The sequence below is a fragment of the Mytilus trossulus genome, chromosome 1, assembly GCF_036588685.1.
Source record: "Mytilus trossulus isolate FHL-02 chromosome 1, PNRI_Mtr1.1.1.hap1, whole genome shotgun sequence".
Classification (NCBI taxonomy): Eukaryota; Metazoa; Mollusca; class Bivalvia; order Mytilida; family Mytilidae; genus Mytilus; species Mytilus trossulus.
This window is the reverse complement of record NC_086373.1, coordinates 73,885,647-74,022,800: the sequence shown is the minus strand read 5'-3', so window position 1 is coordinate 74,022,800 and position 137,154 is coordinate 73,885,647. Positions and strand designations below refer to the sequence as shown.

General features: G+C 31.4%; 6 protein-coding genes and 2 long non-coding RNA genes across 12 annotated transcripts; 5 read left to right on the top strand and 3 right to left on the bottom strand.

Moving 5' to 3' along the window:
* Positions 1-4,164: 4,164 nt before the first annotated feature.
* LOC134684833 (mitochondrial inner membrane protease ATP23 homolog) lies at positions 4,165-9,316 on the top strand. Its single transcript, XM_063544146.1, has 6 exons — positions 4,165-4,474; positions 5,031-5,076; positions 5,850-5,931; positions 6,669-6,803; positions 7,557-7,646; positions 9,063-9,316. The coding sequence occupies exons 1-6, from the start codon at positions 4,222-4,224 to the stop codon at positions 9,267-9,269; spliced, it is 813 nt and encodes a 270-aa protein (XP_063400216.1). The 5' UTR covers positions 4,165-4,221; the 3' UTR covers positions 9,270-9,316.
* Positions 9,317-17,975: 8,659 nt separating this feature from the next.
* Positions 17,976-29,653, top strand: LOC134684816 (queuosine 5'-phosphate N-glycosylase/hydrolase-like). 2 transcript variants are annotated; one of them, XM_063544128.1, is made up of 10 exons: positions 17,976-18,017; positions 19,477-19,623; positions 20,584-20,681; positions 21,412-21,544; positions 22,026-22,175; positions 22,575-22,698; positions 23,240-23,354; positions 26,008-26,078; positions 26,461-26,528; positions 27,319-29,653. In XM_063544128.1, exons 1-10 carry the CDS (start codon positions 18,015-18,017, stop codon positions 27,478-27,480), a joined length of 1,071 nt encoding a protein of 356 aa, XP_063400198.1. In that variant the 5' UTR covers positions 17,976-18,014; the 3' UTR covers positions 27,481-29,653. The 2 variants fall into 2 exon arrangements, with proteins under 2 accessions (XP_063400198.1, XP_063400206.1); XM_063544136.1 differs by lacking the exon at positions 17,976-18,017 and adding an exon at positions 18,034-18,155.
* A 7,370-nt stretch (positions 29,654-37,023) lies between these two features.
* On the bottom strand, positions 37,024-39,091 carry LOC134684808 (uncharacterized). Its single transcript, XR_010101239.1, has 3 exons — positions 39,018-39,091; positions 38,589-38,653; positions 37,024-37,731 (listed from the first exon to the last, which is right to left on the bottom strand). It is a non-coding gene; the product is annotated as an uncharacterized LOC134684808 (long non-coding RNA).
* Positions 39,092-40,419: 1,328 nt separating this feature from the next.
* LOC134709996 (uncharacterized) lies at positions 40,420-42,701 on the bottom strand. Its single transcript, XR_010106081.1, has 4 exons — positions 42,234-42,701; positions 41,800-41,867; positions 41,442-41,503; positions 40,420-40,675 (listed from the first exon to the last, which is right to left on the bottom strand). It is a non-coding gene; the product is annotated as an uncharacterized LOC134709996 (long non-coding RNA).
* A 27,330-nt stretch (positions 42,702-70,031) lies between these two features.
* LOC134684792 (NF-kappa-B essential modulator-like) lies at positions 70,032-80,348 on the top strand. Of its 2 annotated transcripts, none has more exons than XM_063544111.1 (13): positions 70,032-70,105; positions 71,869-72,144; positions 72,481-72,680; positions 73,425-73,523; positions 74,645-74,951; positions 75,536-75,612; positions 75,879-76,022; positions 76,755-76,867; positions 77,429-77,569; positions 77,947-78,043; positions 78,400-78,624; positions 78,981-79,319; positions 80,099-80,348. In XM_063544111.1, exons 2-13 carry the CDS (start codon positions 71,892-71,894, stop codon positions 80,219-80,221), a joined length of 2,118 nt encoding a protein of 705 aa, XP_063400181.1. In that variant the 5' UTR covers positions 70,032-70,105; positions 71,869-71,891; the 3' UTR covers positions 80,222-80,348. The 2 variants fall into 2 exon arrangements, with proteins under 2 accessions (XP_063400181.1, XP_063400174.1); XM_063544104.1 differs by having other exon boundaries at positions 70,042-70,183.
* A 15,237-nt stretch (positions 80,349-95,585) lies between these two features.
* Positions 95,586-109,804, bottom strand: LOC134684759 (F-actin-capping protein subunit alpha-like). The gene is made up of 10 exons (XM_063544068.1): positions 109,558-109,804; positions 108,725-108,788; positions 103,945-103,996; positions 103,307-103,370; positions 102,506-102,576; positions 100,106-100,321; positions 99,193-99,277; positions 98,776-98,847; positions 97,748-97,810; positions 95,586-97,034 (listed from the first exon to the last, which is right to left on the bottom strand). The coding sequence occupies exons 1-10, from the start codon at positions 109,594-109,596 to the stop codon at positions 96,888-96,890; spliced, it is 873 nt and encodes a 290-aa protein (XP_063400138.1). The 5' UTR covers positions 109,597-109,804; the 3' UTR covers positions 95,586-96,887.
* Positions 109,805-110,246: 442 nt separating this feature from the next.
* Positions 110,247-125,015, top strand: LOC134684769 (nicolin-1-like). 3 transcript variants are annotated; one of them, XM_063544079.1, is made up of 9 exons: positions 110,247-110,455; positions 112,090-112,125; positions 116,196-116,286; positions 117,257-117,357; positions 118,702-118,812; positions 119,621-119,686; positions 120,066-120,128; positions 123,584-123,688; positions 124,789-125,015. In XM_063544079.1, exons 1-9 carry the CDS (start codon positions 110,327-110,329, stop codon positions 124,828-124,830), a joined length of 744 nt encoding a protein of 247 aa, XP_063400149.1. In that variant the 5' UTR covers positions 110,247-110,326; the 3' UTR covers positions 124,831-125,015. The 3 variants fall into 3 exon arrangements, with proteins under 3 accessions (XP_063400149.1, XP_063400157.1, XP_063400163.1); XM_063544087.1 differs by lacking the exon at positions 112,090-112,125; XM_063544093.1 differs by lacking the exon at positions 120,066-120,128.
* Positions 125,016-130,708: 5,693 nt separating this feature from the next.
* LOC134684749 (dual specificity tyrosine-phosphorylation-regulated kinase 2-like) lies at positions 130,709-133,376 on the top strand. The gene has a single exon (XM_063544059.1). The coding sequence runs from the start codon at positions 130,958-130,960 to the stop codon at positions 132,668-132,670; it is 1,713 nt and encodes a 570-aa protein (XP_063400129.1). The 5' UTR covers positions 130,709-130,957; the 3' UTR covers positions 132,671-133,376.
* Positions 133,377-137,154: the final 3,778 nt, after the last annotated feature.

Sequence of the window (137,154 nt, the reverse complement as noted above, 5' to 3'; positions counted from 1 at the left end):
ACATCATATATCAAATTGCCATATTAAGTTTTATTTGTATTTATTAAAAAAATACTGTTTGTGACAGTAAACAAATGTTTATTTGGTTAAACCGTGCATAATTAAAACCCTATAGACATCGGTATTTGTAAAAGAGCAAATACCGATGAGGCATAATCAAACTGTAGTCTTACTTTCTTTGTATTCAAAATTATATCGGAAATATTTTATATTATTAAAAGTAACACAATTACAACTGTTTTGCCCCTTTTAGTACAAAAAAAACATAAGGAAAATTCAAATCGGAAAGTCCTTTATTAATGGCAAAATCAAATGCCCAAACACACCAAACGAATGGAAACAACTGACATATTCCTGACTTGTTACATGTATTTCCTTATGTAGAAAATGATGGATTAAACCTTGTCTTATATATATAAGACAAGGTTTAATCCATATATTTATATATACATTCTAATTAGCTAAACCTTTAATATTTCAAATATTTCTTGTTGGTTTGTTATCACTATTCTTTCTCAAGTTCTTGGACCATGACTTCATTTTTGTTGGTCCCTCCTTTGTTTGTTGTAAAAATTCTGCACAGCTGGTACTATGACTATATGAATAGTCCCAGTTCAGTTGGTCAAAAGTATTTCGTTCAAGGAAGTATAATTAAGTCACTTCATTTTGCTTTTTTAGAGTTCTATATGCCCCCCGATTTTTAAAGTTTGTTGTACAGCATTTTCTGTTCTTCTATTTTTTTCTGCAGATTTAAGCTGTTTGTTCATTTATGGCATTTGTATTTGTTTTTGCAGAATTTCCTTTCTAAAAAAAGATTGTGTTGATGTTTTCCGTATCCAGTGTTTACGTTAGTGTTAAGGTCAACTTCACTGTTTTCTCCCGCAAATCAACTACAAAATAATTTACATACTAATAAAAGTTTTTGATTTTTTAAACTTGAACATATTGATCCTGTTTTTAAGTTCGATATTTGGTCGTTCGCATTTGATTTTAACACCAATTGTAAACGTCCTTTAAATCACATTTAAAATTGCACATCTCAGTTTCCACATCAGTCTTGTCTTGTCAAGATATAACTCATAAAAGAGATTGTTCTGGTAAGATAGGTTACCTGTATTACTCATCAAATTATTTTGGACAAACGAATGTTCAAGTCTGTGGTCTTACTTAAATTGTATTTCAAAACCACTGTGCTAATAATAATTTTGTTTTGAAACAAAAGTCTCAGATGTGATAAATTGTCATGCACCAATGAAATACAGATACCCTCGAAAAAACTCAGTACCATATATGAATAGAGAACTAAGAAAAGCTATTTTTCACAAACAAATGCTGAGAACAAAATTTGAAAAATACAAAACAAGCAAAACTTGGGAAGCATAAAGAAGACAAAGAAATATGGTCACAAAATTAAAAAGAAAATCAGTGAACATTTATTTTCAAGAAAGATGTGCTGGAGGACAAAAATCAAAACACTTTTATAGCACAGTCAAACCATTTTTATCTTAAAAATCTACCTGTAGCCAACAAAAAATTGTACTTGTGGATGATAATAAAATTTTAAACGACACTAAAGATGTCTGTGACAACTTTAATACTTTTTTTTGTTAATGTTGCCAATGACATAGGCAAAGGTACTATTTTTGAAGAAAAAACACATCCTAGTATTTTAAAAATTAAATCTCACATACAACATGATAAACCTTTTGATTTTAAACCTATACATGTTGACACAGTAAACAAACTTGTGAAAAAGATCAATATAAAAAAAGCTACTGGCGTAGATCAAATATCATCTAAACTACTACGAGCTGGTGCACCAGTACTCAACAAACACATAACAACATTAATAAATAACACCATAGAATCCAGTGAGTTTCCCAACAGACTCAAAGAAGCTCAGGTTGTACCATTACATAAAAAGAATGATCCACTGGATAAAAAGAACTATAGACCTGTGAGCATTTTACCAACAATTTCAAAAGTCTATGAAATGGTTATGTCTGACCAGTTAACTGAATTTTTTGAGAATATATTTCATGCTTTTTTATGTGCATTCAGAAAAGGTCATGGATGTCAGACAACTTTGCTGAGACTCCTTGAAGATTGGAAAACAGCTTTGGATAATAATATGTATGTGGCAGCTATTCTTATAGATCTTTCGAAAGCTTTTGACTATTTACCTCATGATATTCTTTTAAGTAAATTATCTGCCTACGGTCTTTCTTCTAAATCAGTGAAATTACTTCAAAATTATCTTACAGATCGTAGGCAACAAATCAAACTTCAGGGAGTACTCAGCAGTTGGGCTGACATCCAGAAAGGGGTACCCCAAGGCTCAATCCTGGGGCCCCTATTATTTAATATTTTTATTAACGACATATTTTATTTTATTGAACATGGTACCTTGTATAATTATGCCGATGACAATACTCTGTCTTATGCTGACAATGATTTTGATAATTTATTATGTACACTCGAAAGAGAAAGTGCTGTTTTAATTGACTGGTTCAGATTTAATTGAATGTAGTCAAATCCTGACAAATTCCAAGCCATTGCAGTTGGAAATAAAGCATTTGCAAAAAAGCTTGTTTTTAATATACAGTCAGCAAAAATATCCTGTGATGAGATTGTCAAACTTTTGGGTATTGATATTGACTATCAACTTAATTTTAATCACCACATTAAAAATATTTGTCGTAAAGCATCCCAACAACTGAATGTTTTGAAGCGCATTGGCTGCTACCTTACTAAATTGAATAAACTGACAATTTTCCACACATTTATTTTATCTAATTTTAATTTTTGTCCTTTGGCATGGCATTTTTGCAACAAAAATAACACCACCAAATTGGGAAAAATTCAGGAAAGGGCTTTACGATTTATATATGAAGACTATGTTAGTTCTTATGATGAACTACTTTTACGAGCAAAGGTTCCATCACTGAAAATAAGACGTATGCGTAACATGGCTATTGAGTGTTTTAAAATTTTATATAAATTGTCACCACCATGCTTACATGATTTAGTTGTATTGAAAGACTGTAAATATAATTTTAGATATTCTAATATTGTAGATATACCTAGGGTCCGAACAACAACCTATGGTAAGAACTCTTTTAAATACACAGCTGCTGTTTTATGGAATGATCTACCTGATGATTTTAGAAAAATTGCTAATTTTAGTCAGTTCAAAAATATTTTAAAGTCATGGAATGGAAATGACTGTAAGTGCACAGTTTGTGCAGACTTTTAGTTTATATATTATGCAAATCTATTTACCATCTAGATCATGTCCCATTTTTTCAATGTTTATGCTATGCATTTTTACCAGCTTTTATGCCTAGATTACACTTATATGCTTTTAGCCTTAACACCTAGCTTATGCTTATATTCTGCTTTTAGTGCTTCATTTTTGTGCTGTGATATTTATTGCATGTGTACTATATGATGTATTGTGTTGTTATAAATGTTGTACTGTTATATAATGTCTCATATGTCGGTTAAAAGCTCATTTGAACTTATGTTTGTCTATGTTTTATATACCATGCCGACTCTAAATAAAGCTTATTTATTATTAATAATAGAGGCATGAGAAAAAAGTGATTTTTTTTACCAATTCATTGTCTGCTTGTTAGTTTTCTAACAATATATATTGCACCACATTTGCTATAGCTTTTATATTCTAAAAGATACTTTCTAAGAATCATGTTTTGCTATCCTTTGCTTTGCTTGTAAACTTATAGCATAGGGTACATGTTTTCATTTTTTCAGTTTAAAAGATGGTATGTCAATTCTCAGTCAATATATGTGGTGCTCCTATATAATAATTTTAATCAGTATCATTTTAGAATTTAGAGTATTAGAAACTTCAAGATTATAATAGTCTCATTCTTTGAGTAAAACGAAGTAACAAAGTGAACTGATGATAACTTTCAATATTTACCTCACCAAAAGACAGTAATAGATTAGTATAATATCTTCCGTGTACATAAACATAAGCCCGTCATCTTTTAAATATCCAATTGCGTTTTATACTGTAAAATACCAACTTGATTTTAGCTATGTTCGACCTTGTAATATAAGCCCATTGTAAATACTCAGACAATTTATGTGCTCCTATAGACAGGAGGAAGTTACAGAAAGAAGAAGACTTACTGCAGTAGTATTCGTTTCATTCCCCGTTAATATTTATAACCCTGTCCATTTCTGCATTCTGCAATGTCAAATACAAAAGACACCGGTGCAAATGAAGGGAAAAGTCAAGAACAATTAAAAAAGGAAAAATTAAAACCAACAGAAGAAGAAGATTATGGATATTATTTTTATCCAGACCGTGACACACGGTCCAAAGTAGACGAGAATAAATCTTTCTTGTCTAAAAAATGGGAGAAGTTTATGAGATCAGGATATAGCGGAGACAGTGGTGACCAGCTCAAATGTGAAAGCAATGTTATTTGGTGTAAAGAAAATGGTAAGATAATAAAGACCAATCATATTCAGTTTTTGAATCCAGTTCCTTACCTGAGAGAAGGTAAATGTGTCAGATGCAAACACAGATACATGAGTACATAACTGTATAAGCATGATAAATTACCTGATTGCCAATAGTTGTATAAATGACTGTTTTCCCCGGAATGGAATAAATAGCGATAAGGTGTACAGATGCCCAGATGTTCATCTGTACTTATCATCTGTGGTTATCATCTGTACTTATCATCTGTGGTTATCATCTGTACTTATCATCTGTACTTATCATCTGTGGTTATCCTGTTTGTGTTTTATGTGTACTTTTCAGTAAGACCAAATTCGTCTGTGCCTAAAATGCATATATTTCCTAATTTTAAAATATTTGCTTTTTATTGATTTTGCTATTTTCTAAAAAAATCTTATAACACCACAAATACAAAAAAAAAGCATCTTATAACACCACAAATACAAAAAAAAGCATCTTACAACACCACAAAATCAAATGTGTTTACATTATAATATCTGACATCAATTGCAATCTTGCCTTTTTTTATTTTCAGATTCTCAAGTAAAGCTTATGTTAGCTGCTTTGAAGAGTAAAGGATGGTTTGTTTATTATTTATGTTATTGTTTACTTACTTTACTAAAACAGTGTGTGTCATGCAGTAATCATGGTTGTTTGAAATTATTTGCGAAATGATTGAACATTATGAAAGTATGAGTTTTGTTTTTTTAATTGATGTCATAAACTTGACTACCACTGCAGCTTTTATAGATTAAGCATCAGTATCAGTATTTATGCTTTCCACATGAAAGTAAAAACTCTTTACACAATAAGATATACATGTACATGTATATGAATATGGAATGTAAATATAAGGGAATTGCAAAAACAAAAAAAATGCATGTTACGTACATGAATATGATAAGTGAATATGTTAGTGATAAATTTGTCCTGGTAAAATATGTCTGGGCGGACAAATATTACTAGTAGAAAAAGTCCAAGGTTACAGAATTTACTAGTATATTAAGTCCGATGTTAGTAATATATGTCCCCAGACTAATTTTCCTAGGTAATGATGTCCTCTCAAATACTATAATAAATTCAATTACATTTAAACCATGGAAATTTAAATGTTATGTTTTAGTAATGTTTAATACAAATACATGTATCATATAAATGCAAAAATAAATACATGTACATGAATATGATAGTCAATATATTTGAATTGAAATTAAAATATATGCACATGAATACAGGAAAGTAAACTTTTGTGAACCACCAAACTATGATATGAACAGCAAAGTTACATGCTTAATCAAAATATTAATCAACCTTTTTTTAGCAAAGTTGAAATCTATTTTCTATTTGTTTTTAGTGAAATAAATTTAGGTCGACATATCTCTTGTGAACCATGTAGAGAAAGGTGTAATGGAGGATATGATCCTAATTCTAATCAGGTAAGTTTACAATTCCATACAAGAATCAAATATTGTGTTCAAAGCTCTGTCAGATATTAGCTGTGTCTTTTCTATAAAATCAACTTTCTTGTTACCCTTTGTAAAATAACTGCATTTGGAAAAGGAAAAATTACAGAGAAAATTTCCATTAAGTTACAAAAGGTTAGTTAATGTTTGTTACTCGTTTTAAGTGATTTGCACAACGTAAAAGTCTATCCGTCGGTTTATCAACATGTCAGACAATAACTCAAAAACGCTTTTGCCTCTTTTTATTTTTTTTGTTTATAAATTTCTGATATGACATTGAGGAAATGGGGAATTTTTTTCTTTAACAAGTGACTGGCTTGTCATGCCCTCATGTCTCAGCTCTTTATTTTTAGCTCTTTTGTCTACTCTTTCTTTAGAATCCAGCATATTTTACATTTAAATTGATGCAATACAAAATTATACATATAGCTATACAAGGATATTCAACGTCATATGATTAACCTTGAGGATCCATTGATACACTAGTACTGCTATATTCATGCAATTATTTCAATAAAACTGTATCAGAAAGAAAGTTTTTATTTAATCATTCTTAAAATCAAAGAAAATATCCTCTTACAAAACTTCTTCATATTTATTCAAACATCACATTCTTATCTACAAGACGAGTCACAACCATTCATTTATTTTGTCGTTCTGAAATCTGAATAACTAGAATATGTATGAAGCATTCTTTTTCTTTTATTTAGATTGTTGTCTGCCAAAACAATACAAGGAAGAAAGATGTTTGCTGTTCAGTATTAGCTCATGAACTTACACATGCTTATGATAATTGTCGTGCCAAGGTGGATTTTACAGATATAGAACAAGTAGCATGTACAGAGGTACTGTTAATTTATATAACTAATAAGTTTAACTTCAGAAAAACTATCCGGACTTTTCACAACACTTTTTTCAACCTTGTTGCTATCACTCAGTGTCCATTGAAAACAATGTAATCCATTGAAAATATAATAAGGTATTTATATATGATCATATATCATGTATAGAATGAAGGTAATTGTACAAATATAAAAAAAATCATTTCAGACAAGAACATAAAAAATCACACTTATAGGGTGTTTGACTTCATATTTCAGATTAGAGCATACAAATGCCCACTTATCTTATGTATTGCTTCATATTTCAGATTAGAGCATACAAATGCCCACTTATCTTATGTATTGCTTCACATGTCAAATTAGAGCATACAAATGCCCACTTATCTTATGTATTGCTTCACATGTCAAATTAGAGCATACAAATGCCCACTTATCTTATGTATTGCTTCATATTTCAGATTAGAGCATACAAATGCCCACTTATCTTATGTATTGCTTCATATTTCAGATTAGAGCATACAAATGCCCACTTATCTTATGTATTGCTTCATATTTCAGATTAGAGCATACAAATGCCCACTTATCTTATGTATTGCTTCATATTTCAGAAAAGAATAAAAAAAAATCACTTTATGATGTATGGCTTTACATTTCAGATTTGAACTTAAAAACTCACATTTATACAATGTATGGCTTTACATTTCAGATTTGAACTTAAAAACTCACATTTATACAATGTATGGCTTGACATTTCAGATAAGAGCATCAAACTTCACACATTGTTCACTTGCAACATCTATGATGAATGGTGAAGCTTCTCCTTGGAATTATAAAGAAGCACATCAGGTACATGTATACCCATTAAGTATTTTAAGATTTCTTAGTCTCAAGCACAGAAGTCTTTTACCAGAGTCATTTAAAATCAAAGATTTATATCAGTTGAGTCAACATGAAGAAATTTAGGACATGTGGTATGAATACCAATGATGCAGCCTTTCACTTAATTACTCAGAAATAAAAAGTGCTTTCTACACGTAATGATATCCCATCATGGCTTTTAACAATAAAGAACTTTGGTGTATGAGTGTTCTAAGTAGTTCATCACAGATCACTTGCCTGTCAAATCTAAGATTTTGAGTTTAAACTTCCATATTGGCAAGATGTGCTTCACTCCTATTTTAATTGAAAAGGATTAACCAGTTTTCTTGCCAATGTTCAATAATTCTCTCTGTGTACTCCATCTCCCTCCACCAATCAAAATTAACCCATTAAGAGAGCAAAGGTTACTATATGTAACCTTATGTAACAATTTAACAAATAATTTTAGTTAATATGATATAAGATAATGTAAGATATACCATTGTAAAAACCATCATGAGACTGCAGACTTGCTGCTTAGGATGTGTACATTGAATGTGTAGTAAGGGATGTAAAACACATTTAGTAGTGCTGAGTCCGGGACAATGGTGTCTCCATCAATCAAAATTAACACATTAAGAGAGCAAAGGTCACTATATGTAGCCTTATGTAACAATTTAACAAAAAATATTCTTATTTTAGTTAATAAGATAATGTAAGATATACCATTGTAAAAACCATCATAAGACTGCAGACTTGCTGCATTGAATGTGTAGCGGTAAGGGATGTAAAACACATTTAGAAGTGCTGAGTCCAGGACAATAGACCACTTTCGAGTTCATGCACTATTTACGTTCATCAAGCGTCTTAGTGATCGTCTTTGTGCAGGATAAACTAGAAATAATGGTTGCTCTGTAGGTACTTACTGACAATTCCCTAATGACAGCAGTGTTGATTGTCAATTTTGAGAATTCATTATGCCGAATAATTCGTACAATATAGAATGATAGTTTTCCAACCACTCGCTCAACATTGGAAGGGAAGTGACGACGCCCCTAAACGCACAAATGACGGTGATAAAGGCGCGTATAATTGACGAGTTTTTTCCAGTGACGGATGAACTCGAAAGTGGTCTATTGTGTCATGGTAAAATAATGAACCAGTAAAAATAAAGGACTGATTATTATGTTTCTAAAAACTATCATTTAACAGTAACAAATAATTCCAATATTGCTGTCAGTGAAACATTTTAGTCAACTGGTGTCAGATGAACAAAATCAGTATTACTACATTGTATATTCTTTAGAATTTCTTGTAAAAAAACCTTCATCGAAGATCTGCTTTGATTAGATGAAATAATTGAAAGATATTACATGTTTAATCAAGTTAATTTACTTATTTCAGTTATGTGTGAAGAACAAAGCATTACATTCAGTTCTGTTAGTAAGAAATGTGACAATGGATGAAGCTGCTACTGTTGTGGACAAAGTTTTTGATAAATGCTATGCAGACTTAGAACCTGTGGGTCGTATACCAAGGAAATATACTAGGGATGCTTATTTATCTTTTATAGAAGGAAGAACACATGGATATTTTGATAAGGATTCATGATATTTATTTCATTGTTTTATTATTTTATTAAAATAGATTTCACAGAATGTTTTATATTTATAAATGTCTCATATAATTTAGTTGATATAAAAACACAAAATCCCTTTAGAGTTCTTTAACTTCTTAACCTTTAAACTGGGTTAAATATTTCAGGATAACATTAAAATGAATGGTGGTTTTAAAAAAGTTATAGATATTCTAATTTGGAATTAAGGACTTCTTTAAATATATCCCACCTAATATACAACAAATTTGACTAAATTATTAGCCCATCATAATCAGATGTCTGATAGTTTGTATACCTCATATACAGCAATGATGTCAGAGATGGAATAGGTAGGAGAAACACAACTCATCATTGAAGACCTTCCAGAAAATGTTGAGACGAAGCAGTGGCGGATCCAGAAATTTTCATAAGAGGGGGCCCACTCCAGTCACGCTTCAATGATTCCCTATATAAGCAACCAAATTTTTTCCCAAAAAAAATCCGCCTCTGCGAAGAACCCCAGTAAAAGCATTTTTCATCTGATTATTAAGATTGCAGTTTTGAGCCATTGGAACATCCACAATTCAATTTCATAATATCCGGAAATATTTTAGGACTTATTTGAATTTAGCACCTATAGAATTCCATTTCACTATGTCCTGAAATCAAATTCTGGATGTTCCAAAAATATTTCAGACTGTTCATTTCTTTAGTTTAGTGTCCTATATTTGATTTATCTCTATAGATTGAATAGGGCATTGTGCTAAAGTTTATAGAAATGTACCAGTATATTGAACAACCCCTTTACCATCAGTTAAATAATAGCTCAGTCTGATTGCAATACAGATGTGGCTACATACTGTAAATGAAGAAAAAGATATGGGGGATAAATGTCAAATTGGTGAGAACCCAACAACAATTTTTTTTTAAAGTACATCTAAATTAAACGCTATTTTAAGTCTGATTGGATGTTACAAACCTATGTCTTGTTGAAATCCCAATTTAAAAGAGGGACGAAAGATACCAGGGGGACAGTCAAACTCATAAATCAAAAACAAAAACTGACAATGCCTGGCAAAAAATGAAAGAAGACAAACAGACAAACAATAGAACACATAACACAACATGTAGAATACTAAAGAAAGTTGTGCTAAAGCTGTGTCTTACTGAGATTCTGTAAGATAAAGACAGTTATGCTGAGGATATGTATTGCTGAGATGCTATTGTGAAATTCTGACTGTTAGTTGTGCTTAGCCTTAAGGATGTGTCCTGTTGATCTACTTAAAGATTCAACTAGTTAGATATGCTAAGACTGTTACGATTCTACAGGAATTTGTGCTTCATCGATGTCTTTTAAGTGCTAAAATGCTACTGTAAGATTCAGTCAGGAAGTTGTGTTACGGCTATGCTTGAAATGATTCTATGCAGTTTGCAGTGCCATGATTGTGTAAAATGAGATGATACTTTAAGATTCTGACGTTAAGATTCTATTGTAAGTTTTGCTTTATCAGCGCTTGCTGGTGCGCTACTGTTATTTCCAAACAATAGGTTGTACCAAGATTGAGTCTTACTGATATTCTGCTGTTATATCTAGATAGTATGTTGTGCTAAAGGCTTTGTCTTACTTAATTCAGACAGTAAGCTGAGATACTACCTTTAAACAGTCAGTTGTGCTGTTGTGTCTTGTTGAGATGCTATTGTAAGATTCAGATTGTAACTTGTGTCAATGCTGTGTCTTGTTAAGATTATATAATAAAACTTGCTGTTTCTTGACAAGAAGCTTCTGTAAATTTACAAACTGTTCATTGTGCCAAGGTTGAGTCTTGCTGAGATTTTACTGTGAGATTGAGACAGTAAGTCGGGAAAGGCTTTGTCTGGTAGTTATTTTACTGTCATTTTAAGACAGTTGAGCCAATGTTTAGCTGATATGCAACTTTTGGACAATAATCTATGCCTAGGCTGTGTAATGCTTAGATTCTACTGTCAGTTTAAGACAGCTGTGCTGAGATGCTTCTTCCGAACAGTCAGTTGTGTTAAGGCTGAAATACTACTTTCGAACAGTAAGCTGTACTTAGGTTATGTATTCCTGATGTGCTTCTTTCGAACAGTAAGTAGTGTTAATGCTGAGTATTGCTGAGATGCTACTTTCGAACAGTGAGTTGTGCTAAGGTTGTGTATTGCTGAGATAGTACTTTCGAACAATAAGTTGTGCTAAGGCTGTTTATTGCTGAGATACTACTTCCGACCAGTAAGTTCTACTATGGCTGTGTATTGCTGTGATACTACTTTCGAACAGTAAGTTGTGATAAGGCTGTGTATTGCTGTGATACTACTTTCGAACAGTAAATTGTGATAAGGCTGTGTATAGCTGAGATGCTACTTTCAAACAGTAAGTCGGTGCTAAGGCTATGTTTTGCCGAGATACTACTTTCGAACAGTAAGTTGTGATAAGGCTGTGTATTGCTGAGATACTACTTTCGAACAGTAAGTTGTGATAAGGCTGTGTATTGCTGAGATACTGCTTTCGAACAGTTATATGTGTTATTAAAGGCTGTGTATAGCTGAGATGCTACTTTCAAACAGTAAGTCGGTGCTAAGGCTATGTATTGCTGAGATACTACTTTCGAACAGTAAGTTGTGATAAGGCTGTGTATTGCTGAGATACTACTTTCGAACAGTAAGTTGTGATAAGGCTGTGTATTGCTGAGATACTACTTTCGAACAGTAAGTTGTGATAAGGCTGTGTATTGCTGAGATACTACTTTCGAACAGTAAGTCGGTGCTAAGGCTGTGTATTGCTGAGATACTGCTTTGAACAGTAATATGTGTTAAGGCTGTGTATTGTTGAGATGCTTCTTTCGAATAGTAAGTTGTGTTAAGGCTGTGTATTGCTGAGATGCTACTTTCAAACAGTAAGTTGTGCTAAGGCTATGTATTGCTAACTACTACTTTCGAACAGTAAGTTGTGCTAAGGCTGTGAATTGCCGAAATACTACTTCCGACATTAAGTTCTGCTATGGGTGTGAATTGCCGAGATACTACTTCCGACCACTAAGTTCTGCTATGGGTGTGTATTGCTGTGATACTACTTTCGAACAGTAAGTTCTGCTAAGGCTGTGTAGTGCTGACATGCTTCTCTCGAACAGTAGGTTGTGCTAAGGCTGTGTATTGCTGAGATACTACTTTTGAACAGTAAGTTAATTGTGCCAAGGCTGTGTATTGCTGAGATACTACTTTCGAACAGTGAATGTTGTGCTAAGGCTATGCATTGCTGAGATGGTACTTTCGAACAGTAAGTTGTGCTAAGGCTGTGTATTGCTGAAATGGTACTTCTAAACAGTAAGTTATGTTAAGACTGTGTATTGTTAAAATGCTTCTTTCGAACATTTAGTTGCGCTAAGGCTATATGTATTGCTGAGATGCTACTTTTGAACAGTAAGTTCTGCTAAGGATGTGTATCGCTGAGATGCTCTTTCCGAACAGTAAGTTGTGCTAAAGCTGTGTATTGCTGAGATACTACTTTCGAACAGTAAGTTGTGCTAAGGCTGTGCTTTGCTCAGATGATACTTTCGAACAGTAAGTTGTGCTAAGGCTGTGTATTGCTTAGATACTACTTCCGAACAGTGAATGTTGCGCTAAGGCTATGTATTGCTGAGATACTACTTTCGAACAGTGAGATGTGATAAGGCTGTGTAATGCTGAGATGCTACTTCCAAATAGTAAGTTCTGCTAAGGCTGTGTAGTGCTGACATGCTTCTTTCGAAAAGTGAATGTTGTGCTAAGTTGTTCTGATGATGCTCCTAGTAGATGATACTGTCAGTTTCATACAGCTATGCTAAGGCTATGTGTAACTGAGTAGCCACTTTTGGACAGTGATATGTGCTCAGGTTGTGTCTTGCTAAGATCTACTGTAAGATTCGGATAATAAGTTATGCGAATACTGTGTCATACTGAGATTGCACAGCAAGTGGGCTTTGTCTGTTTCTTAACTGCGCATGCTGGAGTGCTTCTATACGATTCGGACAATAAATTGTATCAGAGACAAATATGTTTCTGGTTGTGCTAATGCTAAGGCTATGTTTTTTTTTTGGAAAAAAAAAGTTTGTTTCCAGTTTTTGTTGAAAAAAATAATTTGTTTTGGACCCTGAGAAAAAAAATGTTTGTTTCACCCTCAGCTGCCACTATATGTAATGCTAAAAATGAAAAGAAAAAAATGTTTTCATTTTTCGGTTTGTGGCTAAAAAAAACAGATTGTTTTTTGCCGAAGGCGAAAAAAAAAGTTTGTACAGAAAAAGAACCCCCCCCCCCCCCCCCCCCGAAAATCAAAATCAAATGGTTGCTGCATTAGCGTCTCCTAAACAGTTTACCATTTAATACATTTAATAGTCTCAATGGTGGATTTTGGTTTAAATTTAGCGTAAATATATGTTTATTTTTAATTATGGCATATCCACTGAACACCGACCGATCAGCATTTATATGAAACATTTATAATGCTGTTGTCAACTTGTTGGGTAATGTGTTATAGAACATAGGCCATCTTCTTCTTCTTCTCTGTATTAGCTTCCTTTAAATAGGAACACCTCTAATATATATATTATTAGAGTATTTGGGGTAAATTTTGTAAGATTTTTTTTGGTTGTATGTAGATAACTATGTACAGCACACTATGTAGGAGGTTTACTTTCATTTATAAGTTGTTTTTATATATATATATACAGACTGTTTTATTTTGTATCTATTTTTTTTTTTTTTTTTTAAATAAATTTTAATATAATAAAAGAAACGTGCACCATAGCAGTATTTACATGTGAGTGTCTTATATACATGTTTTTTTGTTGTTTTATTTGTTTGTTTTAAAACTTGAACATCCAATATTTAAAAGTTGTACAAAAACAAAATAAGTGTCTATAATGATAGTAGTTATATATATATAATTCTATTTTTTTTATAAAAGGATAGAGTTATAGATTAATTTTCTAAAAATGAGGTTACTTAATTATTTTAAAAGGAACAAGTATGTATTTTAAAAAGTAAAAATATATTTTGCATCAATTTTAATATGATAAAATATCTCATAATAGTGAACATCAATTTTCTTGACTGGTGATGTGGAATTTCATTGATAAAAATTATAATCTTTTATCTAATTAAAAAGCTAAAAAATTAAAAATAAGACAGTCATTAAAAACAAAGTTCTTATTCTTAGATTCAGTATCATGTAATAAATTTACTTTGTTTTAAGTGGAAAATGTGGTTAAAAATATTTTGGCATCATATAAAAATATCATTTATAATACAGGAGCTTGTCATTAATTTTAATTATTTTAATTATATGATAACATTTCTCATTTTATAGAAATTTTAAACTTAAAATTATACTCATAAATTTAGAGCTGAACTCGCATTCGGGTGATTATCAATTCATCTTGATGAATATCCTCCTTTTGTCTTCTTTACTAACACACTTATTTGAATCATCTATCTCTAGTCCATGTAATGAGAATATGAATATATTTGTTTCTCCATGTTTAACATTTTTAATAAAACAGTTCTTATATGTATAAACATTTATCCATTTTTGCTTCTTCACTAGTCACTGAATATTGAATATTAATACACAGTATAATTGTTCATATACCTGTACACTTTGGTTTTACACAATATTATTTGATGTTCCTTGCATCTAATATTTCAATTCTCTTGATATGTAGTTGGAATAGTAGGTTTCTAGCTTTCTGCTCTAACTTTTCTGCCAGTTCCATTCCTATACTAAGGGATTCTTTAAAATTGCTCCAGTCTAATATCAGACGTGTAATTTCCATCTTATTGTTGCAGTATGTATTCCATTTTGCAGGACCACAGCTATCCAGAATGACTTTTTTTACATCTATAAAATATTTCTCTCTTATAGTGCTTAGTACAGGACAGGTGGTTATCATGTGTACTATGTCTTCACTTTCTGTATGGCACAGTTGACATGTTGCTTCTGTTGAGAAATGTGTGAACTTATGTTTGTCTGATTGCAATATATAAGTTCCAGTCATCATTCTGGATTTCACAATGGATTTTCTTATCTCAATTCTGGGTTGATTTTTTAGCTTCCATACATGTGCTGTTTTTCCTATTTCCAAATTATCTATGCAGACATATTTAAGACTGGTTTTATTACAAGCATCAGATTTTAATTTATCATTCCAAAATTTGTGAATTTGTCTATTGATTTCTTCCTTCCATGCATTTTTTTTGGGTGTGCTATTTTGAAGTATGTTGATTGAAGGTAGACTGTATAACTCTAAAATGTTCAGTATTTTGCTGAAGAAACTTTTCTTGTTATCGAAATTGGTAGCTATCTGTCTGTTCATGACATCTTTGATTTTGGTATTGTCACATGTTATAATGGAATATAGTAGTGATAGTTGTCTCTTGTGTATTTCAGCTTCTATCGGCAAGGCTCCCAAAAACAGTAGGACAGCAGCATTTGATGTCCTTTCTGGTAAGGACTGTAGGTGTCTCAGATTCTTCCTGTGAAATTTCTCTAGATCTTCAAGATTAGATTTTGTTAATGGAAGTACCTCTAATCCATATATTAATCTTGGTATAACATATGTTCTATAAATTTGGTAGGAAATTTCTGGGTTGAGTCCATTGGTGCCATGTACTCCAGATCCCATAAGAGCATACCTTGTTCTTCTTGCTGTTTGAATTCTGTCTTTTACGTTGAAGTTATTTTCTGAACCATCTGTTCTTTTTACTCCTAGATGTTCACTGCAATCAGTGGTTTTTACTTTTTTACCATCCATAGTCCAGTTGTAATCAGTTTTAATTTTTGAGCAATCGATTATTTCAGTTTTTGTAGGATGTATTTTGTAATGATGTTCCTTTGCATACCTGTCTATAACATTCAACATTATTTGGAGCTCATGCTCATTATTTGAGATGAAGGCGATATCATCGGCACAGGTTGGTGCTCCTATATAGATGTCTCCTAAATGATAACCCAAGGAATTCTGCTCTAGCTCAACTAACAAATCTTGCACAAATATTTTATATAGATGAGTAGAGAGTATCCCACATTGTCTAACTCCTTGTTTTATTGTGAAGGATTCGCTTACTCCATCTAGCCATTTTACTTTGGAGCTAAGCCCATTATATAGTTCTGTTAGGATCTTCCAATAGGTGGGGTGAATATTCTGATCAATGGCCTTGTCCATAAGAATTATATGCTGGACAACATCAAATGCTGACTGAACATCTAAAACAGATATATAAAATTTTTCAGTTGACTTTTTGATTTCATATCGGGCTTCAGATATAAGCAGACTTGACATTATTGGTGACAATCCTTCTGTAAATCCGAACTGTAGCAATGTTTTTGATTTTAGATTTAGTTTTCCTATAAAAGCATATTCAAAGGTTTTTCCAATAGTAGCTGTGACTGTTATACCACGATAGTTCCCCATGATAGTTGGATCTTTTTGTTTTTTCAGTACTGGAGTAAGTAGGCCAAAAGTAAATGCTGTTGGTACTGCTTTATTCAGTAGGATGTTGTTAAAAATTGATGTTAATGCAGGGGTAATAGTAGTTTTGGAGTACTTTAGATGTTCAGCTGATATCCCAAATTCATCAGCACATTTTTTGGTATTAAGCTCATCTATTGCTTTCATGACTTCTGTATCTGTAAAAAGTTCTGGTTCCACAATACTTTGGTCCATTGCTTGTTCATATAGCTGCTGTCTGATTTTACATAGGTTGAGATAGCTATTGTCAAATAACTCTTCCTTTGGGACACTCAGGTCCTCGTAGTAGGATGCAAAACTTCTTCTTTGATCTTCTGGTATGAAATTCAATTCCCCATTGATTTTTAAGCAGTTTGTAGAAGTTTGTTGGCTGCTACGGTTCCTATTGATTAGTCTATAGAAAAGCTGGGTATTTGGGTTGTCCATTATCTGTTGATATAAACTTTGTCTACTGACAGCTTGTTCCATTCTTACTTTGCTACGCAATTTTCTCTTCTCCAGCTTAAGTGTTGTAGCTAATGGATGTTCTTTCTGTTTACCAGCTTCTTGCCACTGTTTGTATATATTTCTGCAAGATTTTATAAGTATTTGAACTTCTGGGGATGCTTTCCATTTTGGACCCTTAAGTTGCAGGAGTTTTGTTGGAATTGTAATATTTCCTGCTCTTACAAGGCTATTTGTTAGAATATCAACCTGTGTGTTAATGTTATTTTCATCCACTATTGCAGTTATATCCTGTTGTATGAGCCTGTTGTATTGGTTTGTATCCATTTGGTCCCATTGTAACTTATACTTAGCTTTTCTGTTTTTATTTGCAGATTTCACTTTTGCTGGTATGTCTATTGTTGTAATGACTCTGACTGAGGTATGCGCTGACAGATTGATACTGGATTTTTCATCTATAGTGTAGTTTAGTACTAGTTTTTTGTCTTGGACTAGTATATAGTCAATTTGTGATGAAGATGACCAAGCATGATGGAAAAATGTGTGCTTTTCGCATATATCTTGTCCTGTTGATAAACCCATTTCTGCCACAAAGTTCTTCAGCATCTTGTCATGTTTGTTACTTCTCGTAGATAGGAGTGTCCCATTTAAATCTCCACAAAGTATAACTTTCATCGGTTTCATTCGTAGGTGCTCCATATAACGGAGGAACTAATGGCTAAAAATTGTTTTTCGTGACCTATGACCTATTTTTAAGTGAAAGTGAAAGTAGCACGTGGTTGGCGGTATAAACTAATGGTAAAATTAGAATCCCGTCCACTTTATTTTAATATTTCTGACCAATGTGTATATTTATTTATATCTGTAACCTTTGTATACATCTAAGATTTAGAAATATTCTACACGATAGCACAATAATGAGTGACAGTTGCACAGGTACTAGTTTCTGCCAATTGGGGAGCTTTGAGTCCACTGTTTACGAAAAAAAAACAGTATGCGAGCTTTCGTGAAAGTGTTGATAGTAAAACCCATTTTGACAGTCACGAGTGCCTGTGGACAGTTATCTTAATCTCAAAACACTCTGAATTTTCAATTACTTGATTGCCTGTATAAATTTTCCTTAAACGTCCCCATCGTCCTGACCATGCATGCAATATTTGTCGCTGGACGTAAAGCAACAAGAAATCAATCTTAAACGATCCTTAACTATTTAATAAGTTGATAATTTTTCTACTGTACTATGTTATTAAATTGTTCTCTGTTGTTTATTGTGTGTCACAATGTAAATATGTTTGTGTTGCTATATCATGTATAAATACTGCTTTGCAAATAAAGAATTCATTTGTCATTAATCATTGTAATTTTATAAATACCATTGACAATGTAATTGTGTTGTATTTGACAATGTAATTGTATTGTATTGTATTTGGTGACATTTTAAAAAAAAAATATGTAACATTGGCCCATTTAAATTTATTCTAAGACATGTAAGAATATCTCTTTGGAAGATATTTTTTTCTTCAGGAAAATTGATTAATTAATGAGTGTTATATCTCTCTTAGAAGAATTTTAAAGGTCCCAGTGAATAAACTACACAGAGAATAACATTTTTATTTAATCAACCCTAGCTACGTCTTGCCAGTTTATACACAAACTGATTCTTAGGGAAATGTGTAATTTCATTTGCTATATTTAATAGTTTTAGGACTTTCAAACATATGAAAAGTGGGTGATCAAAATTCTGTCTATAATTTGCAGTTCCAAAAGTTGACATTTAATTCATTAGTTGAGAATAAAATTGAGAATGGAAATGGGGAATGTGTCAAAGAGACAACAACCTGACCATAGAAAAAAACAGCAGAAGGTCACCAACAGGTCTTCAATGTAGAAAGAAATTCCCGCACCCGGAGGCGTCCTTCAGCTGGCCTCTAAACAAATATATACTAGTTCAGTGATAATGAACGGCATACTAATTTCCAAATTGTACAGTATATAATTAATGCATTCAAGGAACTGCTAAACTCTGCAATTTTTTAGTACTAAACATCCTTATCAGATTTCCCAAATAACTAATGTACTAAAAAAAAATTCTCAAGAAGAATTGACTTAAATTCCCATTTATTTTTTTATCATGTGGTCCTTTTTTTATATGTATAAACATGATAAAGGCATCTTCTGACTGAGTAAGAGTTGAAAAAAACAAATGAAACATGGTATTCACAGTCCAAATAATGTTGATGATGGTTTATTTTTTCAGAGGTTCAGTATATTACCCATTGTAAGACATTACACAAGTGGAAGTATGGCTGGTGTTATGATGCCTAAGGCTGCTGCTAAGTTTATTGCAGAAAAGAGTGAAGATATAAAGATAAATAAGGATGGTGTAAATAATCTAGCCAAAGTTGTAAGTGTTTTCCTGTCCTTGGTATGATAGAAAGTATGAATTTTGAATATTTTTTTGATAAACTTACCCTTGAAAATTTGTGGTTGATGTGGTCCATACTAAGTGTTAAATTATTTTTACAACAGGGATTAAAAAAAAATTTAAACAATGAAAGGTCTAGTTGCTTTTGAATTTTCAAGTAAAAAGTTCTCCTTAAGAAAGTCAACAGTCCTGTATAAAGCATTAGTGTAAAGAATTATATATATATATAGGTGGCCCCTGACTTTTGTAATTAAAAAATGAAAAGATCTCTCCTGATAGAAAAGTCAGGTCCCTGATCTTGAACCCGAGCTAATTTAAATTCCTGCACCTTGGTAGTTATAAGATGATTTTTGATATTTCTGAGTCTTTTATGGTGTAACTTTATGATGATTGAATCACAAACAAGCTATTATTTGAACTTTGAATTATTTTTAATTATTGAATTTGCTTGATTTCTTGTTATTGAAATTTTTAATAAATTCCATGTTTATTCTGTACTGAAATGTCCTGTGCTGTGCACAACACTTTCTATTACAAAGAAATTAGTATATTTTCAATAAAATGTACTGTGCCGCGCACAACACTATCTAACCAAAATACATTGTATGGAAAGTGTTAATAACCACTTATAAAAGATTAAAATCAAAATAAACATGGAATTTATCAAAAATTTTAAACACGAGAAATTATGCAAATTCCATAATTAGAAATAATTCCAAGTTCAAATAATAGCCTGTTTGTGACAGTAGAATATAACATTAAATGAGGATAATAATATATTTTAATATTATCATTAACATGATCATATTACTTTCATTTTTACAATGTTGATCACCTATTATATTAAATTATTTTTTATACTTTTTGCAACAAATGAAACACCTGAAATGAATATCTAATATTCATCTTTTATCTATTTTTTTTTTTAATGATTTGCAGATGTTCAAATGTGTTAAAGATGATACATACAATATAAAGTCGTGGAAGACTGCACATGAATTGAACCCATCAGAGATGACAAAAGAAGCTGTTGACTGGTATGCTACAGTAATTTACAGTAATATGAGATATGAGATATATGAGCATGATATCATGTGCATTTATATGTGCACGGAACTCCTCCTACCTTCATGACTGTATTGTAGTAGAATATGAATGCAGAATGGTTATGTGAATTAAACTGAGTCTTCACATCTTGACTGTTTGTATAAATATTCAAGCTATAAAATAAAAGAGCAATTGAGCGGACAAATAGTGCATTGTATTCAAAATTGAACAAAGATTTGCAAAATTAAAGTAAATTTTTAAAATTCTGTATGCATTTTGCTAGAAAATATTTGTAAAAGTATAAAAATAAAAGGTTTTCTTATTATTCTGCATTTATAGAGACAAAAATACAAAAGATACTGTCTTATTGCCCTTTGATACGCTTTATGAATTACCATTTTCAGAATATCAAAGCAAAGAAACAATAAATTATAATTTCATAACTACTACATGTACTATATATACTATGACGTTGTCTTAAGATTTTATACTTACACATGTTCAATATATTATTTGTATCCTGATGACGGTGCGCTAGGCACCGAAACATGTTGATAAATAAATTTTATGCAGCAGTCCCTCAAGTGTTGTTGTTATAAGACTTTCTACAAATAAATTATAAGGTATTATTATGATTGCGGTTTACAAATAATGTAGAAAAACATAATGTGCTGTTTAAATTATTCCATACACGGCTATGATGATTAAACTTTCTTGCAGGATATTTGTTGCAGACACATTGAATTTTTCCTTTTGGTCAGAAGATGAAAACAAGAAATACATGGTGAGGTACAAAGGAAAGGAATATACAGGGTACTGGTCATGGATAGCTGCACTTAACAGAGCATTAGATGTATGAACATAGTCTGAGATTTTACAGTTGTAATTAAATTTATTAAAAGAAAGTTGCATTAAAATTTTAAAGAAACTATATGAACAAATGATGAACTGCATGCCTAAATAAATGCAGGTTTTGAAGTTAGAGAAGGTATAAGTCTATGTGTTTGCCACCCCTAGAATTGACAAAAATTAAAAAGCATTATAAATTTATCAGATAATATCCTGTCATATGTTCACATTAGACTTGCATAAATACATTTTTTTTAACGTCCTTTTTTTGCATCGAGGTTTCAAACTTCTTTCATCAAACAAGAAAATGGCAAAACAAAAGCCTGGAATATTCAACTAGTAACCAGTTATATCTAAATTCAAGTTCATCTTGACAAAATTACCTGTTTTTTAATAATGTCTTTTTTTATTGTTTAAAAAAATCTAAAATCTTTGTGATTTTGAAAAGATTTGAAATAACTCATATTAGAATCATACATTTTCAGAATGGGATCAAACTAACAGATCCAAAGTTTTATGCTAATATAACCAAGGAAAAACTGGCAGAAATCCTGAAATCAGATTCTAACTATGAATTACCTTTATTGGAAGAAAGAGCACAGGTTTTACAGGAAGCTGGCAAAAAGCTTGTGGAGGTATAAGATACCAAACATTATCAGTACATTAGTTTAAAGAACTTGAATGCGTTGCACATTGTGTATTTTTTTCAAGTTCTTTAAACTGAATTTGTATTTTGGTGGTGATTTCCATTGCTTACTTATCTATTTTTACTCGTAACAGTAGAACATTTATCTGGATTCTTGAAGCTTTTTGGCCTTAAAACTTATTTATCGAGGCAATAGCTACCATACATAAAAAGAAATGATGGTTTTCCTAAGAATTCCTTATAAAGTATAAGAATATGCTAACACAATTATGATTTATAATAGATATGAATTTATTTTACTGTATTGTATGCAACTTTATTTTAAATGCACAACTTATGATAAGAAGTATGTACTTTCAATAATCTTAATTAAAACATTCTGTTTCAGAAATATGATGGAAGTTTTGTGAATTGTATTGAGAAATGTGAGAAAAGTGCAGAATCTCTTCTTAATTTAGTAGTGGAAGAATTTCCTTCATACAGAGATGTAGCAGAATATAATGGGGAAAAAGGTTTGTATTTTGTTCTATTTGTAAAAAGCACTATCATGAAGTCCTTGAATTTAGGTTAGTGCAAATAATGTGACTTCTTTGAAGGTGTAAAAATTTGTCTATCCAGACAAGAGCAAAGGGAAGTAATTTAGATTACCTTTTGAGGTGATGAAGAATCCAAGTCTTTCCACCACAACATTCTCTTGGGAAATGTATACATGCAGTCAAATAAATGATTTATTTGTATTTTTTTGGTAATTTTTTATAAGCAACTTCAACTTTGTACAATTAAAAATGTAGTGTGTAATAACTATTATACCACACTTTCAATATATATTTTCAATTAAATTCTGCAATATCATTTAGTTTTAATGAAAAAAGACTTTTTTGTATTTTCTCGCAGTTAAATGTTTTATTTTTATTATCTTATTTTGTTAATTGGTTATTGAATTTTTTTGGGCAGTTTAATGTTGGTTTTTTTTTTATCTATTTTTGTTATTTGGTTATTGTATTTTTCTTGCATTTTAATTTATTTTCTTCTACTTTCTTTTTTTGGTTAAAGTTGGTATATACAAAAGGGTGCAGATTTTGATAGCAGACATATGGGCCTGTTTTGAAGGGAAAAGTTATGGAGAATTCCATGACATTAATTTTGTAACCATGTTTGCAGATTACAGGTATGTACATATGACTAGAATTTTAGTTCTTTAAGAAGTGAATTCAATATAAAATGTGTCTTGTCTAAAGAAATGGTTCAAAGGAAATATCAAAATAAAGTTAAAACATGAGTACCTTGAAAACAGAGCAGCTATTTGAGAGTGTCTTCGCTATATCATGCTTTCTTGACTTTAAAATCGGATTTCTTCTCTTGTTAATCAACATAGGAAAATGCCATCACATTTTATTTTGTCATGCCCTCGGATTGGACTTAGTTACTGTGCCACCATACGTTTAAATCACATTTTTGTTTGACCTTTATAAATGTGGTTTTCATACTGAATGTATGATTTGTTCTGATAGTTATAGATTAATCGCTGATAATCTCCAGATTGATTTTCTTGCTTCAGCTGTTACAGTGAAAGTGAGAAACGGAATCAAGTTGTGATGACCAATGATAATCTGTTAATTTCTATTTTACCTATGAAGAAGTTGTTAATTTCATTGGCAACGGGGATATGCTCCCTAAGTTTCTTGCGATATTTTTTGTTCATATCACTCGACTCAGCTGAGAAAGGAAATTATCAGTCAGCAAGATAAAAGGAAAATTTCGTAAAATAACGAAAAAATACTTTATTGCAAGAGAAGTCTTGCGGACTCATACATTTTTTTTTATTGTTTATATTTTGTTCATTATTTATTTAGAAGTGTTCTTTATTTAGATGAATTAAACAAAAAACAAAAACTGATTTTAAACAAAAAATTGGCAAATAATATTGTTGAACTTTGTTACATATTGACCTCAGTGTGTTGTAATAATTAATCAGAATATAGATCCACACTTTACAAGTTTAGTTTTAACTAATAATAATAATAATAATAATAATTCTTTATTTAAAGAGGGTTACACAGTTAGCTATAAAGCTAATCTTCCCTGAGGCCCTCATGAAATACAATGAAATATAACAAACAATTACAAAATATCAGACAGACACACATACATGAATAATGAAATAAAAAATTGTCATGAAGTATACAATTTTCACAACAGGTAAACATTACAAATTCACATGACATATATTTATAGTAATAACATCAACAATAACAAGTTTGAGTAAGTGTGTGAAAATAATTATGCATATAAAAAACACAGCTTCTTAATGTTCTAACCAGTAATTTTTTAAATCTTTTTTGAATGAGCTTGTACTTGATGTTGATTTTTTCAGGGATATTGGTAAATTATTCCATAAAATAGTCCTGAATATATAAAAGATTTTTTATAAAGCTCTGTTTTGGCTTTTGGAATTTGTAAATTTTTGCAAGAGGCATTTCTCAAACAATATTGCTTTATTTCTGGCATTTCTTTAAATTTTTCGGTGAGATATACAGGGGCTTCATTTTTAAGGCATTTCTGCATCAAAACTGATTTGTGGTATGAGATTCTGTTCTCTACTGTCATCCATCCAAGCTGTTTAAACAGTGGAGCTGATGATGAAAGTGGATCAGCATCTAAAATAATTCTTGCAGCCCTTTTCTGCAATTTTATTATTCTGACTAGCTCATTTTTAGCACAACCACTCCAAATAATACAACAATAATCTATCAGTGGGAGAATATACCCATTATAAAATAATTTTCTTAGATCAATATTTAGAAATTTCTTGATTTTAGAGAGTAAAAAAAGTCTAGATGAAATTGATGAACATAAGTAATTAATATGGCCTGTCCAGGACAGATTAGAGTCAATTCTTTCCTGATGTATGCATAGTTGTGTCATCAGCATACAGGTCTGTATGGCAGTTTTTGATGTGTAATGGAAGGTCATTTATAAACAAAACAAACAAAATTGGACCAAGTATTGAGCCCTGTGGAACACCAAAATTTATAAACTTTTTTTCAGAAAACTGATTATTTATATGTACTTGCTGTGTTCTTTCACTCAAATATGATTTAAAAAAATCAACAGTATCTTCATGGAAGCCATAAATTAGAAGTTTTTTACATAGAATTTCATGATCAACAACATCAAAAGCTTTCTTAAAATCCAAGAGGACTGCCAAATCGATATTTCCATTATTCATTTCATGAAGCCATTTATCAATAATATTAATGAGGGCAGTTTGACATGAATGGTTGGGTCTAAAACCAGACTGAGAAGGGTGTAAAATATCAAACTTTGTCAAATATTTATACAGATGTTTAGATACATGTCTCTCTATTAATTTTGATAATGTTGGCAAAACAGATATTGGTCTATAATTGCTAGCTACATTTTTTTCACCTGATTTGAAAATTGGAGCTACTTTGGCATTTTTTAAAACAGATGGATAAATACCAGTATCAATCATTCGATTAAAAATGTATGTTAAGGAAGATGCTATGAAAGGAGCACTCAGTTTTAAAATCTTTGGACCTATATTGTCAGAACCACAAGATGTCTTAACATAACTGAATATTTGTATAAACAGATAAATATGAACTAATAGAGATCTGAGGTATATGTCAATGAGCCAACAGCCCATTACAAAATGAAGCAAAAAGAGATATCAATAGGATTTTATTATCAAAATTTTTTTTTTTTTAATTTCATTAAATTCCTGGTTACAACTTCCTTTTAAAAAAGTATATGATTATTCTTTAATGAACACAGTGTTTTCTATCGAACATTTTCAGGATTCCTCAAGCACTTGTGCAGTTTAAAGCCATGACTTATTCAGATAAATTAACTGAATTCTTAAACAAAGGTTAGTGGAAATGTTATAAGAAAAATATGTCTTGAGTTTTTTTGTACCATCTACAACAGCAACAGAATACTTCAAACAATTTTTTTAATGAAATGTGTATGGCATGTTTGTTTTGATGGTGAAAGAAAGTTTTCTTTTGATTTTGAAAAAAAAATGATTGGCTTTTTAAGTGTTATAGGACTTAAAATGTCATGTTTAAGGTAAACTTTATACACTTAAGGATATCCTACTGAAAGTTTTTTCAAGAGTTTTAATATGATTGTATCATGCGCTAATGGCACAGCTTGGTTATCCAAAATTACCAATTATACAGTTGTTAAAAAGAAAGCAAGTGTCTTTCATAAACACATGTTCCTACTTCACTACTTATTTGATATTTCAGATCAGATGATGAAGACTGGTGACAAATATGAGGTAGAAATAAGAGGATGTAGTATACAGGCTGTTGAGGTAGGACGTATTCTTTCATTTGTCTTAAATTGATGAGGTTAATGAGTCTTCATAATATAGAGATAAATACTTTGATGATAAAAAAAAATTAATTGACATTTCATGTGAAAACACCTTTTGTAATTGGCCGTTTCAGAATCTAAAGCATCATGGGTAATTTCATTGTTCGTACTCCAAAGTGAAAATAACGTTACGTCATTGGTTAAATTTCCATTGTTTATAACGTTTTAAACCAATCACAATGCTTTGGTGTACGCTTTTGACACAGGATGCATTTGATTCTGAAACGGCCCAATTATAAGGAAGAAAGTTGACATAATTGAGGTTACATTTATCAAGATTAAAATCCACTATAAATTGTTCTACTTTTTAGGTTGTATTTGTGTTAATTCTCAATTATAAGCCGATATGAACTCTCATTGGCGAGTTAATTGCTATTTGATGATCAGAAAGCAGTTACCATGTTTCTAGTTTCTCAATGGTCAAAATTAGAATATGACATCTACTTTATTGCAATACTGTGTTTTGATATAGTGACAAGAAAAAAGCATCCATATCTGATGATGTTAAAAGCAAATAAGTCTTGTTTTTAGTGATCATTCAAACTGTATGGTGTCATTAGAGAAACAGACTCCACCACTGTATCTCAAGACAGTTGAATTTTAAATACTATGGAAAGCATCTTGAAAAAAATATTTTTTCATTTCACTGTTTAGAATAGAGAAATATTTCACCTCTAAAATTATTTTATGCTTTTATATAGATATTGTATATGATTTGTTTTATCTAGGAAGTCACTGAAGAGACAAGAAATTTACTATCAGCAGACGACAGTACAAAAGATGCTATGATTAATGCTATTATTATTGATCACTATCTCTGGGACTACAGAAGGGAGCATGCAACAGACATTAAAGTACCATTCCACAAGATCAGATGTATTTACTACTGACACCAAGAGTTATTTGTCAAAATTAGAACTCTGAAAATAAGAAGTACCATGTTAACTTTTGTAACAATTGCTTGTCCTTCCAGAACAATCTTGTGGTACAAACAGTTTCTTTCATTGATTTTGTTACACATCTAGTAATAATTTTGAAAAGAAATTGTGTTCTAATGTTACACTTGTTTACAAAAGTATTATAATCAGATATTAGAAGTGCTTTAAAAATAATAGATACATATTGCGATTATAGTTATTAGGGCTAGAAAACTAATTGTTCCGTTATTTTAATCAGATTTTTGTATGCTGATTGTTGAATTAAAATGTAGGACCAATAGATTATGTATTTTTTCCAGCTTAAGTAAGGCAGTTAGTTCTCTCCTGTGTATATTTGTTCCAGTGGTGCCAAGAACTCCAAAAGATGCATGAAATATTTGCTACTGGACGTTAAGCAACCAACAATTTACCTTACATATATTTGTTTAATGCATTGAGCGAATTTGCAAATAACTTTTGCAGGGTCACAAAGTTGTTTTTATTTTACCTATATGGTATTCAGATATACCTAGTTTTGATTAGATTAGTTTTAGTTACAAAGCATACTTGTCATTGTTGTTGTTAATGATCTATAGGTTGTGAAACATTGATATTCAATGAAGTCTGCAAGGTCAAGGTTACAAACTTAGTCCAACTTTATGTTTGCCATATTCAAATATATATAGATTAATGATTGCCTAAACATTTTTGGTATAAAGCATATTCAAAGTACTTGTGATTGATGATTACCAATAAAAGGTTGTGAATAATATTAAGTGCTAATGTTTGTCTGCAAGATCAAGGTCAAAAAGTTGATTTATATTGACATATTCCATATTCAAATATAAATAGTGATGATTGGCTAAAAAATGTGTTAATAAAGCTTATTCAAAATACCTTTTACTGTTGTAAACCACAACAAGGTTGTGAAACATATTATGTGTGAAAATTTTCTACAAACTCAAGATCACAAACATTATTCAAATTTTACATATTCCATTTTCAAGTATACACCTTCAGATTGGCCTAAAAAGTTTGTTACACAGCATATTCAGGATTGTTGTTAACCATCAATAAATTGTGTTATATTTTGAGTTTGGTTGTTTGTCTGCAAGGTCAAGGTCACAAAATTTATTCACTTTTACATACACCATATCTTAATATATTAAGTTAAGTCTCAGTTAGAATCTTCACTACATCATATTTTTTATACAAGTGTGTACTAAGATAGAAATGTCTTTTAAAAGGCCAAGTTTAAAATAACAAATATTTGTTTACAGCCCATTTCATTGAGTGTGTAGCCAAAGGTAATATCTTTGGATAGCTTGCTTGTTAGCTGAACTGTGAAGTCATTGTTAGGTTAGGTAAACTACTCTCCTTTCTCCTTTCTCCTTTGGCTACACACATAATGAAATCAGCTGTATTTGATCATGTGGAGAAGAGTATTGAAAATGATTTCCTAAATATGTATGAAATACCTCTAGTTTTTATATCGATTGATTAAATCTTTGTTTATCTCTGTTACATTACATTTTGGGTCATGGAAGATGATTTAATTCATCGCAAAACTTCTAGTCAAAATTACCTCTGTAAAGAATAATTGATTGTATGATCACAACTTTCATTTAGTTTACTTTTTTCATATCTGTTCATGTCTGTTAATATAACTGTTGTTTTTTACAAAATATAAAGATACTGGGGTTTATTTAAGTATATTCCGATATTTATATAAAATAACAACTTACTTGCAAATAGTCATTAACTTCATTAAGAGTTTTGTCTAGCGTTTTATACTGTAAAAGCAGTAAATTTCGTGGAGGATTTTATTTCATTTATTTTGTGGAAAGAATGTATCCCAAGAAATTAAACCCCCACGAAAATTTAACCTTCATATAAAATCACTAACATTTAAGGAAACCATGAAATTTAAATCCCCATGAAATCTTATAAAGAGACAAAACCATGAAATTTTAACCCCATGAAAATGATTGATTTTACAGTATGTAAGGGCACCATTATGTCTTTTTTACCATTGTTTTTAATATCTAGTAAATATATGCTATCAAATCATGTCAAAACTGTATTTTTTTATAAACAATAGTTTGTTTTTTACACTTTTTATCATATTTAATTCACATTAAACTTCATGGCATTAGAAGTTTATATAAAAGACTGATTTATTTTTCTGTCAAGATTGTAAAATAAATATTACATGTTATGTATTTGGTTGCGTTTTTTGTGGAAGTGTCAAGTACAGAAGTAATGTTCTGCATTATTTCTTATCATTCTTCATTCATTTATTTACTTGGACAATTTGTTAATGTTTTACAGTCACATCAAATTCCATCTTATATAGACAGACAGACAGACTGAATATTTTACATGTATAATTCAGGATATACCTAGTTTCCTTGAAGTTGAACTTAAGGTAAAATATTTAGAAAGCTGTGAAAATTGCAAAATTTGGTTGAACAGATAGGGATTTTTAATTGGTGGTCTGACACCTGTCATTTTCTGGATTTTAGATCGATAGTGAACCGTTTCAGTATTCTTATATTATTTTTACGTGTGGCCATACATCTGTTATTCAGTATTTCCTATGTCATACAAGAACACGTATGAAACTTTTCTCTCGACAATTTTGAATAAAACAACTATTCACATTTATTTTGAGGCTCAATTCAGCAGAGGAAGTTCCCTTTGAATTGTGAATTTTTTCTGATATCGAAAATTTGTTACCAACTAAATTGGATATTTTTTTTAACATGTCTAGACTAGTCAGACAGTTTGTCTCCCGATCCTACCACGAGAACACTATGGTCAATGCCTTAGTAGTTAAACACTCTTATTTGTTGTAGCAGGGACTTTCTATACTAAGTATATACTAGTAAAGAAAATTCCTGGTTGTAGTTATAATTACATAAAATTGAGAATGGAAATGGGGAATGTGTCAAAAAGACCACAACCCAACCAAAGAAAAAACAAAAGCAGGTCACCAACAGGTCTTCGATGAAGCGAGAAATTCCCGCCCCGGGAGGCGTCCTTCACCTGGCCCCTAAACAAATATATACTAGTTCAGTGATAATGAAGGCCATACTAATTTCCAAATTGTACACAAGAAACTAAAATTTGAATAATACAAGACTAACAAAGGCCAGAGGCTCGTGACTTGGGACAGGCACAAAAATGTGGCGGGGTTATACAAGTTTATGAGATCTCAACCCTCCCCTTATACCTCTAGCCAATGTAGAAAGTAAATGCATAACATGTCTGTTCAGCATCCAACAATATTGAAATTCAAGGTCCTTGATAAAAAAAAATATTTGCGTTCTATAATCTTGCTGTATATGTTTTTTTAACTACTGTAAATTCAGAAATTATTGCGAGGTTTTTATTATTGCGAATAATGCGACTGAGTTGTAAACGCAATAATTAAAACTCGTATTTTGTAATATTTTAACTGAATTAAGCATGACTTTTCTCAAAATCGTAAAAATTAAAATCGCATTCAAGTGTAAAATGACAAAATCGCAATAATAAATGCATGCAATAATTTCTGAATTTACAGTAACCAGTTTGTTTTTGCATAAAAATTGCTTCCAGGTTTAACCAATACTGATGTTTTTTAAAGTAAGGAAATCGAAGGAAAAGGGGTCTTTTTTTAGACATTATACTGAGAGAAAAAATCAAAGGTATGAAGAGTCGAGGAATATTGACTCCAAGCCCCCCATTTTTAGCTCACCTGGCCAGAAGGGCTTAGTGAGCTTTTCTCATCACTTGTCTGTCCGTCGTCGTCTGTTAACTTTTATAAAATCTGCTATGAAACTACTGGGCCAAATTTAACCAAGCTTAGCCACGATCATCATCTAGTTAAAAAAATGTGTCCACTGACCCAGCCAGCCAACCAAGATGGCCACCATGGCTAAAAATAGAGCATTAGGTCCAAGACCACCCTTGTCGTCCCTTGATTTTCATTGTTCACAAATATAGTCCCTAGTGTTGACAGTGGGTTACTTGCCATTAATTTTTATACCCCTTCCAAATTTATTTCTCCAAGTTTAATGCCTCAAATTGCAAGTAGGGGGATAAAAATACACTGTAAAAATATTTTGGTCCAGAATTTTAAAGGAAAGTAGTGATTTGGTCCAGCTGAAAGAGGTTGAAAATAAGCACTTCGGAAGCTGTCAAAGGATTTCAAGACGCCCTAAACATAAAATTGTCCATATTTTGAGTTAGAGGCGATGAAGTTTTCTATAATTTTGATATAATTTGTCCCATAAGTAGTACAACACACTGTAAAAGTTTCTTTATTTTCATTTATGTTCTAAAAGAAATGCACAACGAATTAATTGTGTTCTCAGACCATAGGGGTAAAATGTAGATTTTGGCTTTAACTGTGAAACCAAAGCATTTAGGGCAAATCTGACAGGGGTAATATTGTTAATCAAGTCAAAATCTATCTGCCCTGAAATTTTCAGATGAATCGGACTACTATTTGATGGGTTGCTGCCCCTTAATTGCTAATTTTAAGGAAATTCTGATGTTTTTGGTGTTTATCTTGAATATTATTATAGATAAAGATAAACTATGAGCAGCAATTATGTTCAGCAAAGTAAGGGCTACAAATAGGTCAACATGAGCAAAATGGCCAATTATCCCTGTCCTCCATAATGACGCCTTTTGACGCCACCCCCTTTACTCCACAATGACGCCTGTGTAGTACCTTAGTTGAAACGCTTGGACTGAGAAATGTCTACATCAGACTGAGAAATGTCTACATCATACTTAAAACAAAGTGTATCTTATATAAAAAGGAAACTCGTGAGAATATCTGACTGGAATTTTATTGATGAAATATTCGTTTTCGCAATGCATTAATACTTTAAACCTGATAAATATTTATTGAAAAATCCCATGCAAATCAAGTTTGTTAAAAAACAAAAATGTGTCCACAGTACACGGATGCCCCTCTTGCACTATCATTTTATATGTTTAGTGTACTGTGAAATTGGAATAAATTCTCTAATTTGGCATTTTGTCTCTAACTACTGGGCAAAGTGCATTATAGATAGATATGTTGTTAACAGCAAGAGTGTTCAGTTAAGTAATATCTACAAAAACAATTTTGTCATGAATCCATCTGTCATCTGTGTCCTTTGTTAAATATGCACATAGACCAAGGTGAGCGATGCAGGCTCTCTGGAGCCTCTAGTTTCACCTGGTGTCAGAAATGGGATATGGACTTGACCACCAAAACTTAACCTTGTTCACTGACGATTGAAATGAGGTGAAGTGAAAACTGTCTGATGGGCATGAGGACCTTGCAAGGTACACACATACCAAATATAGTTATCTTATTACTTATAATAGTAAGAGAGAGTTTTAACATTACAAAAAAACATTTTTTTCAAGTAGTCACTGAACCATGAAAATGAGGTCAAGGACATTGGACATGTGACTGACGGAAACCTCGTAACATGAGGCATCCATATACAAAGTATGAAGCATCAAGGTGTTTCACCTTCTAAAATATAAAGCGTTCAAGAAGTTAGCTAATGCCGCTGCTGGTCGAGCTTTCTGCGACAAAAGTTGCTGGCTTGACAATAAAAACTATCCTGGACCAGCTCTTTTACAGTGTGGATAAGATTTTACAAAGACACCCCTAGATTCCCTGCTAGATTAGTATACACAAGTTATTCAGGTGATACAGGCAAGCCAATGAGTCTGACATCATATTAGCAGGCTTGATATATAAACCGCATAATGGTAGCAAAAATCAGGGAATCAGCAAGTCCAATGGTTAATTCTGAAAGGTAATGCTTCAGCACTATATTTGCTGTAAATTCAGAAATTATTGCGTGCATTTATTATTGTGATTTTGTCATTTTAGACTTAAATTGATTTTAATCTTTACCATTTTGAGAAAAATCCTGTTAAATTTATATAAAATATTTCAAAATGCGAGTTTAAATTATTGCGTTTACAACCCAGTCGCATTTTTCACAATAATAAAAACCTCACAGTAATTTCTGAATTTACAGTATATTAGGTCTTATTCAAACCAACAAAGAAGTTTCACATATGAATTCTTAAAATGTTAAAGAATGATGACTGACACTATGTGATAGAAATATAAATCCTCTGCATGTGTCATACCCTTGACCACATCAACCTCTTCCCCCTTTCACTAGTCATCCAGATACAATCAATATAAGATGATTTCCAAATAAATTTTATTAACCAATAAATCATTATGATTTTACATCATGATACAAAAAAAAAGAAACCAAACACATTCTGCTTCTTCAGGTGTGTATACCCGGTATATATCAAACAAATTGAAATTTGTGATAATCTTTTGGACACTTTTGTAAACTTTCTTTACAAAAATAAGAGGAAAAGGATCTGCATCATGGGTTTGGTTTCATTAGCAAAATATTACATTAATACAAAATAAATGACAGTGCTGAGGATTCTATCTATTTTCCTGGTTGTTTTTATAAAAGGTTTGTGAATACCAATTAGGGGGAGATAATTCTTATGTAATTTCTAATTTGCCTAAGTAGTATTAATATTAAAACAAGAGTTATGACTTAACCATTTTTTTTTATACTTAATAATTACAAAATTAAATACCCGTAACTATTCTTCATTTAATATAAAAAGAAATCTAAAAACTTTAGGCTTTTTAGTGGTTTTTCTTGCTTACCAAACTTATATAAATATTCCATAAATAACAGAATCCTTAGTTTGTGTCAACTTTTATGAATGACATTCAAAAATCATTACAAATCTTAAACAAAAGAAAACTATGTTTAAAACATTTAAAACACAATTCTTTATAGTAAACCTTATATATACTTAAAAGCTACAGTGGTTATTTATTAATTTACTAATAAAAGTAGAATGTATTGAGAATTCTTGTTAATGACATGAAAATTTTGTCATAATAAGATCCAGCTATTTAAATTAAAAACATTGAGATTAGAAGTACATTTGTATAGTAAAAACACAATAAAAAACATTCAAACCAACCTATCCTTCACAATTTCGAAGGTCACATGAGGAAACTTTTGAATGAGATGCTTCCAAAAGTTAAAACAAAGTATTTTATTAAAAGGTCTTAGAAGTTCAATAGCCTGATAAAACTGGGGTTGAGAATTTAAACAATCATATAGTAAAATCACAAAAATACTGAACTTCAAGGAAACTTCAAAACAGAAAATCAAATGATAAAACACATCAAACAAAGGGACAACAACTGTCATATTCCTGACTTGGTACAGTCATTTTCAAAATTAGAAAATTGTGGAATTAACAGTCGGTGTATTTGACTCAAATCTCAATTGACTCAGCTAAGGATTGAGTTTCCTGGGGGAAAGTTGGTGGGTATCTCCTGTTACTTTTTCAACCAACAAAACAAAATGGCCACCAAGATATAACAAATCAGCCTGGAAGTAGAGTTTTACACCAAATGTCAATCAATCAATCAATCTTTTTTCATCAATGTGTTCCTTTACTCTGCTTCTTGGGGAAACAATAGTAATTTTTATACGACCGCAAATTTTGAAAAAATTTTCGTCGTATATTGCTATCACGTTGGCGTCGTCGTCGTCGTCGTCGTCGTCGTCGTCGTCCAAATACTTTTAGTTTTCGCACTCTAACTTTAGTAAAAGTGAATAGAAATCTATGAAATTTTAACACAAGGTTTATGACCATAAAAGGAAGGCTGGTATTGATTTTGGGAGTTTTGGTCCCAATATTTTAGGAATTAGGGGCCAAAAAGGGCCCAAATAAGCATTTTCTTGGTTTTCGCACTATAACTTTAGTTTAAGTTAATAGAAATCTATGAAATTTTGACACAAGGTTTATGACCACAAAAGAAAGGTTGGGATTGATTTTGGGAGTTTTGGTTTCAACAGTTTAGGAATTAGGGGCCAAAAAAGGGCCCAAATAAGCATTATTCTTGGTTTTCGCACAATAACTTTAGTTGAAGTAAATAGAAATCAATGAAATTTAAACACAATGTTTATGACCACAAAAGGAAGGTTGGTATTGATTTTGGGAGTTTCGGTCCCAACAGTTTAGGAATTAGGGGCCAAAAAGGGACCCAAATAAGCATTTTTCTTGGTTTTCGCACCATAGCGTTAGTATAAGTAAATAGAAATCTATGAAATTTCAACACAAGGTTTATGACTATACAAGGAAGGTTGGTATCGATTTTGAGAGTTTTGGTCCCAACAGTTAAGGAAAAAGGGGCCCAAAGGGTCCAAAATTAAACTTTGTTTGATTTCATCAAAATTGAATAATTGGGGTTCTTTAATATGCCGAATCTAACTGTGTATGTAGATTCTTAATTTTTGGTCCCGTTTTCAAATTGGTCTACATTAAGGTCCAAAGGGTCCAAAATTAAACTTAGTTTGATTTTAACAAAAATTGAAACCTTGGGGTTCTTTGATATGCTGAATCTAAAAATGTACTTAGATTTTTGATTATTGGCCAAGTTTTCAAGTTGGCCCAAATCGAGGTCCAACATTAAACATTGTTTGATTTCATAAAAAATTGAATAATTGGGGTTCTTTGATATGCCAAATCTTACTGTGTATGTAGATTCTTAATTTTTGGTCCAGTTTTAAAATTGGTCTAAATTTAAGTGCAAAGGGTCCAAAATTAAACTTAGTTTGATTTTAACAAAAATCAAATTCTTGGGTCTTTTTGATATGCTGAATCTAAACATGTACTTAGATTTTTGATTATGGGCCCAGTTTTCAAGTTGGTCCAAATCAGGATCTAAAATTATTATATTTAGTATTGTGCAATAGCAAGTCTTTTCAATTGCACAGTATTGTGCAATGGCAAGAAATATATAATTTCACAATATTGTGAAATAGCCAATTTTTTTTTAATTAAGAGTTATCTTTCTTTGTCCAGTAAAGTAAGCAAGAAATATCTGCAAGAATTTTTTTTAATTGGAGTTATCTTTCTTTGTCCAGAATCAACTAAAATCTTTGTTACATACAATATACAATGTATATTCACTTTTTACTACCAACTGATAAATTTAAATAATCTTTACCATTCAGTGATAACAAGCAGTTTTTTACATCTAATATTTTATGATGTATTTAAATGAGTTGTAATTGTTGCAAACTCCATTAGAATATTTTAATTGAAATTAGTTTTGGAATAAGGGAAAGGGGGATGTGATTAAAAACTTGGGTTCAATTTTTCTCATTTGAAATTTCATAAATAAAAAGAAAATTTCTTCAAACATTTTTTTGAGAGGATTAATATTCAACAGCATAGTGAATTGCTCTAAGAGAAAACAAAAATTTTAAGTTCATTTGAATACATTCATTCTGTGTCAGAAACCTATGCTGTGTCAACTATTTAATCACAATCCAAATTTAGAGCGGAATCCAGCTTGAATGTTGTGTCCATACTTGCCCCAACTGTTCAGGGTTCAACCTCTGCGGTCGTATAAAGCTACGCCCTGCGGAGCATCTGGTTGTGATTTTTTTAGCTAAAAGCACTGCAAACAAGAATGTGTCATTTGTACACAGATGCTCAATCTGAACTATCATTTTCTATGTTCAATGAAAAATGAAAATGGGGTAAAAAATTAGCATTAAAATTACAGAGACCATATCATAGGGAACATGTGTACTAAGTTTCAAGTTGATTGGACTTCAGCTTCATCAATAAATTTTAACCTGGAGGGGGAAGAGCATACAAAGGGAAAGACAAACCTATGCAGACCAGAAAATCTTAATGCCCATAAATGGAGCATAAAAATAACAAAAAGTTGGAAAATATCTAACAAGTCAGGAAACACAAAAAACACAATATAATTTTTTTTCTATTTTTTTTTTAGATTCTCCATTCTAAACCGACTGGAAGCCTTTGGCCAGGACAGTTTACAAGTGAAGTTGGTCCGTTTCATTTTATTTTCAAAATAAAAATGAAATAAGAGTTACAGGCGGCAGGGGAATAACAAATTAGATCTAAACTATGAAACATATAAAAAAAAAATAGTTCAGTTTCCATAAGCACAACAAGAAAAGTAAGAATAATTTTGAATTTTCAAATACAAGCTTCCAATCTAGTTGAAAATGGAGAATCTTTACACATTTTTTTTTCTCTGAAGCACACACAAAAAATTTCTAAATAACATTCTTCACTGTTACATCACAATCATTTTTTGCTGCAGCCAGTTAATGTTTCCTGAAATTGAAATATACTTTCTTAAACATATCTGCCAAAACATATGATCAAAGCTATATAAAAAATTTAAACAATAAACTAAAACAATTATTAGCAAATAATGATGAAAAACTAATAAAGGGTAGTTGTGTGTCATGTTTATTTTTTTAATTAGTTTAGTTTAAACATATTTATTTTTAGTGGATTAGTTTAATGAATTAATGTGTTGGTTTTCTTGTTTGAAATTGTTTCACATTTTTTTGGGGTCATATTCAGGGCCTCATACAACTTACTTTAAAACTGGTACTGTAAAATTTTTTTTAATAAATGGACAAATATGAAAGATTTCAAAAAAATCTGCCTGCTAAGTTGTAAAACAGAGATTAAAATTATGAATACAAGTTCCAATTGTGATATTCAACCAGTTGCATTATTAAAATTCATACAAGATTTTGCTCATTGCTGAATGCCCTATGGTTACTAATTTGCGTCTCATTTGTAGTTGTGTAGTTGGCAATCTTATAAGTGGGTCTCATTGGGGTCTAAGAGTGACGAGGGATCGCCGATTTTTTGTAAGTGTGACACGTGAAAGTTGAATTTTTGTGTCGTGAAACAGGAAATGAAGTCTAGCGGGACACGGGAAATTACAATAAGATGAGAATAGCTTACATACATAGTATAGTGTAAGAGGGTACAGGAATCTGAAAAAACAGTAAGCAGGATCCAGGATCAGAAACCTCATCTTTATTCTTATATACCCTGTATCTAGATTACAGGTATAAATTAAAATTACTTATTTGGAAAACATTTTTACAATGTATACATAATAAAATTCATGGTGCATTTAGAAGTTCTTAATCAATTTTTTAAGTTCTTACCATTAAATTCAGCTCCAATGGCCCTTTCCCAGCTTCAATCTTTACAGACAAGCTGTAGTGCTAACCTGAAATATAAAATGCTTAGTCAATCAAAGTTGTTTAAAAGGATTGATACTTCTGGAACACTGTTCTATGTTACTGGTTTTAAATGGATTATATATATGTGAAAGCTAGGTTTTGAGAACATTGGTTAGACATCAATCCAACAACCCAATTTTATCCTAAAAGGGGTAGACTTAAAAGGATTTAAGTTGGCCATAAGATTTTCTTTAATAAGGCCATATTTTGCCAAGTGAACATTGTCATATAATACTGATCAAATAAAGAGTATACTGTTTTTAAACCTTTAACCCTAGTCAGTATTTATTTCCAAATAATATTATTTATAGTAAACAAATTTTAAACAGGGTTGCTTTTACTAGTACCTACCTACATATTAGCTGTATTAGACCAACAAGTCTTATTCCCACACCATGAAAACATGCCACAGAAAGAACCTAAAAAGAAATTAATATATATAAATATATTAATTTTACAAATCAATTTCTATGTCAACTTAAAGATTACTTTACAATTTTTTCTGATTTCTTACTTATGAACCAATAGTATAACATCCACATTATTTATAAAATTAATAAAGATTGAAAAAAAAAAAAAAAACATAGTCAAAGGTTTATGATTTGAATTGTGCATTCAAATAATTTGAATAATGAAAAAGAGTTGTCTCCCATTGAAAGAACAAATATTGCTGTTAATTGGACTAGTCTTCCCTTGAAAGTGGATACCTATCTCAGAATTTACTGCTGTAATTGGACTAGAAATTCTTGTAAATTACCTGGTATCTCAAAACATTAAACTGGTAAATAAATACTTTTTTTTGTGTGCAGAAAATAAGGATGAAACATACTTTTTAAAAAATATTTCTAGAAAATGTATAGAAACTTGCCATCTGAATTTCATGGTTAAGCCTCAGACTTGGTTGAAGATTTTGTTGACCATCTTCCTCAGAGCTGCTCTTCTGACTGGAAATGTGACTGTCATCATTATCTGATTGTCAATCTTTCATTTTTTGGTCCATTGATTATAAAAAAATAAAGTCAAATAAAAAACAAAAAATATCAGATGCACTTTTAATTAATCACCGATCTTGAAAATTTCAATAAATCAATTCTACCGTAAGTGACGCATCATTTTCCCCACCCTCAAATCTATTATCTAGAACTCTGTTTACCATTTTTTTATTTACAGAACTCTGGATTATAGTTATTATTAGCTAGTATACATCTGATAGTAAACCCAAAACTTATACATATGAATATTTAAGTAAAATAATAAATTTCAAGAAAGAAAAGTTAGTCAGGGAAATAACAAATTACCTCCCTTGGCCAAAAATTTCACATCATTGCAATATCTAACCAAAAAAAAATTAATACAAAATAATATAGCTATAATTAATAATAAGTAATTTGATATAAAATTTTCAAACATTTAAAAAAATATTTAGTAATTTAATGTTCACCTAAGGGCCTTTGATGGTTCTCTCCCATTACGCTGACTTTCTCAACCAAAAAAACAAATGGCCACCAAAATATAATCAATATTGTTGATAGTGATGTTTAACACTAAAAATTAATTAATCTTTTTTCACCAGGATATTTCTTTATTCATTATACTTCTTTTGAAATAATTTATTTCAGCTAAAACATTTCTAAAAATAACAAAGCATTGGAAAAATATTTATATTATACAATCAGAAAAATAAAAAAATACATTTCTTTTTTTTTTTTCTTTTTTTTTTTTAGAGTCTCCCTTCTAAAACTACTGGAAATGTTTTGAATATACAAAGACCATCATTAAGATATCTTAAGTAGGTATATAAGTAATTTAGTAAAATTATGAAGCATCAGTTTAGCCTACAACTTCCAGATTTGTTGAAAATGGAGAATCTTTACAATTTTTCATTTTCTTTTTTTTTGGTAAAAAATTATAAACATTTTTTCAAGCGTACACAAAAATAGTCTGAATTACATTCTTTTTGGTTTCAGTTGTATTGCACAATAATTTCCTGCAGCCACAGTTGAAGTCGCCTGAAAAAGAAATATACATTCTTATATCTTTCAGAAAATATTCAATGCAAAAGAATAAGTAATTGGTCATTGAACTTATGATTCACATAAAATTGCCTTTACTTTGTTTTGAAGTGATGTGTTTACAGTTTAACATGAATTTACAACAACCAGTCTTCAGTAGCAAACAAGGGATGACAAGTAGTTGGTTGTTGTTCGAGGTATTTGTTATTATTTCATTGTTTCATCATAAATAAGGCTGCTGTTTTTTTAAGTTTGAATTGTTTCACATTTTGTCATGTTGCGGACTTTCAGAGTTAACTGTAAGGTATATGTTTAGCTCATTGTTGAAGTCCATACAGTGACCATTTGTTGCTTCCATCGATGTCATGTTGGTCTCTTAGAGATCTTTATTTCATTGTCAATCAAGGTACCGTCAATCAAGCCACATCTCATCTACTTAATGTACAGGGACAATTTAAGATAACTTAAACCAGAAAGCAAGAATTTCTAAGTAACTCATTAACTTTTGATTTCCCTCTTCATCTTAAAACCTCCTTTATAGAATATACATGTATATACATTTATATCATTTACTTTTACAAATTGTCGCTTGGATGGAGAGTTTTCTAATTGGCATTAATACCATATATAGTTTATATCTATTTATAATTTTATAATACTTTTCTGCATAATAAAATAAACTACTTCTTTGCACAAAAATATATTCTAGGGTATTTACATGCACTTGGCTGAATATTTCATTAATTCATGCTTTAGTTCTTACCATATTAGTCAGCTCCAAAGGCCATTCTCAGCCTCAATCCTTACAGACAAGCTGATGCTAATCTGAAATATAAAATGTTAAATCTTTTATACCAGAATGGTTTAAAAAGATCACTGTTACCATATGAAATTATGGTTTTATATGTGCAATAGATTTTGAGAACATATATTGACTAGACAGCAATTGAACGGCCCAAGAAACTAAATAATCATGTAAGATTCTATCACTACACATATTTGTACTAATAAAAAGAAATTATTATTGAACAAACTTTTAAGCCTAGAGCACACAAAATTTCCAAATAATTTTTATTATGCATACATTTTTAAAGTACATGTAATAGTAAAATGATACCTACCTACATATAAGCTATATTAGACCACCAAGCCTTACTCCCACACCATGAAAACATCTCACAGAAAGTACCTAAAATATAAAAATTGACAATTTATAAAATCTTACATTTCAATTTCCCTGACATTTACCAAATATATTGTTCCGATTTCTTACTAAAACATAAATAAGTGTAAAATCAATATAATAGATTAAAAACAAAAAAATAAGTCTTATATGTTCATTAGTTGATAAATTTCAACTCCACAAAAATAATGATTTTGATATATTCCAGTGTTCATAAAGCTATATTATGAGTTATCTCCCATTGAATGGCAAAACAAAGTTTACATTAGCAACATCATCTCCACTGTAACTTTATCCTTATTGCCCTTAATATACAATTTTTATCAAATTACTGATAGAATGTATAGGTATTGTTGGCTTATTTAAACTTACCTTCTTATTTCCATGGAAAAGCCTCAGACTTGGTTGAAGATTTATGTAACCATCTTCCTTGGAGCTGCTACCATGGCTACTTTTATCTGCTTTTCACTATAGGTTTTTGTGCTGATCAGTTCACTGAATCCATTTTATTCATTTAATGAAATGTCCTTTCCATTGTATCTAGTCAAACACACAATTGTCACAAGAATGTTCCAAAGCATCTAACAACATATTCTTTTTCCAATGATGGCTTCTAGAGTAACTCTTGATGTAAAACAAAAATAATTTATTATATTACATTCATAAAATTATGTGAAAATACCAGATGTGCTTTTAAATTTTTACCAAATGTTTTCAGTACCCCACAATTTCTATTTCTCATAAAAGTATTATTAAGAACTATGTTTACATTTTTTTTATTTACATAACTCTAAACAATAGCTTATGTACTAGTTAGCAGACATCTGATATGTAAATACAAAATAATTACTAATGTAATAAAAAAAAGTACAGTATAGCTATTGCATAACAATTATAAATCAACAACAATTTTAATATTTTGAAGCATAGTTTAATAAATATACTTTTTCTAAGGTTTATTCATCATGTACATAGGAGTCATGTAGTCTATACTGAAATTTAAATGTATAGAAATATAAAATCTAAAAAGAGCTATGATGATCAACCTCAATCAATGTTCAATCTGTCTTGAATTTCCAAAGATATGGGTAAAAAACTTTTAGAAGAAAAATCACTAAAATCTAGTATAGCAATTCCACAATTACATATGCACACTTTTAAGTATTTGTGAAATCATTGTGTGAAGTTTAAAAGATCTAGATTGAAAACAGCAGGAATTGATTACACAAAATTGGTAGGGACCATGTAAAATTTGAAAAAAAAAATCATTCAAATTCAAAAATGGGGGAACATTCCTCAAGCAATTCCTTACTAGGGGGTTGGGGTTGGAGCAGTCCTGACCTGACCCCGACATCCTGGGCTTAAAAACATGAAATCCTGAGGTCCCGAATTTAAGAAAAAATAAATCCCGACATCCCGAAGTCTGAAAGAGTCAATTCCAAAATCCTGAGCTTAAAACATCTGACCTTAACGCCCTGAAAAATGTTCTGCCCCCCCCCCCTCATGCTAGTAGGTACACAACTTCAACAACATGTGTGCAATCTTTCTGTGAAGCGGTACAAAAAATCCTGTAATAGAAAAAATACAAATATGATGCAAAATGTTACTATATAATATGCAATCTTTAAAATAAGTAAGAAAAATGGTGAACTAATAAAAATACAGATTCATTTGCATAACAATAATTTTCAAACTTCAAATTGCACGGGATTCTGCAAAATTTTTTGTTTTTAAAGTATAATACATTTGTACTTAAAAAATAGTAGTTCCATAATTTACAATTAAAAAATTGGTGATATCAACTTTTTTTTATTGCGACTGCTTCCAATGACTTCTTTTGGAAAATCACTGATATCTTGATATTAATAGAGATGGACTGACACAAGGTTATTCAACTCTAGGGGAACCAATTGGTCAAAACAGAACCAGTCAATAAAAAGCTATTTTTTGGTTATTGGGAGAGGAAACAGATCTCCAAATAAAACTTTAATAGGTTTTCTTTTTAATAAAATATGTCATTGATTGATAAAAAAGAAAACAACCAATGAAATTCCCATTGTCTGCAATAGGGTAAAATTTGAATTCGAATTTAAAACTGCTTGGTTAATATAAGCAATTATTAAATGCGATGAAAAGTCAAATTAAAACAACTTGACAATTATTTTCTATGAATTACAAAGGTGAAGCACAACTTTTTGACAAAATCATTTTTTAAAGACTTGAATGACTGAATGAAAGCCTATAGTGTTGGAGGTGAGAGCTGAAATTAACACAAGGTTGAGATGTTTGAAGCAAAAAAGAGATATTCATACTGTATGATATTAGGAATAAATACTTGAAATAACTCACAGAGATATAACTCAGAATCAAGGTTTTTTGGGGATATTGGAAATTATAAAAAAAATTGTTTTTCCCATTTGGTAAGAGTAAAAGATGATTTTATTTTTTTTTAGATAACAGATACATCCAATTCAATTATAATTTTTAAATGTTACTTTTAATTTACAATTACCTTGCTAGCATGTTGATTTTGCTATCAAAATATACATGCAGTGGAATGATGTTTCACTATACCAGTATTCAATTTAATATACAAATTTATTTCATTAATCCATTTTCAATACATTACAATGTGTCAAATACAATTTAGAATTTTATATAAGATCATTGCTTTTAACATCGTTTTGAAAATTACCTAACTTTTCTACAGATTCAAATTTCAAAGCAGCTTTATGTTCAAACATTACTCTTTTTATATTAATGACCGTAAAAATATCAAATACATTTCATTTCAGAATTACATATAATTACTTTGAATACTAAACACTATATCCTGAATACTTGAAAACCACAGAACAATCCAAAGAACAAATGAAAAAAACAGAAGATACAACTAGACCACCCTGCAAGCAACACCAAAGAGAAACTATGTTAAATGTTAGTATGTTAAATGTTAGCAAGACGCAGTACTACAAACTATATGTATTTCTGAAATGATAATTTGATATTTTCTTAATCTACAAGAAAACTTACAAAATATAAAGATAAATTTTCAGCGAAGAAAATTTCAATGCACCTGACCACATGTTTAATTTTAATTTCAATTTAGTTATTCTCCAATTTGACAATTACGATGTATTGAAAATAGAAAAAAATAGTAAATTTGTTTATTTATAAGTCAGAATTTTTGTATTTTGATTTTTTACTGAAGAGCAATTAACAAAACTGCATGCCCTCTTTTTATTTAGGAATACCCATTTTGCCTTTAAAAAAAGCACTTTTTTTAATGAAACCTTGATAGAATTAATTAAAGCAAATTTATTAGGACAGTATTTTTTGGTTAAAAAAATAAAGGTTTGCATTGCTTTTCTTAGTGTAATTTGTACTTATCTCTCATGTCTGTCAATTTTGCAATTAAAAAATAAATGTCTCATCCTTAGCTTTGAAAAGACATCTCAGTTCCGTTAGGGCTAAGGAAAATAATTTATTTGGCCTTTGATATAATGCAGAATGCATGAAGTCTCCAATTATAAAAAATAAAGGGCACACAATCTGGATAAGCTATTCTTGATATCATCTTCATATTAAAAATGGCTGTGCACATAAAATCTAATGGTTTATTATAATCTTAAAAGTGAGTAGGCTTTTTCACCTAGGATTTCAGATAGCATTACATTCAAGCAGTATAAATACCCTTAGAAAACACAGGTGGATTTAGAGGGTTTTTCGAGGAACCCCCGTCTTAAGTGGGAAAAAAATAGTTATTTGTTGAAGGAATTTTGAAACATGAATTGTGGGGGCGCCATCTTAGGCAGTCAGTGCCCTTATTAAAATTTCAAGATCCACCACTGGAATAACAATGTACACCAACTTTCCTGTGGATAAAATAAACACGACTTTAATCTTGGTATAGTGTACCAGATTTTTAGTAAATACAAATATACAGGACAACAGGATCAGTTATTTGAATGCCACATCATATTGATATCTCAATTACATGAGTAACTTCCCCTTCTCATTGAGTGATATTTTCTTCTTCTCTACTGTCATTCAAGATATCAGTGTTTTCACACAGTTAGACTGAGTCATCAGTCTGTTTTACTTTTTTTTTTCTGTGAAAGGGATACATTATTAAATTTTGAAAATGAAAAAAAATTATGGCAGCATACCTTTATATACATAAAAAAAATAAAGAAAATTGTTACCGTAATTGTGACATATTTAATAATTCAATTATTTAGTGCATGAAAAAGGTTTGCAAATGTCATTATATAGTGAATTTAGGTAAAATTAACATTTAAAAATATTGGTTTTATTAAATACAATATTTACTTTTTACATATAAAATTTGAATGGAAGTTCAAAAATTTCTGACAAATAAAACATTTCATAAAATAAATGTTACATTTTGATAATTTTTGGTTTAAGAAAAAATGGAGAAATTTATGGAAAAAAATTAATTTAACTTTTGTCAATATGAAAATTAGTTAACAAATCAAATACCTACCATCCTATGGTGCTGGAGATCATCCCTTTTGGTTGGGTTGGTGCTTAATGTCAAAATCATCTCTGGTCTATGGTTATGTTGATGATGTACAATTTTTTTTCGATGAAGTGTTTCGTAGAAGTTTTTTTTTGTTATGTGTTTTTTTTATTGCCTCTGTGGATCATTATACCTGGCTGTTTCAATTTTGAGCTCACTTGTTGAAATACTATTAGTGATAAGCCATTCCCAGATGTTCTATGATATAGATACCTTCTACTCGATTAAATTGTGTGTGCTGTTTAATGGTCTGTGTTGAATTTTGTGAGGTATGATATATTTTGTGTTCCAAGGAGTTCAGTCTAAAATTACACCATGACTATTTATACTGTTAAATTGGTTATTTTTAAATTATCCTGAATTCAATCAGCATACATGTAGCTACCTAAAAATATTAAAATGGTGTTGATAACCCGTAAAGATATTAAAGTTGATTTTATCTCATTGACATTAATACCACATTGATATTTTGTAAAGACAAAAAAAACAGTAAGAATCAGAAATAATAAATACTGTATACCTATTCCTCTTTGTAAGAACTCTGAAATGGATATAAATAATAAAAATTAGTAATTTGTTGGAGAAGATGAAATATCCTCGGCTGCATCTACAACAAAAACAAACTTTATATATTAGTAGCGTGTTGGAGAATGTTGGTGTCACTTCCATCAAACAGGCCCTTTAACAATCTCAGAGTAGAATGATCTTGTTACTATTGTATAGCGTTACGAGAACTTTAGGCTACCCTCCCTGGTCTTCTACAACGGAGTCTATCCAAGGTCTATGACTGAAACATCCTCTCGGCTGCATCTGCAAAAAAAATAAAATTGGAGAATGTTGGCGTCACTTCCATCAAACAGGCCCTTTAACAATCTCAGAGTAGAATGATCTTGTTACTATTGTATAGCATTACGAGAACTTTAGGCTACCCTCCCTGGTCTTCTACAACGGAGTCTATCCAAGGTCTATGACTGAAACATCCTCTCGGCTGCATCTGCAAAAATAATAAAATTGGAGAATGTTGGCGTCACTTCCATCAAACAGGCCCTTTAACAATCTCAGAGTAGAATGATCTTGTTACTATTGTATAGCGTTGCGAGAACTATGCGCTACCCTCCCTGGTCTTCTACAACGGAGTCTATCCAAGGTCTATGACTGAAACATCCTCTCAGCTGCATCTGCAAAAAATCAAAATTAAAAATTAAACATCTGTGGGTGAACCCTGAAATTAAATGAATATACAACATTACACATAAAGATATATACATTCAGGATACCGCCAGCATAACATTCAGGATATAGGCCTGCATACATCTGATAGGTTAAGGATATTGTAAGGATACAGTTTGGCATACATCTGATATTGTAAGGATACAGTTTGGCATACATCTGATATTGTAAGGATACAGTTTGGCATCCATCTGATATTGTAAGGATACAGTTTGGCATCCATCTGATATAGTAGTTGGATTCAGTTGGCATACATCTGATATTGTAAGGATACAGTTTGGCATACATCTGATATACTGTGAAAGTACTTTTATTCTTGGGGAACCAATTTTCGTGGTTTTTGTGGATGACCTTATCCACAAATTTTTAAGTGTCCATCAAATAAAACAACTGTTGTACAAATTGAGACATGGAGAGATCTCCATGTAGGTTTTACTACTGATATGATCTAGACAATATATTGAATATTGCTAAAACTAAAATACTATAATAGTAGTCACAGGGCAAACACACAATGAACTAAAACTGCAGGCAAGGTTATACCCACTATATCTTTAATAAGGGTTCCACAGAACCCAGTGTCTTGCCTACTTTTGCTGTTAATCACACACTAAACAAAAGTGAGGGAAAAAATCAATAAAAATATTCTGGAAAAATGAATTATTTTTATAAAGTTTACCTCTGGATACTATCTTATGATCAGAAACAACGCTTCTGTACAAGTTTGGTATAAATCCAAAACAGTTTAACAAAGTTCTTAAAATTTTAAAAACTTTAACCACAGAGTGAATGTAAATGTTTCCTGGCAGAAAAACTAAGTCCATTTATAACATGTATAAGTAAAATTCGGAAAAACAGGATTTTTCTTTTACAAAATTTATTTCTGGATACTGCCTTATGATCACAAACAAGCTTCTGTCCAAGTTTGGTAGAAATCCAGTTTAAATTTCAAAAAAAGAGGTTTGCTATTTCGACAAAAGTCAAAGGCTCAACAAAAAAGTACTTCTTGTATTTTACATTTAAAGTTACATTAAATGAAATTACCAGCAAATAAATAATCAGCAAAATGGATATCAATTTTTTTTTATTTGAATGGTCTATAAAAGATTCATTTATGATAATGCTAAAGCCCTTAAAACAATACTTCAGGGATTGTTGGAATATTTTATCTATGTTGGCATGTTTTAATTTCTACAGCACCTTCATTGGAATTAGAACCTCACAGAAGAGTACTAAAAGGTGAAGTGATAATTTGCACTTCACAATGTCAACAGGAGGAATAAAAAAAAAAATGAAAGAAGTATACAAGTGAACTTTAAAAAGAATGTTAAATAAAATTTGTTGAATAGTGTTTTATCAAATTTTGCAGAGGTACATGCTTCCAATTGGCTTCGCTCAGAGTTACTGCCTCTAATTGGGACCACTCTGCCAGGGGTACTGCTTCTAATTAGCTTTAGCAGACAGAGGTATATATGTACTGCTTCCAATCAGCTTCACAACAAGACAGAGGGTATGTGCTCCCAATTAGCTTCACTAAGAGGTACATGCTTCCAATTGGCTTCGCTCAGACAAACGTACTTCTTCCAGTGTTGAAATGGTACGGGACTGCAAGTCTGTACTACATCCAGTGTGGTAAATGATACATAATTGCAAGTTAAATGTCGTCCAAATTTACAAAAACATATTTTATTTAACATTCTTGATTCAGTTAACTTTCACATCTTTCTTCACTACCCATTTACAATTTTTCCTGATGGTGACATTTTGAAATGCAAATGATCACTAAAGGATTGTGTACTCTTTTGTAGTTTTAATCCTGATGAAGGAGACATAGGATCTAAAATATGTCTATCTTATTAAATCACTGTCGCAATCCCTAATGTCATGTTCTTATAAAACAATTTATTCTGTGTGTTATCAAACCCAACCCTGCATACATGATCCAAGGATATACAAGCGTTTGTCCTAGTTTGGTAGAAATCAAGGATATTTAAGAGAGAAGGTTATTAAAATTTTAAAAACTTTAACCACAGAGTGAATATTATTTTAACTTGCAGAAAAAGTCCATTTTATGATCATAAACAAGATTTTTTTACTAAAGTCCAAAGCGCGACAAAACCCTAAACTGTACAACTTTTGATCTTTTAATTCTCATAAAAAATGTTTTTGCTAGATAAATGTCAGATTTCCGGTGTTGATATACTATAATAAAGTGTTAATTGTATATCCTCATAGAAAATTCTTGTACGTACAGGACTGCTTTTGATTAGAATCAATTCAAAATACATTTATAGCATTTGTTTATGGAACTGTTTTCTTAAGGTGACATGTTTATGGTCTAATTAACAACTTTGAAGATCTTTGATCTGTTGATCACTTTATCTCTGGTTAATTAGTGTGATCAGCATGATTTACACAGGCTAATGTTAACTTTGCAATTTCCGAAAATCCAGACAATTTGTAACCTCCATTTCTAATGGCTTCAATTTCTTTTTTAACCTAAAATCAACAAATTTAAAAACCCACAAACATGTGAATGTTGCCCAAAGCATGTAAATTGACATCCACTAATTAAAGTACTTTCACAGTAGTAAGAATGTAGGATGGCATACATCTGATATTTTAAGGATACATGATGGCTTTCATCTGATTAAATAAGGATACAGTTTGGCATACATCTGATAATGTAAGGATACAGGATGGCTTTCATCTGATTAAATAAGGATACAGTTTGGCATACATCTGATAATGTAAGGATACAGGATGGCTTTCATCTGATTAAATAAGGATACAGTTTAGCATAAATCTGATAATGTAAGGATACATGATGGCTTTCATCTGATTAAATAAGGATACAGTTTGGCATACATCTGATAATGTCAGGATACAGGATGGCTTTCATCTGATTAAATAAGGATACAGTTTAGCATAAATCTGATAATGTAAGGATACATGATGGCTTTCATCTGATTAAATAAGGATACAGTTTGGCATACATCTGATATTGTAAGGATACATGATGGCTTTCATCTGATTAAATAAGGATACAGTTTGGCATACATCAGATATTGTAAGGATACATGATGGCTTTCATCTGATTAAATAAGGATACAGTTTGGCATATATCTGATATTGTAAGGATACAGGATGGCTTTCATCTGATTAAATAAGGATACAGTTTGGCATACATCTAATAGTGTAAGGATACATGATGGCTTTAATCTGATTAAATAAGGATACAGTTTGGCATACATCTGATATTGTAAGGATACATGATGGCTTTCATCTGATTAAATAAGGATACAGTTTGGCATACATCTGATATTGTAAGGATACATGATGGCTTTCATCTGATTAAATAAGGATACAGTTTAGCATACACCTGATATTGTAAGGATACATGATGGCTTTCATCTGATTAAATAAGGATACAGTTTGGCATACATCTGATATTGTAAGGATACATGATGGCTTTAATCTGATTAAATAAGGATACAGTTTGGCATACATCTGATATTGTAAGGATACATGATGGCTTTCATCTGATTAAATAAGGATACAGTTTGGCATACATCTGATATTGTAAGGATACAGTTTGGCTTTCATCTGATTAAATAAGGATACAGTTTAGCATACACCTGATATTGTAAGGATACATGATGGCTTTCATCTGATTAAATAAGGATACAGTTTGGCATACATCTGATATTGTAAGGATACATGATGGCTTTCATCTGATTAAATAAGGATACAGTTTGGCATACATCTGATAGTGTAAGGATACAGGATGGCTTTCATCTGATTAAATAAGGATACAGTTTAGCATACATCTGATATTGTAAGGATACATGATGGCTTTCATCTGATTAAATAAGGATACAGTTTAGCATACACCTGATATTGTAAGGATACAGGATGGCTTTCATCTGATTAAATAAGGATACAGTTTAGCATACATCTGATATTGTAAGGATACATGATGGCTTTCATCTGATTAAATAAGGATACAGTTTGGCATACATCTGATATTGTAAGGATACATGATGGCTTTCATCTGATTAAATAAGATACAGTTTAGCATACATCTGATAGTGTAAGGATACAGGAAGGCTTTCATCTGATTAAATAAGGATACAGTTTAGCATACATCTGATATTGTAAGGATACATGATGGCTTTCATCTGATTAAATAAGGATACAGTTTAGCATATATCTGATATTGTAAGGATACAGGATGGCTTTCATCTGATTAAATAAGGATACAGTTTAGCATACATCTGATATTGTAAGGATACATGATGGCTTTCATCTGATTAAATAAGGATACAGTTTGGCATACATCTGATAGTGTAAGGATACAGGATGGCTTTCATCTGATATTGTAAGGATACAGTTTGGCATACATCTGATATTGTAAGGATACAGGATGGCTTTCATCTGATTAAATAAGGATACAGTTTGGCATACATCTGATATTGTAAGGATACATGATGGCTTTCATCTGATTAAATAAGGATACAGTTTGGCATACATCTGATATTGTAAGGATACATGATGGCTTTCATCTGATTAAATAAGGATACAGTTTGGCATATATCTGATATTGTAAGGATACAGGATGGCTTTCATCTGATATTGTAAGGATACAGTTAAGCATATATCTGATATTGTAAGGATACAGGATGGCTTTCATCTGATTAAATAAAGATACAGTTAAGCATACATCTGATATTGTAAGGATACATGATGGCTTTCATCTGATTAAATAAGGATACAGTTTGGCATACATCTGATAGTGTAAGGATACAGGATGGCTTTCATCTGATTAAATAAGGATACAGTTTGGCATATATCTGATATTGTAAGGATACAGGATGGCTTTCATCTGATATTGTAAGGATACAGTTAAGCATATATCTGATATTGTAAGGATACAGGATGGCTTTCATCTGATTAAATAAAGATACAGTTAAGCATACATCTGATATTGTAAGGATACATGATGGCTTTCATCTGATATTGTAAGGATACAGTTTGGCATACATCTGATATTGTAAGGATACATGATGGCTTTCATCTGATTAAATAAGGATACAGTTTAGCATACATCTGATAGTGTAAGGATACAGGATGGCTTTCATCTGATTAAATAAGGATACAGTTTAGCATACATCTAATATTGTAAGGATACATGATGGCTTTCATCTGATTAAATAAGGATACAGTTTAGCATATATCTGATATTGTAAGGATACAGGATGGCTTTCATCTGATTAAATAAGGATACAGTTTAGCATACATCTGATATTGTAAGGATACATGATGGCTTTCATCTGATTAAATAAGGATACAGTTTGGCATACATCTGATAGTGTAAGGATACAGGATGGCTTTCATCTGATATTGTAAGGATACAGTTTGGCATACATCTGATATTGTAAGGATACAGGATGGCTTTCATCTGATTAAATAAGGATACAGTTTGGCATACATCTGATATTGTAAGGATACATGATGACTTTCATCTGATTAAATAAGGATACAGTTTGGCATGCATCTGATATTGTAAGGATACAGGATGGCTTCATCTGATTAAATAAGGATACAGTTTGTCATACATCTGATGTTGTAAGGATACATGATGGCTTTCATCTGATTTAATAAGTATACGATAACAATACATCTGTTATTGTAAGGATACATGATGGCTTTCATCTGATTAAATAAGGATACAGTTTTGCATACATCTGATATTGTAAGGATACAGGATGGCTTTCATCTGATTAAATAAGGATACAGTTTAGCATAAATCTGATTATGTAAGGATACATGATGGCTTTCATCTGATTAAATAAGGATACAGTTTGGCATACATCTGATATTGTAAGGATACATGATGGCTTTCATCTGATTAAATAAGGATACAGTTTGGCATATATCTGATATTGTAAGGATACATGATGGCTTTCATCTGATTAAATAAGGATACAGTTTGACATACATCTGATATTGTAAGGATACATGATGGCTTTCATCTGATTAAATAAGGATACAGTTTGGCATACATCTGATATTGTAAGGATACAGGATGGCTTTCATCTGATTAAATAAGGATACAGTTTGGCATACATCTGATATTGTAAGGATACATGATGGCTTTCATCTGATTAAATAAGGATACAGTTTGGCATACATCTGATAGTGTAAGGATACATGATGGCTTTCATCTGATTAAATAAGGATACAGTTTAGCATACACCTGATATTGTAAGGATACATGATGGCTTTCATCTGATTAAATAAGGATACAGTTTGGCATACATCTGATAGTGTAAGGATACAGGATGGCTTTCATCTGATATTGTAAGGATACAGTTTGGCATACATCTGATATTGTAAGGATACAGGATGGCTTTCATCTGATTAAATAAGGATACAGTTTGGCATACATCTGATATTGTAAGGATACATGATGACTTTCATCTGATTAAATAAGGATACAGTTTGGCATGCATCTGATATTGTAAGGATACAGGATGGCTTCATCTGATTAAATAAGGATACAGTTTGTCATACATCTGATGTTGTAAGGATACATGATGGCTTTCATCTGATTTAATAAGTATACGATAACAATACATCTGTTATTGTAAGGATACATGATGGCTTTCATCTGATTAAATAAGGATACAGTTTTGCATACATCTGATATTGTAAGGATACAGGATGGCTTTCATCTGATTAAATAAGGATACAGTTTAGCATAAATCTGATTATGTAAGGATACATGATGGCTTTCATCTGATTAAATAAGGATACAGTTTGGCATACATCTGATATTGTAAGGATACATGATGGCTTTCATCTGATTAAATAAGGATACAGTTTGGCATATATCTGATATTGTAAGGATACATGATGGCTTTCATCTGATTAAATAAGGATACAGTTTGACATACATCTGATATTGTAAGGATACATGATGGCTTTCATCTGATTAAATAAGGATACAGTTTGGCATACATCTGATATTGTAAGGATACAGGATGGCTTTCATCTGATTAAATAAGGATACAGTTTGGCATACATCTGATATTGTAAGGATACATGATGGCTTTCATCTGATTAAATAAGGATACAGTTTGGCATACATCTGATAGTGTAAGGATACATGATGGCTTTCATCTGATTAAATAAGGATACAGTTTAGCATACACCTGATATTGTAAGGATACATGATGGCTTTCATCTGATTAAATAAGGATACAGTTTGGCATACATCAGATATTGTAAGGATACATGATGGCTTTCATCTGATTAAATAAGGATACAGTTTGGCATACATCTGATATTGTAAGGATACATGATGGCTTTCATCTGATTCAATAAGGATACAGTTTGGCATATATCTGATATTGTAAGGATACATGATGGCTTTCATCTGATTAAATAAGGATACAGTTTGGCATACATCTGATATTGTAAGGATACATGATGGCTTTCATCTGATTAAATAAGGATACAGTTTAGCATACATCTGATAGTGTAAGGATACAGGATGGCTTTCATCTGATTAAATAAGGATACAGTTTAGCATACATCTGATATTGTAAGGATACATGATGGCTTTCATCTGATTAAATAAGGATACAGTTTAGCATATATCTGATATTGTAAGGATACAGGATGGCTTTCATCTGATTAAATAAGGATACAGTTTAGCATACATCTGATATTGTAAGGATACATGATGGCTTTCATCTGATTAAATAAGGATACAGTTTGGCATACATCTGATAGTGTAAGGATACAGGATGGCTTTCATCTGATATTGTAAGGATACAGTTAAGCATACATCTGATATTGTAAGGATACACGATGGCTTTCATCTGATTAAATAAGGATACAGTTTGGCATACATCTGATATTGTAAGGATACATGATGGCTTTAATCTGATTAAATAAGGATACAGTTTGGCATACATCTGATATTGTAAGGATACAGGATGGCTTTCATCTGATTAAATAAGGATACAGTTTGGCATACATATGATATTGTAAGGATACATGATGGCTTTCATCTGATTAAATAAGGATACAGTTTAGCATACATCTGATATTGTAAGGATACATGATGGCTTTCATCTGATTAAATAAGGATACAGTTTGGCATACATCTGATATTGTAAGGATACATGATTGCTTTCATCTGATTAAATAAGGATACAGTTTAGCATAAATCTGATATTGTAAGGATACATGATGGCTTTCATCTGATTAAATAAGGATACAGTTTAGCATACATCTGATATTGTAAGGATACATGATGGCTTTCATCTGATTAAATAAGGATACAGTTTGGCATACATCTGATAGTGTTAGGATACAGGATGGCTTTCATCTGATTAAATAAGGATACAGTTTAGCATACATCTGATATTGTAAGGATACATGATGGCTTTCATCTGATTAAATAAGGATACAGTTTGGCATACATCTGATAGTGTAAGGATACATGATGGCTTTCATCTGATTAAATAAGGATACAGTTTAGCATACATCTGATATTGTAAGGATACATGATGGCTTTCATCTGATTAAATAAGGATACAGTTTGGCATACATCTGATAGTGTAAGGATACAGAATGGCTTTCATCTGATTAAATAAGGATACAGTTTGGCATACATATGATATTGTAAGGATACATGATGGCTTTCATCTGATTAAATAAGGATACAGTTTAGCATACATCTGATATTGTAAGGATACATGATGGCTTTCATCTGATTAAATAAGGATACAGTTTGGCATACATCTGATATTGTAAGGATACAGGATGGCTTTCATCTGATTAAATAAGGATACAGTTTGGCATACATATGATATTGTAAGGATACATGATGGCATATCTGATTAAATAAGGATATAGTTTGGCATACATCTGATTTTGTAAGATACAGTTTGGCATACATCTGATTTAGTAAGGATACAGTTATGCATACATCTGATTTTGTAAGGATACAGTTTGGCATACATCTGATAGTGTAGGATACAGTTTGGTATAAATCTGATATTGTAAGGATACAGTTTAGCATACATCTGATATTGTAAGGATACACTTTGACATACATCTGATATTGTAAGGATACAGTTCAGCATACATCTGCATTTGTAAGGATACAGTTAAGCTTACATCTTGTATCATTAAGGATACAGTTTGGCATACATCTGATATTGTAAGGATACAGTTATGCATACATCTGATATTGTAAGGATACAGTTTGGCATACATCTGCTTTTGTAAGGATACAGCTAAACATACATCTGCTATTGACAAGATACAGTTAAGCATACATCTGGTATTGTAAGTATACAGTTTGGCAAACATCTGATTAAATAAGGATACAGTTAAGCATACATCTGATTTAGTAAGGAAACAGTTTGGCATACATCTGATTTAGTAAGAATACAGTTTGCCATACATCTGATATTGTAAGGATACAGTTTTGGGTACATCTGATTTTGTAAGGATACAGTTTGGCATACATCTGATTTAGTAAGGATACAGTTTGGCATACATCTGATATTGTAAGGATACAGTTTGTCATACATCTGATTTTGTAAAGATACAATTTGGCATACATCTGATTTTGTAAGGATACAATTTGGCATACATCTGATTTAGTAAGGATACAGTTTGGCATACATCTGATATAGTAAGGATACAGTTTGGCATACATCTGATTTAGATAGGATACAGTTTGGCATACATCTGATATTGTAAGGTCACAATTTGGCATACATCTGATTTTGTAAGGATACAATTTGGCATACATCTGATTTTGTAAGGATACAGTTTGGCATACATCTGATATTGTAAGGATACAGTTATGCATACATCTGATATTGTAAGGATACAGTTATGCATACATCTGATTTTGTAAGGATACAGTTTGGCATACATCTGCTTTTGTAAGGATACAGTTTGTCATACATCAGATTTTGTAAAGATACAATTTGGCATACATCTGATTTTGTAAGGATACAATTTGGCATACATCTGATTTAGTAAGGATACAGTTTGGCATACATCTGATATAGTAAGGATACAGTTTGGCATACATCTGATTTAGATAGGATACAGTTTGGCATACATCTGATATTGTAAGGTCACAATTTGGCATACATCTGATTTTGTAAGGATACAATTTGGCATACATCTGATTTTGTAAGGATACAGTTTGGCATACATCTGATATTGTAAGGATACAGTTTGGCATACATATGAATTTATAAGGATACAGTTTGGCATACATCTGTTTTTGTAAGGATACATTTTTGGCATACATCTGATTTTGTAAGGACAATTTTGGCATACATCTGATTTAGTAAGGATACAGTTTGGCATACATCTGATTTTGTAAGGATACAATTTGGCATACATCTGAATTTATAAGGATACAATTTGGCATACATCTGATATTGTAAGGATACAGTTTGGCATACATCTGAATTTATAAGGATACAGTTTGGCATACATCTGTTTTTGTAAGGATACAATTTGGCATACATCTGAATTTATAAGGATACAATTTGGCATACATCTGATATTGTAAGGATACAGTTTGGCATACATCTGAATTTATAAGGATACAGTTTGGCATACATCTGTTTTTGTAAGGATACATTTTTTGCATACATCTGATTTTGTAAGGACAATTTTGGCATACATCTGATTTAGTAAGGATACAGTTTGGCATACATCTCATTTAGTAAGGATACAGTTTGGCATATATCTGATATTGTAAGGATACAGTTTGGCATACATCTGATATTGTAAGGATACAGTTTTGGCATACATCTGATTTAGTAAGGATACAGTTTGGCATACAACTGATATTGTAAGGATACATTTTTGGCATACATCTGATTTAGTAAGGATACAGTTTGGCATACATCTGATTTAGTAAGGATACAGTTTGGCATATATCTGGTTTTGTAAGGATACAGTTTTATCATACATCTAATTTTGTAAGGATACAGTTTGGCATACATCTGATTTAGTAAGGATACAGTTTGGCATATATCTGATTTTGTAAGGATACAGTTTTGGCATACATCTGATATTGTAAGGATACAGTTTGGCATACATCTGATATTGTAAGGATACAGTTTGTGGTAGATTGATACTCAAATGAGTTATCCTAATCCAGCAAGAACACCATAATCTGTTAAATAATGTCTATTAATAATATGCTATTTGTCATATTATAAACAAAATACTTTATATCTTGAAATTTTTTAGAGTCATATTTCAAAATAAATATTTAACCATGAAAAAAATAAAACATGAACATTTCTCTGTTCATTAAAATGCACTTTGGTCATGGAACATTAAAATTGAATACAGTAAACCCCTGTCAAAATTTTTTTTAAAGTGTGCACTATCTTTCATTATATACATTATTGTGTATGTCAACATTTTCAAACCAAATAAAAAAATGGATCAATCAATTCAAAAATTAATCAATTAAAATACTGTATATTGGGAAATTTTGGAGTATTAATTTTTGCTATTTTCTAGTACATCAAACTTTTCAATTAATTGTTTGCAAACATAAAAATAAATGCAGAAATTAATTTAAAAAAGATTAAACTATCCAATTTACGGACCAATCCAGGAACAAAACCAGAAGCTAAACATATCCTTATATAGTATATATAAACTTACAGTATCTTTGGCTTTCCACTGGCTCTGCACAAGCACATCAGAACACTATATATCAATTCATCAAATTTTGTCAATTAAATAAAATTTACCAGAAATTGAAACAGTAAAACAATCATAGGATCAGTAAGTCAGCATAACATTCAAGTTATATACTGTGCTAAATGCATGCTTTTGGTTATGTTAGAGGGTGCTGCTTCTACGTTAGTCCGCGCCATGCTCATGCTTTATGTCTTGCCAACCAGAGTTTACAATCCATTTTGCTTTGAAACAGATCGTATACACTGACAAGCAAATCTGTGTTCTGCTGATCTTTCTAACATTATGGTGTTTTGCTCTTAGACAATAAATTTTAACATTTCAATGAAATTTTTAGAATCTTACACTTAATAATTTTGGTTGAAATTCTTGCACATGTGCCTAAAGGTTGAGGGTACAATGTAATATCGTTGTTCAGTAATAAATTAATATCATTGTTCAGTTACAAATGATAGAGAAAGTTTGAATTGATGTCATAACATTCAAATGTACAAGCTCTGTAGCATCCATCTTTGGGGAAGCTGGACATGCTTGTATCCATGCTTTATTCCTGAAAACAAATTTATAAAATAACATAAAAAACTCAAAACACATCTGGTGGTCAACATATACTGTCTTCAGGAATAGTAACTACAGATTTTATCAAGATATAAATTATTCAAGTTGAAAAATCCAGAGATTATCAAAGATCTTCCATAATAGCACCAGTTTCAGAAAAATGACAACAAAAAAACACAATAAGATACTACAAAATATAACAACTATATATATATATTACATAGTTTCCTGATTTGGAACAAGCATCATATATATTGTATACATATTTGCACATGTAGCTGGGTTAAATTGAAAACAAAAACAATATGTTTTTGTATTTTACAACAGTTTTTCCCCTTTCATATCACAACTCAATCTCAGGTTCCAGTATGATGTACATATTTCTTCTTTGAAAGCTCCTTAAGAAATATTTTGCTGATTAAAGGGAGAGAATGTTATCAAATTGAAAGTGGGTTCTATTCAATTTCTAGTTTATAATTTTAAAAGTTTTACCAATGTTTAATAGGAAAAATATTTCATTTATTATATACAGAATTATTTCTGTAAAGCCCTCTTATGTCCCCCTTCTTAGAAGTTTGATTTAGTAAAGAAATATTATAACTAAACTCGTCTTAAGTATACTTGAAATATGGGAGATAACTCAGATTTTTATTGATAATGAATGTCTTCCTTGCTAAATACAAATGTAATCGCTATATGTAATGACATTGACTTCCAAACTTCTTTCCTTTATGACTTGCTGTCTTGTTGCTATTTAGTAATTTTATTTATTTAGATTCTTTGTAAAACAGTTATAGCAAGTTCCTACAAAATAGGATGTATAGTTGTTTATATGTCAGTGAATTTTGTCTTTCAAATTTAGTATCATTACAAAGCCATTGTGAGTATCATTTATCAATTTAACTATTGTCCGTTTATTGTCTTAATACTGTATGCCATAACCATTTAAGGTAACACGATACCGAATGACGTTACGCCACGAGTTATCGTTCTTGACGTTATCGAATAACGTTCACACATCTAATCCAAAGCATCTGAACGATTTATCTACATATAATAGACTGAGTTTATCCAGAGACATATATACACATATGTGTATATATGTCTCTGGTTTATCACAAGTCTTTATTCTTGGTACATCTATGACATCTATTAATTCGTGTTAAAAATGGTCGTCAAAAAGGAAATTTATCTGGATGAGAATACGGATAGAATTAGGCGATAATGCACAATACAAGCAGACTTTGCAACTCATACAAAAATAGTTTTTTTGTATGAAATGTTAAAAAAATGGTTTACTTGGTTATTTTGCCGAATATCTTTCTCTATGTTCTAGTACAAAAAGTCTCTGAAATTCATTGTTCTGTACAGAGTAAATCCGATATAGTTTCGGAAATATTTTGAAAATAAAGTGCTAGATTTGTAATCCTATATACCAAGTCTACACGGGATAGACGGCAACATCGGAATGAAGCCTGAAAAAGGCTGAGAAATTCATGGGAACTTGATTCGGCAAAAATAAAATAAAAAAAGCAGGTCCCGTTACAGTCTGATTAAAGCCATCCCCAAGTTGCCACTTAATTGCGCCTATAAACGCAAGTTGATAGTCGGGACTGGCTATAGTCAGACTGGTTTCGTTACAAATTTTTTCTCTCCAAATTTACAATCAAACGACTGACTAATTATTATTCAAACGGAAAAAAAGAGACTGAAATAGCTAGATCTTGAAATCCTTTAGATTTTATTTTCATGTTAATTACGCTTGCATGGGTATTTGGTGGTAGTGTGGTTTTTTTTGTGTGATTTGAGGTTCGAAATAATGTACATGTACAAGTTCGGAGACAACGCGGCTGAAAGAGAATTAACATAGTTGCCTTTTTAGGCACTGAGGGGCATATTGCTCACATACTTAGGCAGGAACCATTTGATTTTTTTTTTTGGGGGGGGGGGGGGGGGGCATGTAATTTTTTTTCTATTTTTTTTGCGACAATTTTTTCTTTCAATTTAAGCATTACATATACTTTTTTTCCCTGGGTCAAAAACAAATTATTTTTTTCTCCAAAAAATGAAAAACTTTTTTTCCAAAAAAATCCATAGGCCCCCCGATGATTGCTGCCTTATCGTTTGGAAAAGCCCGAGAAGTTTCACAGTATTAAAAGGAGTTTTTATAACAAGCATGCAACTTCCATGTAGATCTATATACATGTGAAAAAGAACTATATGCATTTCTTTCTGTGGATAAATATACTTTATAAAAAAAATCATATACATGTATGTATATTGTAATATAGTATAAAATGTATCAGCATGAGCTTTAGAAATACGATGGAAAGGGGGACTCGCCGAGCTTTCAACTTGTTTCGTAGCAAGTGCAAAAACCTTTTATAATTCTGACAAAGGGGGACTCGCCGAGCTTTCAACTTGTTTCGTAGCAAGTGCAAAAACCTTTTATAATTCTGACAAAGGGGGACTCGCCGAGCTTTCAACTTGTTTCGTAGCAAGTGCAAAAACCTTTTATAATTCTGACAATGTAATGTTGCACATAATTTTATATTTTGTTTATATCCTACAATTTACACCCCAAGGCCTAGGGTGAATAGGGATAAAAATATGGTCACTTGGTCTTCTTCCGACCGGCAGTAAAATGCTTCCAAAGTGAGGCGTCCATTTGGCTGTGCGGGATGTATTATTAATAGTTAACTGCGTCTTGGACATGCATAAAATATTTGCCACTGGACGTAAAGTTACCAGCAATTAATCCCACAATTCATAATCTCTACTTGAAACTAATAGAGCACGCAACATCATATTGTTTCACCCGTGTAAATTCGACCGTCAATCCCACACTTGATAGTCTTTTTGCTTCAGGTTTGATTTGTGTACCTGTTTTTTAAAGGTGCGTATATCGTCTGGATTTTTTTATTTTTTGTTTGTTCATGACAGGTTGCTTGATTAGACATTTTGATAAATTATAAAGGCCCTAGTACAGACTCCGGGTAACATCTCCTACATGTTGAATTTGAAGCTTAAAGTTTGCAGTTTGTTTTACTTATAAAGAATGCATATATGATCTCAAGATTTGTTTTATAAAATAATTTTCCACAAATGACCGACTGTTGAACTAATAGTGAAATTTTGCATACAGTTTGCAATGTTTGTCCGACTTGCTGAGCAAGCAACTCACACATTTACACTTCGCAAAGTACACTATACTAATGTACAAATGTACGTAGCAAGTCAATAATATAAGTTTTGAATTTTTCTTTGAGTTTTTTTATTTTATTTATTATGCATGAACTATTTGCCACTGAACGTTAAATGGTCATCAAAAACAGAGCAATTATATCACTGTTAACTGAATCAAATTTTTAAAGTACTATTTTTCTGCAATGACACCATCATTGTCATAAAGGATGGAGTTAAAAACTCAGTTATTCAAATGAATCACACGTAAAACAATGCATGTTATTTTCACTCGAATTTTACAAAAATATGAAGGTATTATGCTCGTTAAGTGTAAAAATTAGACGAGATTAATGTTAAATTCATATTAGTGAAATTTCTATATGCAGGACGAAATAAATTATATCAGTAGAATCTCATATCACTAGGAAATTTACGGAAACCTGACAGGGGAAACGAAAATAAAATAAACACCCTTCAGATCCCGACACATTTTGTGTTTTTCATTTCTCTTATCTCTGAGGAGAATAACGTTCTGTATTCAATAACGTCACACGTTTTCTGTCAAATTCTAAGGTCATCAATCAATTTTGAAGCCATTTAACTCAAAAACAAGGATGGTGACATATGATTTTCTAAACATGTATGAATTCAGTTTGTAATTCTGAATATTATGTTAGTTTCTTGTTGTTCTCCGTATATAAGAACATAGCCATCCATTGGAAAACCTAAAAAGGTTAGCCGAAAAACAGGCATTTCCCCTATATACCTAAGTAAATTTGTCGCCCAAATCGACGTTTTCCAATGAAAATACCAAGAAAACAAAAATGGTGACCCCCATTTTTTATTACATATTTCGATGTAACTCGTTGCAAAGAACGCGTATGCAAAAAAGTTTGGAAATCGGGAGATATGCCATTCGGTATCGTGTTACCTTAATGTAAATGTGTTTGTGCTAATAAATATTGTCCATTTATTGATATTATATGGTTTGCCATATCTTTTGAATGATTGAAGGGTGTTTAATATCTTATCTGTAATCTTGGGACAAAATAAGGGAGGGAAGGTGAATTCTGCTTTAAAAGCAGTATGGAGGGAAACAAATATCAGGGTTTTTGCAGTCTGGTTAAAATCAAAACTTCTCAGCGCTCGCGTTTCTGATATGTCACATGGGAGGTCTGAAGCAATCTAATTAAAATCAAACTGTTTTTTTTTTGTGACTGCATTCAATATTTAGTTCCTTAGAATAAATGTGCAGCAATGAAATAAAAAAATGATTAGCAAAATCCAGTTAAAATGCATTTAAATGTCATACATCTATGTCCAGTCATGCTTTGAAACTTTTCCAAGTTTGTCTGTACTCAAGTCAGAGTGAAAATTGTGGTGTAAGGGGACGACCATTTAAATTCAAAGGGAGTATGGCTTTTCCTAGAAATAATATTCAGATTCCAAACTTGATAAATTAGATGCTTAAGCAGATGTCAAAAAAAAAATTCTGACTCTGAAATAAAATAACCCCCCCTCTTTCCCACTCATCGCTTGAAATTAAATGGTTGCTCCCTAAATGAGGACATATTTGCTTAAGGTCAAAATCAACCTAAACGGCTTACGCAACTCCTTAATAGCTAACAGCTGAAAGGATATTGACGAAACTCAAGATACTTCTGAAATAGTGAATTCCATTCAACTTCCAAATGATGTATGCGCAAGGATGTGCTTCCGCTTAATTTGACCTTGACCACTGACAATAGTTCATTCGATTAGACATTTTTCGGCCTACATGACATTCAGTGCAAATATTTCATGTCTATTCATGAGCAAGTAAATGAGTCGACTGTCCAATAAAGGAGATACTTAATAATCAATAAACAACATGGGAGTTTATAAAAGGCTGGTGGGGTGTAAAAACTGAATGAAATGACCAGTCGAACCTGGTTCTTCACTACCCTCTATCGGAAGTTTAGCAAAATGAATTGTATATATTTGCAAATATCGAGAGACTTTTTATTGCAAAGTATATTTCACTGTATCAACAAGATCAAACCACGCTCTTAAGTTTCTTAATCACCAGTGCAAGCCTTATATCTGTATAAATTTCAATTTGTTTCGTTGTCCAGAAACAATAAAGGGGTCGACGAACACGAGGTCATCAGTTGCCTGCAGCTTTTAAAATTTGTAATACAAATATTTAATTTATTTTAAATAGTTAAAGGTTAAAATATGTTGTTCATACAATTATGACAACGAAAATCATTATCAAATGATACAATATACTTTTGATATAGTTTTTTTTCAAGTATTGGAATCTGAAATTTTGTATCTTTACCTTAAAAATTCGAAATACTATTAATAACAAATTTTGAATTATATCAGCTCAGCATTTAAGGCATTTTTTTCTTTCCAACTTGAACGAAAGCATATATCGATAACGACTGTCTTCATCGAAAATTCAATGTCAGATGGTCTTTACTACTGTTAGCTTCTTATGGTATCATATCCAAAATTTATGAGAAAAGGATTAAACAGTCCGACGTATCTTAATTTTTATAACGAATGAAAAAAAAATCTCGGAAAATATCTAAGGTAAACATTTACCTCATGTGCGTGTTGCTATAAGAACAGCTTCAAATTTCACATCAAATATTTTGCTTCTGTAAATTATGTCCAACTTGTTCGTCTGGAGACAAAGTACATGTTATTTGAAACTCTTCGGCGGGAAGTTTTCCACTGGCCAAGATTTAGGGTCACAAAAATTTCAATCCAATGAAAACCCACAAAACAAGACACACCCTCGACACTAAAACTACTCACCAAATTCATTTGACCACAGCCTTGTTAAACTATTAACTTTTGATCTCAAATCAAGCATAAAGGGTGGCCTATGCGGCCAATTGTTAAAAAAGAACGAATCAAACATGCATTGTAATTCTATGTATTTTTAACCGCATATATATCAATCGAAGTATAAAATACGATTTATTTTTTTTGGAAAAAAAGTTTGTTTCCAGTTTTTGGAGAGAAAAAAAATTGTTTGTGATTCTGAGAAAAAAAATGTTTGTTTCACCCTCAGCTGCCACTATATGTAATGCTAAAATTGAAAGAAAAAAATTGTTTTCAATTTGTCGCGAAAAAAATAGATTATTTTGCTTAGTAGTTTCAGCAGTGAAGATTTTTGTAAAAGTGACTGTGACAGACGACGTGATGAAAAAAACTCAATTTGCCAAAAAAGTTTATTGGACGGGCATCCGTTCGGACATGCTCTCCAGCTTTCGTGTGTCATACATATTTTGTAATAGGACAATTCTCTTTCCCAACAACGTCTTTTTCGACTGTTAAAAAATCCTGTTTTTCACCCTGTTTGGTATAATTTACTGTACATTTATTCCCTTGAAATGTATCACCGTTTCAATTACATGCAGATATAACGGTATGTTTGGTGTCAATCATGAGAGTTTTCAATGTGGCTACCTAAAGACTATGCCATGACAAAAAAAATGAAACACAGCAAAATGAAAACACCAGTAAACAAAACACAGAATATAAACTTCAACACATAAAAAATCGAACCCGAGAAATACCGAAGGGATATTATGTGCTCCGAAAAGGTAAGCAGATCCTGTTCCACATGAAGAACCCATCTTGTAGCTCGTGTATGTTCAAACCGGTGATAGTTTAATCGGCAGGTCTAAGGCACAACAAGAAAAGAGGACAAGATTGTGGTAACGACAATTAGATCATGCGTCAAAAGACTCATGATCTGTGAACAGGGTATTATGAAACAATCAAACTACTCGTGATGCATCTGAAAATTGTTCGAAAGGCTGATTTTGACTTCACAACTTGAAACTGTTAGCTTTATTGCTTCCTTTTAAACATATATGCATCAATCCTCTAAAATAGAAATCGTGATGGGAAATGCAAGCTAACATATTTTGTAATTTAAAGATGAAAGCTACTGACAGTGTATTATATCTCAATTAAAACACACAATGTTTTGAAGCAAGTTGGAGATATGTTTACTTTTTTAGCTCACCTGGCCCGAAGGACCAAGTGACCTTTTCTCATCACTTGGCGTCCGTCGTCGTTAACTCTTACAAAAATCTTATCAGTTGAAACTACTGGGCCAAAGTTAATCAAACTTGGCCACAATTATCATTTGAGTATCTAGTATAACAAAATGTGTTCGATGACCCGGTCAACCAACCAAGGTGGGCGCCTTGGCTAAACATAGAACATGGGGGTAAAATGCAGAGTTTGGCTTATAATTCTATAACCAAAGCATTAAGAGCAAATCTGACTGGGATTAAAATGTCAATCAGGTTGAGATCTATCTGCTCTGAAATTTTCAGATGAATCAGACAACCCTTTCTTCGGTTGCCGCCCAGGAATTGGTAATTTTAAGACTTGAAATGTTGTCGTTTTTTGTTATTGTCGAGCCTGCAATTTTTTTTTTTGCAGAAAGCTCGACATAAGAATAGTAATCCGGTGCCGACGGCGGCGTTAGCTAACTTCTTAAAAGCTTTATATTTTAGTAGGTGGAAGACGTGGATGCTTCATACTTTGTATATAGATGCCTCATATTACGAAGTTTCCGTCAATCACATGTCCAATCTCCTTGACCTCATTTTCATGGTACAGTGACCACTTGAAAAAAAAGTTCATAGTTTTTGTAATGTTTTATTCACTCTTATTATAAGTAATAGGATAACTATATTTGTTATGTGCGTACCTTGCAAGGTCCTCATTCCCATCAGACAGTTTTCACTTGACCTCGACCTCATTTCATGGATTAGTTATCAAGGTTAAGTTCTGGTGGTCAAGTCCATATCTCAAATAATATAAGCAATAGGGCTAGTATATTCGGTGTATGTCCAACTACTGGCAGGTGTCATCTGACCTTGACCTCATTTTCATGGTTCAGTGGTTATAGTTAAGTTTTTTTCTGTTTTGGTCTGTTTTTTCCTCATACATTATGCAATAGGTCTACTATATTTAGTATGTAGTATGGAATTATTGTAAGGTGTACATGTCTAGCGGACAGGTGTCATCTGACCTTTACCTCATTTTCATGGTTCATTGGTCAAAGTTAAGTTTTTGAGTTTTTGTCTTTTTATCTAATACTTTATGCCATAGGTCAACTATATTTGGTGTATGGAAATATTTTATGATCTACATGTATATGTCAGTCGTGCAGGTTTTATTTGACCGTGACCTCATTTTCACGGTTCATTGCACATTTTTTAGTAAGTGTGTTTTGTATATTTTTCTTAAACTATATGTAATAGGTCAACTATATTTGTTGTATGGAAGCATTGTTAGCTGTACATGACATGGTTCATCTAACCTTGACCTCATTTTCATGGTTCGTTGGTCTTTGTTTAGTTATCTTGGTTAATGTTAAGTTTATGTGACAGTTGTAATAAAGCTTTATACTTAGGACTATTAACATAATATCACTGATTACTAAAGGAGGCGAGACATTTCAGTGTGTGCACTCTTGTTATCTTTAATATTATCATATATAGAGATAAACTGAAAACAGCAATAATGTTCAGCAAAGTAAGATCTATAAATAAGTAAAACTAAATTATTGACCTTTATAGTTACTTTTTGACAATTGTTCGTAAATAGTTATCAAAAGTACGAAATGGTAGATAAAGAATTGTTTATTCCTCGTCCTAGATCGTGATGTTTTAGAAATGGCTATAAATAGAATATAGCTAAATTTCAGACCAATCAGACAACCCATTGGAAATTTTGCGTTTTTTTTGTTGTTATTATCTTCAATAATATTATAGATAGAGTTTAAACTGTAAAATGTAAACGCATAATAAATGCACAGAAAATTTAGATCTAAAAATAAGTCAACATGACAAAAATGGTCAATTGACCCTTTAAGGAAGTATTGCCCTTTATGGTCAATTTTTAACAATTTTCATAAATTTTGTAAATTTTAAAAAAATATTTTCCACTGATACTATTGGGCCAAGTTCATCAAAAGAGGGGCGAAAGATACCAAAGGGACAGTCAAACTCATAAATCTAAAACAAACTGACAACGCCATGGCTAAAAATGAAAAAAAACAAACAGAAAAACAATAGTACACATGACACAACATAGAAAATTAAAGAATAAACAACACGAACCCCACCAAAAACTAGGGGCGAGCTCAGGTGCTCCGGAAGGGTAAGCAGATCCTGAGTCACATGTGGCACCCGTCGTGTCAAGTTGATTATGTGATTAAACATCCCGCGGTAAATAGTCTAATTCGGTAGGTCACATTCATGAAAGATAAGGGGATTGTAGTTACGACGTAATTAAGGAACATAACCGATATCATTTGTGAAACGGTTATTCCATAACAGTCAACCAACTCGTGATGGCGTCCGTAAAATTTACGAAGGGATGATTTCAGCTTCACCATTTGGAACTCTTGGTTTAATAGCTTCCTTGTGAGCAGAAACCCTCTATCAAGAAAATCTTGATAGGAAATGCAAGCACGGAAATGTCGTATCAATTGGGATATATATACCCTGTATGTAGGTGCTGCTGGAATATTGCTACTTAGAAATTGAAAGTTCACAATTGGAAAGCCGAAATCATCTCTTTTGTCGTAAAGTTTTGTTTTCAACCGACCCTCATTGTCAATTTCTAGATGTAAGTCAAGATATGAAGCCGACTTAGAGATAGAGCTAGCAGCAAGAATGTTCTGTAAAGTAAGATCTACAAACACATCAACATCACTAAAACCAAATTTTGTCATGAATCCATGTTTTTACTTTTTTGGATATGTATATGGACCAAGACCACGGTGAGCGACACAGGCTCTTTAGAGCATCTAGTTGTGCGTTGCATTTTTGTCTTGATATTTTGGTATTTAGTTAGACGTTTCAAACAACTATTTCCGGTGGAAATTCCCTAATAAATTTTGTAAACATCACAAGCAAAGAAGATATTGAAAGTAGATGACTTTCCGTTAATCTGTCGTGTTTAAATAGAAACGAAAAATTGAATATATGCCTTTATGTAAAAAGACAAAGTAAATAATTTAATAAGAAGCTGATGGGATTGATTTCTACACAGTATCTTTAGATATGACATCATACACAACTTCACCTTTTTACAAGAAATTCATCTGGATTTTTTTTTCTGATAACCTTTAACACATGCGTATGCACTTGTACGACAATTTATTTGTAAACAGATTTTTTTAGATATAAAGAAAACAATAAGTTCAATGTGGTCAAGTAGTGTACATGTATATATATCATGTTCATTTGTATGTGTATACTGGTCTGGTTTAATACATTTGTACCTTACTTTACTTTTACTTTAGAAATTCAATCACTCTGTCTGTGTGGTGACAAAATAACCTGTTTTACAGTCTAGTCATTCTCTTGAATACTTATACTTTAGAAATTCAACTCTGTCTGTGTGGTGACAAAATAACCTGTTTTACAGTCTAGTCATTCTCTTGAAATACTTTATCACACATGTCATGCATGTATTCTCACTTATGTACAGTTCTGTGACCCTTTTTGTTCATATATTGTTTACATAATTAGATTGTAATTGTAAATGTACATGTATCTGAATGTTATTTTTGGTACTAGATTCATTAACAATGATTAACATTTGATTCATTTTAGTGTAAATGATTGCAGACAATGAAATTACATTTACCATCTACAAAAAATGGATCATGATCATGTCTATAGTTTTACTTTAAAATATCATGTACAGGTACATGTAAAGGAGATCAATGGGAAATAAAGTGTTCATGTGAATGTCTAAATGACAATCCTGTGGTGACAAAAACAAGTTTTAATTCTATTGTAGTTCATTATGCCAAAAACAGGGTACAAATCAGTATTAAAAGTAGAATTAAATGTGGGGTTAATTACATTGTTTGGATCATACAATTCAGTTTTGACTTAATAGGGGTGCATAATGTTCCTTTGAGAGAGGAAGATCTCTATACCATACTTTAAGGTGACTTCATACATTGTTGTAAGTAGGTTCAACAAATAAATATGTACATTCTTACAAGTAACCATCATTTTATGTATTAATCTACCTTGTACTTTCTCAACTGTCAATTTGTATCCTTTATCTGTTAGTACACATGTAGTACAATTGTGTGTTTTGGCAGAAACTCTTGTACATGTAAACATACATTTGTAGGTAGAGATAACTGTCCATGGCAATATAGATCAGCAATTTAATCAACATAGCCACAATAATCATAATGTCATTTGACTATTATGAGACAAAGTTCTAAAAATACTATTTTTATCTTCTTTTTTTTTTTGTGCATTAGATAGAGAACAAATGTTAACAGCAAAACTGCTCATTATCATGATTAGGATCATATCTGCAAAAAAGTGAGCATTGTTAAAATCCTCAGTCTACTCCCTATCTGAGTTATTGCCCTTGACAGTTTTTATCATTTTTTTTTACATTTTTTGTGTTATTTATACATGTAGATAAATCAATTAGCTGAAATTGTCAGTTAAATCCTCTTTAGATATATAGCCTTTGAAAAGTAATTTTATCAAGTTATTTTTTTGGTCAGACTGCCAGAAACTACAGTTTGTACATGTACATGTATCAAATCAGTATTCTTATGTGTTGTATGAACTTGTATCAATTTTAAACAAAAATACTAGGTGAGAAATACATGCTCCTTGGAGCCTCCAGTAAATGTTTGATGTTTTTTTTCAGCTAGCAAAATGATATAAACAAAGATGTCATTTCAACCACCAAATATTTATGCTAACTTAAGTAACGGGAGGTCTCCTGTCAACAGTAGTAGTAGTAGTCGTATCTCTAACGGATCATCATATGAAATGATTCCTCCAGGTTCAGGCAGTAGAACTCCAGCTGATATAAGCTTAATGAACTTTCCTGTCGGAGCCCCACTATCATTTAGTGAAATATCTGCAGAACAAGCCCTAGAAAGGGTACAAGAACTGATGAAAGAAAATCAAAGTCTCAGAGGTATACATTTACACAAGATTCCTAATCATTGTAGAAAGACAGTCCTCTCACAAAATCAAATTTCAATCAAAAATTCACCCTACATGCACCTCTGTCTTTCAACATTTAATCAGAGTTTACTTCAAATTGAAAGTCCTAACTGTCTTTAAAACAATCAGAAGGAAAGAATCTAATTGAAATTGCAGTACATGTCTAAATTTGAATAAAATAAGCTTTTTCTCAAAATTTGAAAATTATTTGATACATTGATGTACATTTCATATGTGAATTTTTTGAATTTATCATATTAACTTATTATTAAAATTAGTCAAGTTACTTCATATTTTATGTTTGCAGAATATCTCAAAGAAAACAATGGTGTTATAAATAATAAATACCAGGAAATAGCTGATTGGAAAGAAAGAATAAAAAAATATCATAAACACAACCAAGAAAAGTGTGAGGAAGCCAAAAATGTTATTCTCAATCTTAGATCAGAAAATGAAACCTTTAAGAAACAACTACAGGAAACCAAAAATCAGGCATTCCATAGTCTGGTAAGATATTAAAGATACCTTGCAGATAATCTCTCTGATTTATCTAATGATTCATATTTTATTAACACACAATGAAACAAAAATCATGTACCGTAAATTATTGCGTGCATTTATTATTGTGATTTTGTCATTTTAGAATGCAATTTTATTTTTACGATTTTGAGAAAAATCCTGTTTATTTCATATAAATTTTATTTCAAAATGAGAGTTAATTAAGGAATGACTATAATATTTTTTCTGTCTATGAAGAAATAACATAAAAAATGTGGTGCACACTGAATAACGCACGTAGCGAGTTATTTAACAGTGTGCACCACATTTTTTATGTTATTTCGAATAGACAAAAAAAATATTGCAGTCATTTCTTATAATTTAATTTTAAATTCCATTTTAAATCGTAGAAAACCATGAAAAAACGTTGATGACGTCACGGTTACATGACTAAATTATATCTTTGGGCTCATAACAAATAACGTCAGCCAATCAGAAAATGTGTTACATCCAAAATTAAATTATAAGAGCATAGAAGTACTTTGGTACTATCTGATGTAAGAATATCATAACCTTATGGAACTAATCACAATTTGTAACAAGTAAGAAGTATTAAATCAAGTCTTTTGGTAGGGAACAACAAATCATTAAGTTAAAAACTTAAAATTACCAGTCATAGATAATTGAGTACATGCTTTATTTCATAAGAAAATATAGAGAAAACATTAAAAACTGATGATTTAATTATTTTAGAGTGAAAGAATAAGCCAACTGGAAAAAGAGAAAAAAGAACTTGAAGAAATAACAAGGAATCAGGCAAAGTTTCAAGACAATACTGATGCATTTGTGAAGGTAAGTTTTTCCTAAAGGTATAACATCTGATATAAAAAAAGAAGATGTGGTATGATTGTCAATAACTATCCACAAAAAAGCCTCTTTACTGAAATTCAATTCAGAAAATTTTGAATTATGATTTAATATGAGTTATTTCCCCCTTCCAACATATTACTGTTAAGCTATTGTAATGAAGAGCCAATTGTCTTCGATGAATTAATTCAATTCATACAGTAAAACTTTTGAATTGGAATCCAGCCTATTGAAAAATGTCATAATGTTTCTCCCAAAAGCAAAGTGTCAGTCTTTATTATAAAGATAAGGTGATGTGGTATGATGGCAAATGTGACTTCTATTCACCAGAGTTCAAATGACAAATATGTTAGCAATTGTAGGCAACGTTACGGCCATCACTGTATTTGGTTGTGTATAGTCCACACTTTTTTCCCTTAAGTATGTAGTTTGTACAAGGGGTGCAATTTATACATTGTACACAACGGTAGATGGTTTTCAAAATTTATAAAAAAAAAAATAGGTAATTTTTTTTAATATTGTTTCTTCTTTATCAATCTATATTGAATTCTTTTTTTAACTTTTCTCTTCAAAATTGATTATTCGAAGTAAAGGTGTGACACCCTGCATGGGTAATCGAGATGGGTAATTTCGGATGAAGTATGGATGTGTAGCAATGGACAACTTTAGAGTTCAATGCATTTCCTAAAACTCTACAAGTTTTGTATATCTTAAATCGATTTTTACATATATCCGTATTGGTAAATCAATTTTTACCAAATTAAGTTAAGAAGGGGTGGGGGGTCTGTGAAAAAACTTACATATATCCCTATTGGTAAATCAATTTTTACCAAAATTAAGTTAAGAGGGGGTGGGAGGTCTGTGAAAAAATGTCAATTAAGTTTTTTTATCCTACATTGAACTTTTAATGTCGTCCTTAAGGCAAAATAGCTCTGATAATTGCATTTTTATAAGAAATGTACAGTAAATTTAACAACTGTGTATTTTAACACAATTTATGTTGATCTTTTAACTTTTGAAGCTGCAATCAGCAAAAATACAATTAACAGATTTGTTATGTTTCATCTATAAACAAACTGCTTATTTTGTATTTTTTTAATTTAAAGGTTGAAGATGGAAATTTAACTCAAGAAAATCAACAACTTTCTTCAAGAGTCAACACATTGGAAGTACAAGTTCGTGAATTCCGTGATAGCAATGAACAATTATTCAAAGATCTAGAAAAACTCAAGCAAATGAAAGATAATATCCAGTCTGAAAATTCAGATTTGACAAATCAAAACATTGAGCTGAGCCAAAAACTACAAAATGTATTGTCTGATTGTAAGGCTGCCAAAGCAGAAAACCGCCATCTGAAACATCAGATGTCACATAATGACAGTAGTATGCCACAAGGCTTCAGCTTATTACAAGGTAAACATATTGAAATGCTTGGGAACATCTTTGACAGAAAATATTTCTTTGATGCTATATATTACTACATGTATTTCATTTCGATGAAAGTGTTTAGCACTAGTTGGATCTGAATAATCTGTTTTAGTTTTAATCTTAAATAGTTCATCTTTTAAGTTTCAACTTTATTTAAGAGAAAACATTCATAAGTAAAAAAACATGATACATTGGGATAAACTCTGTTAGTAAAGTATTTAACGTACTTATCATAAATGTGAAATGCAGAGTTTGGTTAAAAATATGGGAACTCATGTAAACCTTGTTTTCTTATTTTGCTTTTTAAATATAAAACTGTAGATATTTTGATGCATGTAAGTACCTGTCAATCACTTTTTATAAGAAAAACATCTTATATATAGAAAAAGAAGATGTGGTACAATTGCTAATGAGACAACTCTCGACAAAATTAGCAACTTAAGGTCACTGTACGGCCTTCAACAATAAGCAAAGCCCATAATGCATTATGCATATCTTAATTAATTTTTCTGTCACAAACCTATTTTTGAATGCAAAAATCTCTTCACACCTAACCTATTCTCATTCAGGTAATGATAGAGAAAGAGATCATTTACAAAGAGGAAGTGAAGGGGATCACAAACAGATGTCTCAGCTACAAGAAATGGTAAGCATTTTTTCATCAATAAATAAAGTGGATTGATGTTATAATGTTTTATCAAATGTCTGTGTATGAAAATTAGAGATCTTCTATACTTTACTGTGTATCTTGTTAACTTAATGTTGCTCTTAATTCTCACTAAACTAGGGCTCCAAAATGACAACATTTGTAGTGAAACTTGTATCAATTCTATGCAATAACCATATATAGCTCCATAAAAGGGATCACCTTGTCGGCCAAAATCCACTTCTGATATCTAATTTATTTTTTAGGTGAAAAATCTACAACTAGAAATCCATGAAAAGAACAGAACATTAGACGACTATAGAACCCGACAAGAACAACAGGTCTCCCAGTTAACACAGAAACATCAGATGGAACTGATGGAGAAATTACAGAATGCCAAAGAAGAACAGGTAATCATGTAGCATAGTCCAAAATATTGGTCCAGTGTTGCTACACAATACATTATCTTACAATTTGCGTGTTTTCATGGGTAAATTTAATGTCCTAAAAGAAAAATCTTTACATCACAATGACCTATGAAATTTTCATAAGAATGATCACATGATAGAAATGACAGCTCATTCCTAAAATCAAAATAGAAATTTTTCTTTTCAAATTAATGTTCCAAATTGTAACACAGCACAGTATTGCTATTCAGTAGTAAATATGGTCCAGTTTATTCAAAGATTGATAATTGAATGTTGCAAAATGAGAGTAAAATATTGTTATACAGTACAGTTAACAAGCTATTATTTGAACTTGGAATTATTTTTAATTATGGAATTTACATAATTTCCTGTGCTTGAAATTTTTAATAAATTCCAAGTTTATTTGGTATTATATTATTCTGAGCGGTTCATATGACTTTCCATACAATGTATTTTGTATAAATAATGTTGTGCGCGGCACAGTACATTCTATTGAAAATTTACTTTTCAGCACAGAACATTAAAGTACAGAATAAACATGGAATTTATTGAAAAATTTCAAGTACAAGAAATAATGGAAATTCCATAATTAGAAATAATTCCAAGTTCAAATAATAGCCTGTTAAACTGTTTATTACTTCAGTATTGCTTGAAGTAAGTACTGTAATAAGCTTACTCTATTTGATTTGTTTTTTTAATTATTTTTTATTTCAGTCGTCAGACATTAGAAGCTTGCAGGCCCAAGTTTTATCTCTGATCAATGAAGTTACAGAATCCCAAAATAAATGTGAAGGGGCTACAGCTACAATAGATCAACGAAATGCAAGGTAAGACCAGGTCAATGATCAAGGTCATAACAGTTGTAAGCCTTTAAGTTAGGCCTTATTTTGGTATCTGGATGAAAACTTATGAATCTTCAACCTTCATACATCTTATTTTAATAATTCTTTTTGGAGATTACAAGATCTATATTGACTTTTAGGTCAGTATGTCAAAGGTTAAGGTCACAATGATCATGAATAGACTGGCACATTTAGAAAAGTTTATTTTGTGACAATATCTTTAAGAGTCATAAATCAGATCTCTATCATGATAACATGCCTTATGGTGAACAAGAAGAGCCCTTTTGATTTGAGGTCACTTGGTCAATGGTCAAAGTTACAGTAGCAATTGATAGGTTGAAAGTTTACCGGTCTTGTTTTCTTTCATTTAACATGAATTGTCAGCAGATTTAACAGGCATCTTCATACAGGAAAAAATCAGTACCAGACACAAAAAATCTCTATTATACTAAAAATTCATGAATATCACATCTGGGCTTATGAACCCATGGTGCATCTGATATCTTTTTAGCTACCATTTATTTATTGAAATTTCCTTTTTTGTAGAATCTCTGAACTAGAAATGATAGCAAAGAGAAAACAAGAAGAAACCAATAAAGCTGTACAAGATTTAACCAATCTAAAGGCTGCATTGTCAAATTATGAAGCGGCATTGAGTAATGAACGAAGGGACCATCAGAATTCAAAGTAAGTATTTCAATATTTAATTTTTCATAAAAACGACAGCTTCATCAACAGTTATAGATATAGGTTAGTAAAAAAGAATTGAAGGATAAATTCAATAAGACATTTTCTCCTTTGTGTAAACGAGGTCAGTGCTGAATGTTATATTGTAGTTACTTTATGAGAAAGAAATTAAGATGGTTTAATTTTTAAGATAAATTTGTTTTGCCCAGTAAAGGATGGCACTTTATATTGTCAATGTCATTTCAAATGATATACAGAAATAATATTTTTGGTTAATAAAACACAGGAATAGTATACACAATAAGTAGATATGTACTGTTATTTTGGTGTTAAATTGTTCATTGTGAAATATTCATAAAAATGTATTCTAAACATAGGAAACAGATGGCAGAATTAAGGACTTCATTTAATCAGATGGTTGCTGACTACAAGGATCTTTTAACAGACTATGAAAACTACAAGAAAAAGATGCAGGTAGTTTATTGTTTGAATAATAATCTATTTTGTTACTGTTTTCATAACATAGAATACTCATACCCATGTATACAAAAGTTCTTGAATTTGATTTTTTATTTAAAATCTTACACAAGGATACAGGACAATTACATAGCTCTTTTCTTATTGTGAATAGAACATTGAGAGCATTGGTTGGCCATGCTAACTTCCTACTTGATAGAATTGCTGAGTATTTATTGTTTACCAGATAAAATTCTCATTGGTAAATTTATGTAAAATTTAGGATAAAATTCATAAACAAAATGTCAATAAATTGAGCTTCCTTGAATAAGCTTGAATTTTTTAACAACAAGGCCATCATTGAATATTTGTAGCAATCTAGTATTGGTGAATCAGAGAAACAAAAATTGTTAAACAAAATAGGATCCTTGACAGCACAAGTATTAGCTGCAGAGGAGGCCGTCAAGTATAGAGACGAGGAGGTGAAAGAGTATAAAGAATCTGTTAAATATAGAGAAGACGAAGTGAGGAATTTAAAGTCAGAAAATCATAGATTGACAGATGAAGTTAATAGTACTATTCCAGTACTTAAGGCTCAGGTATAATTTTCACATTTAATTTTATTCAGATAAATTTTCTTTCAGAATCATGGAAGTTTTACATTTTATCTTTTCATCAAAGTTTTTTAGTAATACTGTGATAGGATTGCTTCCCCTGAGTAGTAGATACTAAGCCAGTTGTAAGCAGTTTGAGCTAGGGAAGTCCTCTTGTAGCTCAATCAATGACACATATATTTTGTATAGATGAAAAAGAAAACTTAACTGAAAGTTTGCTTATTTTAAACATATTTTATTGTTCAAGAGGGAATAGATCAGACACAAGTTTTTATCTGACTGTATGATCTTGCATATAAGCAAAAGGTTAATGATTAATACTACTTTTTTTTGCTGATTAGGGTGAAATATGGGAACAAGATTTTCATGCAGAGCGTGAAGCTAGAGAAAAGATGCATACTGAGAAAGAAGCTCTAACTGCGGAGATGAACCAACTCCAAATTCAAAATCAACATTTACTGGATGAATTAGAATCATTATCTAGAGGACAATTTGCTGATTTTCAAAAAAGGCATGCCAAACAGCAACCTTATGCAAACCAGATACGGAGCCAACTTCGTGTTGTTGGTCCTAACCAACAGAACATTGTTTATCCTTATCAGCAAGCACCAATGGCTGATCGTGGTGGAGGCAATCAGATGGTATATCCACATCCACAACAAGATGCCAAAAGACAAGAGGTAATGGACAGATATATCACATAATGGAGAAAGCAGATATTTTGATATTACAATTAGAAGAAAACAATATTAAAAAGAAGATGTAGTATGATTGGCAATGAAACAACTTTCAAACAGTGACCAAAAAACTAGGATGCAAACAATGCTATTTGTATGATTAAAAGGAGCACTAGTAGCATTCTTCAGTTCTCTTTAACTTATGCTTACTTAATTGATGAACAAGTATGATGATAAAGTGCAGAAAGTCATTTGTAATGTTAATAAAACCTCAGGGTTTACAATTTTACATACTTGACCTGACATTTTCACACATTTTGGGGCAAATTTAAGAAGGAACAGAATAGTCCCTATTTTAGGATTTGTATTAATAGCATTTTTACTTTATATCTGAAACTAAATATAGCATACTCATGTTGAAGAAAAATGAGGCATACTCCTATAAAATTGAAATCCTGTCTGAAACAAAAAAAGACTGATCCAGTGTGCAATTAAATAAAGCATGTTACTGTAAACCAACTAATTTTTGCGAGCAATTTATTTTTAATGAGTAGAAAAATAAAGCCAATATGAATTGTCGCAAATATTCTAAGTTTGGATCTTTCCTTATTTAACTACACCTAACATATTTGAAAACTATGAAATGAAATTGCTGCTAAATGGACTAGATAAGGGTAAACCCAAAATAAAGTAACGACAAAAATTAGTTGGTTTACAGCATTTGTCTGAATGTAAAACAAATATTCTACATAAAGTTAATGTATTGTTTCTCTTTTTTTTAGAATTCCAATCAAGCTGCCAGTCAGCCAACAGATGAAGATATACTGAACTGTCCCAAATGTAATCAAGTCTGTCCTGATTTAGACTCACTACAAATCCATGTCTTAGACTGTATTGATAACTGATTCACTATGGTTGTAATTAACATTGTTTATATTGTATGCTTTTTTGCTTATATTTCAAAATCTTTAAAAAGTCAATTTGGTCTAACTTGAAATCAAATTTAGAATGATTTCAATCTCATTTTTACCCAATACTTAAATCTGTCTGTATCTGTATCTGTGTGTTTATGTTAAAGTTATCAATGATGGCTTTTATATAACAGTTCTTAATAAAAGTGTTATCATACTATTATATATCATTGTTGATAAAAGCAGTTTTTTGAAGATCATAGCAAACTGTAAAGCAATATACCGGTGAGTTTTTGAAGCGTGGTGAGAAACTTAACAAGGTTTATTTTCTCAACATTGAAGAATGTTTAACTTCATATTACTAATTAACTATGTTGTATGGTTTTTTTTTGCATCATAACAATACAAGTACATAGGTAGCAAAATATTTGCCTATTAATATACATCACTTTAGGCAAATATTTTGCTACCTATGTACTTGTATTGTTATGATGCAAAAAATACATCTAACATAGTAAATAGTAATCTGAGGTCAAACATTCTTCATTGTTGAGAAAATAAACCTTGTTAAGTTTCTTGTTAGAATTGAAGTTGACTGAATGGTTGTTCTGGGTTTTTTTTAACTCTTATTATGTTTATTATCATTTGTAATGTTTCCATTTTCATAAAACTCTATAAATTTTAATCCTAGATTTTGTCTCTGTAATTTTTATTTTTCATTCATATAGAAGTAAGAGTATATATATATATTAAGGACAGATATAACAATCTTGTTAAACAACATCTTAACAAAAAAATATTAACAAAAACAGCAATTGTAGTATAACTATATCATGTACATGTATATGAAAAAAGACTTTTGTGTAATTTGTTTCTGGTTTTAAATCATACTTTGTGTTTTAAGTTTTAACAAGCAATTGATCGTTAAAATTTTTGATTTTGTTCACTAATTTATTTAATTTATGTTTATTTTTTTCTGTTATTCATTCAAAGAATGTCTTGTTAATTATACATACTATTACTTATATATAAGTGTTATACCTAGCAAAATAACATGGGTACTAATCTGATATGAATTTATCTTATGTTTAATTTTAAAATTTTTAATAGAGAAAACTATATGTATACATGTCTTAAATACATATGGTCAACCAATTTCCAGAAATTACAGTAAGAATTTGTGTCTTAATTTTAACCAATAAATATAATTAGGCATTCGTCAATCTAATTTAAGAGGGTATGAATGCCCTTTTCTGTCGTGTCAAAAGGTCATGTTCAGCTACTGTTTGTGTCTAATTGTGTGGGGACGATATCTTATAATATGACTCTGATAAAATACGCAACAGCTTTGTAGTTTGAGGTTTACTATTTACTAACCAAATATAAGGAGACGTCGCCGTGTGACGTCGACCTTAGATACAATGTTACTTCCGATACGTTGCCGGTCGTGGTCTTCTCGACAAATTGGTTATAATAAAAAATTATTCAAATGAAAGCAACAAAATGATAAAGACTATCTGTCTAGATCAGAACTAAATGTTCAGTGAAAAAACAAGAGAAATTAAGTGGTATAAAATATTTCATATCATCTTTTTCATTCATATCATATGATGTCCTCTATTATTTGATCCTTAACTTAATTTATTATCTGGTATTTATTTTTTCCCCAAATTACTTGCAATCTCCCAAAAAAACACACATTGAATAAAGACCTCTAGTTTTTCTTTCCTCATGATCAAGATAAGATTGACTGTCCCTCTGGGATCTTTCATCCCTCTTTTTACCCCATTCTAAAAGTGATGTATCTATTGCAATCCCTCATCTGCATCTGTTTATCTTACAAATATTTTTGTCACTTTTTTCACCAACTTCTGAAGATATGGTATAGGTTTTTCTCCTTGTTGAATGCTTTACGGTTGCCTATAAATTATAATTGCTTACATCCACTTCATTTGATTGTTGGTGAATAGTTGTCCCATTGGCAATCATACCACAGCTCCTTAATTAGTTTTATGACAAACTTCATATTTGGTCACCTGCTTAACCCTTGTGAGCTTTAATGTGTGAGACCTTTATTGATCTTTCAGACACCTTGTTTCTATTTACAGATATTGTTATTTGTTTAGAATTGATATGCTTAGCAGGACATCACATGCATTCTTGCTAAAGTTTAAGTATACTTTGCAATATATAAAAATGTAACTGCAATGTTATTGTTCTTTATGTGATGCCTTGATGTGATAATTAAAATTTTTCTCCTATGTATGATGAACAATTGGCATGAAATAAAGGTAGCCTTTTTCCATGACTTATTTTCTTAAATTTGTTGTATTAAGCTTTATTGTTCTTTCTGCTGTTCATCTGCTTTCTGACTGATTTATATAAAAACAATCTGATGACCTCAAGTGAAATGTTTACATATGCATTATACAAATTGTGTGGTATGATGATCTTTTTTTTAAACCATGATAAAAAATGGGGAGCAAATATTTCCCTCTCATTCATTTCCTGTGAGAAACAAAGGATTAACTTATAATCATAGTTGGCTCTTCTCTTGCATAAAAAACTATAAACAATGCATAAGACATAAAGGCTATTACCGGTACCACCCTAAAAGATATTCTGAAACCTAGGTCAAACCCAATATTTGGCACATACTTTATGTAGTACACATCAGTATAACATGTGTATTAAGTTTCAATTAATGTGACCATAACTGCAGTGGAAAGACCAACACACAGACCAGAAAGAACAAACACTTAGATGGGCTTTTGGTAAAAGCTGAAGGTATCCAGATTATACACGAATGAATGAGGGTAATTTTTTCAGGCATCAATAATTTTATCAATGTCATTAATTATCTGCATTTCAATCAACTGGATCATGCTTTCCTCCATAGGTTGTTTTGCCCTATCGGAAATTATATGAGAAGTATCAATATTCTCACAATTCCGTAGAAAAACACAGACTTCTGAATTTAAGATCTTAGATCTGCTGCAATACTCTAGCGATTGTTATGACAGAATTGATGGCTAAAGAATTCAATCAATATAATGTATGAAGATGCAGTATGATTGCCAATTAGACAACTCTCCACCAGATGATATCTTAGTTCACAAAGAAAGGTCATCGTATAGCCTTGAACAATGGACAAAACCCATACTACATTGTCAGTTTTAAATGCCCCAAAAATTAAAAATGTTAAACAATTAAAAAATGAAAACCAACAACCTGAAAAACAAATATGATATACATCAACAAAAGATGACAACTAATTTACAGGCTTCTGACTTGGGACAGGCACATACAGAATGTGGCTGTGTTAAACCAGTTTGGTGGTGCCAAACCTGCCCATCACCAGGAATAGAGGTACAACAGTACAACATAAGAAAGAGCAAACTATAACTAGAGGCTCTAAAGAGCCTGTGTCGCTCACCTTGGTATATGTGAATTAAACAAAGGAAGCAGACAGTTCATGACAAAATTGTGTTTAGGTGATTGTGATGTGTTTGTACATCTTACTTTACTGAACATTCTTGCTGCTTACAATTATTTCTATCTATAATGAACTTGTCCGTGTAGTTTCAGTGGAAAATGTTAGTTAAAAATTTACAAATTTTATGAAAATTGTTAAAAATTGATTGTAAAGGACAATAACTTCTTAGGGGGTCAATTGACCATTTTGGTCATTTGACCTATTTTTGAGTCTTAAATTGCTGTACATTATTACTGTTTACAGTTTATCTCCATCTATAATAATATTCAAGATAATAACCAAAAACAGTAAAATTTCCTTAAAATTACCAATTTATGGGCAGCAACCCAACAATGGGTTGTCTGATTCATCTGAAAATTTCAGGGCAGATAGATTTTGACCTGATAAACACTTTGACCCCATGTCAGATTTGCTCTAAATGCTTTGGTTTTTGAGTTATAAGCCAAAAACTGCATTTTACCCCTATGTTCTATTTTTAGCCATGGCGGCCATCTTGGATGGTTGGCTGGGTAATTAAACACAAACTTTATACTAAATACATCAATAATGATTGTGGCCAAGTTTGGATTAATTTAGCCCGGTAGTTTCAGAGGAGAAGATTTTTGTAAAAGATCATGGATATTTACGAAAAATGGTTAAAAATTGACTCTAAAGGGCAATAACTCCTAAAGGGGTCAGGTGGGCTAAAAATGAGCTGAAAAGGGTTTTACACATCAGATATATGCAAAGCAGATTCTTTTAACAAAAACACAGAATGAATGTGGCAGGGTTTTTAAACATCCCCATAACCAAATTAATGTAGTGAAAATCTGTTCTTATATATAACATCTTCTATTCATGTTACAATAAATGAATATGGCATTAATACAGAAGTCATTTCTCAATAATGCCAGTCCAAAAGGTTCTACTTACCTTATAAAGAATATGAAATAAATCCATGATACAATGTACAATCATTTATAAGTTAAGCATAGATAAGCTCAACAAAATCCTAGCATCAATACAAAAAATACAATGTATTATATGTCTCTGATTTAGCCAACGAGTTTGAAAATATACACACTGTTTGAAGTGGTCAAAGGAACATAACCATCCAAACAAGGAGAATACCTTGGCCTGTGTGTATTGTTCACCTGGTAAAAGAAAACCACAGTTTTCAAATTCAGACTTTAATATGGACATGTGTCACTCTGTGTGTAGCTGATCATTTTTAGGCAGTTAAGCTGCCTTATGCGAGCACCCTGGATTTGTGTTCTACCCAATAAATGCTGAAATACGTGCCATTGTTATAAGCTAGCTGGATATTATGTTATTAATAACTTATTGGACATTTTTTTCATACTTTTTATTCTGGATTACAAAAAATATGACCAGAAAAACCTTAAATGATCGTCGATTTTCCCAAAAGTTTTGAAGTTGCACATAGAAAGTAGCGGTCTCACTAATTAGCGACAACAAGAATTTTAGCGACAACAAGCGTCAACAAGCGACAAGAAGCGACAACAAGAATTATTTTAGCGACAACAAGCGACAAGAAACTATTTAGCGACAAGAAAACATATTTTTTTTAATTAAAATTAATTATTGCAATAAATATTGAAAGAATATGCAAAAGAAAATATTTTAGCGACAAGAAAGTTAAAATTGATAGAAAAAAATGAAACATTATTTACATATTTATTTTATCATCTATTTATGTATAACAGCCAGTAATACGTTTAATTATTGTATTATGAGATTACTTTACCTTGTGTTTTAAAAAATATTATTTATCATATAATTTGTTTTTTAAAACTCTTTTCGTGCGATATATATTAAGCTCGCAAAATGAATTATTTGTGCATCATTGTCCTGAAAATATTGACAAAATACAAAGAACTGAAATTAAACAAGAGGAAAAGAAAATTAAATGTGAATGTTTTCATCTTTTTTTTTATTTTTTATTGCCTCATTAAACGATATTTATCATGTTTATGCATAATGATTGAAGATGAAAGGAAATTAATGACAATCTTGAGTTTTCAACAGGTGTTCACTATTTGCAATGATTGCATATTCTGGCGCGTGTAATTGTATAGTCTGACGCGTGTACAAAGTTGAAGATGTTAATTGAATGTTATTTTAGCAATAAAACAGTTTATCTGATTTGATGTTCCACATTGTGTGTACTGTTATTACCTTAGGGTGAAACCACAACTCTTGTTGTTCCTATCAAATTGTAAATAGTCAGCATTTCATTATTATCCCCCAAAAGTACGTGCTCTGTGCAATTGCTAGAATTTAAAACGCAACTCTGTTTACCTTTGATTAAAAAATCAGTTACTTTGTACGTCTTTGAAACTGCGCGTTTATTCATACTTTGACTTTGATGAAAACAGATACATTTGTTGAAGGCCGTACTTTAACCTATAATGGTTTAATTTTTAAATTGTTATTTGGATGGAGAGTTGTCTCATTGGCACTCACACCACATCTTCCTATATCTACATACATACATTATCTTATAAATATTTTTCATATTTAGAAATAATTACATTAGATGTAAGTTTCATTATAATACGTTATTCTGATTGGCTAACATGTTATTCCGTAAACAATTGCATCAGACAATAACATTTATCATGCATGATGACACGAGGTCCCACAAAAAAGTGCACAGGTGAATTAGATAAAACTGGATAAAAATCGTGTTTTCATGATTTTAGCTAAAAAAATGTAATTATAAGTATTGAATACTTCTTTTTGAAACTTTATAGGGTTGTAAAAGCGTTGACCGTGCGTACATTTTTAGAATGAAGCGCTTCCGCGCTTCATACAAAATGTACTTCGGTCAACGCTTTTACCACCCAATAAATTTACAAAAAGAAGCATTCAATTCTGTAATAAAAAAAAGGAAGCTCAATCTCTTTCTTCTTCACAAATGTTTAATTTCTTCATCTACCAATATACTAATCATGATAAACTTCACAATCTCTTTCTTCCTCACAAATGTTTCATTATTTCGTCTATCTATAATATATTAAAACATTTTAATTAGACATATCTGCTCGAAAATTAAAAAAAAACTACATTTAGTGTCATTTTGGTCTTTTGTGGATAGTTGTCTCATTGGCAATCATACCACATCTTCTTTTTTATATACAAATTTCTTTATATCTAATAAAAAAAAATGTTTTCTTGTCGCTAAATAGTCTTCTTGTCGTTAAAATAATTCTTGTTGTCGCTTGTTGACGCTTCTTGACGCTTGTTGTCGCTAATTAGTGAAACCCGAAAGTAGAGCACATTAGGAATCCTTATGTATTTTATTATCCCCTGAGCTTTTGGCTACGATGTCAAAGAACAAATGTATGAAATATGCAATCGCCGAAAATCTCTAAAGACAAGTAGTTTAGATTTCCCAAATTGCAAAAGTCGTAGGAATATTGTTTGTCATCAATACGTAGTCAACTACGTCAGTATTAAAATAAGTTCGACTGATCACGCTGTTGGCGGCAATTTTGAATTAGAAGACGAAATTTCTTATCTTTTCAATTTGGACGCAGGGGTTCAAATCAGCGGTGGTCCGAGGTCTGCGACCTTCGACTTTTGCAGTCGGACTTTTCTTCTTGGTTACTAGCTACGCCCGACATGCCCGAAGAACCTTGAAAGACAATAAAAAAATAACTTTCCAAACATTTTTACCAAAGTTTACTAATAAACGATCTCAAACTTATTTTCATCATTACTATCCATGACAGCGATGTTCAATTTGTTCAACCGCTAGATTTATACAGAAAATCGCCGACAAATAATGTGTAAATTCGAGTAAAATCGTATCTCACTCCATCTGTCAAAAACAACATTGAAAACAAAATGGCTGCCGCGAGAAGACAATATCGGATCCGATTCCGGAAGCGGATATTGGTAATCCCGGATTTTGCCTATCATTTTTAAAAACATCCAGACAGGTGACAAAGTACATTTATGCATGGTAATTTAATATAAACACTAGAATCGAAAACCAAAAGATATATGTAAAAGAAGGAAAAAGCAGAAAATATTGTGTACACAAATTTTAATGTCAAAATCTAATACAATGTGACAGCTGGGAACAGTTTAACAATATTATATATGTTCCTGGTAACATTATAAATTTTCTTTATCAGTGATAAATGTTGGTAATGCACGTTAGATGCTTTTAAAGTTAAACATATTAGTGCAATTTCAAGGGGTATTTTTTTCTTCTCAATTTTGATGGGTCAGTTAAAATATCTGGAAGTTTCTTATATAAAAAAAAATGTGGCATGATTGCCAATGATACAACTGTCCACAAGAGACCAAAATGACACAGACATTAACAACTATAGGTCATCTTACGGCCTTTAACAATGAGCAAAGCCCATACCACTGTTTTTACCACATAGTCAGCTATAAAAGGCCCCGATAAGGCAATGTGATATTCAATGGAGAAAACTAATAGCCTTATTTATATTTTTTTTAACTAAAAACAAATATGTAACACATAAACAATCGACGACCACTAAATTACTGGCTCCTGACTTGGGACAGACACAAATAGTGCAAATATATATATGATACCTGAATTTTAAAGCAAATCTTATTATATATAGATGGAGTCCATTGTGCCACTCTACCTCCTCCTGTTTGATAACTTTGAAATGGATGAGATCCCCACCCCTCGACATACATTCATGTATGAGACTAAATAATTAATGAAATGAAATATAGGAGAAGTCCCCAGGGTCAACCCACCCCCTCATGTTTTAGAACTTGGAAACAGTGGAGATCCCCACCCCTAAATCATATTTATTCATGTATGGGACAATATATATTAATAATCAAATGAAATATAGGGGGAGTCCCTGGGGGTCACCCCACCCCTCCTGTTTGATAACTTGGTAACGGTCGAGATCCCTACCCCTAAACCATATATCTTCATGTAGGGGACAATATAATAAATCAAATGAAATATGTAGGGGGAGTCCCTGGGGATCACCCACCCCTCCTATTTGAGAACTTGGAAACGGTCGAGATCCCCATCCCTAAACCATATATATTTATGTATGGGACAATAAAACAAATCATATGAAATATAGGTAGAGTTCGTGGGACTACTCTTCCCCTTCTGGTTAAAGAATTTGGAAACAGTTGAGATCACCAATCTTAAACCATATATATATTCATGTATGGGACAATATTACAAATCAATGGAATAATGAGGGGGTCCCTAGGGTCACTGTTCATCCTCATGTTTGAGAACTTGGTAACGGTCAAGATCCCAACCCCTAAACCATATATATTCATGTATGGGACAATATAACAAATCATATGAAATATAGGTGGAGTTCGTGGGACCACTCTTCCCCTTCCGGTTAAAAAATTTGGAAAATATTGAAAACAACACGTTATTAATTTCTTGCGTCCGAAGCGCTTTTCTGGATTTACCTTCATCAGGAACGCTCAAAGCCAAACATTTGAAATCCGAAGATGTATAAGTACCGAAACCGTTGAAGAGCTGTATGTCAAAAAATACCTAAAATAAATAGCCAAATTCATCTAAAGCGAACTTTGCCTGAGGGAGTTGAAACCTTAGTTTCTTAATAATTTATAAATTTATAAACGGACAATTTTAGTAAAGTTTGTTAAATCATGTCAGTACCGAAATACTGACTACCGAGCTGATGATACCCTCGGGGACTGATAGTCCACCAGCAGAGGAAACAGTTGAGATCACCAATTTTAAACCATATATATTTATATATGGGATAATATTACAAATCAAAGGAGATCCCTATGGTCACTGTACACCCTCCTGTGTGAGAACTTGGAAAAATTCGAGATCCTCACCCCTTAACCATATATACTCATGTATGGGACTATATAACAAATCAAATGAAATATAGGGGAAGTCCCTGCAGTCATCCCACCCCTCCTGATTGAGAAATTGGAAACAGTCGAGACCCCCACCTTTAAATTAAACCATATACATTCATGTATGAGAACTGATTAAATGAAATATAGGGAGAGTCCTTAGGGTCACCATACCCACTCCTGTTACCCTACCCACTCATGTTTGATAACTTAGTGTACTGTTGAACACAAAGTCAGATTTCTTTCCAGTAAAGCAAGCCTATTCATACTTTTACAATCTCGTACTAAAGTCAATTTGAACAACTAACAGTCAACCAATACTAACGTTAACTATCAACTAGAAGAACTGCAATCATTGCAAACTTGTACCACTGCAGACTCATGACCATGAAAAAATATACTTGATATATGTGTTGCTTTTAAAGGGGCACTAGCTGTCAAATTCATGGTCACCGATTTGACTTTTGGATTTTTATAGGTCTGTTTGATTTTATTTTATAGATTAAAAATAGATGTTTCTCATTGCTTTTAACCGTATAAGAATGATTTTATGTGCATCTAATTAGTAATCAAATGATTTACCGTAGTTTTACTTTCATTGTTGACATTCTTTTTCTTTAAATAGCCAGTACACGTACAATGCATGCGTTGTCAATCTCTAGCTAGGGTTAAATTGAAGTTCACATGAATACGGATTTAAAGAGGTCGACTCATTCACTTGCAAGTGAAAACCTAATTATCAATGGTTCTTAGCTTAATTTGACAAAATTGAACCTTTTTGGCTGAAAAAAGCGAATTGTTAATTCACTATTTCACTTTCATTATTGATTGAACAAAAAAAATCAAACTTTAGATTTTTTATATATCTCGTAGCTAGTGCCCCTTTAAAAACTTTGACAAAATATGAATTATTTGCCTCAATGATTAATTCATTAAATGAACATAAATGTACAATATATGTTTAATGTTTGTTCTTTTTAAAATCTTTAAAAAAAAATAAAGCACAATTGCCACAGTTTTTATAATTATGCCTTGGTTTTTGGTTAACTGCCTACAGCACTTACAGTGCTTTGATTGTTATTTACTTGTTAAACTTATCTCTTGTGTAGTTTTTTTTTTATATGAAAGCAAACATAGCTTAAAAAATCAGCAGTTCATGGACAATAACTCCAGATAAGGTTGTTAAATTTTACAGTTATAAAATAGATTTGGTCATGCTGATCATTTGGCAGATAACACATGTAGCCTAGCACCTATAGTTTAAAACTAGAGGCTCTAAAGAGCCTGTGTCGCTCACCTTGGTTTATGTGAATATTAAACAAAGGACGCAGATGGATTCATGACAAAATTGTGTTTTGATGATGGTGCTGTGTTTGTACTGAACATTCTTGCTGCTTACAATTATCTCTATCTATAATGAACTTGGCCCAGTAGTTTCAGCTGAAAATGTTAGTAAATATTTACAAATTTTATGAAAATTATTAAAAATTGATTTTAAAGGACAATTACTCCTTAGGGGGTCAATTGACCATTTTGGTCATGTTGACTTATTTGTAGATCTTACTTTGCTGTACATTATTGCAGTTTGCAGTTTATCTCTATCAATAATAATATTCAAGATAATAACAAAAAACAGCAAATTTTCTTAAAATTACCAATTCAGGGGCAGCAACCTAACAACGGATTGTCCGATTCATCTGAAAATTTCAGGGCAGATAGATCTTGACCTGATAAACAATTTCACCCATGTAAGATTCGCCCTAAATGCTTTGGTTTCAGAGATATAAGCCAAAATCTACATTTTACCCCTATGTTCTATTTTTAGCCATGGCGGCCATCTTGGTTGGATGTCTGGATCACCGGACACATTTCCATAACCAGATACCCCAAAGATGATTGTGGTCAAGTTTGGATTCATTTGGTTCAATAGTTTCAGAGGAGAAGATTTGTGTAAAAGATTACAAGATTTACAAAAAATGGTTAACAATTGACTATAAAGGGCAATTACACCTAAAGGGGTCAATTGACCATTTTAGTCATGTTGACTTATTTGTAAATCTTACTTTGCTGAACATTGTTGCTGTTTACAGTTTATCTCTTTCTATAATAATATTCAAGATAATAACCAAAAACAGCAAAATTTCCTTTAAATTACCAATTCAGGGGCAGCAACCTAACAACGTATTGTCCGATTCATCTGAAAATTTCAGGGCAGATAGATCTTGACCTGATGAACAATTTCACCCATGTTAGATTCGCCCTAAATGCTTTGGTTGCAGAGATATAAGCCAAAATCTACATTTTACCCCTATGTTTTATTTTTAGCCATGGCGGCCATCTTGGTTGGATGTCTGAATCACCGGACACATTTTTTTAACCAGATAACCCAAAGATGATTGTGGCCAAGTTTGGATTCATTTGGTTCAGTAGTTTCAGAGGAGAAGATTTGTGTCAAAGATTACAAAGATTTACAAAAAATGGTTAACAATTGACTATAAAGGGCAATTACTCCTAAAGGGGTCAACTGACCATTTTGGTCATGTTGACTTATTTGTAAATCTTACTTTGCTGAACATTGTTGCTGTTTACAGTTTATCTCTTTCTATAATAATATTCAAGATAATAACCAAAAACAGCAAAATTTCCTTAAAATTACCATTTCAGGGGCAGCAACCCAACAACGGGTTGTCCAATTCATCTGAAAGTTTAAGGGCAGATAGATTTTGACCTGATAAACAATTTTATCTAAAGCAGATTTGCTCTAAATGCTTTGGTTTCAGAGATATAAGCCAAAATCTACATTTTACCCCTATGTTCTATTTTTAGCCATGGAGGCCATCTTAATTGGATGGCTGGGTCACCGGACACATTTTTTATACTAGATACTCCATATTGTGGCCAAGTTTGGTTAAATTTGACCCATTAGTTTCAGAGGAGAAGATTTTTGTAAAAGTTAACAGATGACGACGAAAGATGACGGACGCAAAGTGATGAGAAAAGCACAATTGGCCCTTTGGGCCATGTGAGCTAAAAAAGCAAGGAAAATTAGAAATAATGTTTACATTTTAGAGGTAATTATTCCCGAACAAGTTGAAATTTCAGGGTTAAAAACTACAAAACAAATATTTCAGTGGGCATAAACTCCATAGTTATAAATAAGTTGTTTCTTCAATGTCCTGGATGGATACATCTTTTTATGCTGATCCTTGTGTAATTTACACTTTTAACCTAGCTGATGAAACAGTTAAAAGTAAATGCCTAAAATGTTGTAAAAAAAAACACCAAACAAAAAAACCCATTTTAGTGGCAATCTCTTAGTTGTATTATATATCTGCTTTCTATTAGAAAATATTTTCCTAACAATTAGAACTTCCTATTGTTACAAATAGAGAAAAATTGCAGCCCAATTCATAAAGTCACCTTTGTGTAAATATGTGATACCACTTATTTTTATGCCCCCGCCGTGGATATGCATGGAGGGCATCATCTGTGTCCCATGGACACATTCACCATTAATTTATAAAGTATAAAGGTGACATATTTTAAAATTGAGTTCCTGTTAAAAACTAATAATACAAATTTAATGATTGCATCACTTATCATCACTACTAGAATGATTTCCCCTTCCCAATTGCTCAGTATATATCTTAGAAATGGATGACTGGTAAAATCTACTCAATGAAGCTTAAATTGTAAGTCATTGATCAATTATTAGAAGGAAGTTATTGTACACTAAGATACATCCTTAATCAAATGATACACTACTAAGTCACTTAATTTCTGAGGAAGGAAGGAAACTCTTGCCACTAATTTCCAGTAACCTGATTTCAGTGATTGGCTGACAAACTTTCCTAGAAATTCACACTATTTTGTGATTGATGATTTTCTAAACATAGCCCTATAAGGGGAGATAACTCAGATAATTTAACCCCCTTTTTCCATTCTTTTGTATTATGGTCATAAGAAAAATGGTACTTTGAGTCTGTGATCCCATATTTCTTGTAACTTTTTATTAAATCTTATGAAATGTAACTTATCATGATTTATTTCAATAATATGCCATCTAGATCTTTCTATGACATAATGGTGCATCCTCCTAGAAGTTGTCAATTCTTAACAACCTTTAGCTTGAAATAAAAGCTCCGCAACATATATCGTTGATGTCACAATACTATTTTCTTGGAGGCACATCTTCAATTGCAAACAAATTTAGTTAGTCAATAAGTTCCTAACAACAAGATAAGGACTGGCACACATATATGGATGGAAAGTGTACTCTAGCTCATATTTATATCTTGAAGGCTTTTAATTATCTTTCAGTCATTTTTTGTTAGTTGGCTTTTCCCCCCATGTTTTGTGTTAATCTGATGAGTCAAGCCTTTTTCCATCTGAATTTTAATGTTTGTTCTTTACTTGTTCCTTATACACATCACTTCCCAGTTTGGGGAGGGTTGATTGCTTACAAACATTGTTATTATGTACAAATGTATATGCCTGTCCAAAGTAATTAGTCTGTAGTACAGTGGTTATTGATGGTGCTGTTTCTTATATTTGTGGTATACCTAACCCTTTCCTCCATAATGACGCTTTTTGAAGCCACCCCCTTTCCTCCATAATGACACCTTTTAATGCCTGTGTAGTACCTCAGTCTAAATGCTTTGACTACAAAATGTCTGCATCAGACTTAAAAAAATTTGTATCCAATATGAAAAGGACATTCATAAAAATATCTGACTTGAATTTCATTGATGAAATATTCGTTTTCACAATGCATTAATACTTAAAACCTGATGATTTTTTTTATTGAAAAAATCCTATGCGAATCAAGTATGTGAGAGAAAAAAATCCATGGAGGAAAGGCTAAACATGGCACTTTTATAGTATTTATGTCTGAATTATTTTACATTTTATCATGTCAGGGCCTTTTATAGCAGACTTTATATATAGTAGGTTTTAGGAGGTAGTGACATAAAACTATACATTGAAAGTAGATTTGTCAATTCATGGCATTTAGTAGCTGAATATGTGGATTGACTTTGCTCATTGTTGAAGACCATAGGGTGACCTATAGTGTTTATATTTTGTCTTTTGGGATTAGTTGTCTCACTGGCAATCATACCAGATCTTCTTGTATAAAGACTTAACCAGTTATCCACAAATAAAAATATATGTTTAGTTTAGGAAAGCTAATTTACTACATGCATCACGACTAAAGATTGATTTGAACATAGAACTTATTAGGCACAATAAAAGGTTCACTTGTCTTTTGACAAAGTATCACAAACAGTTGATGATTCAAGATTTTTCTTTTTAACAGCTTTGCCAAGTGCTAATATGTTTAATCTTTCAGTCAAAGACAGGGTCAGATTTGTGATGCCACATGAAGAAACGTTTCACTTGTAAATAAGACCTTATTTTGAGTCTCTTGCATACTAGGTATTCGCAGATAGTTGTCTCTTTTGATTTTAGTCGTGTGTCTAAAGCCATCCACTTTGTGTAAAGCACATGTTCATTGTTTTCCACATTATGGTGACCTCTAACTGTTAGCTTTGGGTAACTTGCGATGTAAGATTTCTGCCTCAATGATGCTTATCCCAATGTACACAAAGTACCATAGACATGCAAGTAAACACAAGAACATAACTTATCCTCCTCTTTCTGTTCTTCAATCAAGTAAAAACACTAAGAATCTTTGAAAACAAGAATGTGTCCATAGTACATGCATGTCCCATTCACACTATGCTTTTCTATGTTCAGGGGACCATGAAATTGAGGTCAAAACTCTAATTTGGCATTAAAATTAGAAAGATCATGTTATAGGGAAGTAAGGGAACATTTGTACTAAATTTCAAGTTGATTGGACTTAAACATCATCAAAAACTACCTTGACAAAAGACTTTAACCTGAAGCAGGACAGAGGGAAGGTTCAAAGAACAACCAGAAAAACATAATGCCATGTGGGGCTTAAAATGATTGACAATAAAACAAATGTATGAGTAGATATTTATATAAAATCAATTGCTGGTCTCTCAGACAATAATACAATGAAATAATCAAAACGTCTCCACATCATATCAGTTACATTATGTCATGCACAAACAAATAATAAATACTGTTTTATATTGTGCAGTATATAAATCAATCGATAATAAGAAGTACAAAGAAAATAAATAATTTTATTTGTACATTGAATAAGCATTCATCAGTAACATGTTTTTTCTCTGAGGAATGTGAAAAGTTATAGGTTTTGTAAGTATATATAGTCATCCCAATCAAGATAGCACCTATTGAAAAGTGTAGAAATTTATGAAATCATAAATCAAATTAAATTATTTATTTTTATTTTAGAAAGGAAGGTAGCAATACAAAATTTGCAAAACATCACAGCTTTTCAGTATCATATAATCTCTGACTGTGTCACATGTTTTTCTTCATATAAAAATATTTGTATTCTTTATTGGATTTTAAATACTATTTGAGACAGGAAAATTCTTTAAGTCATTATAATGGAAGCATATTCTACTCAATCAGGAGTTTCATGTGCTGTTCAGAGAGTTACCTCACCTTTCTCAGATATATCATATTGCACCAATTTATTTTTTTTTCAGTTGCAAATCCAGGGTGTTGGAATCCCTCTTTAACCTGGGTAAGGAACCACCCCTTTAAAACAATGGCTGGATCTGCCCCTGTTTTTTTCAATCAATGTTTTAAGAAAAATGTTTTAAAAAAAAGGGAGATAACTCACAATTTGTAGACAATACTGGATAATGCCAAAGATGAGACATTAATGTAGAAGACTAGCAACATTATATCATACCATCCTCCCAACAGTTTACCATGTCATCTAAATTGATTTAACTATCAGCCATATGACTTAGATAATATGCTGCTAAAGATATTTAAATAATGTTGTAACCCCTCTGATACAAATTTAAGATATCACTTATTAATCACTGGTCTCTATATAAACTTAAGGGTATCCTTGTGTTGAATATAGATATTTAGTGGGATTATACATGTATAACTAACACAGCTCAGTTAACTGGTACCCAATATGAAACATAAATTATACTTATATCTCACAAGAAACGCTTAGTTTTATTAATAAGGACATTTTGCTGATTTAATGTATTATTATTATTCGTGAATCAATGTTTTTGCTATTATTATGTAACACGACTTGTTAGTCATGAACACCGCACCAATAACTTTCAAGAACTTGTACTTGCAATACAAAAGTTTATCATTCTTGTCCATTCTAAAGCCATATACAAATAAATATAAAATTGTTCACTATTTTTTCCCTTGGCTTAGCTGTTGTCCTACAGAATAACTCATAATTTTGTTCCAGTCTACTTTTGTTCTTGTCACAGGCAGTTGACGTCTAAGAGCTTTGAATGTTGTGTCTGACATAGTCTGGTAATTTTCATTTATTGCCATCTATAAATAAAAATAATCTCATCATTACAAATATGCAGTTATGTTTGAAGTTTACACCATTAAAAGAGAATTGCAAGTACTAATTGAAAACATTTTTTACTCCCATCTATAAATAAAAACAATAAAATCATTACAAATATGAAACTGTATTAGAAGTTAAAACCATCAAAATATAATTTAAAGTACTATTTCAACAATGTTGTTGTATGTAATTACAATATCAAATATTGAAAATGCCAACAGCAATACCAATACCCTTATATACATCTTTCTCAGCTTGTCCAACAAACTCGGTAAAATTAAGAATTTTGTTACTTTCTTTTGTTTATTTATTTGATTAGCATTCGTGATATAAATCCATTCACAAACAAAAAGTTCTAAGTTTAATTTCTGTGTTTCCTGGAGATTGTAGTTTGGTATATTGTAGAGTTATCGGATATATCTTAAGAACATGATCAAAATATTTTTTTTCACAGACAACAATTGTTTTTGGGACACCATTACATACTAGATTATTTTCAAACATCCACTACAAGACTGTGGAATAAAACGAAGTTGTCTCTACAAAAGCAGATTTTAATTCCAAAATTTAATGTCAATTAAAAAGGTTTTACACTTAGTATAAACAAAGATTGATCTATAAAACACTATATGTAATGACTGAGCAATCTTTGAATGGAAATATGGTATCAAATATAACACATTTTAATTACCAGATATTCTTTTTCAGCTTCTGATATAACATTTACAAATTCTTTTGCTGTTTGTTGCTCTGACTGAAAATATACAAAAATTCTTGATGCAATAAGCATATTTATATTTGTCAAATGTCTTTATCTAGCTATGATTGAAGAACATTAAAAAATACTGTAAAGTCCTCAACACTGCAGGTGTACAAATAAAGCTGAAGACATTGCAAAATTATCAGATTGCTGTATTTTATCTTTAAAATGATAAAAACACTTTTATTTTGAGGCTTCTTTTTTAAATCGTAAAAAATGCTCATATAATAAAACTTAAAAGCAGATTTGTATAAATACTTCACTAATGCATTGCTATTTTAGATTGAGGAAAACATGGTGTATTTAGAAGCTGAAATTGGATTTCAACTAGGTTTCAGTAACTATGAGTACTCTTAGATTGATACTATGAGTTTATCATTAACAGCCAATCTGACAAGTGAAGCTCTTTCCAACTGATTTTTACAGTTTGTTATTATGTTGTGCTGTTACACAACTGTCCCAGGTTAGAGAAGGAATGATCACTCATAAACACAAATAACCCCACCACATTTATAATTGGTTGTCCCATGTAAGGAGCCTGTAATTGAGTGGTAGTAATTTGTAACTGTTTGCTATATTTGTCTATAAGTTAAATGAAACTAGCATAAATCAGCTGTTGGTTTTCTATTTTGATTTTTTTCCCCATTTATAGCTTACTATAAGGTATGAGTTTTGCTCAGTTTTGAAGGCCTTAAGGTAACCTATTGTTGTGGACAGCCCTTTCTGTTGGCCCTGGTTGATAATTGTATCATACCAAATCTCTTTATTGAATAAATTCTTTCAATCAGAAGATAAACTCTGCCAGATTCAGATCAAAAATCAAAATTCTTGTCAGAGGCAAAATGAACACAATTTCTATTAGGATATATATTCATGTTCAGAATTACATCTATTTTTAATCCCATAAGTTGAGTCATCTGTAAATAGTTTAAGAATGACCTTGTAATTCACTGACTTACCGTAACATTTAGAGACTGTTTAACTTCTTTTGAACTAACTAACTGTACATTACCATCTTCATAATAATGAACCTGAAATTAAAGACAAGTCTTCTATATATTTTTTTTAACATTTTTATCTTTTCAATTGAGAATACTCTATTCTACAAAATATTCCTTAAATAAAAAATAAAATATAAAGGGTAACTTCTGAATTTCCCTTTGTAATTTTCAAAGTGCATTGTATTTTAACTTTACAGTCTAAATATTCTGTAACAGCGCTTAGTATTGTAAAATTTTCAGTGACCTGCAGATCTAGTAATATTGCTATTGTGGACTTTAAAATCTCAAACACTTTAAATCTCTCATTTACATAGTTATTTAATAGTGTAAGTTTTATGTTTGTTACTACATATGTATAATATAGAATTTACTTACCTGAACTTTAAGGACACCGGTCAGTTCACATTTACCACCTGATTCAGGAAATGTAGCTGACCACTGTGATCGCCATCGACCATTCCTAGTAAATAAAGGAAAAATTACTCATACTTCATAAACATAGCATGAGCACATTTCTTCTGTATTCAAAATTTGTTCACATTTCATACTCATGATAGTTAAAATAGAACATCCAGTATAAAATGAAAGAGATTTTTAATGATAATAGACTTTGTGTTGCATGCTTTTTCCTTTATAATCACAGATATATCACAAAGATAACTGCAATGACAGATATATAACTGCACTGACATATGAGTCGTCTTCAAAAAGTGTGTTGCTAAGTGGCATCATAAAATATACCCGAGTTCAATATATTGACTTTTAAAAAAAAAAAAAAAATCTTTGCTCATGTCTCTCAGTGGTTTTTATGTATGATTTTTGTAATAGGCATAACAACGAGATTGAGGTAATGTCCAACCCTATAAATTTGTTGAAAACTACATATATTCCTAAACATTAGAAAAATACCATTGTCTGCTTAATTGAGTTATACTTCTTTATCATCTCTGATCTTACAAATTAGCACAGGTTTTTGGTTGTTATCGAATTGTTACATAAAATACCCAAATTTCAGGAGGAATTCACACTGTGTTGAGTTTCAAAATGTAATACCTATGGGAAAGTTAACAGCTCAGTAACAATTCAAGGGAGCACAATGAAAAAGGTAGGGCCCTAGATTAAGTTGAAACAGAGCACCATGAGTCATGATAAAAAAGAGGGAGCACTGAACCCAATATTAATGGAAAGGTTCTATCTGGTACACAGTGCAATAATGTTTTAAACTCAACACTTATAAATTAAATTAAGTATTACGTTGTAAATTATTGAAAATTCAATGCGAAATTACCAGAAATTTCTAGGTTGGAACTGATGACTTTCTAGGCAAGCTATGATTGTTATATTTCCTCCAGAACTACTACCATAAATTGTCACTACACCATTTTTATAATGTTTAGAACGATATTCAGTAAATGCGGTTTCTATTGCTGCCCTCCATTTCTCTGCACTTTTATCAACATCTCCTGGCTGATAATCACTGGCTTCTTTTCTTAGATGGTCATATCTTTGAAAATATAAATTACAAATTTTACTTCTACTATCTAAATGAATATTATTACAGTATGATGTATGGACAGGGTTTCTACTGGTTGTCGCCATTTTCGCAATTTGCGAAAAAATGATAATTGTTGCGATTAAAATTTGTTATTGGCGAAAAAATTTGGCGAAAGAAATATATATAACGATTTATTTTCAGCCATCTTGTTTATTTACTTTTTTCGGGTTTCTCTGACTTTACCGATCAAACAATACTCGGAATCATACCTGTCAACTCACCCGTTTTTTGCGGGTGAAACCCGTTATTTTCACCTCTCACCCGGGAGTTTTTCTTTACCCGGCGGGTCCCGGGAATTTCTAACATTACCCGTTTCACCCAGATTTCTGACCGGAATTGTTTCCGGTATTTAGAAGTAATACGACCTTCGGTTTTATCGGTCTTTTTCAATGTAACCAAAAGTCAAAATGTAGGACTGTTTACCTGAGCTACGTAACGATATTTTCAACAAGCTACAAGATGAGTTCAGTGACTATCAGTTGACCCCATTAGATGAACTTCCACTTTGCACTTCCCCTGAAACTGACATTGGTACATTTTGGGGAGAAATGTCCAAGTTGCATGACATTTTTCTTAACAAGCCAAGATTTTTTGTTTTGTCAAAACTTGCTAAAACATTACTGGTTTTGCCAAACAGCAATGCAGACAGTGAGAGGGCATTTTCTTTAGTAAAGAAAATAGCTACAGAGTTTAGGGCTGATCTTAATAAGGATACACTGTGTGCTCTTCTTTCTTGTAAAATGAATACACATTTGCATTGCTATGAACTGAAACCAAGTGCAGTTCTTTTAAAGAATGCCAAGTCTGCTACTATGGAATATAACAATAATCTGAAATAAACTTGTATACATGTTCTAACTGTTTCATATACATATTGACTATATAAATTATATGTAAACATATTTTTGTTCTTCAATTGAGCCCGCAAAATGTCATACGCGTTATGACCTGAGATTTTTTTTCTCAATGCAGGTCATGACCTGACGTTGACAGGTATGCTCGGAATTCACTGTGAACTCGTTAAGATTTTGACAGAAAATCAATTATCAGATGATTGCATTCATAGCTATCGACATCAAAGGACTAATTAATAAAGGTGTTGATTGTATGATATGACAAAATGATATGTTAAAAGGCTTCTGTCATATATCACAAAAGATATTTATTAACCGCTTTGCGACGCACGTGTTTGAAGCAAAGTATTTATGCTTCCTCTCCTTCTATTAATGATATTCCAGAAAAGAAAATTGTTGTTATGACGAAAAATGTTCAAAAACAAGAAAGGTCTTTGATTTCAAACTTTATCATTTAACTTTCATATAGATCATTGATTTGAGTGGGTACTTCAAAGTCATTTCAGTGACACACATGTTTCAAGCATATAGTTTTACTAATTTACAATGGTCTAGAAAAGAAAACTGTTGATATGAAGAAATCTATTCAAAAGGTTGGCACGAGAGTAACCCTTCAATGTAATGACTACCCCTAGGTACTAGGTACAAGGGATCAATTTCGAGTGATAAGATGCTTCGTTTTGTTGTAAAAGCCACTTCTTATTTAGGGGGGAGAAGGGGGGGGGGGGGGGGGGGAAACAGGAAAATTTTAAAAGAAAAATATATTTGTGTTACTTGGCGAAAAACATAATAAAGTGGCGAAAAATATATTGTTTTGGCGAAAGAGGTGGTGCAAAAAAATAATGGACCCAGGGGAAACCCTGTGTATTGAGTGTGTGATTATTTAAATCCAAGGCCCCAATGCATCTTTCCATGCTGAGCAAGGATCTGGGTTGTTTTAACAGAATAAATATGCATTGTTCAAATAGTTGCATTCTAGAATGACGGAATAGTATGTGTTAGGTTAGAACATATTCAATCCACTACTTTTTAATCACAATTCCAAAGTAAAAATAAAATATTAGCATATTTCTCATTCTGAACACACTTTCAGTAACTTCAAATCAAATACCTAATAGTTGTGAAACCTCTATTTTTTCCCATCTAAATGCACCATGAGTTTCTGTCCCTATTATATATACCCAACATCTTTCACATACTTCAATAAAATTAATTTTTTTTTTATTAAAAAAACTGGTTTAAAACAGACCTTAGATTGAGATTTATGTGAGCGTACTACCTGAAAGACTTTTTAGTTCTTGGGTCCAAAAATCTACTTCCTCCTAAATCTCCATGTTCTGTTATAAGTACCTGAAATGTGTAATTTGAAAAAGTTTTAATGGAATTGTTACCTTGCAGCTACATAATGCATATCTTAGAATAAATTGCGGTTATATGATTTCAAGTATAAGAATTTTCTTGCACAATTTTAATTTGGCCATTGCAAAAGAATACATTTTTTTTAATTTATGACATTGCAGCTAATGAGCAAGAATGAGACTTTCTCTTTAATGCACAATAATTTAATTTTGGTTGTAATGGGCCTCTTGATTGGCTGACGTTGTTTTGTTTATCAGCTCATATACATAATTTTGTCATGTGACTGTGTTGTCATCAACGTTTTTTCTGGTTTACTCCAGTTTAAAATGAAATTTATAGTTAAATTATAGAAATGACTTTAATATTTTTTCTGTTGATTCGAAATAACATAAAAAATAAGGTACACACTTTTAAATAACCTGCTATGCTGGTCATTCAGTGTGCAACACATTTTTGATTTTATTCCTTCATAGACAGAAAAATATTACAGTCATTCCTCAAGTAATAAACGCTGAAGAAATGTAAATGCTGAAAAAAATTAGTACTTGGGTACTTTTTAACCTGGTTTTTAGTGGATTTATAGAGCCATATTTCAATTATTCTTAGTAATGTACAAGTTTTGTGGACTTTTAATGTCTTGATGATGACTGGATCATGTCCATTTTATCACCATATCTTGATGTTTAGAATTTCATACATTTCCACAACTTTTGATACTTACATTCTCTGGAGTGCTTTCAACTTTGCATGGTGTAAATTGATCTTTGTTATACTGTGCAAAAGCTCTATAAAAAAATAAAGAGCATAAAATAAAGAATACATTGTAATCTTATGTGCTGATTTGATGAAGTTATCAATATATACACTGTTTTATCATCAAACAATTCATCTTTCTTTCAGACAGGTTGGATTTCTCAACCGTATTAAAATATAACTTGATTTAGCTAGTTGTCTTATATGCTTATAAATAAGATTAAATATATCGTATTTAGGGTAACTCTGCATTTCAAATTTTTAATAGTTCAGGATGCAAGTTTCAATCTCATCAAAAAGATTTCCAACCACAAGAAACAAGATCATACATAAAAAAAATCATCAATTTCACAACTCTTTGACCCATGATTAGTAAAATCTTCATTAATAAGTGCAAGAATCTACTTAAAAAACAGAAATTGCAGTAAAATGTGTCTACATCATAATTGAAAATAATGACTGAACATTCAATACTGCTAGCCTACCATAAATATAAGAAGTAAGAAAATTCAATAATGTAAATATGAATAAAAGTATTAAACGTATTACTGATAGAACATATAATGGAGATATCAACATGTTAAAAGTGTAAAATATGGCACCTACCCTGAAGCTCCCTCTTTCAGCAAGTTGTCATCATTTAGTAAAATCCTAACATCTGAAATAAATCAACTCTGTTAGTCACTGAGTGTTTCTTGCATTTCATTTCATAACAAGAATGTGTCCATAGTACACGGATGCCCCACTTGCACTATCATTTTCTATGTTCAGTGGACTGTGAAATTGCGGTCAAAATTATAATTTGGAATTATAATTAGCAAGATCATATCATAATTAAAATGTGTACTAAGTTTCAAGTTGATGTAACTTTAACTTCATCAAAAACTACCTTGACCAAAAACTTTAACCTGAACTTCGCACTATCATTTTCTATGTTCAGTGGACCATGAAATTGAAATCAAAGCTATAATTTGGCATTAAAATTAGAAAGATCATATCATGGGAAACATATGTACTAAGTTTCAAGTTGATTGGACTTCAACTTCTTCAAAAACTACTTTGACCAAAAACTATAACCTGAAGCGAACGGACGCACAGACGGATGGACGAACGGAGGCACAGACCAGAAAACATAATGCCACTCTACTATCGTAGGTGGGGCATAAGTGGGGCATAAAAAGAATATTTTATCTGTTATTCAAGGATAACAAATATGTTAGGGTTAGTGGGACCTAGAGGCTCTCAAGAGCCTGTATTGCTCACCTGACTCTACTTGGGTTTTTGAAATCTGAAACTTCATAATGAACATTCATACTATGTTTGGTTTCATTCCATTCAGTGTTCTCTAAAAGAAGTCATTTGTATGCATTTCCCATAGGGTTCAATGTTAAACTATGCATTTCCCATAGGGTCCTATGTTAAACTAAGTACCCCTCTGGCAACCATCTTGGATGATGGATCAGCTACAAAGTAACAACTCTTGGTCAGCACCTCATAAGGAACATGCATGCCATGTTTGGTTTTATTAGAAGGTTCTCTAGAAGAAGTTCAAAATGTAACTTAAGGCTCTAAAGAGCCTGTGTCGCTCACCTTGCTTGCTACTTACAATTTTCTCTACCTATATAGACTTGGCCCTTTAGATACAGAGAAAAAAAAAATTGTAAACATTTACCAAATTAATGAAAATTGTTACCTCTATGTTCTATTTTTAGCCATGGTGGTAATCTTGATTGGATGGCTGGGTCACCGCACACAAATTTTTTGAACTAGATACCCTAATAATGATCGTGGCTAAGTTTGTTTAAATTTTACCCAGTAGTTTCAGAGGAGAAGATTAATGTAAAAGATGACAATACTTTACAAAAAATTGGCAGAAAATTATTATAAAGAGAAATAACTACTTAAGGTGTCAACTGACCTATTTGTAGATCTTAATTTGCTGAATATTATTGCTGTTTACAGTTTAATGTCTATCTATAAAATAGTATTCAAGATAATAACCAATCAAAGCGCTGTAAGCACTGAAGGCAGTTAACCAAAAACCAAGGCAAATGTAATCATGAAAACTGTGGCAATGTTGCTTCAACATTAATCATTAGTTTATAGTAAATTTATGTTAATCTAATGAGTTAATTATTAAGGCAAATAATTTATATGTAATCAAGGTTTCAAAAGCAATGCATATATCAATGTATATTTTTATGGTGAGTCTGCAGTGATACAAGTTCGCAATGATTGCAGTTGTTCTACTTGTTAGTTAACATTGATTTTAGTTGACTGCTAGAAGTATAAGTTGAGGTCTGACTAACTGGCCCATATTAAATGTAAATGATTTGTTATTTTGTCCCATACATGAATATATATGGTTTAGGATTGGGGATCTCAACGGTTTTCAAGTTCTCAAACAGGAAGGGGTAGGGTGACTCCAGGGACTCCCCTTTTATTTCATTCAACTAGCTATATTGCCCAGACATTAATGTATATATTGTTTTACAGTTGGGATCTCAACTGTTTCCAAGTTTTTAAACAGGAGAGGTGGGGTCACCACAAGGACTTCCCCTATATTTCATTTGATTTGTTATATTGTCCTGAGTATATATGGTTTAGGGGTGAGGATTCTTGACCATTTCTAAGTTCTCAAACAGGAGGGTGTACCGTGACCCCAGGAACTCCCCCTTTATTTCATCTGATTTGTTATATTGTCCCATACATGAATAAATATGGTTTAGGGTTGGAGATCTGGGCCGTTTTTAAATTCTAAAATAGGAGGGGTGGGGTGACCCCCAGCGACTCTCTCTAGATATTTCATTTGATTTTTAATATTGTTTCCAACATGAATACATATGGTTAAGCTGGGCACTGGCAGATCTAGAAATTTTCATAAGTGGGGGCCCACTGACTGCACTAAGAGGGGGCTCACTCCAGTCACGCTTCAGTGATTCCCTATATAAGCAACCAATTTTTTTCCCAAAAAGGGGGGCCCTGCCCCCTCTAAATCCGCCTCTGAAGGGTGGGAATCTCAACCGTTTCAAAGTTCTCAAACAGGAGGGGTAGGGTGACTCCAGGGACAACTCCTATATTTTATTTGATTTATTATATTGTCCTAAACTTGAATACCGGAATATGGTTTAGGGGTGGGGATCTCGACCGTTTCCAAGTTATCAAACAAGAGAGGGTAGAGTGGCCTTAAGGACGCCACTTATATATAATATTATTTGCTTGCATTCAGGTATTGTGTTATATAGTTGCATTATTTGTGAAAATAAAGTAAGAAACTTCCAGCTACTTTAATTGACCCTACAAGATTGAGAAAAAAATACCCCTTTAAAATTGGAGTAATTTGTTTACACTTTAAAAGCATCTCACAATTTGTCAAAAAGTATTAGTTTTGAGTGTCTGTATAAAATATTTTCTGCTGAACATTTCTTTCTTTAACATATATCTTTTGCTTTTCAATTCTAGTGTTTATTTTCATTTACTATGCATAGATGTATTTTGTCACCTGTCTGGATTTTTTTGTAGTTGACCGCCAAACCCGGAATTATCCTTATCCGCTTCCGGAATCGGATCCGATATTGTAAAATGTTGTCTTCACGGCAGCCATTTTATTGTGTTTACAATGTCGTTTTTGTCAATCAGATACGATTTTAGTCGAATTTAAACACTATTTGTCGGCGATTTTCTGTATAATGCTAGCGGTTGAACAAAATAAACATCGCTGTCATGAATTATAATGACGAAAATAAGTTTTTAGATCGTTTATTTGGAGACTGTTGTGAAAAGGTTTGCAAAGTTATTTCTTATTTTCTTCAAGTGGACAGTGACTCAGTCGGGTGTACATATAGCTAGAAACCAAGTCGAATTCTCGCGTGCAAAAGTGGAAGGTCTCGGACCTCGGACCACCGCTAATTTAAACCCCTGCCTAGAAATTGAAAAGATATAAAAATTTCGTCTTCTATAAATTTGAAATTGCCGCCAACAGCATGAACAGTTGATCTTATTATATAATAGACTACCGACGTTGTACTACGTTTTGATGACAAACAATATTCCTACGACTTTTGCAATTTGGGAAATATTAACTACTTGTCTTTAGAGATTTTCGTCGATTAAATATTTCATACATTTGTTTTTTGACATCTAAGCCAAAAGTTTAGGGGATAATAAACTACACAAGGATTCTTCATGTGCTCTAAATCCTATGTGCAACTTCAAAACTTTTGGGAAAATCGACGATCATTTAAGGTTTTTCTGGTCATATTTTTTTTTAATCCAGAATGTAAAATATGAAAAAACAGTCCAATAAGTTATAAATATCATAGTAACCAGCTAGATGATAACAATGGCAGGTAATTCAGCATTTATTGGGTAGAACACAAATCCAGGGTGCTCGCATAAGGCAGCTTAACTGCCTAAAAACCACAAAGTTTCCTTAAAATAACCAATTCAGGGGCAGCAACCCAACAACCGGTTGTCTGATTCATCTGAAAATTTCAGGGCAGATAGATCTTGACCTGATAAACAAATTCACCCCCATGTCAGATATGCTATAAATGCTTTGGTTTCAGAGTAATAAGCCAAAATCTACATTTTACACCTATGTTCTATTTTTAGCCATGACGGCCATCTTGGTTGGTTGGCCGGGGCACCAGACACATATTTCAAACTAGTCACCCCAATGATGATTTTGGCCAAGTTTGGTTAAATTTGGCTAGTAATTTCATAGGAGATGATTTTTGTAAAAGTTAACAACGACGCCAATGGAAGCCAAGTGATGAGAAAAGCATAATAAAAAAGCATGAAATGTGAATTTTATTTTTATTCTTCAAAACAAAATAGGGTCAGCAGATCCGTAAACCAACAAATTAAAAAAACCTGGCCTTATATCATCATCAGTTTCTGGAAGTCACCTCAATAGTTAATTAGATGGTTCCTAGACTTGAATACACATGAATTCTGATATATATATTATCTATACATCATTGTACATGTATATGCATTGTAAACTGCTTATTTCAAACTTATTGTAATTTGGATAAGTGTTTTAGTAAGTTATAAATCAAATATGAGAATTTAAGTCAAATCAGTGAACATGATTTTGACATCTACATGTTCATGTACATGTATTGTCACTTTAAGTCATGTTAGCTAAATTTATACATTGCATACATTTTATGCAGAACTTTTAAGCTTGTAAGCACAGAAGAAACTGTACATTACTTTTTACACAAAATCAGGATGTCTAGGAGCAGTCAAGATTTTCAGCATATCAAAAGGACCCATTGAATTCTGTAGTTTATTATTGGGCTCTAGTTTTTACTTTAAACATAAAACCAATAAATGCATTTTTATTACTGATATCTTTATTATCTTTATTAAAACTTACCATTAAAAACTTCATTAAATTCACCAGGAGGTGCATGCAAGATGAAATCAGAGGCTATATTGACCTAAAAGAAAAAAAAGATAATATATATACAAACAACACTACTCCAATAGAAACTGAATCCACAAAGATCTAAAAAACTATAATATAAAATTAAAATAATGCAAATGCAAAAATGTTGAAAAATCACTACTGAAATTATCAATGCCATTTTTATATTTATGAAAACCCTATACAATTGCGCTTTTCACATTAGTAAAAACATGGCAATAGTTTCTGAAGTCACTGTTATTTCCAAATATGGGCATTTCTTTAAATGGATTTCAGCAATGACTCATTTGTCATCTAATATAATAAAAATGTTTGCATTAAGTATCAAACTGATCCAGTCAACCACACACCAAATCACATATTATTGGCTGAAAACACCTTTCCATGTTTTAAAACATTGCATTAGTAAGTACTGGTAGATATGAAACTTTTTGTTTTTGTTTATTTCCTTGTCAAATGTTTTTAATATATGATGAACAATGCATTGTTGAAATAAAATATAATCAAGTTGTTGTAACTTAAATGCATTATTTAGCTTATAGGGAAGTCCTAGCAAATAATTAAAACATTTCCTAATACAATATAAACGATTTATTGAAAATGACAAGTCAACAAGAGAAAGCGGAAGTCAACGGAAACACCATAAATAACGCTGCTTCCTCGTCTCACAATGCAGTTATACCCTTGTGTCTTAAATTCCGCTTCATATAGCCTACCTTTTAAGACAAATCACGAAAAAACTTAAACTTCCATTCTAGTTAAATAGAATTAGGGAATATTACCTTATCCTGGTCGGAGATGGGTTCACCGTAATCAGCCATCTTGCCTTTTGTCACGCCTTCTGGTATACGGAACTGTGGGTAAATTAGTTACTGTCTCGTATATTTCTCTTTTTTCTCAACAAAATCAACTATCAATGCTCTGATCTTTTCTAAAAAATATGCAGAAGTTGTAAACTATTTGGTTTGCAGGGAGAAAAATAAACAACTTGTGCAGAGTCAAAGGGCACCTGCCGAGGTCAAGGTTAAATTGGGGACACTTCGGCCTAATGACAACTTCGGTCCGAGTCAAGTCGGACCGTCTATTAAGTCAACTCAGACTTTTATTTACCGTAAAAAGTGGTATCGGAACTTAATTGATCTTAATTGAAGACGGTTTGACTTCTCATCAAACACGTGCGTTTGGTTAAAACATTTTGTCTGAGGTTACTCTGTAAACGGTCCGAGTTGACTTGCACGGCGGACCGAGTTGTCTAACACTCTAGCAACCTATAACCAAAACGTTATCGTTATCAAATTATAACGTTCTATATGAGTACAATTTTTGACCCTGTTTGATGTATATGCAGAGATATTGAATCAGTTTATATAATACATAAAAAAAAAAAAAAAATACAATACTTGTTGAAAATACATCCTCTATAATGCTGATTGAGTTTTATTCCTTGTAATTTAAATTGGACGTTGCATTTTGGTTTTACGGTCATTGGACATTTTCCCTAAAAGCTTCATTAACAACACTGCAGAACGACAATGTTATAGTTTGTGGAAAATGACAGATAGACCTCTCCACTCGCATATAAAGAATCCAGTTATTTTAACAATAAGTGATGGAAAGACTGAGTTTCACTCAGGATGCCGAGTTATCGATATAAACTTTCCAAATATCACAAACCCAGAGGTATGGGATCATTGACATTGTAAAAAAACTCATTGTGAATTTGTGTACAGATGACTGCAATTATACCTTCCCTTATAGTCATGATAGTAGTATAAAGTTATTCAATCGATTCATTCAACCTATGCCAAAATTTTGAAATATTGCTATAGGTAGTAAGTTCTAATCAGAAATAGTGTGAGGATAAAATGAAAATTTGTAGAAATCTTTATTTGGTCTGAATGTACACCTATAAGGGGTTCTGATCCTGGATCTGGCTTTTTTTAGTGAGAATCCTGTATCCTGTTTTTCATTGCCATAATAGCGCATGTAATTTCCTTTGTCCAGCCGGACTGAGTTTTACAATTTCATGCTTGATTATTCGTTTTCATGCGTCACGCTTAAAAAAATCCCAATCCTGCATCACACTTAAACCACAATGAGACCAACTGTATATCCAGACATGAACTTTATTTCATACATAAATTGCAGGTAGCAACTATATTATGTTATTCATTGTTAGCCCCATAGGACGTTACAACTAGACACACTTTCAAAATATAGTTGAAATATTTGCCCTCTGAAATCATATTTATGTATGAAACGTTAACTTCATAAATGTATCCATAAACCCCACTAAAATGCCCATATGATCATTATCAAATACATGTATATGCTTCATGAATGTTACTAAGCAGACAACAACAAAATTTAAAAATGAAAACATGAAAATAGGGACACTCATACATGTATATATATAGAAATTACAAAAAAAAAATCATAAATAGAAGTGCATATTTCGGTATGTCAATTTTTACCAAAAAAATCTTGATTCTATTCATTTGCCTGTTTGAACCTTTTATTTCACACAAATAACTCTAAAATTTAGATTTCCCCGACTCTGGTGAGCTGGACATTGTCAACTTGGTCAAAAGAAAATAATGTTGAAATATAAAAAAAAATATAGGTGAAACACAAAGTCACCAATCGAATGTAGAAATTTGAATTTAAGATGGAGGAACTGACATAAAACTAAATGATTCAGTAAAATTTCCTTTGTACTTGACAGAAATTTTGTCTGGCACAGTGCCACCACAGCTTTAATTATTTTGAGAATAAGTAAAATACCAACATGCGCTTCTTATTTTTCTCCAGAAAAGTGTTTGAGATACTGGTAATTAGATTTTTGTATGTTTGATCAATCTGGATTGATGTCATTGATTTTTTTCCATCAGGCTCTGTTCAGAATTGCGTCCATATTGGGCTGATTATATCTGTTAAACTAGAACACACAAATCTTACTGAAGTATCCAAATGTGTATAGAAAATTGTTTAGGTTATGATTCAAAATGTTAAGCCTTCATGTCATCTATAATAATATAGTACATACAATTCAAGAAAAGTATTCTTTAAAGAAACAAATTAAATGATTCCATGTTTTAATGTGTCCTTTGAAGCTATCTGTAAAATATATTCAGGCGAGCACTGATCTTAAGATAGTTTGATTTGTGAGCAAGCTGTGAAATAAATTTAAACATGGAACCATGGTATACATGGTATATATATATATGAATCAAAGGAAAATAATAGAATATAAGAATCTTTCTACATATTTACATATAATTGTTAAATGATTTATATGTTGTTTTGTATTTCAGAGTAGCAATCCAATTTCTGTTTCAATATGTGAAAGGGTAAATTGAGCAACTCACGTTATATGTGGATTTTTTTGCAGATAACCATTATTTTGTATATTAATGTAATTTTTCTCACAAATTTGCAACCAAGCCTTATGTCACCTCTTTCAACGATTGCCATTGCTGATTTAACATAATATGTGTGGCTCAATTGCTATTTTATTTGCCAAAGTTTTATATGTACATGTATTTGAGATTTGGAAGTTTGAAATATGTCTTTTTGTTGACTAAACAGAACAATTGTAGTTTTATTTTATACTGTCTTCTGGTATATTTAACCTGAGGCTTGGGACAATGTATGAGGATGCGTTATCAAGCATGTGTTGATACTGTAAACAGCATATGTGATCAACAATAGAAGATAAAAATAATATGTTGATGTGACCAAAACCTTTAGATGACTCTATATGGGAGGGATCAACCTGAAATGATGATTTTTGACTAATTTAAAAAAAATTCCTATAATGTTGAAACTATAAATAATAACAGTATATAGTGTTTGCAAAAATTATTTACAACACAAGATCAACAAAAATGCTAATATAGCCAAACCATTCCTATTAGGTGTAATACCACCATTGATTTTCCCCTATTAGTCTTTGTTAAATTTGCACTTTTCAAAAAATTGTGAAGAATTTATCTTTGTTTCAAATAAAGAAATACTTGGCATGAGTAAAGTTTTATCCTGTCCAGTTCTATAGAAAAAGTTTCACATAACATTTCATTGCATATAAGAAAATAACCATCATTGGAAGTAAACCAATCAAATTTCTCTCCTTATTCTATCTGTGTACAAGGTTTAGTCACCATGTAACCTCAAGATTACAAAATTTTCTATAGAAATCACAAATAAAAAATAATGGTGTTTTGAAATACCCTAGACATATGTTTATGACACAGAAATAGTTATACTGCAATAAAATGTAGAATTAATTACCTACAAAGGTCAAATTCAAGGGAATACTTTTTTAGACCTACTTTCGTATGCAACCGGATGTGGCGTACCATGATTTGGTGGTATTACACCTAAAAGGGGTTGTTTCCTTTAAATGACAATTTTTTACAATTTTATAACTTTGCTGATTGTCTCTAAAATTATAAAAGTATATATATATATCATTGTGCACAACTGATCAGCAATACAAGAGCTGTAAATGTCAGTATGACAAAAAATATGTGATGACTCCTGTTGAGAGTTATTACCCTTTAATGACAATGATTTATTGATTTTCCATTTTTTTCTCTATTTTCTGGAAAAAAATATATTTAAGAGGTAATAGAAACTGTCAACAGCAAAAATTATTATCAATAAAAACAAATATTTTTGACAGTTGAGCATTTCAGGGCTATTATTCATTTGCAGATCCAGGGGGGTCTGGGGGTTGGAACCCACCCTTTTTTTGGACGATCAATGCATTTGAATGGGAGCATATAGTTGGACCCCCCACCTCCTTTACTCTGGGTTGGGAACCACCCCCCCCCCCCCCCCCCCCCCACCCACCCCCCCTTTTAAACTGGCTGGATCCGACCCTGTAATATTACAAACAGTAAAGTTGTAACATTTATCAGTTAATGAAGCTAAACAGAAAGACTTCAAGGAACATTGATTTAATATTTGCTCCATCAGCATTATTTGCTCTATCAGCATTATTTGCTCCATCAGCATGATCAGAAGAAAACAAACATTGATTTTTTTTTTTATATATTTTAATTTTGACATTTTGTACTGTTTTTATGCATTCAAGGTCTATTGAAAGCTTTAATGAATGCTTTTTATTTATATATAATATACTTATGTTATTTCATTTAAAGCATTTTAAATTTTTAATATAATTTTGATAATAACCTCTGAGTGAACAGGACTTGAAGTAAGATTTCATTGCAAGCTTATGATTTTCATTACTTTTTTGCATGACCCAATAGTCTATTTGCCAGGGTGCTCTCTTCAAGGTTTTCAAATCTTTTAATTACATTAATTTGTAATTCAGCTGAATTCTTTTAACATCAGAAATTAATTTTAATTAGAGATTAGTCAAACCGCTGATACATCACTTTCAATTCAACATGCTTTGCATTGGCAAAAGCCAATGTTGTCCGGTATGGAACCAGTCTATGATTGACAATGGAAGTAATTTGTTTAAAAAGTGTATAATAACAGAATCAAATCTGGCAAATGGACTATTGAGCTTTATATTCCTAAATTTCAAAATATACAAAATATTTATTGTTGAAAAATCAATTTATTCTTTTTGGTTCATTTTTCAACATAATTTTTTTCAAGACTATTGTTACTAATGTTACTGTCAACAGCAATATTATTCAAATACTTTTATAGAAATCATTCTGTATTGTTGAGGAAATCCTTATTTACAACTTAAAATCAGCTTTTACTGACATACACGGTTTACGACAGATACTTAAATAATCCTGTATATATATTTTCTGCGATTCTGCAATCATATTGGCTTAAGAATAAAACATTTTTTGAAGAAAAAGTCAGCTGATAGGCTTTTACCTTTCTTTTTTCTATGACATGTGAGCAGTTAAGGACATTACATAGCATGAATTTGCAATCTCCTATAAATGTTGAAAGAGGTGTTATACTTGTTGTTTGAAGTGTTATTATTATTGGTAGAGGGTATTCATAATGCATTGACTAATACCAGGAAAAACATATCTAATCTAAGAGTTTAGAACTGCTATTGAAGTTTTATGTTCCAATACTAATCAAAGTGTTTATTGCATGATGAATTTGTTATTTAGTGGAGTTGGGTTAACAGGTTAGTAAATTTTATGTTTTGTGCTCGGTTCCAACCTTTCATTTCCTGTGTGTTTAGGAGAATACATTCCAAACAGGCTCCTCCCATTTCAGAGCTGTTACCTGTTTATATTATTAAGAGATTCTAGGCAGTAATCTGATTTCTAACAATCCAATAATATAAACAAATGCATGAGAAAAAAATCTGTAAATATATTCATTTTTTCTTTTCATCTTAATTTCTTTTCAGATTAGTTTCAGACAGTCTACATTAAAAAATTTCATCAATCAAAACTGATATAGAGGTTTCATTGCTTTGTGTATATTATATGTGTCTTAATTAAGTGTAGAGTGGCGTGCTCATTTGGCCATATCTTTCCATGTTTTCTGCAGTTTATGTTCAGGTCATTATGTTTTTGAAGTATACTGATATTTCTATATGAAGATAACTTCAAATGCAATATATTTCTTAGCTTGAAAACGTGTTTGTTTGAAAAAAAATCATCTGAAAGTTACATTAAAGCCGGAAAGGGGGACACATATTCGCTGTTTTTACACATCTAATTGAAACCAAATAACTGCAGCTTTAAACAATGTTTATCAAATCATTTTCATTTTATATATGAAAAGCAGACATTTCAAAGTTGTAAAGAACTGTGAAATTTTGGGCAATCAGTCAAAGAATTACTATAAGAAATACTTCTTTGAAATTGTGTTTTTCATTCAGGAAATTGGCCGAAAATTGTGTCCGCTTTAAGGTCCTTTGCGGTTAGGCTGGTTAGTGCAGAAATTTTGTTTCAGTTTAAAAAATAATCATATTTGTTATTAAAATATAATTTACCAACATATTTCTTCCATTTCAGCCATCTTTTGAAGTTTTTATACCTAAAAATCATAAAACGGCAAATATGTGCACCCCACTCTCCACTGAAAATAAAATATAATTGTTACGAAAAGTAGATTTTTACTCATTTGTTTACATAGAATATTTTTAATGTTTTAATGCAATATATGCACTGTTAATATAACATATCATATATCCTCAATTCTTCATCATATCTCATTATATAAAAACTCACAAAACAACATAAAAGGTCAGTATCATTTGTTCTCATATTTTATGTAAGTACAATGTAGGTAAGTAAAGGAATGTTTGCAAAATATCCAAACACTTTTGAAATTATGGGACACACAGTAATTCTAGATCTAAATGTTTCTTTTATATTAAAAAAAATGTTTAGAAAAAGTGACTCTTACAAGAGTTACAAATATTTTGATTATGAAACAATATGTTTTACTCTCTTTTAAGGTTGGAGAAATTCACTTTAAGAACAGTTACACAGCTTTCATAACTGTAAAAGCCAAGTTTAAAGCTCAGGCAGAAAATGGTGAGGTTGGAGGTAAGAGTCTCTTTTCTATAAAACAACAACTTTTTATCCAGAGATTTAGACTGGAAAAAGAAATTTTTCTGAAATTTTACACAATATTCTTATCATAAAACTGGCTGTCAAACTGTAACTGGACGACCATAGAATATCTCAAAATATTTATTATCTGAACTTTTGTATAGAAAAAGTCTTAATTAAAGGACTTAAAATAGTATTATTATATCTTTTGATATAAGGGAGTGCATATCAGTTTGTCTGTCAGTGTTTCCATCTGTCCCATGAAACTCGTTTTTCATATTCTCAAGAACTAGACAGCTTCTGAAAATTGGGACCATGCTATACTGTGTGATAAGTTTTAAAAATTTATCGCTTACCAACTGCCTGTTTCTGAATCTTTAATATTCATACACATAATGGCCATGAAACAAAATTTTGTAGCAATTATCTCAGGATTTACTTATCAGGGATTCCTGAAATTTGGTATCGAATAGTTTAATACGAAGTTTCAGAAATCTCTAAGTATATCCTGAGATATTTCCAGCTTCAACACAGTGAGCATGGAAAAATAATATGGTAATGGAATGCCCTATGGTGTAATTTAACATACATGTATATCTCTTATCTATGTTTACATAATACTTATAGGGGGTATTCATTAGCAGTATCTCACAGTTTGACTTTTTCCCCAAGCAGACCTTGATGGTTTACTTTTCATTTCAGATTGCATGGCATTTACTTTTCATTTCAGATAGCATGGCAATTATTTCTTTTATAAAGAGCTTTGAGCATGTACACATCATTTACACTAAGCTCCATCTACTATTCACAGGAATATAATATTGATTGGTGAACAAATGCTTAATATTAACAACAGCTTCACTGACAATCAGGCAACTGAAATAATTTCTTTTGACTTATTTTTCAAAGAATATTACAATAGAATGTTTATTGGTATCATATATTTTTTTATTTTATGTTTTAGGTGATGCTAAATGGAAAACTTGTGTCAGAAGATTTAGGCTGATGCCAAACCCACATATGGAAGAAGGTTCCCAAGATTACTTCTGTCTTGGCAAGAAACATGTAATTATACTTTTCTCTAATTCTATGGAAATATATCCCTTTCCGAACCAATTGTATATATCAATGTGTGGTTGCTGGTGATCTCAGAAGATGATTGGCTGAGTCAAAGGGTCATAACCTTTCTCAGCTCCCTGAATTGATCAAAATGTTTGAACAAGTGTTAATGAAATTGACATCTTCGTGGAACGTGGAAGGTACTCAAAGGGGATTTTGGTTTAGAAAAGAAGAAAAATTATCTGTTAATCAGTAGAGAAACAGATTATTACATAGTAACAAGTGGATTATCAGATTTATCCAATCTCCATAGTTTAAATTATAAATTTTATTTTAACTATCTCGATTGGATAAATCTGATAATTCCCTTGTATCAATGTAATAATCTATATTTAATGGCAAAAAAACTTGTGATTATTTCTGTGTTAATGACAAGAAACATGTAATTACTTCTGCCTTAATGGCAAGAAATATGTAATAACTTCTGTCTGAACACAGAAAAATGTGGAATTATCACTAAAAATCACTAAAACGTTTCACGTAATATAAAAATCTAGAAAAACACAGCATAATAAAATCATAAAAATTAAGGAAAAAGTACTAGAAGTAATTTACTAAGCTGTTCTTGGAGATCATGCAATTATTATTTATGGACAAATTCAAACATTTATTAGCACAAACTCATCAACATGAAGACCCTGTGGTCAACTTTTTGCATTCAATAGTTGCACATCTTCCTATATCTATCTTACATATTTGCTCTTGTATTTTGGGATTTATCCAATCTTGATAGTTAAATTGTAAATTTTAAAGTTTTCACCAAGGTAACTATCTCAATTGGATGAATAGGATAATCCACTATTATCAGTGTAAGAATCTATATATTTATAGATTATCGTTGATCATCTCAACGAGATTGATTTTCTCGCTTGAGCCAGTACAGCAAAAGCAAGAAAAGCAATCGTGTTGAGAGGACCATATGGGATAATTTTCCATCTCAAGCGAGTAGCATAATATGAAAAATTATCACAAAAAAAAGATCACAGGAAAAATGCACAAAATAGCGATAATGCGTTTAATATTTATTTACGGATGTAAAAGCTGTCAAAAAGAGTTACTCATGCACCTCCAGGTGCGGGAATTTCTCGCTACATTGAAGACCTGTTGGTGACCTTCTGCTGTTGTTTTTTTTATTTGGTCAGGTTGTTGTCTCTTTGACACATTCCCCATTTCCATTCTCAATTTTACATTGTATTATTATGCTTTAAATATGTGTTTGCTATTTTTAAAAGTGAATGATTATTATATTTTTGTTTCTCTGGTTTATCATATTTTGATTTTTCTCTGCAGTTTATGAATGAACTGAGCAATATAATTCAATTACGTGTGATATTACAACAGCCGTCACCTGTATGGAAAGATTTTAGAATTGAAGAATTGAAGTTATACAGATCAGCAGAGGTAATGTTCTATACTTCACAAGCTTATTTGATACATTAGTCATTACTTGTTATTAGACTTTCATTAGAGTAAAGAATAATCAAAAGGTTATACACTGAACTAATGTGATATTAATTTTTTTTCAAATTACAATTAGAGTTATCTCCCTTTTGAAATTTACCCCAAAAAATAATTTTAAAACCTTCATTGCTAACACTTGGAAATTAATTTCTTGTCTTTGATTTGAAACAATTTTATGACCTCAACCTAAATTATCAAATTGTTATTTTTATTTCCTTATAAATATTTATACTTAACTATAAAGCTTCTTCAAAGGGAGACACTTGAATCCAATCTTAATTGGGTAGAATTGTCAGTTTTCCTACTGAAGGTCATGGTTCTATCTGGGCACTCCAGCTGAAAGTGACACTTTAAACACCAATCAATCAATACAATGCTGCATATACAATATAAGGTCAATGAAAGAAAAATATAAACTTTTTTGCATGAGGCTGAGAAACTGGGGAGGATGAGGTTCTACCGAGACCTTCCCCAATTTTGCACTGAGTACAAGAAATTTTATATTTTAATGACATTGACCTTATATTGTTTTTATACTGCAACATAAGTTGTTTTCATCCCTTAATGAACCCCTGATTGTGGAGAAAGTGTTTAATGATGAAATTGACATTATAAAAAATATAGCTATGTTACTATATTTAGGAAATAAACACAACTAGTTGCAGTATAAATCAATATCTCATGCTATGATCCAGAGTCCCCGACACATAAAAGTTAACTTTGAGTTATATGTTTTCCTCTGTTGCAGATGAATAAAACACCAGCACTACCATCCTGGCTGATAGAAGATTCAGGAAAATCAAAAAAATCTGATGTAAGTTTTCAGTTTGATGCCTCAATGTTTCTTTGCATGTTCAAATTTCAATCTGGAGCTCCTCTCTGTCTATGCATTACACTTTTTCAATGTGTTTTCATACAAAGTCTGGTATGACTGCTGGTTCTTTGGAACCAAAATTATTATGATACTGAAGTCTAAGATTTTAGTATTAGTAAGCATTGTAGTGTTTAATGATAACTTCTGTCTACATATACAGATCATTGTCTTTCTTTAAAAAAAAAAGAATTTCTAGAGTATAAATTTCAACACACAGAACATTTTTTTGCCATCAATATGTGTTATTATAATCAATTATATAAGGTTAATCAACAGCTTGAAATTTAGTGATTTTCAAATCATAATTTTAAATTTACAGAATGACCTAGATAATGACTCTTTTTGTGACAAATTACGATCTGAGCGTTCTCCTTGTTTGGCGGTAAGATGTATAGTATGTAAAGGTAGAGGCTGCACTAATTGACCAATCAAAACAAGGCTTAATTATTATTTTGATTGCTTCCCTGTATTCCTTATAGAAGTGTTCATTTTAGTAATTATACTGTACGCCAAAATTGTTTTAGATTTTTTTTTAATATACATTTGTTATATATATTTTACTTATATGTAATATAAGTATTTTACTTATATGTAATATAAGTATTTTACTTATATGTAATATAAGTATTTTACTTATATGTAATATAAGTATTGTTTATACAAACAGAAAAGCCATTTCAGTTTACAAGTAATTAATGTTATGATAAAGATGCTGACAACATGGATACAATTAATAACATTCACAGACCACTTGTTATATCTTAAGGTTAATTTGCCTAACATTTGACACCTTGAAGTTGCAACTGGAATCTCACTATGTGAATATGAGAATTTGTTTCACCTTGCATCATGATTAATCTTTTTATTGGACTAGTATGATCCCTTTTCCTGCATATTCCAAGCTTTTTAGCTTTCATATCTTATATTTTGAATGTGGTTTTTCATTTACAAGTAATTTCGGTTTACTTTTTTATTATTTCTTAATTTTTCAGTTTTTTTGTGTTAAGATATAATTGATTACTATAGTAATGAGGATTTTCAAGAATCCATTCAAAAGCAGCATTAAGTTCATAGAAAGTACTTAATAATGGACCAAAATTGATGACTTTTTGTCAAACTTTCCACACAAATAATATGAATTAGGGGGACAACCCAGTATTTGGATGTGGGATAAAGGATTAAAGATGTTGAATCTTTAAAAAAAATTACACAAAAAAGCCAATGTTTTGTTATATTCAATTCAGTTCAAATATTTATTGTCTTATAAACTCTGAACAATAAGTTTGTGACAAGCACCATCTTGTTTTATTTATTAATTTTTTTTATGGGTACCTGCCAAATGGAGATGAAAACTTGATCGAAATACATGTTGGAAACATTGAAAGAGGTAGAATAACATATTGAAACTGTGGTCAATCAGTTTTCTTTACTTTGTACCAGTATACAGATATATATGTATCAAATAAATCTATGGTATAAGACCATTTACTACGTTTCCAATAAATCTATGGTATAAGACCATTTACTAGGTTTCCAAATCAATTAGCACCCCTAAATTCTTAGTAGAGACTCAAGTATATATCGCATGCATTTATTAACTTTTAAGTACAGTTTCGTAGTTTTGCCATTATTATATCATTGCTTTAATGAAAGAGAGGTATATAAAAAGATTGTTGTGTTTGTTTTTTCATTTGACTTTTGTATTAACAATGTCTCCTTTGTCAGTAAAAATATCAGATAATCGCAATCATGAATAGTATTGTGCATTTAGTACAATTACTGTTAGTTTGTTTGAAGTCACATGCTTGGTGATCTTCACATCTCTGCAAATACTTCATCATGAATTGTTTTGTGCATCTCCAATTCCATTTTTTATTTTATCTAAATGAGTGCTGGATTCTATATGCCAACTCATGGAGTAGGCAGTAGGAATTGATGAGCTCTGCTTGCAGCATTTTGCAGTCTTTGATTTATTTTGTTTTATTTGTATATAAAGCTTTTCAAAAAGTCTGAAATGCCTTCTTACAGTTTTGTACAATAACTTATGATTTTCAGTTTTGCAGGCTTGTTGTGCACCAAATTAATTGTTACATTTAGTACAATCACCATTACTTCGTTTTAAGTCACATGCTTGGTGATCTTCACATTTTTATAATTACTTTTAGATTTTATACCTTTAAAGTTACATTGCTATGTGTATAAGGCAGAAATATATATATAAAGAACTTTGTGATGTATTGTTGTCATTTTGCACCCATTTTTGTATAATATATTATATACAACATATTTATCTTATCGATATGTTCTAAGAAACAAAAGGACAAATTAGAAATTAAGACTTTAACACAATAGGAATATTCATATGTTGGAATCCAACAAAGATTTTGGTCGCTTCTGATATGGAACTCAACTTTTACAAAAGTGCTGTCCATAGAAATTGTTTCATAGTAAGGACAAAATCTGCAGACTTGCCGTTTTAATGGTAATCAGCACTTAAGATGGCAATCTCTGAGAAGAAAAACATTTTACATCTGACCTATAATGTAAAATAAGCAACCATTTCACTCTTTAAAATTGATGTTAATTCTTCATAAGATTGTGGTCTTTCATGTAGTTCCAGCTCTGTAGTTCTTGTGCTGATTAAAAGTTCAAGATAGCAATTTCTCCTAAATATAGTATACAATAGGATATTATTTGAACTTGGAATTATTTTTATTATGAAATTTGCATAATTTCTTGTGTTTAAAATTTTTAATAAATTCTATGTTTATTTGGTATTATAATCTTTTGAGTGGTTAATAACACTTTCCATACAATGTATTTTGGTTTAGATAGTGTTGTGAGCGGCACAGTACATTCTATTGAAAATATACTTTTTTCTTTTTAATAGAAAGTGTTGTGCGCAGCACAGAACATTTCAGTACAGAATAAACATGGAATTTATGAAAAATTTCAATAACAAGAAATCAAGCAAATTCCATAATTAAAAATAATAGCCTGTTATACATTTAATCTGTTAAAAATCTTTTGAGTTTTTGAGGTCATTGTTTTCCAGGTTGAATAATTCACACATAATATTAAGATAATCAGATTAAGATAATTCCAAGTTATTTATATTTTTTTTGTGCCAATGAAAATTCAAGAATTCTCAATCACCTTCACAGTTCACACACAGCATGAAAACACCCACTTCTTACATACTTAAAGTAAATTTTGAATTGCTATGTTTTCACAACATGATTTCATACTGAAACTGTCTATAGACTACCAAAAAATGGACAAAAGATATGAGACAAAATTATGAAATTGGTTTTTTTTGTCTCTATACCTTCTGTACAGATTTATAATTTGTAAACATACTTCTTGTTACTATTTGCATGAACTTCAGAATTTAGAATTCTTACATTTTCTGTCTTCCACTGTGCAATAAATGGGAATTGTTTTTAAAGTACCATCAGCACCAATATCCATATAAACAGACCCTAACATCTTTAAATAAGAAGAATGCAACTAAATTCATGGTCCACTTTGCATGTATTTAAAAAGTTAAAAACTTATTTGAAGTGATTTTAATCTAATTACTGAATCATTACTATGACAACATCATATAGAACAGTTTCAGATCCAGTAAATATTGTCCTCTTTATCTCTTTGAATTTCAAAATTTTAAGGATAAATTTGTGGAATCAATTTACTTTTAGAAATAACAAATAAAATATTTCACCTGCTGACAGGCTGCATGTATACCTAAACAAAATATTTATAACGGTAACTATTTATAAAAATTGATTTGTTTTAATGGTACTTTTCTTCTCACACATTGTTTTCTGATTACAGAGTGTCCCTAACTTGGAAGCAATATCATCAAGTCTACAGCATCTTTGGGCATTGGCAGAAGAAGTAGGTGCCAAGCAGACAGAAAGAGCCCTAGGAAGATATGAGGTATCATTAATGTATTGTCTGCTCATTTGGAGGGGGGATATTTTATGCAGCTATACCAATGAGGCTGGATTACAAAATATTATATTACACCATCTTCTTGCTAAATATAATAGTTGTAACCCTTTGTTTGTTAGTTTTGCTAAATACATAAATTTGGTAACGCTTTGTCTGTTAGTTTTGCATAAACTTTTGTGTGTTAAAGGTTATTCCTCAACAGTATTTCTTATTATTATTATACCTCAGTAAGTTTTTTTCTATTTAAAAAAATAATGAAAGAGTTGTCCTATTTCATTCCACAGTTTCAAAGACTATTACCCTGGTTTTAAAATAGTTTTATAATCATCTTTCCTGAATTTTTCATTATTTTTCATTGTACAAAAATGATGTCATTGACTATTCTACTTGAATTTGTGTGCTTGGCATTGTCAAAATCTATTGTCTTAAATGGTATAATCTGTTTGTGTCTATTGTAATTTCAAGAAGCAATTATAAAACAATAAGAAAATCTTTACGCACATTTTTTATAGATCTAAATTTTAGTACCTTATTTATAATATGTGTTGGTCGTCGTATTATAAAATGTATTTGCGTTTGGTGTACTTTAGCTAGAATTTATTATATGCACGGAAAGTTTAAGACAAGTATTTTAATCTTGATTGCAATTAATGAAATAATTACAAATACAACATGAACTATAAAAAAAAACATATAGTTTATCTTGTGCATGTCAAGTTATATGTCATTTTTCTTTTCTTTCAGATGATATATGTACACTTTTAAAAAATAAGTTAATTTGGTATATAAAAACACTTATAATGACTGTGTTATACAGTATAATAAAACAACTTATGACTTGTTGTGAGGGTAATAGCAAGTTTGTTGTCCCTTTGCATACTAACTATTGCTCTAGACTTTACCAGTTTACCTCGAGCAATAGTTGGTATCCCAGTGACAACAAATTTGCTATTACACTAACACCCAGTCGATAGGTACATATTATAAAGAATATTAAATTTTGAGTCAAAATTGGTATTAGTCTCTCTGAAATGAGATATATTATCCTTTAAAATATTAAACTTAATTTATGTTTCTTTTTTCAGGTTGATGGATGTTATGAGATTAATTTATTGTCCTATACATGATGTGTGTGATGTGCATGATGTGTATGATGTGTACAGTACCAGTGACCTTCAAGTATATTCAAAGTCAATAACAAGGAGACAGAAAACACAAAAAAAACTTTTGCATGTATCCTATTCATTTTCATACATGTTTTGCAAACATTGTACAAAAATTTGTACAACTCATAATAAATTTCAGTGTTTTATTTTTTTGCCTTCATTGTTCATCTTTTCTCTTCCACATTATCTCCTTATAATTAAACCAAAAAGGTCAATTTTAATAGACAAGACATCACAGGAATAAAGTCATGGAATGATTTGTTGTTTTTTAATGGAAATTTTTAACTAAACTATTATTTATTTAATAAACAATAATATTGATGTAATTTACGATTTAAAATTTTCACTTGGCATGAGAGGGGCCTCGTTAGCTGAGGGGTATAAGTGGTTACTACTGAAATTACTAGCCAGTCCACACTGATGTTGTGAGTTCGAACCCTGCTTGTGTGGGTGCACTAGACTCCAATCTTCATTGACTAGGATTGTCAGTTTTCTTATCGTAGGTTGTCATATCCTCTTGGCTCTACCGCTTCCTCCACCAAAAAAAAATAAATAAGGAAGGACACCTCCGGGTGCAGGAATTTCTAGTTGCATTGAAGACCTGTTGTGACCTTCTGCTGTTTTCTGCTTTATGGTCGGGTTGTTGTCTCTTTGGCACATTCCCCATTTCCATTCTCAATTTTATTATAAGCCCAAAATGGGTTCATTTTTCTAATGATGTAAATGATGTATTTGCAATATAAATAAGCAATAATTCAAACATATTTGCTGTAGTCATATTTTCCAAAAGTTAAAGTCACCAGTAAACACATAAGTCTAAAATATCACAGGCACTCGTCTCAGAATATATAGAATTTTTTTTTTTGAGAATAGTGCCTGTGTAAAATATGAATGAAAGATTATCTATAATATCTTTTGATTTCATTTGATGAGAGAAACATCAATCGTAGTAATTATCTAATTAGTACCACATGGTGAAACACTGTGATCAAAGTCCACTTGATTACTGTATCAATATACATGTAATCAGAACTAACAATGGTAATTAAAAAAAATGTTAACTCCATTTTAATTAAACTTCTCAGGTCAAATTTGTCCAATTAATTTCATTTGATTAATATTTTTCTCTTTTTTATCATACATAACTCTTGTCATAACTTGTCGAAGACAACTGATAAAGAACGGTGTATTCAACTTAAAATCAAAAATCAAAATACGTGTATTTGACACACCAAAAGCAATTACTTCTCTTGTGAAAAATGCTTAAATAATCGAAGTTTATAATTTTTCTTGACAATGTACTTTCATTTGTAAAATGATCACTTATCTTAAACTTGCTGGAGTTATGAGACTTTGTCCATTATAACAATGACACTGTGTATGTTACTCATTAAAGACCATATTACTTAAAGCTTTCATGTTAATTTAGATTGTCATGTCAAGTTTACCATACTTATGCACCATTTGTATTTACATTTAAACATTTTATTATTTCAGGAAAAAAATGTACATGTAAAAAAAGAAAAAAGAAAAAAAATGAAAAATCTCATTAAAGATCATAAAAGCAATACATGAACAATTTTCAAATGTTACTAAACTTTATCTGAATGATCCTAATGGTATCTTGTTTAGAATCATCAAACATGGCAGCTGTTGCTATAAATAGAATAAAGGGATTAAATGCAGTTTTTTACCTTTTCTCAAAATTTTAAGCAGTGAGAACAAATCTGACATAGGCATTGTAAGCAGGACAAGGTCTATCTCCTTAATTTTTAAGAAATATTTGATAACTCTACCTTCCTATCCTCCTTCCCATTCCAAATCATGGCAATTGGACATAAGGCCATAACAAACAGCTTTTACTTCTGTCTATTCTTAGTTGTATATTGTGCTTTTCCGAAACCAAACCATTTCTTGCAGTAATGATGTTACTGTTCTTTGCAAGGTCTTGCAAGTTTTTTTTGCTGTTTAAGTCCAATGAAGTCCAATGCAAAGCTTTCATTTAAAAAAAAGAGGAATGTTGTATTCACAATACATTTCCATCTTTATTTGATATCTGTTGTAATTTTCTTTGATTTTGGTGATTTTGATTAGTGACTAGCTTTTTGTTTTTGATCTTTTTCTTTGCCAAACTGCCCTATGTATTTCCCAGACAGCAGTTGTGGAAAGCATCAAACTGCCCTATGTATTTCCCAGACAGCAGTTGTGGAAAGCATCTAATTTTTGTAGATCAGTAAGAGCTATCCTCCAACATTCAAAACTGTAGAGAAGAAAAGATTTAGCATTGCTGTTACATATTTTGAGCTTGGTCTAAAGACCCTATTTACTTAACTTCTATATGGGTTAAAACCATGCTAAAGTGTGTCATGCATGCTGTTGCGATTCTGGCTATGGTATGGTTTCCAGATTCATTGTTCTTACTAGTTACTTTGCCAAGGAAGATAACTTCCTCCCAAACCTTAAATTGGTGTATTGTTGATGATAAAAGGTGTTTGGGTGTTGGATATGATGGTCATAACATTTGTCCTATTTCCTGTAGAATTTTCAGAACAATTTACAACCCATTTTTGAGTTATTGGCCTTGAAATACCATTTTTTAGTAAATGGTTTTTGCTTGCTACAAAGTCTAAAGCAGTAAGAGCAAATATGATATAGAGTTAACATTATCAGCAGGACAATGTCATTCTTTTACTGATGTTTCATAAAAAAAAAGGGGGACAACTAATTATGGAGTTACTGCCCCTGAAATGATTTTTTTTCTTCTTTATATCGAAACCATGCAGAGAAATAATAGTGACCAGAACAATTATCTCTTCAAATTATTCGACTTTGCAGATATCTTCAACTGACCCTTTATAAGAACTGTAATACCAATAAATGATAATGTTTACCCTTTCTACTTTTTTTTTTGGAAAATATGGTTAAAAGAGTTTTTGCAGAAACCATTATTAATGGAGAGAAATTGTATAAGCAAAGATTTTAAGCACGAAAAGATCTACAAATAAGCTAACATGGTCGATATTGTCAACCGATTTCTTAAAGTAGTTATTGCCCCTGAATGACCATATTTACCTGCTTTATAATTACTCAGTATATTGCAGACACAACGATGGAAGGCAACATTACATCATGAGAACAAAAAAATCTCCCAAAAATATAATTTTCAAACCATTAAATGTACTTAATCGCCACTAAAACCCCTGAGAGGAGTTATTCCTCTTATTTATATATAATCAAGTTTTTATTTTTCTTCACATGTATTAAAATGGGGCTTGGAAGTTTGCAGATGGTTTGTATTGCAACCAATTCAGAGTTGAAGATTTCATCAAGTTCTGAAAAATTAGAAGACAGCAAAAACAAATGTAAATGCATCATTTGGAATAATTATTTTCAAACATGGACAAGAGTGACATTTGAACCAGATTCTTTCAAAATTTTAAGATAAAAACGGCTACAAAAAGTTAAAAAAAAACAAGTTTGGACTGAAAACTCCGCCGGACCCAGCTTTCATATATTTAAATCATTTCAAACCATTATTTTACAAGTGAAAGGTATAGCTAGCTATACAATAATTAGGAAGTGCCTGTACCAAGTTAGGAATATGACAGTTGTTTCCCATTCCCCAAGAGCCTTAATTTGGTTTTGCCACTTGATATTAGGGACCTTCGCCGTTTAGAATTTTCCTTGGTGTTTGGTATTTTTGTTAATTTACTTTTTTCAACATATCTAACTCTTACATTTTAGGCTCCTTATTGTCATTTACAGCGTGGACCAGTTGCTAAATGAAATACTATTTAGAAATTATGTTAATGTCATACTGAGAACGTTCTCTTACTTACTGAAGTGAAATGAACATTCTTTATTAATTCTATTTCAAGGCCTTGCTTATTCGCTGAAGCCTCTAAGAATAGCACAAAATGAATGTCACTTTTTAAAATAATTGGAATGTCTGTTTGACAAAAGATTTTAAAAACGTCCAAAGCATGTGTACATGCATCAATTTCAAGGTTAAGTATACAGATATGAACCAGGCCTACCTGTACTACTGTCCACATGCAAAATTTCATGGGATGTCATCAAAGACCAGAACCTTCCGAGGCTATCAATTGCTATTTTATGAGTTATTCGGTAAAGGGACATAGTCAATATTCTTAATACGACAATAAGGTATTTGGGCAATTGCTTCATGACTGTTTTTTGTCTTAGATGGTTTCGTTTAGGTTTGGCTACATTTTAATACAAGTAAAGTCGACAGTTAAGGGTGCATTAATAATACCCATTAGAATATCGATTGAAATAGGATGTGCCAGAGAGTCGGACAAAAACCCAACCGCAAAGAGCAGAAAACAATCCAAGACTATCAATGGGTCTTCAAATCAACGTGAAAATCACAAACCCGACGGAGGCTGGCTTCAGCATGATGGCCCATCAATAATGTGTCCTAGATCAGTAAAATGAACGCCCCACTTAACTCCGAAACATATAAACAAACACAAATAATATAGCTTTATCCGACGGATGTTGAACAAACAAACACACAGCAATACACACAGTTAAACTGATTTAACAGCTATCATCATAATGCTAGCAAGTTAGTGGTTTGTTTTGGTTTGCTTACTTGCTTTGTTTGTGTTAATATGTTTGCTCAAAAATTTTAATTCAGTTGGACACTGATTAATATACCGTTTTGGGTGATTGAAGAAGTAGAATTTACTGCATGCTTGGTTTATTTCTACTGTTACTTAGTCAGTGTGGCTTCTGGATTTGCCCTTGTTTGCAGGTCTGCGAATGTTTGTATTGTATTGTACCATAATTTTTGTTGGTATTTGATAAACTGATTTCACTACTGATCAAGTTAAAGATAGTTGGTACAGTTGGTGTTATTTGGTTAATTTCTGTCTCGTTTTAATTAACCCTGTCAGAAGCAGCTGATTAATTGGGTGCTATACCCTTATTAATTATGCTATAGATTGTATGTTCTCTCCCTGATTCATGTAGAGTAGCATCAAGTTTGATTATTAAGGCTAATTGCTATATTTAGCGTATGACCTGGATCATTTTCTGTCAGTCAACATTTTTCATTCTCATTTCAAGCATTACGACCATAGTTGATACATTGACTTATAAGTACTGAAAACCGTGCATCTGTCAATATTCTTCATGTCAAGGCCTATAATACAAAAAAAGTTGCAAACTAGTACATAATTTTAATCTGTTTCCAATATTTAAACTGATATTATTGAGTTCAGAGAATTTATATATTTCGAGTTCTTGTTTAATATATGGAACTTTTATCAGATATGAAAGGGACTTTCTATACTAGTATTTGCATAATTTTTTTTATACTAGTATATAGATATAGAAAGTCCCTGGATATGATACAGTCATTTCAATCTGGATATAGTAAATTTCCATAAATGCATACTGTGATCTAGATCTATGATATTTTTAAAATGATTTCACAAATGTACTATATAGTATAACGGTCCCAGTTTTAATCTTTTATTTTTCATACATTGTATGTTTCTTGACTCCTGTGTATATTGAGTTTGCATTTTTAAAAACTATACTGTAATGACTCCCAGAATTTTTGCAATAAACGGTACCATGAAGTCCTGATTTAATGATACATAATTTTTACAATTACCTAAGTAGGCTTAAAGAATTTTTCTTCATATATTCTGGGAGAAATATATTCCAATAATATATGTTCATGATTTGTTTATTATATTTCCATTATTTCAATATTGATATTTATCTTATCCAAATAAATATTCGTATGTTTCGTTTTGTAAAAATTACTAGTAAAATATATCGATTTCTTTTCTGTGCACATGTGACCACAGTTTCCATGACGTCATAGACACTGCACAACTGGGTCGTGCTTGGCAACCGATCCTCCATACTGTCTTAAAAAATAGCAACAGATGTGTTTTTGGGATATAATTTGATGCCAGACAGTAATTCTACATTCCATTGACCATGTAAACAACAAATTTGAGGTGAGATCATTGAATGATTAACAAATGAAGACAAAATTGGTCTCCAGGCAAAATCTCAGGGTCATAAACAATCAGGAGGGGGGAAAATGTCGACACGAGTCAAACCCCTGCCAATTCAACCACTCTCGGTTCAAAGAACAAGGTCCATGCTGACCACTGGCGATATGTATTCTCATCAAACAACAATAGATGCAGCCCAACATTTACCACCCCTTACAAGTCAAACTGTAGGGGGTGGTGGTGCCCATAGTGCCCACATAGCGAGTGGGGTGAAGGTGCAGCAGTTATATGAAGACCACAAACATCACTCGCATTCAAAACATCATGGACAGCATACAGGAGATTCATCTAAAGATTCCAATGTTGTAGCACGTCCTAGTTCAAGTGCAGGAAGTATTGGGAGCAAAGGTGGTTCCGCAGCGCGACGTAACACTGCATGGAGTCCAGAATCGGCAATGAAACAGTTTATGCATAAATTGACATCTTTTGAGCATCATGAAATTTTTAATTTTCCGTCTGTCTTTTTCGTGGGACAAAATGCAAAGAAAAGGCAAGGTGTTGTAGGAGGTGCAAACAATAATGGTTATGATGATGATCAAGGCTCCTATATTCATGTGCCACATGATCATATAGCATATCGGTATGAAGTATTAAAAGTAATAGGAAAAGGTAGCTTCGGTCAAGTAGTAAAGGCTTATGATCATAAAGTAGCTCAGCACATTGCTTTAAAAATGGTCCGTAATGAAAAACGCTTTCACCGACAAGCACAAGAAGAAATTAGAATTTTAGAGCACCTTAAAAAGCAAGACAAGGACAATACTATGAACATAGTTCATATGTTAGAACATTTTTCATTCCGTAATCACATTTGTATTACATTTGAATTACTTAGTATGAACTTGTATGAACTCATTAAGAAAAATAAATTCCAGGGATTCAGTTTACAACTAGTTAGAAAGTTTGCTCACTCAATTTTGCAGTGTTTAGATGCATTGTACAAAAATAGAATCATTCATTGTGACCTTAAACCAGAGAACATTCTTTTGAAACAGCAGGGTCGTAGTGGAATTAAAGTAATAGACTTTGGTTCAAGTTGTTATGAACATCAACGTATATACACATACATTCAGTCTAGGTTTTATAGAGCACCCGAAGTGATTCTCGGTGCAAAGTATGGAATGCCTATAGATATGTGGAGTTTAGGATGTATCTTAGCAGAATTGTTAACTGGATATCCAATGTTTCCAGGAGAAGATGAAGGTGATCAATTAGCTTGCATTGTTGAATTGAATGGCATGCCACCCCAAAAGTTATTAGATCAGTCAAAGAGAGCTCGTAATTTTATCAGTTCAAAAGGGTATCCAAGGTACTGTACAGTTACAACATTACCCGATGGCAGCACTGTACTGAATGGTGGACGGTCAAGAAGGGGAAAACCTAGAGGTCCTCCAAATAGTAAAGATCTGGTAACTGCATTGAAAGGATGTGAAGATCCGTTGTTTTCTGATTTTATGAAGAGATGTTTAGATTGGGATCCATCAACCCGAATGACCCCAGGTCAGGCATTACGACATCCGTGGTTGAGAAGAAGGTTGCCAAAACCACCACCAAATGAAATTAGAACCGACTCTGCTTCACGAAGGAAGACATCAACAGCTAATACTGCAAGTGTAATAATTTCAAAAGGTCCACAAAGTGGAAATTCAAGTAGCAAAGGGCGAAACCCAGTAACTTATGATGAAATGTCGGCTCCGATGCCCCCTCGAACAAAACTGCCACAAATAGGATCAACAACGTAGAGATTATCGTTTACAAGTATTGTGATGCAAATTTTGTGAATTGCCGTCCAAAATTTCTTGATCTAGTGTTTTAACAGATCATCATGCACCCTAAATTTATTGCCTGATGTTCAGTAATAAATGATTGTGTGATTCACTTTATATTCTGGAAAGCCAAATTCTGTTCAAGGTTGAAAGTCTTCAAGTATATTATATGCACTAGAATAACTGAACAAGTCTGGAGTATTTATGTCCGTATATATATTCGTGTGTGTGCATGCAAATGATATAGTAACTGAAACTCTTTCTTTTACTTGTTGAGTCTTTGGATAGTGTTGAGAGATGTGCTTCATCAGAAAAATCCAGGAGTTTTTATTCAATATAAGCCTTTCTGTGATCAGCATTGTTATTTTAACATTTTGACTGGAGGCTGTATTTATTTGAAACCATGTGATGTACTGTGAGTGCTACTTTGATAATTAATAATTTATTGTTGAATGTCTTGTCTCAGAATAAGGCTCTTTTTTTTTCTTTTAATATCTCATTTATAAAAATATTTTGGATTATGATGATATGTATTGAGGTGATCAACATGTTTTTGGTGAAAAAGAAAAACCCAGATTATTCTGTATAACTTCCTGAATAAAAGAAATGTTGTTGTCACTACATGCATAGAGAAAATTTAAATAACAAACAAAACAAGTATTGTCATTTTGTAACTAAACACCACTGTCTTAATTGAACCTATTTTGTATTTTTATTTTTTAATATGTTGGTGTAATCATAACTTAGTATTGTCAACCTGACCCAGGAAACTTTGAAATGTGATTTTTTGAAAAGAATTAGCTTAATTTTCCCCAGATATACTTTACTAGGTATTTCCTCAAATGATAACATACAAAATTATAAAAATGCAGTGAAATATTTGGCTTTATTAAACATACCTTGTATACTGTTAGCTTTTGAATAGGATTGAAATGTTTAATTTTGGTTATTCCTTTAAAAAAAAATTAGAAAAGAATCATTGAAGAAATGAGAGGCCAGTCTGGAAGAGTAATTGTTAATAGATCAAAATCATTTTTTTTTTAAAATCCAATAATGATTCACTGTTGCCAAACTACCACTGCTTGTTTATATGTGCCTGTAAATACACAACTGTTTTTCATCAGTAAGGTTAATAATATCCCCCAAAGGCATTACTGTCTATATCATATCCACAAACTGCCTGTCAAAGATATACAGGTCAGGAGTAACAAGACCAGAATTCAGACATATTGATCTAGGTACTGAGGTTAGAAATCAATATCTGTGCATATTTGAACTAAGTAGGGAAGTATTAATTAAACATACATTTTCATTTGACCAACAAGTAACCTCCATTCCTATTCAATATGTATTTGTGACTTAGTGTTTAGAGCAAAGCCATTCCGTATGAACAGTAATTAAAGGGGGAGGGGGGTAAAAAAAAATAAACATTTCATTATACTAAAGCCGGTCAATCTTTTTTAAATACAACAAAAAAATATATCAAAATTTTGAAAATGAAACATTTTGTAATAAGTTTGTGTATTGCCGAATTGGGATGTGCTTAATACAGCTGTTTTTATTGAGGAAAATCCTTCTTTATTTATTTATTTGTATTATTTTTATCTTTCACAGATATTGTTTTGTTTTTAAAAACAGTCTGCACCAAAAACTTTTTCAACTGCTAGTCCGATGACCAATATTCTGACATTTTTCTTATTGGGCCAAACAAAATTTTGCAAAAACTTACTAGTCCGAATGAAATTTTACTAGTCTGGGGCATCGGACTAGTGGCTAACTGTGCAGACTGTAAAAAGAGATTTTTTTAATTTAACAAATATTATGTTACTTTATATATTATTCTTTTTGGAAAGCATGGATATGCTTTTTATATAGGGTACTTTTTCTTGGGTACATTTCATACATACATTTTGAGATGTAAATATACTCAGGTAAAGCTTTTCATAAATGCACATCCCTTTCAAAATCTCACATATCATTCTAACTTTTTTTCTAAATAAACACACTGTCAGAAACTGAGATTTAATCCCATAGTTTAAAGACATGAACTATTGAAGAAATAAAACAATTGAGTACAATTTTAATCATTTTTGAAATTTGGTTGATATGGACATAATATATATTTATAGGTTGTGTGTTGTTGTGTTGTTCTACTTCTCACTGCCATGTTTTTATCTTGAGATATAAATAGAAGTGTGTACTATCGCGTGTTTTAAGTTGCTATTGCATTTACATATATACCATGTATACTATACCAGTTCACAATTTTAGCAATGACTTTTGGATGTCCTTGAAAGTACTTAGTAGCTTAATATTTGAGGTAAATAATTAATGCATCCCCAGAATTTCATAAACATTTTGTTCATGTTTTGGTAACTCTTTCATAAAATAGATTGAGAAAACATCAAATAATTTGACATAAAAAAATGTAACTGGTGTACATTTGCATACTTTATTATGCAATCACAAAGCATTCAGTATACTTAAAATATTATAGCCTAATTACTTTTATTAATAAGCATATAGATGCAATGAATACAGTCATACAAATTGTATTGAGTCAACCATATTTAAACTTGATATTTCTATAGAAGAGTTAAAAGGACATGATTTCAAACTATATTTCTATTACTTTTTTATGCTACACTGGCTATATGATTTCAAACTTTTTGCCATTGATATGGTGAGGAAGTAGAATTATGGTCATTGATTTTTCTGACCTGTATCAGATTAATTGAACATATATTCTCTGGGTTCTGTCTTTATCATGAGAGAAGTAGTTTTGGATGTAATTAATTCCTTGGGATATTTCACAGTCAAATAGTTGATTACATGTCTTGTGGGTGGGCATGTCTGTTATATCAATAAATAATGCTTAATGGCAAAGTAATATACTCTGGGTCAATAAAAACATATTGCTACTGTCATGACTGTTAGGTAAGTTTGTGGAGGTTAATTATTCACTTGCTTTATTGAAGTGCAGTGGAATTATACTTAGTCTTTGGTCTGTGATAATGACTGTCTTTGATTAATCAGTATTGATATAAAAATCATTCATAACATTATTTTATTATGATCAGACAAGTTTGTGTTGCAGGTATAATTGTCCACCGTTTCTTGCAACAAACATTTTCAATAAAAATGGATGAAAAGGAAAAGGGCTGGGTAAACTGTCCCCCACAAGATCACTACCAAAGGTCAAGGTCAATTGACATTTTGTTGCAATGAGTTGTGCTTTGCTTTTCAACACTGTTTGCATTTTAAACAAAATTCATTGGAATTTCTTTAGTGGTTCAATACATTCAACAACTGGGTCCAGATGTTTTACACATAAAGTACAAATGTGTTTGGTGAAAAGGTTCCTGGAAGTATGACAGCAGATTTAAAATATACTAGTCCATCAGTATTATAAATAATGTTCATTGCTATAAATTCTTGTCATACATGTGCATGAGGGATGATGTGTGTAGTGTAATGCTTCTTTGATTTGTACTGTAAATTTAACTTTAAACCTGTTAATAAAAAAATATTGTAAAACGATCATGATGTATGGGGAAAAGGGTGGTTATAATATATTACTCAATGTATTAGAAAAGAGAAATATCACAATTTTTATTTTTATCATTTTTTTAATATAAACAGTACATTAGAATTATTTCAAAATTCTTTTTAACCAAAACAGTTTTAATCTGGTTATATTAGAAATGACAGTGTTTAAGCAATTGTCTTGTTATTTTACTTTAAAATATTTTTGTATTGTTCTTTTAGTGTCATTCTCTGCATTTTTATTAGAACTGTTAGAATGTATTTTTTTTAATTCACATTTCTTTTTTATATCACAGAACCTTTTAACTATGTGTAATTTTATCCTGTTCAGTTTTGGGTGAAAGCTTCAATGAGACTTTTATATCTAGTCAATGCTGAGAAGTTCCAGTTCTGTGGTTGTTCTATTCAAAGTTAAACTTAAGGAGCTTTTATCATGTTTATTGGTAAGGGTGGTTAACACACTATTCTTAATTTATATTATGTAACTTACATGTAATGCAGAGAATGGCACATGGTGTAAGAGTATTGGTTGTGAGTGCATACATGTATGAATGTGAATTGTTTTATATGTTATTTGTGTTTTTTTAAGTCGTTATTTTATATTTTACCAATATTTTTAAACATATTTTTTATTTGTATATATACAAATTTTGTTTAAAAGAAAAATCAGGATTTATAAATATTGTAAATAGCTCTGTTGCAATCTTTCTTATATTGTTCAATTGAAGTGTGATGTTTACTTGTTTGAAACTAGACTGTCAAATCCTTACACATTTTTGTTTTTTAAAAACGACAAAAATCCTGCAGATTTTTAACTTGATGAAACTCATTTTTGTAACAGTGACTCTGTATCTTTATATTAACAGAAGTGTAATGAAGTCAAAAATATGTATATTAAAATGACACAACATATA

Bases quoted from the DNA above. Each gene is read 5' to 3' on its own strand.
- LOC134684759 (XM_063544068.1), bottom strand. From the start codon at position 109,596: ATGGCTGATTACGGTGAACCCATCTCCGACCAGGATAAG. The intron at 108,789-109,557 runs GTAATATTCCCT...TTTTTCTTTTAG, and splicing joins CCATCTCCGACCAGGATAAG to GTCAATATAGCCTCTGATTT. The intron at 100,322-102,505 runs GTAGTACGCTCA...ATATTTTCAAAG, and splicing joins AGAACTAAAAAGTCTTTCAG to ATATGACCATCTAAGAAAAG.
- LOC134684792 (XM_063544111.1), top strand. From the start codon at position 71,892: ATGTCATTTCAACCACCAAATATTTATGCTAACTTAAGTAACGGGAGG. The intron at 72,145-72,480 runs GTATACATTTAC...TTATGTTTGCAG, and splicing joins AGAAAATCAAAGTCTCAGAG to AATATCTCAAAGAAAACAAT. The intron at 76,023-76,754 runs GTAATCATGTAG...TTTTTATTTCAG, and splicing joins AGAATGCCAAAGAAGAACAG to TCGTCAGACATTAGAAGCTT.
- LOC134684769 (XM_063544079.1), top strand. From the start codon at position 110,327: ATGACAGATAGACCTCTCCACTCGCATATAAAGAATCCAGTTATTTTA. The intron at 116,287-117,256 runs GTAAGAGTCTCT...TTTATGTTTTAG, and splicing joins AGAAAATGGTGAGGTTGGAG to GTGATGCTAAATGGAAAACT. The intron at 118,813-119,620 runs GTAATGTTCTAT...CCTCTGTTGCAG, and splicing joins AGTTATACAGATCAGCAGAG to ATGAATAAAACACCAGCACT.
- LOC134684816 (XM_063544128.1), top strand. The intron at 23,355-26,007 runs GTATGTACATAT...GAACATTTTCAG, and splicing joins ACCATGTTTGCAGATTACAG to GATTCCTCAAGCACTTGTGC. The intron at 26,529-27,318 runs GTAGGACGTATT...TGTTTTATCTAG, and splicing joins GTAGTATACAGGCTGTTGAG to GAAGTCACTGAAGAGACAAG.
- LOC134684833 (XM_063544146.1), top strand. From the start codon at position 4,222: ATGTCAAATACAAAAGACACCGGTGCAAATGAAGGGAAAAGTCAAGAA. The intron at 4,475-5,030 runs GTAAGATAATAA...TTTTATTTTCAG, and splicing joins TATTTGGTGTAAAGAAAATG to ATTCTCAAGTAAAGCTTATG. The intron at 5,932-6,668 runs GTAAGTTTACAA...TCTTTTATTTAG, and splicing joins ATGATCCTAATTCTAATCAG to ATTGTTGTCTGCCAAAACAA.
- LOC134684749 (XM_063544059.1), top strand. From the start codon at position 130,958: ATGTCGACACGAGTCAAACCCCTGCCAATTCAACCACTCTCGGTTCAA.